Source organism: Myzus persicae, unplaced genomic scaffold (genome assembly GCF_001856785.1).
Source record: "Myzus persicae strain clone G006 unplaced genomic scaffold, MPER_G0061.0, whole genome shotgun sequence".
In the NCBI taxonomy this organism is placed as follows: Eukaryota; Metazoa; Arthropoda; class Insecta; order Hemiptera; family Aphididae; genus Myzus; species Myzus persicae.
This window is the reverse complement of record NW_019104175.1, coordinates 1-125,783: the sequence shown is the minus strand read 5'-3', so window position 1 is coordinate 125,783 and position 125,783 is coordinate 1. Positions and strand designations below refer to the sequence as shown.

The 125,783-nt window shown below is 27.5% G+C and overlaps 1 protein-coding gene across 1 annotated transcript; it reads right to left on the bottom strand.

Annotated features, from left to right (window-relative positions):
- Positions 1 to 17,230: 17,230 nt before the first annotated feature.
- On the bottom strand, positions 17,231 to 107,580 carry LOC111039624 (locomotion-related protein Hikaru genki). Its single transcript, XM_022323209.1, has 10 exons — positions 107,472 to 107,580; positions 104,473 to 104,715; positions 97,391 to 97,491; positions 88,102 to 88,267; positions 83,598 to 83,771; positions 65,155 to 65,289; positions 58,914 to 59,063; positions 34,585 to 34,794; positions 22,175 to 22,354; positions 17,231 to 18,845 (listed from the first exon to the last, which is right to left on the bottom strand). Exons 1-10 carry the CDS (start codon positions 107,578 to 107,580, stop codon positions 18,637 to 18,639), a joined length of 1,677 nt encoding a protein of 558 aa, XP_022178901.1. The 3' UTR covers positions 17,231 to 18,636.
- Positions 107,581 to 125,783: the final 18,203 nt, after the last annotated feature.

Below are 125,783 nucleotides of genomic sequence, written 5' to 3'. Positions count from 1 at the left end.
TTATATTCTTTAAAATACTTCTGTAAGTAGTATATTTCAATTGTGTATTACATAATATAATTTTAAATTATTCTGTAAACTATACCTACGTATAAACACCAATGATTGGTATGATTTTGGACTCGAAATTATAAATAAGTTAGCGGCTATTTGCAAAATTTGTATCAAAATTCAGATTTGAATAAATTCATCATTAAATTTCAAAAATGGAGGTGAACATACTTGGTAAATCACACTGTATAGTAAACAACATTCTATACGGCACTTTATTCATAAATATTTTCAAATGCATACTTATATTTTCGTAATTTGTTTATCCAATTAAATTTGAAATCAATTAATTTATGTTAATTAAAGTTCACAAAAAACTTAAAGAACTCTAAATCATATATAATTTAATTAAACTCTTAAATTTCAGTATTAAAATTAATGATTTCTGAGTTAGTTTTACAAATAATATAATTATGTATAATAATTATTAATAAAGAACAGTTAATAAACAATTGTAGGTTCTAGTAGGTCACACAAATAATTTATTATATTCAAAATGTTTTCAATACCGCATAATTATGTTACTGGAATATTTTGTACCAAAATAGTTTTACATATTTTAAGATATATCTATGCACTATTACCTTAACGCGTGTGTTATAGGTATGTGCACTATGTATAATTTATTATCATTATATTTTGCACGACGCTATTACAGAAGATAACGATACGGCAGACTTCTACGACGTTGATGTGTGTTTATACAGCATGTAAACAGGATTTTGAGATGAACGTGCCTTCGTGATAACTGGTAGGTAACTAATGCGACATCAAGTATTCACTTAGGATTTTTGGGCTAAATAATAGGAAAACAGCACCCCAGTTTATTGGTCGAATGATAATAATCACCGTACTTAACCAATCGTCAAATAACATTAGCATAATAATTCAGTTTAATGGAAAACTTTACTCGGTTTTGTCGTTAAATATAACGAGTGAGCCTACACTAACTACAAGTACAGAAGGTCTGTGTTAGTGTCATATAATGCTGTTAATACGTGTATGTACATTTGTGTGAAATGCGACAATTTACCAGGGACCGTTTTTCTAATGGCAGCTCATGAGAAGTTTTCAAAGCCGCATACAAATTAAACGGATCCAACCAACCAAAAGTCCGTTTGACGTTATTCCTTAAATGCCTCACAAACTTCTTGCATTTTTAAATGTTTAAAAAAATGTAAATGAGCTTTGTATTAAATCTCAACGTCATAACAAGCGTTCTGGTTTTACTATAACTTTAATTTGACAAAATAAAATAGACTCATATATTTATATAATTCAAAAAAAAAGTATTATTCCAAAACTATTTTATTTAGGTGAAAATCTAGCGTTTGAAAGAAAAAATAATAACTTATTAGAAGTGCGCATTGTTCAGATTCTTATGGAAACTACACAAGCGCATATCCATAATTCATTGTCTATACCCATAATGTATTAATACATATATAGGTACTTTTAACAGTTTTAATTAACACTAGTTCAGATTATAAAAATACTTACATATAGGTAGGTATCAACCTATTTTCAATGGATAGTATTTGTGAATAAAAACTACAGTTTGCATACTACGGACACTTTGTTTGGTGATAATTAATTTATAAAAAACGTTAGTGAACACTTTGTACGGTCATGATAAATTGGTAATAATTGATCGTTAAAACTTTGTAATGTAGAAATAAACCAGGAAATATATTTTACAAGATGAAATAAAATTTAATCGCTCAAAATTTTAGATCTTAACGTTAGTTCACTATCGTGATCGAAATCAGTGTGAGTTTGGTGATATTTGAAAGGAGAAAATAAACTATACAATAAACACCTATAATATAGGTACCAACTCTATGAACAAATCCAAAAAATCTAAAAATAGCTATTATGAATGTACCATTTTAAGAATTAAGAATTCATATATTCGTCGGAAGTGTTCAAAAGTATCTTGTTCTGGTAAAGTAACTAACTGAAAATCTGAATTGGATGAATGTGCTAGTCGATTGAACAAAAGTAGAATAAAACAAAACAGAAATACACAAAAAAAATTCACGAACTCTGTACACAGCACGAACATAAAACAATAACAAAATATACACAATTACTTAACATAATTTGCCATACATTTAACATTTTAACTTTTGAACTCATACATGACTTACAATAGTTGACAGCGAATTTGTCAAAAATTCAAGAAGCCTGTACAAATCATGAATTTACTATTTATTTCTGTTAAGTATATTGACTGTAGTTTTGACTGTAATTTGACCTGTAATCTGTAATACCTGTGTCTTGTAATAACAAATTATGTGGAACGTATACATTTTTTCTACCTGAAAAAGTATATACATACTGTCCACTATAAACATTTTAATATTTTATTAGGTATGTACCATCTGAAATACTACAAATTTCCATATCGTTTGTTATTATTATTGTTATTTATTTTTTATTACATAAGATAGTACAAACTATACTCGGTTTTAATTTGTTCTATGTGACCATACAAAGTGTCCTCCAACCAACTGAACGTTTCAGATTCATCCATATAAAACCACTTGTATAATACAGGTAGAATGACCGAAAGCCTTATTTATGTCGAATCATAATTTAATATAATTTTTAATATTAATTATATTAGTATATAATATGAGAAATGAGAATATCTACAACTATCATGTTTGCTTTATTTTTAGACTACGCATAATTGAATACAGTACAGATATCGACAAACGGTACTTAAATAAATAAATCGGTATCCATCTCCTAATCAATGTAAGGTATCTTGCTATGTGCAGTATGCTCTGTGACTAAAGTATTATCTACATAGGTTTCAGTATATTAATTTAAGTATTTCGTACTATCGCTATGCAGTTAAGGGTATGCAGCAAAAAGCCGAATCAGATAGCTGGTTTATCATATGGTTATACACCTACTAAGATATTGGACACAGGATAATGGATATATTTTCAATAAATACAGTACAATGTATTACAATGTAATCAATGTATTATAATGTATGAAAAGTTCCACATTGCAAAATAATAAAAAATACCTTTTTCAAAACAATACAAATTTTCTAGCACTTTAAAAGATGTAGGTTTAATAAATCTATCCAGTTAGGCTACAGCATTTTTGTGTGAAAATGTGTGTTGTTATTACCCGATATATGCCTATACATGGTATCTTAAAAGTATACCTATGAAATACTTCTGAAGTTATTATGCTTTCGTGTCATTTATAATATTACTGAAATGTGAAATGACTATAGCGAATAGCGTGATTCGGAGAATTTTAATATTTTTTGAAAACGTTGGTAGGTATAGAGTTCTAGAGAACTCCGTTAAAATACAAAATCTTTTCAAACATTTTAACACGTAGTATAACGCTAAAATGCCATCAACTTTTTTATTATTTCATATTTGAGATGAACGGAAATTAAAACGCTCACAGCAAAACCCGAGGTGACATCATATTATTAAAGATATATTTTTGTTTATAAATAATTTGTATAATAATAACTTCTTCTTTTTTCAGAGTATTTTATAATTATTTCAGAACATATTCATATTAATAATATTTCATCAGTAATCACAGAATATCAATACGATAAAAATGTAGGTACTCTTCCAAAGTAAATAGGTAATAAACTAATAACGAGTCACCATAAAAGGCTATTTTCACAAGGTATTTGTAAATTACACACAGAAGAACTTCAGGTTAATTTTTACCTGGATTCTGACCAAAATTAATATATAAAAATAGTTGAGATTGTAACCTCAGCTCGGCAATATCAGATGGGTCAATTGTAAATCAGGACTATATTTCACAGATAACTATTTGGAAAATCAAAAATCAAAAATAATACTTCATACATTAAAAGTGATTTTTAAAAAAAAAACACAATCTCAACTATTTTTTATGAAACTAATAAACCAGATATATTTCAAGTTTGCAGTTCATTCAGAATAATGTACATTATTTTAGTTTAAAAATCACCCTCATGGCCTCATATGTTGCCTACTCAACTCTTATACATTCTTATTTTTTTTGTTCAGTTGAAAATAATTATACTCCAAATGTTGCAATATACGTTATTTTATCAAGACATATGATGTGACTAGAAATCCTAAATGAAATAAGGAAGGAACGAACTAAAATTTTAATGAAACATAAATTAGACTTAAAAAAGAATATTTTCTATTATAATATTTAATAGTATTTGTATTTTACCTCTGAGAGTAGATTTTCCCAGTAATTTTTTTATATCCAATCTGTTCTTTAAATCGAAGTGGCACATGTATATATAATAATAAAGGTAAAATAAAATAATAATTCTGCCTCTTCAGAAAAAAGTATAAAAATGTAAGTTCCACTACCCAACAGTAATGCATAAAACACAAGGGCGTCGTTTGTTTTACACATAACCTTTGAGATGAGTGTTGGAGATTACCCACGTTAACCTTTAGACCAGACCCTTCGGTTGCAAACTATTATAAATATAACTATATAACATGAAGTTCCGAGACCACTAGATATCAGATACTTGAGATACTACTACTATACTACAAATATATTATCCATGTATATTGTATAATGTATACTATATAGTGTATGAGTGTATCCATTATTCAAATTTACAAGTTGTACTTAAGTTTAAACCATACAAACCCTGAAAATGCTATCAAGTGTTTTCTTTAAATTTTATTAAAGTAACTGAAGTATAAAGTCATCAAAAACAAACGTTGTTGGATTATAATGTTATTCAATATTTCATTGGTTTATTGAAATAACGATTTACTAAGATAGTCAGGTAGAAAATTAATGATTTTTATTTTTATTAATATAGATATATTCTCGTTATAATAAATCTTATGGTACCCTTGAAATCTGTGTAGTCATTACACGATTACTGTGATAAAAATAACCTACAAAATATACTGTAATAGGTACCTATAATAGAATTATAATTCTGAGCACATCACTTACGTTTAACTAATTATTTTGTAAACTATGATCTAATAATGTTAACATGTATGATGTATACAAGTATTATAATTTAGAACTGCCTGTATCATAACTTTGAATCCCAATGGCATATGCTGCCACGGACTTTTATTTAATAAAAAAAATAATAAGTTTATAACTGTAATTACTTTTAATGGATTGGGTAAACAATTTATGAAGTAGAGATATTATGTTTGTGCACATTAAGTTAATGCTTTAACTACCCATTACAAACGTAAGTATATAAAAATATTACATCCATGGCCAATTAAATTGTTTGTCTTGCAACTTTCAAGTGATACTAGTTATAATAATAAAATAATTATTATACAACTATACAACCGTCATGACCCATGACCAGAAACGTCCTAACCAGTAATTGCTATTAAAAAAAAAAATGTATAATAATAATAACAACGACAATAATGCAACAGCTGATAATTTATATACGTCACATAAAATGTATTATAATATGGAAGGAATATAGAATTCTGAAAGTTAGAATCTACATTCTACATGGAATTGGTGAAATTATTAACTTAAATGTAACTATGCATTATTATACTTGAATGTATTTTATGTCTACAAGACAAGGCATTGATACCGATAGTACCTAGAGACAACAGAAAGACAGTTTTTTCTTTTATTAAATGTATGCAGATAATTAGGAAGCTGCAGTAAAACTAGGGGAACAAGGAGGCACGACAATCACTTGAGCCAACATTTTATAAAGGCCATACATTACGTCACATTGATTTAAAATATGTATTGTTTATGCTCCGTGAATTTTATGTATTTAAAATTTTAAACTTAATAATATTTTATGAACTTTAAATAATTTTACAAGTATCGTCTACCTACAGTAATTAATAGTTTATGTCTGGTTATTTAACCTTTAGAATAGCTAATAGGTACTAAGAAGTTTAAAAGTAGTTTCCTTAAACATAAGGCCTTGATGTTGATATCATAATGTAGATGGAACCTTATATCTTGAATCTTGATAGAAATGTACTTCTTGAATTGGTCTGATATTACTACTGCTGCTGGTTAACTATTAATTTGTCACTATATTTAGTGAAGAAGATATTTAGTTAATAGCGAATAAGTATATAGTCATACAAATAGGACCTTATAAATCGTTAACTAATAAATGTTAGCACCGTGTGGGGACGAGATTGTTTCATTCAACTTGACCCAACCAAATAAAATATGGAGTGAGTAAGTTTGGCAAATCACCCTGTATTTTATAATAATTATTAAAATAACTGTTCATTGATATGTAAGATTCTATTTGGTTGCTCGGTCATAAAATTGTATTTTTACATAACGTCACGTCATGTATGCAGAAAACAATCGATACCCATAACTCATAAGCCACGTTTGATGTAGTTTATATTATGCAGGATATATCATACATACAAATTTAGAGGCTACCTTATTCAAAAATAAATTCGATAATATCTGAAATTCTGAAATGTATTAGCAAACTATGAATAGTTAAGTAGGCACCTATACTCTGAACTACAAGATACGGACACAGTCAAAATCAACGAAGTGTTATCATTTTTATACGTGATACCGTGCGTTGATGATTTTATAATTCAATTTTCCAGGTTAAAGGTATAAAAATTGAGTGGCTTAAGTATTATTTATAACTGTTTTATAAGATAATAGTAATAAATCGCTTTATCTGTTAATATAGAAGCGTTTCTTAAACTTTTTTATCAGTGAAATTCTTTTTTTGTGTACTTTTATCGTGGAATACCAACTTTTTTTTTCTAGCTTTTTAGTTTTTTTTATTAAGCTTTCAGCAATAAGTTATAACAGCTCGACAATATTAGAACCACTATTTTGTTTCAATAATTTCAATAAGTCATTTTATCTAAGGATTATTATTTATTAGCTATACGGATTAAAATAATGAGTTTCAATGAAAAATTTTGAAAAAAAAGCTTAAGTTTTGTGGAACTCTGAAGTGATCTCCACGGGACCCTGGGGTTTCATGGAACACAGTTTAAGAAACGCTGATATATAATATAGAGTAGGTATTCATTTTCATTTCTCATAAACGAAAAATACCCACGAAAAACTTATAGGTTCTCGGAATAAATAGGCAGAGGTACCTATTTGAATAATACATTTCAAATGTATTATCAGTGATATATTGTATTACAAGACAAAAAAGAATTGTACAATTTATTGTATTTGGATTGCTTTACTATAGGCGCCTTAACCAGCAGTCGGAGCCGCCGTGTGTAGGTCTTGGATCGCTCATGGTTCGCACAACCCGCCGAGAAGTGTAAAACGAAAACAAGAATAGGTACACACAGGAGAATGATAAATTTTGTCATTTCTGTGTTTTGCCCATAAATTAGTGAAAACAATTTTGCCGTTTGGGTTTCAGGCGCGTCCCGATCTTTATTTTCTCTGCGGGCTCGTATATAAACAGTATACACACACACACACACACCCACACACATTACGCTGTATACATGTACCTATATACATATACGCACGTGCACCGATATCCTTTGCGAGCACACATAAGAACGGACGATTTATCGGCAGCATAGGTACACGGGCACGCGGCCGAGGGGTAGTAAAGTCGCGTCCGCATGTAATCGGTTCGAATATACACACGACCACGATGTTTGTGACACGGCGGTGCAGGCGGTGCGAGGGCGGCCAGCAGTGACAATGGATAAGGGCGGGTGGGTCTCAGTCGGGGTGGTTTGTGAATGGAAGTGGTGATTTTGACTGGATGGTGGCGGGGGGAAGTGGGGGGGAGGGGTCGAGCTAGGAAGGAAGAGCGTGTGCATCCGGACGTTATCTTGTCCCAGTCACGGAGGCGTCGCCGTCGTGGCATATGCATAAACCGACATGGCCCTGTAGCCGTCGCTTCTCCGCTTGTACAGGCAACTGGCGGGATTTAGCGAGATTTAGATTGATCCGGGCGCGCTGTCAGTAATTTATTTCGGTTGTCTCGCTTTCCATTTATTACGGCGTGTATGCTATATAAACTGCACTACTATATATATTTTACAATATACCTATGTATATATACTATACCTGTCGGAAATCCCATCGGAAAATATCGTAAGACCTCACAGGCCGCAGCCATCGTTTTTATCACCAGAGTTCGGACTTTGCAATAATAATAATAATAATAATAATAAAAAAAAAAGATAAAAACGAATTGCAGGAACGTTTCCACGAAATTTGCATTTTATTAGAAAACAAAAGGCCCACAGCCCACTGTATAAGCCACCAGGATTTTATATACCGGATATTCATGTGTATACATTACGACGTGATAGATATACCTGTATTGTTGTGTAGTGTATAACTACTACGTATATACCACGTCATATTGTAATAATGTTTTAATTTTTAAGGGTAGTCCGCTCTCGTCGCCGTTGGATTCCTGCACACATGTTTCTCCAATCCACACACTCGGTAATGCATCCATTTAAATGTTACCTACAGCCTGCTAGACTCCGCCCTGCTTATAAGTTATAACACTTATAACTTTTAAATGATATCGTACATTTATTTGCACCGAAGATAAATCAAATCTGATCAAATAATATTATTATATCATATAAGGTACCTATCTCAGTTATGTTTCATTTCAGAGTTTTTCTTGTACAAACGTATTTTAAGTAATTTAAGATTAATTATTGTAATGAACTTAAATTGAAAATCTATTTAAATATAAATTCTAATACAAAAAAATTACTTCGATAATTTCTTTTGTATTAGGTAATTTTATTATATAAGAGAAATTTATCTTTTTTTGGTATAATTTTGGCAGTTTTATAGGTGCTGAAATTTATTTTTTTTCGCTGAAGTTTTTTTGTGGTAAAATATTATAGAGGTTAGAGACTAATATAGTTACGATTTTCACATGTTACATAAATTAATTTTACACTAGGTAGCGTGTTGATGCGTTTAATTATAATATAATACAATTTCAATTAAAAAACAATTAGGTATGTAACATAACACAACAAGTTTAATTATATAAATCAAATTAACAAAAATTGTCTTATCATTTAGGTTGTAATGTAAGCGTAGTTTCTTAAGGTTCAACTCAAATGATCTCTACCCAGCTATGCCATAAATGTGCTGGATTCAGTGACATAAAAAATTTCAATGACGAACAGCTTGTCCATGCTTGGACTCTGGCGTGTGGCGTATAGACAATGTGCTGGGCTCGGTTCTCCCGGGTCCTCCACAGGGTTTTGATATTTTGTTAACATTTATTTTTAAATGAGACTTTTGGCCACCGTACGAAAAAAAATGATGCGATCATTTATCAACAAACAGGTTGCGGTCACCCTAGCCTGCTCTGGCGAAAGACGGTGAGGCATTGGCTTCCACTTGGACGGAAGTGGTTAAAAGGAGAGGTAAGAAGGCGAAACCTCCTTTGCTTGCCTACGAAGGTGTAAATGTTGACAAGCGCACTACCACCCAACCACGTGCCAAAACATGCCCGTCTGCGATAATCCTCATCAACGTCGGGGCTGAAGAGCTCCCGGAGTTGGCCAGGAAAATTCGTGGGGTAATTCGGACGTCATCGGTGACAGTGTGGTTGGCATGTGGCAGGCCAAGTCTGGGAGCCTGCTCATTGAAGTCCGCGGTGAGCAGACCTGGATCGAAGTAGCCAAGTCAGCGGGATCTGAGGTGGAGGGCGAAATCTGCAACAGGTAAGTAACCTAACCAACAATACTAAATAATTTTCACATTTTCGTTATTTTTACGTATTTGGTCAAAACTCGAGCATTAAAGCTTATAACAAAAAATTATGGCAATCTACTTGCATGTACTAACATTGAAACAATACGTATATTAAAAGCTTCGTTGGTCTATGGATACTATAATAGTCTATTTTAATAAATACAATTTAAATACGAGTACAACATAATATGGTATAAATCAATAGGTATAAAACATGACCCTCTTCTTTAAGGTAATACAAGTACAAAAAAAAAAAATTTAATTTAATATTTCAGATCATTATAACATATATTGACACGAGTTTCCGTGGCGCTATCTTATGGAGCCAAAAATAATTAGCAAATACTGCAACTTTCAGCCCACCCAACCTATTTTACATAGTATAAAATATATTATACTATTAGTGGGAGTCAAATTCATAATATGTAAATACATATATTTAATTTGTTATAATTTACATAACTTTTACAAGTAGTGTTACACTTAATTCGTATCAGTAGAATCAATTTTATTGCATTACTTTTTTAATATTTCACGCGTTAAATTATATTTTCATATTTTTTTAAAATATTTTATTATATTGCAGGAACTTAAATTTAGAACAAGAACATTTAACAAAATGTTTGTTTAATAAAGGTGGGTAGATAAAAATTGCTGTGTACCTAAGATTATTATTTATTATATTATATTACACTACGCGGATATTGTAACATGAAAACAATCATCATTATTTTTTATTATTGGTTATAAATTATAATACCTTACCAATGTTTTACATTTTTAAGCATATATAACTACCTAGGTATTCAGATTTTAATATTTATACACAACTAATCAATTTTCTAATAGGCAAATAATATATTATACTCACGTCATTTTTTATTTTTTATTTTTAAATTCATATTATATAATTTATATTAACTACAAATCCAAGTACTCATAAGCGTTTAATTAATTACTATTATTATTTATCCGACGATCGTTTATAGTATTATTTTTTTTTTTTTATTGGTACAAGACCCTTGGCAACATGTATCATTATTCATTAGGTTTGCATATGATTTAATTAATTACATGTATATTGTCTACTTATTTTAATTATTTTAAATGGTTTTTAAATTTTGGTTTGAAGTTTGATGAGTGGTGACTGTGATGAATTCGATGATGTTGGATATTGACTGTGGATGATTGTGAAGTATTTTAGCTGATTATTCAGGCGGGTTGTAACTTGTTCAGATGTTGTGATATATTCGGCATTCAGCGAGGATGTGATTGATGGTGATTGGACACCGTAGACTGTGTCGTATATATAGTATTATAATAAGGTAAATTCTTATATTATTAATTAATAATGTGTATATTGCCTACTACATACCTATGTGATATATGTATACATATATATAAATTATAAATATGTTAAATGTATATATATATTTATAAAATCATGGTTATAGGTATTATACCGTTACGTATATTTATTGTTTTAATAAACGTCTCCCTATAATTTATATTTATATTAGATTATAGTAATATTATCTTTTGTTATAATTATTTTTGTGTTGTTATTATTACGTTTGTGACTATGAAGTAGTCTTGAACTGCTGCTACATTACAATATTGTTATTTGTGCCTTTTGTGTGTTGTCCTACCTATATTATCTCCTACCTCCGTGAACCCGAATTCATTACCTACATCGTGTGCGATAGTAATATATTTACGGTGAACGCGTGTTTGTATATTATTATGTAAATTATGTGAACGAGCGTCGTATTATACTCGTATACATCTCACGCGTGGACGAAACAATAATCACCGTCTGTCCTACCAATAAATTATAGCTAATATTGTTCGGAACATATTTTCTACAACCCTGGAGTAAAACTCTCGAGGAAGGAAAACATTATTCCCGAAACAATAATGGTTTTTGGTGCCGAAAGCATAAAACGAAATTATATTTTTGTAATCAAACCGGCCGTGTGGTGAAACGAAAGCAGCCACGCAATACACTGTCTCGTTGCTTTTCTACACGACAAAACGTCGTCGTAGTATTATATAATGTAGTATACTAGTATAGTAGTAGGTATTATATATATAACCATGTACGTATATTATTATCATCACATGGGTCTTTGCGTTCAGGTCACGGCAATAATGATAATGGTATTATTATGGTCGTTGTATATAACAGTAGACATTTAGAAAACAGTCGTATAAAATAATACGTACAGTTGTCGTGGTCCGTGAAAAAACACATTTATCGCCTAAAAACGCGAACGCATTCCCTTGCCAGAGAAACGTATGGCCCGCCAACGTATATACCACCTACTTGGCTAATGGTTAGGCTACTGCATTGTCGTCGTCTTGTGCTTATTATTATGTAATTCAGTGGGCTTTTAAAAGTCAGATTCGGTGCAATCACGTAATGGCATAATACGACGAAGGATCTGACACGATTTCGGTTGACCGTGTTTAAACTTTTGCTATTGTGTGTGTGCGCGTGCGTTTAATGGGTAATTCTTAATGTGGTCGACACCACACGCAACGGATTTCTATCCCAAAAATATTTATTATTCGTATACGTGAACCCTATACCTGTAGATGTGCCATATATTTATCGACCATTGCCGTTCTCTAATAATTTGGCACGAGTTATGAGGAGGGTCAATAATGATAATTAAAATATTTATATAAGCAGTGACGTACTAGGAGCTCTGGTGATTTTGACTAAGCAGGATTAAAGTTCGAAAAAAATAGGAAAATTGGTTTCAAAAATTATATCGTTTTCTGGCATTAAAAATGTTATTCATAGTAAATTTATTAAGGAAGCCTTTTTTTAGAAATAAAGTAGAGATGTGTTTTGTATGTAATTAATAAATAATTGCAGTCGTGGTAGAGCATACTATGAAAGTGGGGTAAATATGGTAGGTAGGACAAAACCAACGACTATAATAATACTTTCAGAAAAGCTTTTTTGTTCCATAAACTATTCATAGTCTTAATTTGTTTCGTGAAGATATGTTATATACCAGGTGCTATCACTTGTTTGGGGTAATTCAAAGACTACACTATTTTTTCTGCTTCTACTAAAAGTTGGACAATTTATTCTTTTAGAGTTCGTTAATAATTTTGAATCAATTAATTTTAACAGTAAAAATGTGTGTATTTTAAATACACACGTTAATCATAGAATTTTATATCATAGACTTCGTAATTAGTTTTGTATCGGCCCTCGCATATCCAAAGATTTGGCCACAAATGGCAAAATATCGAAAAAATACTCAATTACAAAGCCAAAATTTAAATTAAAAAAAATAAGTAAGTACCTACCTACTTCGCTGTAGCTTCTATCATAGTTTTATTATTATTCCTAATATCTGCCTGCTGAATGTAGATAGATGTAAAAGTCAGCTAATACAGTAATACCTGTTAACATCTGTTGATACCGTTTAATAAATGCTTCTTATAATTGCAGTTTAAATATTTAGTTTAGTAAATGTTTATGCAAAAAAATGTTTTTTTGTGGTTGATAATATTATTATGTTGTTGTATTTATGATATAAACACTTAACAATTTTGTATTGAATCTTACCTAATTAAGTATAACGTAAAAGTTGATAGTTCTCATAACTAAGTTTAGCTAAACTAAATCTAAACATATATTTCATTTTTAAGGGCATCCTAGATTCCAATGTCATAAGAATAAGAGGTTGGAAAAAGAATAAATGAAAAAAAATTTATTATAGAATTTCTTATTATGTTAATTGGTAAGTTGAGTATGAGAAAAACTGTCTATATTGTGTGCATTTTTTTATTTCATTACATTTACTGACATGTGTCCAATATAAGATATAATTTGAATTTGAAATATATTAGATGTAAAATCGTACAAACAGTATTATAATATTATGTCTACTATAGAGTATAGATATTATGTTACAGTAATCTATAATTTATGTACCTTGGTAATATATGTTGAGTATTGACTATTACCAAGAATTTCACGATCATACAATATGAAACTAGGTATATTATACTTACTAGTTATTAGTTATATTGTTTTTATTATAAGGCATCAATTAGGTGGTTAAAACTAATAAATTAAATAATAAATTAAATTGTAATATTTCAACATAATTTGTTATTAATTGTAAAAAAAATTAATTCAAAATATTTATGAACATATCAATATAATTTCGATGTAAATAATACCAGAAATATGATTAATTACATCATGTACATACCATATAATATACTTATTTAAACTTACTTCCTATTTATAAAATTATGAAGTATAGATACTAGTTATTAATTTTTGTTTTTACACGTTTCTTTTATAATAAATAATTGTAATCTATTAAGTAATATTTTTAGAGTTCTATAAATGTGACCCACACAGTGGTAGAATTTACAATACGTAGGTTTATCACAATACTGTATCAATCATTTGAAGGGCACAGGGGAACGTGCGACTGAAGGGCACAGGGGAACGTGCGACCGCTCTGATAGAGAACGAAACATCCAGAGCGGTGGACTCCAGTCGGCTCGCCAATCGGACAGGCACGCGAATTCAAGGGCGGCGGACTCCGGTCGGCCCGAGAAGGTCAGGAAGAAGTCCTAATTGTTAATGCAAAACTTAGAATGCTTGAACGGGGTAAGTCGGGGAGCTGTCTCGTCTGCCTCCTATGTATATATTAATTTTGATACCGTCAATAAACGATGGCGGCGCCGCGGAAGCAATGCGAAAGCAGAGCCGCGGCGTGGTCGGTTAAAACAGGAAAAAAAAAAAAAAAGGTTTATCACAATACTGTATCAATCATTTAAATGTGCAGGTTTTCGTTAAAATGTATTTACCTACTTAACTTATGAAAAATTATTATACATCTATGTTTATCGGGAATTTTATTTATTTAAATTTTTAATCCATGTCTGCGTCTATTACAATTTATAGCCATCATAAATTATGTACCAAGGACTTTTCACATTGTTAGTTAACACGCTTTTAATAATAAGGTAACTATAATACCTAATTAAAATATAAGATTACGTAAATCACGTACTCCTACTTTTTCGGTATTAATTAACTTACAATTATTTAGTTGTATTGAATTTTGTCTACAATGGACCAAGAATATGCATTGTATATTATTAAAATTAAACAAAGTATAATTCGTGATGAAACTTAAAAACTTAACGCAATGAATGAACAAAATTCTCTGAGAATTCCAAGATATGTCGTATTGTAGTCGTTAAAGCATACGATGAACTTAAATTGTTATGAAAACCCATTACGAAGTAAGTGAAAACTATTTTTTAATGACCCTAAGTTCAAAATATAAATCCACATGGAATTTTTCATTTATAATATTTCACTTCTGTAAGTTAAATATTAATTAAAATTACCGTAGATTAATAAATCTATCTGACTATCTACATACCTACTATATATATACACATATATTTATATTTATTATGATAGTTTATTTATTATTTATTTTATATATAGAACGTTGAAATGTTTAATTTAAAACCGTTATTAATATAGTAGGTTGGAGTATGATATGGATTGTTTTCCAATTTATTCAAGTTGTAAATATAAATCATATTTCTATAAGAATAATATGAACAATACCATAATATTTAACAATGTATGAACAATAAAAAGGAATATTGTATACAAATAAGAATAATACAAAATATAGACGTAAATATTATTATTATTATTATTATTTGAAAATGTCAAATAGATACATACAATATACATTATAAATCGATAATCATAATACATATAATATATCTAAAATAGTAAATATTAAATAATATACAAAAATATGGTGGTCATTTATTTTCGTACTTTTATTCACACTGTTTTAGTTAAATTAGTTTTAAATATTTCAAATATACAAAAAGGGTAATTTTATATATAAGTAGATATCTACTTCGTTAACATAAATCTCTATCAAATCTAAATTTATTAAATACATTTCATCATTTTAATATAGGTAAGCTTGCATATTCATACTATTAGTTTTCTTATAACTTGGACAATATTAAAAATGTTGTATATCACTTGTCGATTATAAACATTTAAGTACGTGAATATTAATGTCTATTTTACTAAAATCACTTAAATTCTGCAATATGCTAGCAATTGTATTAGTATGCATGATAAGTTTAAGATGCAATAATGTGGTAATTTTTAAAAGTAAATAATAAATACCTACTTAGAAACAGATACCACAGTTGATGTTGAATCTTTTTAAAGGCTTTCATGACGATAACGCTCCTTGAAAGGTTAAAATTACGGTAACTCGTAGTAACAAATTTCAGGAACAGCAAATTCAATTTCCTGGCAATATTTTTCTTTACACCTGCTACTGAACTTGGATTTTAAACATTGATAGGATGCCAAATTTTTGAAAACGAAGGAATACAATGTATGAGAAAAAGGCCGTCAGCTATATAATTGGCTTGCTTCCGGATGAAAAATGTTGAATAAAGCACCAACACAAAATATGCTAAAGAATGCAGGTAAAAGTGCTGTAAAATAAAGAAATAAGCACAAAAATCTATACAAATGGAAACATCAAAATTATGCTAGTATAAAATATTAAAATTATTATTAACCATGCATTTTAAATGCTGATAGAAATTAATTGATTTTAATGGAGGACAGAAAAAGGTTTATGTGTTTTTAGTTGTCGAAAAAAATACATGAATACAAAACAGATCAAACAACCATTGAACTTGGACCATGTACAATATTAACTTAGACATTTAGGTTCTAAATTTTATTTTTAAACATGAAGTGATACAATAATGATATTATTAATAACGATAATTATACAATCATATTATATTATTACAAAAAAACCTTTAATATTATTAACAAAATAGTGATCTTGTATCATATTTTATTATTAATTATTATTATAATATATATGATTATAATATAATATATTCTTCACCTTTCATACCATGTATATTGTGATTTTTTTTTGATAGTTAAAATCAAATAATACACATGTTAGTTTGTAGTTTGTACCAAAGTACCTAATAATCATTGCAACTAATTGGCTTATGATATTCAAATATTTAAGTGTTAATAATTACATTATGGTAATAGTACTGGTGTAATATGCATAAATCACCGCAAGATAAATTATTTTGCAAGTTGTCAAATATCGAATAAATGAAAATATAATCAATGATTAAAAATATTTTTAGTTTGTAGCTATTGCAGCGCAGAGATGTATTGCAAGTATTGCCTCTCGCGAAAACCATCGCAATTTTCTGTCGAAAACGGCCAAGGGATTTTATTCCGTTTTGCCGAACGGAAGGATAAAAACGTTTTATATTTTTCCATTTTCATTTGACGTCAATTACATAAGTTCAAATACAATAAAAAGAAATAAAAAAAAAAGAGAGAGAGCAGAAAATAAAGCTAGGCAAAGCAGGTAGTCAGAAAGTCCGCACAGTCAGAATTATCGCCCTTGGCCGTAAATATACCTATAGTTACTCGGAAATCCAGCACAATTGTCGGGATCAAACCTGAGCCACTGCTTTATGGGGGAATTTGACAGATATATTATTCTATATATAATATACCGTTGACATGAGCTTTCCGTGACAACGTTGCGTAGAAGTGTCCAATAATATATTTACGCCATGATTGTAGACGGCTTTGAAAAACAATTTATAACAATATTATCGACTCGACGCACTTGAATTGAGGCTGGTCACGTCACAGTGCCGTTATACTTGCAATGATTTTAGTTGTATAATAAACCTAATAGTACGTTATAATTGATTGAGGAATGTACAATGTAACGGTATCGATAGTATAGTAAGTTATAATCATAAATGAGTAACTATTATTAGACGAGTTGACGGGTGGATATAGGTGTGGGTAATGACGTAATGAGGTGTATACATTATTGTTTCGATCCTGGTCGATTGAACTCGGCCAGTCGTTCGTCGAGGACGATGTCGCGTCGTTATGTCTCGATTGACGGTAAAATTACCATGTCAAATATTATTAGTACTTAAACATAGTGCATAATATTATTGTTATGTTTTGCATAATCGGTAGTCGTCTGCAGGATTAGGAGGTGTTAACTATGACGTGGTTAGATGTGCCTACGTTAAGCGCAAATAGAGTTTAAAATTTGGGGAGAGGGTTTGAATGTGAAAATCGATGTGATGATATCGTGCAATTAACGAAGACTTAAAATCACTTTTAATAGCTCCTCTTTGATCGTAATATCACTATATTTTTAAGTGGCATACTTTTTCGCAAAAAGTTAAATAGTACATTTTTACGACTAAAGTTTAAAATATAACAAAATAATGGGACCGATTTGTTTATACGTGTATCGTGTAATAATACAAAAATGAATATCGTCTAATGACGTTTGATATAAATCATCAAGATGCTGACCACCGGTGCCTATATGTCATGGTATACGTTGCATGTTGACAATACTCACCGAATAAATATATAATATTATACAAAATACTATGTTAACACATAATTATATAATTACAATTTACATTTTTTATACCTATGTATCGTTCCGTAATATTTGTATTTCTTTCTAATACATCTCTGGGGGCATTAAAATCAAGCCACTTATGTTACCACCCCCTCTTATTTGCACCTACGGCTATGAAAATACACAATATTAAAATTACAACTGTACGTATAAATACTGTTATATTAGACATATTACACCCCATTATGACTATATTATTATAAAAAATCCGTCGGTGGTGGTCGTAGGAAAGCACACTCGCCACGAAACCGCGTGTTCGTCCACCCGGAGACGTCTTGATCGGATCGCCGTCAACCGATCACACGTTAGTGTACTGTATGCATTCGGGCAGTGTGTGCGACCACGTGCCGTCACCAAGGCATACAGGTGGGCTGGCCTCCAGCGGAAGTGGCAGAACATATCCTGCCAAGCATGTGATCTTCAACTTGTCACCCGGCACGTACCAGAACTTCAGTGGTATGATACGGCCGTTGGGCGGTTCCCCCGGGTACTCGCATCTGGCCTTGCCTGCAATATTATCAACATTCAAAACACACACCCAAGCGCACGCGCCCACAAATTCGTTTCGTTATGATCAATGGTGGTTCAAGATATTGTATTATAATTTATTGCATAAGACGTACGCCGACCATTAGATTGTTTAAGGGGCAAGTTAAATTAAAAGTACGAAAACCCTATTTTTAGATATCTCAAATACTATATTATGGTTGGACCCACGCAATTTAAAAATGATTTCATTAATTTTTTTACAGTTAATCATCTAGTATGAAAAAAAATAATTAAATATATAAGAACACAATGTTAACATAAACACATAAACTTGCGGTGTTCATTAATTTTTTTATCAAGAGCCATAAAAAAAATTTGGAGGTACAAAAATTTAAAATTTAAAAATTGTTTAACTTAGTGTCATTAAATATAAATAACTACTTAAAGTTATTGATTTTTGAAAATTATATGGGTCATAAAACTTATCATCAACTCAAAGTTTAGTTATGAACGGCTTATTATTTCAGGTAATTGTTGATTTATTAGTTATTCTTTAATTTTCATGATGAGTACATGCAGGATATCTTACAATTTTTAAAAATGTTTGAATTTAACTTAATTGTTTTAAAATTGTTCATGGCGTATGAATAGTGTACTCTGGAATGTCACCATTACTACTGATCGAGATTGCGACTGTGATCAATCTCATCTTTGAAAATATATTTCCCAGTTTATTTTCACCTATAATAAATTCCCACGACCGAATATTATCGATTTATTATTCCGTACATAGTGACTACTAGTGTCTGTGATCATTTATAACCAATTTATTTTCACCGTACATAGTCTCCGTGGTATAAGGAATAGACAGGACAAAGTGCCGTTTAGCGTAAGTGATCACGGACCGTAGTTGGTCACTCTTGAAATAAACGTTATTTTCATTATTCATTAAAATTTAAAATTAATAAATAAATGCTAATATATATCCACAATATATTTTGAGTTTTATCAGAGGTATCTAGATTATTTTAAAAAAAGTAATCGGATCCTGGTTTGGTTTTGGTAGTATACACTATAGTTGGTCATGAATTTTTCATGCTTAAAAGATGTATGTCACGGAGGACAGTCAAAATAATATTATAGGTACGAAAATACGCAACGGAAATCGATCAAACTGGTTAATAAATATATAATAAGATTGTGTAAGGTGCAACAATATAGTTCTACGTCAAAATACCTCAGTCATAATATCTCCAACGAAATAACAAAATGTAATAACTAACCATAATAACAATTCAAATATATAATTAAGTATTTTTTTAAATTGAAGAATATTTTAAACTATATAAATGAGTTTCTGAGCATTAAATTTATATGTGAAGGATTCCCATTTAAAAAAACTGTTTTTACAATATTAATTTTTTATTTTAATAAAATGGTTGTACTTATTACTACTAATTATTTTAGAATATTCTAAAAAAACTTATAAAAACAATTCAAAAATCCGTGTTAAAAGGTAAATTAAATTAAGTGAAAACAGTGAGCTCACGATACACGGTTAACTTACCATCAACTAAATAACGGTTAATATTATACAAACAGTTTAGATAAAGTTCCATTACTGTACTTTCTATAATCACAACTTTTATAAAAGAGGTTAACCAGCTTTGAATGAATATTCAAGCGAAATAATTTTTCTATAATAATTTTAAATGGGATATTTTGACGTGTCATCCGACAATATATGTATTAAATGAACGTTTTCCAGATAAACTGGTAAAATATTATATGAAATAATATTATGTATTTTATTATTATAAAAAATAGACGAGGGATTTTTTATTGTCAAAACAATTTCAATGTACCACGTTATAGCGTTTTTTAATAGAAATGGAAATGATAATAAAATATTCTTAGAAACAAAGAATGTGTCAGTCTATATTTATCCACACAAATCGTATTCTTGAAAGCATTGATACGGTAACCTACTCTACGGCAACTCGTAAGTGACTTCTCTGTTTTTTTCTAATGAGAAACATTTTTTTATATGGAAAATTATTGTGATAACACTATAGCAGAATGTGTGGTGTCTGTCTTAAAATCGTATAGTAAAGGCAATTTTTTTCAGAAGAACTTACTTTATATTATTATACTTTTTATATTATAGTGAATTAACACATTGTCAAACTTAACGGTTATACAATTATCTGTGTTTGAACAGTGGTTTTACGATGTTTTAGTTTCTTATTTCAAAGATTTAACCACACAAAATTGGTTCTACCGAATTTGTTATGTTGTATTTTCGTAAGACAAGTACAGCACATATTATGATGGGTAAACCATTAACAATGTTCAAATGTACAATAAAAGAAAGTAGTTTAGAATTGAAAAAGTAAGAATTTATATCGCCACAGCACATTTTTTTAATGGTATTAATAATTTAAGTATTTGCTGATAATATAGTCTTTAAGTAAATAATATACTTAGAACTTTAAAAAAAGTAGAATTTCAATAAATAGATTATTAAAGAAGAAAAAAGGTAGTGTGAGCAAAGAGTATGCTTATTTCTTGGTGAATGAACATGTATAATATTATCATATAACAATTTTAATAAGCCGTATGTATAAAAGATATATTTTAAATAATAATTTACGTAAATAGATGAGGCAGTTTTGTGAGTTAACATGTCTGTGCTGCAACTAATTTTATTGTCTACTTCAATACTGTCTATTATAAATCTGGATCATGTATGAGTACCTACCGAGTGCGTACTCGAAATTTATCAAAATCTTAACCTGATGTACTTTAATTTTGGATTTATACTTTCATTAAATCATGTAAAATTGTAAGGTTTATGCATGTGAAGTGTAGGAGTCTATATATTGCTTTCCTATTGAAAACATTAATAAATAATTTAAATGGCTTATAGTAATATAATATATATTATAGTAGCATAACGGTGAAAGCACAATAATTTCGCTTAAATTTGATAAATATTTTGTATTTTTATTTTTTGAAATTATTGTAAAATAATAATACTATTCTACAATAATTGTGTACCGTATGCATTGAAAGCAGTCCATTTCAAAACAAGTGGTAACTACCTACTTAAAACGGTTTATGTGAATAAACGTTCATATAAAAACATAAAAATGTTATCCTATTATGGTGAATATTTTGCCCTGTCACATTATTTTTATGTACGAAATATTGTTTCATGTGGTGGAATAAATAGGTATTAAGCAATGGATTTGAACTTCAAAGCACGTCGCGTATAGTTTCTATAGCATTAAACAAAATGTAAACAGTAAACTTTTATCTGAATCTAAAAGTATATGCATGCTCACAGTATGGCGTGGAGTGTGACCAAGTGCCATTTTCTGTGCACACCATGCTGGGTTTTCCGATAAGCTGATGTTTTTCACCACAAGAAAACTGCACCACGGAACCAACGACATGACGTCCTGGTGCCGAATCTTCGATGAGGAGACCGTTGAGTGGCACGACCGGCGATGGACATAGAATTTCTGTAACACAAAACACAATGCGATGGTCAACATACTATTATTATTGTTGTCTATTAAGTTTCATTTAAAACTAAACTAACTAGATTTAATATTGTTTTCACTGCGATAATGCGATTTCCGCGGATTACCCGATATACTATTTGGTAACATATTATTATCACTAAATCGTAAAAAAATACGGAAGAATAAATCACGAATGTAATGATTAGCGATGTTCTGAGAAACGGATGCGACAAACGTGTTGCCAGCAGCAACATTGCAGCGGTCGCATTACTAGGTCGCCTAATTCGTCAACCGCAGTATTGTACCAGCATCGCGCATCGGTACCATTCTGCGGCGACGATCGACCAAAATATTATACTGCACCAGACGATGCGTCAAATATCGACCCTGGCGATAAAGCAATTTCGGAATACTCGACTGCTGGATGTTCAAAAGGCGCACAACGAATTCGACCAAAGTGGAAAACGTTAGAGGAAAAAATTGTATTTTGCCAATTTATAAATTGCATCGAAAACATGACGTGCCTGAAACAATTTTTTTTCTTCACAAAATCATATTTTAAAACCGAAATGAATCAGTAAGAATTGAAAAATCCTTTACTTCAAAATCTAAGTTTTCTATCACAGACAAATTAAGCAAAAGTTCTGACAAGGTTTCATTGTCATTACCTTTATTTTCAGAAAAATGTCTCAAATAATAGTGTTATCAATTTTAAAAACTTTGATTTCATCGCTGTTAGCTAAATTAGTTATCTGAAAATTATAACCATATTAAGCTATTCATTAAGTATTTTGATTGTTGTAAGAGTCTTAAAACTTAAGCAAAATCAGTTCATTAGTAATATAATTAAACTTATCTTGTTTGAATATATACATTATACATACATTTCTACATTTAACTACAATAGGTATTTCTTAAACCGTCATAAAAGCGTTTTTTAAAATAAATTACAAAAAACATTGTTAAATCAACCATGCAGAAAATGCAACACAATTGCTATCTTACAAATCATGGACTTTATAACCAAAATTAAATACAAATCTAAAATATTAAACATAGATTTCTTATTTTATTTTTTCATCTATTTGTTCATTTTCCAATAAAACATAACTATTACTTTTCCATCCACCGTCTGGGAATGTATATTTTCAATCAAGCTGTTGAATATAATATAAATTGTACACAATGGCCTTTGTAGAACACAAAATATGTATATTTCTCTTTATCCCATTACAAAAATAATATATTAATTAAGATTGTGTTAAGCAACACCACTGAATCGGAAATTAATGACTTCGCTTATTTTTAGTTGTATAATTTCCATCGTAATTGTATTTGATCTCCCTCGTTTGAATTTATGCAAGTTAATAATCTGGATCTTGCTATTATTTAAACATGTATGACTGTTTTTATTGTAGGTCATTCTGCCAAATTTATAAGTGAGCTTTTAATATCATAATCGTATTATATGCCAAAAACAGTTATACGGAGTTGAGTATCAAACAAGATTATGTTGTTATGTGATGGATGATTATAATATAAATTAATCAATTGCTTTACACCAATTATTGTTATGCCAATAAATTTAATATTTTATTTTTAACAGAAATACATTGACGTAAGCTAATTTTATTGCATTTGATTAATTTCTATTTATTAAGAACATATTATTATACAATTCAATATTTTTCCATAGTGATTGTTAGACATGCAACATACGGTTTAAAACCTTTAAAGGTTTATTCAAACATACAGCTAATATATTTTTTTTTCAACAGTATTAGGTTTGAGTGGTTTGGTGCAAAGTTCGATTGGCGTGTCACCCTCGACATTATACAAATGAAATGTACTTCATAATAAAATAAATTCACTACTCTAACCCTGTTCTGAACATACATGTAAAATATTAACCATATACAATCCATTCGAAATATAAATGGAAAATATTTTAACGTTTGAGTACAAAATAAATGCATATGATATTGCGCATATCACATTCATAAAGTGTAATAATAATTTGAAACAAAACAACCTACTCTCCTAAGTTGTATGCCAAATGTATGGCTAATGCCGGAAATTCGTTCTTCAAAATGATCATACTTCAATAGAAATGTAATTTTTAAAAAAAGGAGTTTATATTGTATTGTATTTTTATGCGTCTTATGTATTTATATTTAAAGTTCAGTCCCTAAATTAATTATTGATTTTATTTCATTCGAATTAATAAAATAAAATAAATTATGTCTTAACTTACTACTGGTTTCTAAACACTAGTTTAGACAGCTATCTAAAAAAAAAAATATTTTGAGAGTGAATCATGCAACTAACTTGGCAAATAATCATTTGGCCCTATGGATTTCAAAGAACTCCACAAAATTGTATATTTTAAATTCAAATCATGTAACGTAAGGTATCTTTATACCAGCTGGTTTCATATTCTGTGACGGATAACTGATAAGCATAGACATATAAAAATATGTACTGCAGTTAGAGATCTCGTGGAATCGTTGTTAAAGAGAAATATATAGTAACTAATTACTAAAGAGTATCATAGAGTAAACGACATTAACATCATTTTTACATTTAAAAATAATCGATTACACAGGGTTCATCAACTATTTAAATATTGATGTGAAAAAGTGCAATACAATAAACAAAATGACTAAAAAAATATTTCGAATTCCCTAATTTTGCACTTCAAACCTAAATTTATAAAATGATTCAAAATAGACAATAAATATAAAAGTTTCACTTTTAAAATATTTGCTACCTGAATGAGATTGTGTACTTAGAATACATTGTTTTATTACACCCTAAAAAACGATCTTTGCAGTAAAACCGGTTCCTAATTGTAAATGGACTTTAAAGTCACAATTAATGTTATTAAGTCATTACATACGACTGTTAATTCATTGCATTCAAATATAATTGTTCTTCTATAGTTCTGCACAGCGAAGCACCACAATTGCCTACACATTACGCCGTGTTACAGAATATGTTAATTATAAGAACAAGACACAAGGACTAGGGAGTAACGATAACTAGACTTAACGAGTACACGGTAAACCGTCTAATTTACTTACCTTGTAGCATAATAGTAGTGTATTATTTATTGTTGTACAATTCAAGCCAATAATTAATAATTATTATTTTAATCTAATACCTCTTCAATTACTTTAATGATAGTTTTTAGTTTCTAGCGAATTATTAATTTCTAAATTAAAATGTACAACTAGTCAGATCACATTCATCGATTTTGTAATATATTTTAACATGTACTCCCTGCAATCCAATATGTTACTAATTATTTCTTACATAAATGGATATCACTGTACCCCTAGTAAAGAAAAACAATTAATAAATAAATTTAAAAAAAAAAACAAATTATATTTTAGGGCTAATTTGAAATGGATACTACATTGTAATTACTAAAGAATAAATATTATCCAATAACACTATGAAACATGACGTGATAATTTATTAATAAAAAATATAAGCTCGGAAAGGTTATAATACCTAACTATAAGTAATTTAATCTACATAATTATTTATTTTAGAATATCTTTATTGTGTTATGTACATTGTACCTAAATAAAATATCACTAAATTGATGTCAAGATAACCCAATTAAATTTTCCACAATATAATACATTGTATATAATATTTTGGTTAATATCGATTTCACGAAAAGCTGTTAAATAGTTTATTTTTTTGATAGTTATTATACAGCAAGAAAATAAAGTTGTATCTCGTTCAATAAATTATACGAATTTGATTTATTCAAAATTATGTACACATTTTAATGTTTTCTTAATCAAACGATTTCTCGGTAATCTATATAATCGGTAATTACTCCAACGTATTATACCATAATTAAGTACTTGGCCTATTATACCAAAATATTTGCATATTAATGTACTTTGGAGGTGAAGAAATGATTTTTAAAATAATTACAATTTTCAATGTGAATGATACTCGAATATTCTCTATCATTTTTATAACTTTAATCAAATGATATTTTTGAATACTCACGCCATAATATTATCACATAGTATTTTTATTATTTATATTATAAAATAGATTATACGTTATATAAATAAATAATAACTAAAAACCAATATTGAACATTCTATATTATGAACATGACGTGTATAAATTATATTAAATATTTTAATTTTTTTAATACTGATTTATTTTATTCCATATAAATTACACTTTTTTACGATGCATTAGAATATTCTCTTGAACACGCATGTTATATTATGTTAAGTGACTCATACGTTTTATCCAATTTGACGGTTGTTATATTTTGTTAAATGGTGAACCCATCTCATAATTTGATTACTGCAGTTCTGTGTCCACATTACTGGATTGTCGAAACAAAGTTTTTTTTTAATAATTAGATTACTATCGCTATATTGTATTTTTTCGAAGTTATTAATGTTATACGACTTTTAGTTTAAATAAAAAGGGTTTAAGATCATTGTATTGAAGATGACGATTACGTATAACGTATTACGATGTAAAGAAAGAAAAATACAATCTGTTTACTATGCTATTGGTGCAATTTTTTATGTGTAAACAAATTATCTGGTAGTTAATTAATCACGATACATTTATATTTCTTACTATTATACACGAATATTACAAAATATTCACAACAATTAATGCCGAATTGACATAGGTATTATATGTATAATTTTAAATCTCAATTGCACGATTTCATTTAATTTGATTTAATATTTAAAAAAAAAAAAAAACGATTTTAATTACAATCAAAAAATGTAATATTATTTACCTTATGAATCTCATGGGAAAAGTATGAATGCAATTATTAACAAAATATGTTATTACCTACTAAATGTATATATTCATTTATAGTTAATACAGATTCGATTGAATATATTATTGTATTACCATATTATGATACTGCGATGAATACTGTTGGATTTTTCACATACATATGTACTATATATAGTGTGGTACTAAAACCGAATAAATATGTTTCGTTACGAATTTACGATGTGTATATTTTTGTTGCTCGATTACCTTAATTCGTTTTCGAGATATTTTTGGTTTTATGTCACACTCACGACGGTGTTTCTGAAGCACTTACAGATCTTTATGTCTAAAATACGATCGATAAAACCAATTGAATGTGGTGAGCAACGCGGGAATGGCAGCACACCATTAGTGGAATGAGAATAAAATCCTATCCGTTTTGGAACGATATGACAATAATATCCACAGTCAATAGTACCCTCGGGGGATATGCGTTCGGTTCTACTTCCAACATCTAGCATGTACGTGAGGTTTATTCAGATGAAAGAAATACGGTAATTTGAAAATACGCAAATAATAAAATGTAAATTTTTTTATAAATAAAAATAAAAATTATACTATTTGAAAATTATTCGTACATAATATGTATATACTATATTTGTTTAATTAATCCATGGCTGGATAGCTTTATAAATATTTATTTTTGTTCACAAATGTATTATACGTTTTAGGTACAATGTTTATTCATGAGTTATTATTTGTTATTGTTCTTGCTTTATTTTATATTGCTACCTACACAATTTATTTATTTATTCAAGAAAAAACAAGTTTATTTATTTATATTCTTTATAACAAATTAGTGTATTAAAAGTATGTGATTACCCAAATACTTTAGTTATCTGCATTATAAATCGATATTGTATTTTATCTTTAGTGAATATAATAATATTGATTGAAATGAGTAGGTACCGATACACAGATACAAACATAAAAATTAATATATTTTATAATTAATTTTAAATTGAAAAAGATTCAGGTAGGTACTGAGACCGCAAACCTCGCCAATCGGACCTACAATTATACATATTATACTCCTGTTAAATTTGTATGAATTATAAAAAAACCTTATAAATAACTACTCTTGTAAATTATTATTGTAAATAACTGTATTATGTTGGCAATGGCAGACTCCGAGGTATTTGTACGATTAATAACTAAAAAAAAATTGTAATTTGACAAAAATATACAGTTGACTAATTGTATAGAATATTAATATTAATTGGGAATAATTTAATTTTTTTATTACGATAGTGAATCATTTTTCATTAAGCTGAGATTATATATTTTATTGTACCACTGCTATCGGTAAAACAACTTTAATTAATACGCTAACGATATAATTATGCATATGATTTACTATTCAATATTATGTAATGTTTGAAAGCTGTATTTTGAATGAGTAATATTTTAAGAACTACTATCTTGTATACAACTGTTCGACTATTATATTCCTGGTTGTTTTATATTTATACAATATATTTTTAAGAATTTTCGAAATAATATAAAAGTAATATAGTTTTATATGTTTTAGAATAACATAACAATTATTTTCATAAAACATAAACTAAAAGTGTAAATATGGACAAACTGATGGCGTTTACATAATATTGTAGTTAATATAAAAAGTTTGAAAAATAAATAAATGTTATGAGAAAACATAGTCATACCTTAAATTGTTTTTAACCAGTATATTCATTGTGTTTTGATATAAAATAACTTATAAACTATAATTTGTAATCATTGAGTGTAAATTCGGGTGGCCCCCCCTTTTCGGCCACTGTCCTTTTTTGAACAGTAGTTTTTTTTATTAACATTATTACTTACAACTGTGTGAAAAATAATAAAATAAAACAAGTGGCAATAAACTGTTATAACATATTACATCAATCGAATAACAATGAATATAGTCTTATAAATTATAATACATACATAATAATAATTATTATTATAATGAAGTATGAACTCACAAATACGTCGAAAATTAAGATTTCCTATTACATAGTTGAATAAAATTAATATAATCTTATAAAACCTATATAATAATAATTATGGTAAAAAATATACATTTAAGTACCTAATTAGTTTTCCATAATGCCTATTGCCTATAGTATATTATATTATTATATATTAGATAAGATGGAAACGATAAGGTATATGGTCATATGGTCATATTATATGGCCTACATAGTCTATAGGAATTAGGAAGCATCACTATACTGATTAATGTCGTGTTTTACATTATGTTATATCAATATAAACTAAAAAGGAATAATACTGGTTTATCTTTCTTTCCAAATAACCAACTATAAACGAAATTATACTTACATTGAAGACTGAAGACTATAAAAATGGTAAAATTGCCAATTGTTTTATTTCATTATTTTTTTTACCCAGTTGTTGGGAATAATGTGAATAAAAAAATTACTGACCGAAAAGGGAACGGTAAATTTTGGCCAAAAAGTGACACTGGTCGAAAAGGGAAGGGTACGTTTTGGCCGAAAATGGTGACGCCCATAAATTCTTAATAGTTTACAGGTAATCAAGATCGATTATTCTAATTTTATTATTTATGATTAATATGTATAGTTATGTGTATAAGGAAATACTGAGTGTATACAAATATATACCTACATATTTGTATATGTATTTTTAAATAGTTTTTATTCAATCTGTTACACTAATAGAACATAAAAGGATAACGACGAGAGTAAAATACGCCTTTAGTTGTAAATATTATTAGTATTAAAAAAATTGTGTATTTCCATATTTTAGTCGAAAGACGTAAGATCGCAGAAACTACAAAATGTATTTGAATTAGGCATCAGGTTATTTTCCTAGAATATCAGTGGTTTTCTCTGCAACATTAAGATATTAATTAGGTCATACATTTCATTTTTATGACAGTTTTCCAAACATACTTATATGTTGACGGTCGTTTTATAGAAATGAATTAATAATTGTGTACAGGTAACATTTTTAAATTCCATAACGTTGAACATGAACTAAAAAAACTAATTATTAATTGAAAAAAATATTTTTTAATATTAAATTTAATATAATACTTAATAATTATTAGGTTTAGTAATTAACTGAACCAATTTACTTTTAGATGTTGGGTGTGAAACAAATGATTATTTAGATCAATTGATTCTAGAGAAAATTGTGGAGTTTCTTAGAACCATAAAAGTAGTTAAATTGTTTGTACATACAATGTATATCGCTGATACTAATTAACGGGCTTCATTTGATTCCATAGACTATAAATTATTTCATTCATATTTTTCTAATTCATTCTAAAAAAGTCAATTTGAAAATAAATTAGAAAAGTATACGTAAAAACAAAAGCAAACAAACTTACAAACTAACCTTTGTTTGTCACCGATCATATCATGTGGTAAATAAAATCGCATACATACAGGGCAGAAGGCTTACGAGCACGAGCTTGAATAAGAGCAGGAGAAGCAGCAGAAAGAGCGTATCGTGATGTGTAACAATTAATTACGTCTGTAGTGTAAACGGAACTTTGAGATTGACGAATTCCATTAATATTTTTGGGGTAGAAGACTATGGATGATACAGGGAGACATACATTGAGAGATAAAGACAGATAGCAACATGGAAGAGTGACGGAGAGAAATGGAAGAGAGAGAGGGAGAGAGAGAGAGAGAGAGAGAGAGAGAGTGAGATCGAATGAGTACGGTCTGCTGTAGTGTGTCGCGGTGCCGGTGATGGTACCGTACGATTTATATTCCGCGTGCCCTTAAAATTTGATTAATGAAATATATTACTCCATCCCTGTTTCGCTTGGTCTTATACACCCCTTGCCCACACCACCACTTCTTCCATACACGTCCCACCTTGGCTAACTCGATCACTATTCTCGCGTTCCACATATATTTGAACAACAATGGATTTCGGCATGTTGCGGGATTAGAACGATGCAAAAGCAGCATCACCATATGACAGTAAATACCTTTGCTGAAGTATCCTATTGCAGTTGAGGTTTTCATATTTGTCTGCCTTTCGAACAGAATCTCATTGCGTTTATACTTTTACGGTGTTTAGCAGATTAGTGAATATAGTTTTTTTGATGTTGGTATATTTTTTGAATTGAAGAGTACGTTGTTATACTCTGGAATTCCTCATGATTTTTGAGTTCTTCGTTTTTATCAAGATGGAAAACCTCACAAAGAGCACATTTTGCTGGAGAGTTCAAAGATTATTGACACATTTATTAGACAGGTAGTTGTAACCATAACGAATGCATTTATTTAGGGAGTAGGAGTGTGGTTACTATAGTATTTGGTGTGACCAAATCATTGATCGTCGTGGGAACATTATTGCATTGTTTATTTATTGGCATAACTTTGCTAAATAATGACCGTAATGTTATACAGTTGACCATAGTCTGATTATCTTTTACAGAAGAAATGTTCTTTCTTCATAGTATCAATGATAATACCATGGCTTAAATATACAAGGTTATTGCACATAGCCAAATTGTTATCAAATAAAAATAAAATGGCAGCGTAAGGGTACGGTCCATATCATAGCATATAATATCATAATATAGTCAGTATACGTCGTCCCCTTACGCTGCCATTTTAATTCCTTAACGTGATAAAATGATATAGTGGGGGTACTATTGTAATAACCTTGTATATTTAAGCCATGGATAATACGAAGTTAAGTCGTTGACTATGGAAATTATAGTTTAGTTTGAGCTGATGAAATGGAAGTGTGCATTATATTCACTGTTTTTGGTATTATTAGAGGGCATGTGGTTTTTGGAAGTTTAACGGTTTGAGTATATTACCAATAACAGCACTAAGTGGGCTGAACATAGGAACATGTACGGTATCGTGGCAGTATACAAATGTGGCAGTAATTATTCGGTAAGTAACCAAAATTTAAACTGGTGACACTCATTTATTCTGACGTGATGGGTATTAAAACTGGAACTTCATTGATTAATTTGGTTGTTTCATGAAAGTATATGGAAAACAAATTTGTTAAAAAATCGAGTAAAGGAAGAAAATATAACAACAAAGCACGATTCTTCATTGTCAATGGCCACTACTGAACTGAATTTAGCTTAAAATATGTTTATAAAATCTTCGTTGAACACAAAACACTAAAACAAAACTATATCATTACTTCTATAACTACTGTAATTATAATGCACATCAATCAATATAAGTTTTCAGTTGTATAGAAATGTGTTGGTATCAGTATAAAAAAAAATTAGTAATTACGTAGTTATTGAATTCTACAATAAATATATAAATATATCATTGATTGACGGCTATCCTACTCTTAAGTTATAAGATTGATGAGATACTTAGGTTTAGAAGCTATGGTGCTTTTTTGACGTGCATTACTTTAAGAAACTTTGTAGACTGTTATATAGAATAATGAATAAGTTTACGTTAAGGATAATACATTGTATTTATTATATACAAATTAAAATAATTCCCACATAGAAAAAACTTGATATATTCAGTTCACAATATTATAATAGAGGTAGAGCCTTAAGAAAAATTAGTAGCAAGGTATACGTATAATATAATATTACAATACTAGTTAATATAAGTAATAACACTCAATTTTAAAACCAATGCACATTTTTTAAGTAAAAAATATCAAATTTATTTTTAAATGAATCTCATAATAATAATATGTAATTAGTTCTGAATTAAAATATACTTTAATTAGCAATTATTTATCAAAAAAAAACCAGGAATATAAAATAATGTAACAATATACATATATATATATATAGAGAGAGAGAGGGATACTTTAAATTGTCACCAAATATTTAGATGTATCAGCATTTTCTAGATGAGATAGAATTTTCAAAATATTTTAGAAACTCAAACATTCAATATTTTTAGAATTTTTTTTATTTGTATTTATAACATGTTTTAACTAATTCAAAAAGCTAAAAAGTTTAATATAATGTTCATTGTGCTATTTATAGACAACAATTTAAAAATCATAAATAGGTGGTAGAATTTTATTTTATTAACTACTTTGAATGATCAATTTTTGATAAAATTCTCAAAATTCACAATCTTATGTAAACTTTTTTGTTTTTAATGATTAATACAATTTTTGATTTGTATAGCTTAGACTTTAAAACGTAATATAATAATATTGCCTTTAATATTTTATAACTGGTATTAAAAAAAAAAAATGATTGTGTTATTTTTAAAATAAAAATAAAAATAAATCAGTAGGTGAATGTGATCTGGTTTTAATTATTTGCCTCTGTTTAATATTCAAACGTATCATTAGATATAGCCGGTATAGACCTAGTGTAGCTTCAGTGTTACACAATTTCCAGTTAATTGCATTATTTTAAGCTAGAACACGCTAATCATCAATATAATGATTGGTGTCTAGATAATTTGCGTTAATGTTGTGAAAATTGAAGTTAATTTATTCGTATGCAGGATCTTACAGTTAGGTACCTACTAATTATTCTAAAGTTATCTTGATTATATTAATACTAATGTTCCATAAAGGCAGCTATAGTTTAGATCACTGTACTAACATTAAAATATTATTATACACTTTCAATTACAACATAATTTCTATTTGCACTACCTATTGAATTTAATTTAAAATAAAGTATATATCGAAACTGTCAAATACACATTTCATATTATTCTACTTAATATGCATACTATTTACCTACCTACTTGTATTTAATTACCTATGCATAAGCATTTTTTTGCTTCAAACATAATGTACCTAGCGCAAATATCAATTAAGATGGTCAAGTTTAATATTTTTTAAAATTCATTGAGTTCAGTTATTATGCTTAAATGTAAAAGTTAAATAGAAAAAAACAATTAAGGATCTTTTTTAAATTTTTTCCCTAATATTCAAAATCTATTCCAAATTGCTAAAACGCAAACTGTATATGCTATATACAGCGCACAACTAATAAATAAGTATACAAGTTATAGATTTAGCAGTCACACATCATATTTTTTTTATTACAGAATTTAAACGCATGGAAAAAGTAATTTAACCTTTGTTAAATATACCATACATTATACCTGTTTCAGAATACAATATATGTCCAAGCAGATAAGTCATTATCCTAACCAGTCACAAAGTCGAATTTTATCATTTATAGTTTTATTAAGTTTATTTTGCAATAAATGAATTACTAACCCTAAACATATAGAATTTACTATTTTCTTTTTTAAGCCAACTCAACGCGTTGTACAAATTCGTTAACATTTGTGAGGTCGTAACTATTATCAGATAATTTTAGTTCGGATGTTTTTCAGTATCCACTAGTCACGTTAACTCTCCAAAAAAATTCTATACTACATTACAATATAATATTTCGGTGAAAAAAAAGGCATTACCGGTACACGTAGGTATTCGATGCGACCACGTGGAATCTGCCAAGCACTCAATCGAATTGACACCAGACATTTGAAAGCCCCAAGCGCATTTGAACGCTGCTCGTTTTCCGTACGTGTCGTTGTACTCAACCATGATCAACCTCGAATCGTCAACGCTGATTGGCGGACACTTAACCATGATGCAATCCGGTGGTGAGTTCGACCAGTCTCCTGTTAATAAATACAATTATAATTTATAACACCTATTTAATTAATTCATTTCAGGTTGTTATTTATTTTATTTTTTTAGATTTTTTAAAATTTCACTAAAATTATTTACAATCTATACAATACAATAAATATGATGAATACATTTGACAAATAATGCTTATATTGACAGTGTTTGAATAATGTTGGCATTTTTGGGCTGGCATACAGCAGAGCTACCAGATCAGGTATTATTGTTTTTTATTTTTTAAATTTTTAGTGCTCAATCAGTTTTAAAACAAAGAATTAAATTTAAATGTGTGATTTAGGTAGTATATTTTTTTCCAGTCCTAGAATGATTTCATTTAGAACTAATTTTGTTCATAACACAAAAAAATGTCTGGAATTTACGAGTGTAAAGGAATATACGTTAATTATTGTTGATCTATCTCGTTTTATTATTCGGCATCTTATTTTGTCCCTTTATTTTTTTACACAGCATTACCGAAAAGATATATCCCATCAGATTTTTATGAGCTGTACAGTGTACACGAATTGCAAATAAAAGGGTGATAAATGTACATTTGAATCCGTCCCATGGTTACAGCTGTAGGGGAACTATATGCCGCGAGGGGGCCGCAGGGTAAAAACCACGATTTGATCGACGCGTCTGCAATGCGTTTTATTTTTCCCTGTCAAATTCCAAAGTTTCTACCACCAGCGTGACCCTGCGGGGTATCTTTTATTCCTCCTTTCATTTTGGGGCAAGATGGTGTGGGTAGCCATCGGAGGGGGGGATAAAGAAGAGAAACCGATAGACGCTCGCTTTTCAGTGGTAACTGCACTCGATCAATCATTCACACGGCCTCAGCTCCGCGGCATAAACTCCCTGTAAAGTTAAGTGGATTTGTGTTCGGTATGCCTGTATTATACCATTAAGTACCATTCAATCACCGAGCACACGTGTCGATGCTATTATTAAACCAAACGTTTACTCGAACCCCTCCACCTCACTTTGTGATGGTCTGCTGTCTATCAGGGCCCAGCGGTGTTATTGCCATAAATGGTACCCACTGACTCCGTCATATTTTTAACTTCTCTATCCATACCTGTCGTTTTTATAAACGGACACGTTTTTATTATCGTATAATAATACAATAGTTACATTGTGACAAATACTAGTACAACTTTACTAAACCAATTCACTTTCTTAATTCTCAACATAATATTATAACAAATATATTATTATAGGTACTATTATCAATTTCGTATTTGTAACACAGACGTTAAGCATTAGTTCATTATATTTAAAACTAAAATGTATTACTTAATTCATACTAGAGATCGAAATTTTCAATTTTGTAATATCTGTGGAACGTTTAAAAAAAAATGCATTTTTTAAATATAAATATATGATTTATACTTTCTAATGTATTTCAAATTTCAACAAAAACTAATATTAATCAAAAAATGACTAAATCTTAAGAAACTTATTTAGTTTACATTTTATAGTCATTCTTTAGATATTATTATATAAATTTTACAACATATTAATATCTAGATCCAATGTTTTTTAATGTTATTCACACACATTTAATGTGAATACTATTTAAGTTCAATTTAAAAACAAATATACGCTGGATAAATAATGAATATGAATGAAGTTTTCATAATTTTTATTTTAATTTTAAATTACTTCAACCAAATTACATATTGCATAGGAATAAATGTTCACTATTAACTTTTTATATTTTAGATTCTGGTCGATGGATTTTTTGTTATTTACATAACATAATATTAGTTGAATTATATGTATACGATTAGTGAGAGATCATTAAAAAATAGTTTAGAATATATATTGAGCTTTGTTTATAATATCTATTATAAAATCATAGAATTATATGAGTACGCGTAGTTTATAATTTATGCAAAATACACACCTTACTTTATTTTCAATAAAATGTCCGTCTAAACTATTTAATTCAATTTAAAGTAGGTATAGACATTAGACTTCTATTGATTTTAATTAATTGGTTTTCTTAATTAATTTATTAAAAATTTGAATAACTAATGAATTCGAAGAATTAAGTGATTTAAATTTTACTTTACAAGTATAACTCGTCATTTTCTGCATGTTAATTTGAAAAGTACCTACCTACGTAATATTTAACATTTCAATTGTTCATGAGAAAACAATAACGAGTATAATATTTTACAACTGTATTCAACATTTCAATTAATTGATTAATTTCACACATTTTACATACATCTGCACTATATATCTTTTATCATAAAGTAATTAAAACATATATGCATGGTTTTTATGAGAACACAATTCTATGATTTATATTATAGTTACACCTGTTTGAGAAATGAGAAGTAACTGCCATACATAAGCACTGTCAAATGTCACTTTAATATTTATCAATCTAAAAATTATTTTGCGCAGTTGTAGCATACAAGATATGGTTTTTTAAAATTATTTTTAATAAAAAAAAAAAACTTAATATTATTAAAACCAAAATTTAAAACGACTACAATAATTATAATTGTATTTTATTTTAAAATTATATAATATTTTTTCTTTTTATTGAAAAAAGTTTTTGCTTAGTAACAAAGGAATATAATATAGGTATGCTGTTACAACAATAATTATCCGTTTAATTTGTTTTTAATTACAATATGATGTTTAACAATTTTTAAACAATACCATATGCAAAATACATTAAGCTTAATCAAATCTTAAAGAAAAATAGCTTAGGTTGAAATTGTCATGTAAATCATCCGTGAAAGTATTGCAATGACAATAATTAGAAAAGTTAATTTTCTTAATATTCACTAATCATCCACCAAAAACGTTTTCTTACCATTTAAAAACAACTGATTCGAAAAATGGGTTATGAATTTTTTACCATCAAACAATGTTACCGCCTGCTTTAAATGTAAATTCAGTAAATTAAAAGGTCTGTGAGTTGAAATGTAGTATTGTACTGACTTCTACTTTAATGGCAGAATATAAAGCCCTTGATTTCAAAACGCATTGTATTGTTTGATTTATAGTTAATAGATTTTTTAACAATTCATAGGTGTGTTATTAATTAATTAATTAAATGTATATACTACATACATATATTATACATAAATAACTTTAATATTTTATTTATTATATATGTTGTATGAATGTATAATACTAGTTTACTGCAGCTTCCACTATAGTTTTATAATAGTTGTATAAATGATTGCATGTGTGGTACATAGAAATTTCATAAGCTCGCGAAAGTTTAGTTATCAAACTAATAATCAATTATACATGGCTGCATGCATTTAAATTTTAGAGGCAATAAGTTCGTAGGTATGTAACGTTTCTATAATAATAACGAAGTACCTAAATATTGTTAATTAATAATTACATACATTTTGAATTAATTAGGAAATATTAATGAACTAATTATAAATGTTTTCTACTGCACATAGTTATAAGGTTATATGTGGAGTTATTAGATACTTTTATAGAACATTTTAAGTATCATTAAAAATCTTAAATACCATAAAAATTTAAATATTATATCCAATGGACATTTAGTGTCAAAAAATCATTGAATTAGCATTTTTAAATCTCGAGTAAACAACAAAACATAAATTTATGAATATTATTAAACCTAATATGCATGAGATTCATTTGGTTAGGGTTACATAATAAGGGACGGCACATATTATTCATAAATTGTTTGTTCAAAACTGTTTAGAGAGAGGAAAACATACTTGGGCTATAATCCTAGATAAAAAACAATATTTTCACCATCAAAATAAGAGAAATTCGTCTGAAAAAATCAATTTTTTTGCGATATCATTTTAAAATTGATTATAATATTGTAGAAAAGCAGTATAGTACTGTCTACTATACTACACCTATTACTTATACTTACTTATGAGTAATTGATGTATTATGGAGATCGTTGAACCAGTTCTATAGATGTATGGATTGTTCACTTATATTAAAGAATTTAATTCCGAATTCAAAATAAGAGTTAATGAAATTGCCATTCTAAATACAAATTTGTATTTTACATATTGTAGACGTTACTCAACGTTAGTACACAAATGAATGTATATTATATTTTTTTAGTACCCATATGTTGAAAAAAATATGGATTTGGCCTTTCAGCATTTGATACCTACGTTTAATATTTAAATATGATATTTTGGTATAAAAAATCTATCAAACTTTAATAATATTATTATATTTTTTTTTCTATCTTGTGTTTTCTTAGGTATACATAATACATATTATGTTTTAACATTTTTTTTTTTGTATTTTACGCAAATTGCTAATTGTTAGATACATTTCCAACCATAAAAATTGTTATGAATCTTCTTTAAATTCATGAAAATATGAATTGCTGTACAAAATGATACCATTCTCTTGAATACATGTGTTGGATTATTTTAGTATATTAAATTGACAGCCCTAGATATAATTACGTTACTCAAATGAGTAGCTGCCACACTCATGCAGATTACTTTCAGACAGTGACACAGTGTTAATGCCCGCACTTATTATAGAATTCGCATATTATATTTTAAGCAGCTAATGTTCTATATAATAACTTAGCGTCTTCGCGTATTTTCTACATGTACGAATGTAATATACCATTTCGTCGCCAACATATTGGTAGTACATTGTAGTAAACTTTATAATCGTACAAGTTTGGTAATTTTCGAGTAAGTTTTAGGCAAGAGATTCAGCCACTTCGCAAATCCATAAAATCAGGTGTATTGTCATTATCACCGAGACGACAACTTCGTTATATATGTACCTACATCGCAGACGTGATTTCGGCTAAATGACAAACACTTTCTTTATTATTATGTTCAATCGTATAATATACATATTAAAATATAAAATCTTTAATTTATGAAAGGAGATAACCAACGCTTTTCGTCCACTAACTTTTTTGTTAAAATATCATTGATATTTATTTTAAATGAGCTAATTATTCGCATTATTCTATGTTAAAACGGACAATAATGTTTGAATATTTTGTTTATAAAAATATTATGAGAAAAATGGTAAGTCTTGGTATCGTATTGGGTTAGGTTTATTAGTTAAAACTATAAGTCGCGAACTCGAATTTTTTGTTTACAAACAATGTTCATTTTGTTTTCATGCATAAATGATTCATATATGGTTTTACTTATCAGTCGTCCGGATAAGTGTTGTAAATCGTGTGGTAAATAAATGTCGGTGGGTCGGCTTGAAGATAAGTTGTATGGTTAACTGTGTGTCAATGTATATCACCAATCCGATGTGGTTTTCCGATTACTCAAGCCAACCATTATTTATACATTATAACACACTGAAGATATATAATACACTATTCAGTGGCAGATTTGAAACTTGACAATCGTGTGGTTACAATTTTCCAATATAGCTCTAACACGGATGTGCCTTTGACGACACTGAATTGAACTTGGATTATTTTTTAATAGTAATATACATTTTTCTATCATAAAAGACTATGGTTATTTTACAGTTTTTTCATTGTATAGATACGAAGTGGATATACCTATAACTATAAATATAAATTTAAAACAAAAAAAATAACTTTAAGGGATGCTGGATTATTCACTTATCCCCCCTCAAATGCTTACGAGACTGATGTTGTACGCGTAGTAGGTCTATCGGCACACACACATACAAAGAACTAACAAAAACGAGCAAAACACACACGTGTGTGCCATACGTGTGCATGTGACACACTACACGAATTCGTCGTAAGGTATGCAAAACACGGAAAACCCATAACGGCGGTGGAGGCCTGGAAAAGGAGAAGCCAGCGGCAGCAGCAGTAGAGACTAGAGCGTTGTGCACGATTTATACATACAAACACGTCGACGTTGCGTATGTAATATATGTATACATAATATAATAATGTGCGTGTGTTGGTCGCCTTAATAATAATAATAATAATAATAATAATAATATTTTATCACACACCTCCTCACCCGTATTATAACATTATTATAAGCAAAATCATTACCATACGAGAATGGTCGACCGTTGTCGTCGTAATGCGTGCCGAGTCGAGAAACACTTTGGGTAGGCGGTCGGTCGTCCCGTCCGTGGGGTGCATAATGTGAAGTATACGATGCAGTTGTCTACTAGTGGATAACCATGGTATACACTACAACTATATGTGACATAGCATAGACCAGTGGATTACGCAGGGTTTGGTAAAGTGGAGTGGTTAAATTATTTTTTATTTCTGGTAGGTATTATACGTCACTTATAATATAGGTATACAGTTAGGCACCATCTTCGTGTATAGGAATACAAATTGTGTTTCATTATATCTATATTGATATAGTATAAATTCAGATATTCACAATGGAAATAAAAAATGTTATTTACAATAACTCTAATTTTATCAAATATTATTGCATCAATCATCAAGGGAAAATATTACTAAATTTGATCCATGGTAAATGACATATTTTTTAACTAACATAATCTACCTTAGCTAGTTTATTGATTTTTCATTTCTTATAGTTCAACAACAAGTTTTTAATATTTATGATAATATAAACTGAAAACAATAACAAGCAATGAACATAAAAAAATATTTTAATTACAAATTTTGAAATTTATTTTGTGTATGTATTTTAATCTTGAGATTAGGTGCTTCAAGTACTCGACACAAATATTTATAATGCGTAGGTACATTATATCAAACAATTAGTACACATTTAAAAAAGTATTTATTAAATGTGCATTTTTATTTTATGTGTATCTAAACAATTATCAACTAATAGGTGTACTGTAGAATTACCTACAAAACATACAATATTAAATGCTATAGCAATAAAATAAGAAAATCCAAACAATTCGGAAAAAGAATTATTTATGATAGTATATGAAAAAAGCCAACTATGAAGATGACTGGCAATATTTAATAGCTAGTTCAATATTTGGCGATTTACCAAATTATTTGTTGATTAAAAAAAGTGGTTTTGGGGGACTTGTCAACCAAAATCTCTGTGGTATCTCTTGTAGGGAGGGTAATGCTAACAAGATGCATTTCATTAATCAACACTACGTCTACTGAAATAAATTTATACGTAACCAAATTACCTCGGAAAATAATTAATTTATAAAGTAACTCACCCGCATCCCAAAAAATATATCTACCTTGCAATGTATACGGTTAGTTAAAGGGGGGAGCTATTTATAGCCCTTAAGTCATCCGCTGCGTACCTCAATATGAATAGGTGCTTACATGTAACGCATTATTATACTAAACAGTATTCGGTTTAGACGTAAAAATAGGTATACAGCCATAATTATGTGTTATGTGCATTAAAGTGCCCGATCACTATCCGAGCTACCTAACAGATCTATGAGATTAGATGCCTATACCAATGTACTCGTGCCATGCGTTTTCTCAAACAGTACTTTTTTTCGTTCTGAAATAACGATTATGTGTAGGTATAACTCGTATAAGTAACACACCAATCGCGATTTCTCTACGCAACGGTGGTAAAACGTACTTTTACAGAACGCTCCGTTCGTACTATTTAAGGCCACATATTCGCGTTAAGGTCTGAGCCAAGTGAGAATTTACTATTTAGCTGTACAATACAATGTGACTTTTTTCCCATAGCGTTTATATCCATTATGTCTGAGTAGTAGTGTAAGTAGTAGAAGTAGTTGGTATTTCAAAAGTCACAATATGTGGCCATAACGATAGATTGAATATGTAGAAGGTTTATATATAGTATATAGTATACCTATGGTAAATGATAATTATTGTTTAAAGTAGCCGGTTTTAACATATTTAATTAGTTTTGTGAAAAAAATGTAGGCAACAAGATTATCGGAAAACCACTGTAAATATACATGTAACATTCATTATTTAATAATAATATATATTTTGGAAAAAAACCATTATTCATGTTGAACTGTTTAGGTTTATGAAAATTTACATTCCACCAATATAATATAAAAGGTAAATATGAAAAGGTATATATTATTACATTGTAGACGATGACGTAATAATATATGTTCAAAAATAAATAGGTACCTCTTTTTGATAATTTTTTTTTTATTTTATGCGCTTTTGAAAAGTTCTGGTTTTTCCGTTTCTTATTTAATTTTTATTTCTTTAACTTTAGAATTTATTACGATACATTGTACTATCATTCATATGTTATTAAAACTATAAACTTAAAAAAAGTTTTGTATATTCATTTAAAATAACTATTCTAACTATGCCATATGGTCATATGAAATAAAAATGTTCTAACTATGACCAAATTTAACAATAAATTAATACATAACCTACCTAATGAACTTATTACTATATTATAAATTATAGTTTTCAGGATTAAGATTCGATATTTTAATAAAATGACTTGGTTTATTTTTTAAATGTTTCTATTGATCCGCACACCATCCTTAAAACGATTACTAGTTTTCACGATTTTCAATTAAAAATAACAACATGACACAGACATTGCTGAGGCAATTGTTCCGATATAATCCTGTTTTATTTTAATTTTATATTATTCTGATCGAAAATGAAAAATCTATGTTCTCTTCTTTTATCAAAATACCCCTTTTGAGGAAGTAAAAGTACTTTAAAAGCTCCTGTCTAGACAAATACCTATATACTTGGTATAAAATTGGTTTAAAATTGTAATTCCTCAGTTGTTTTAATTAAAACGCAGCTTTAGGTTTATCTCATGCGGAGTCTGATAAATTTAAAAACAATGTGCCGTTAGTATACTGACAATTTGAAACTAAATAAGACACACATTTAATATTTTAAAATTTATTTGATTTAAAACTAGTGTGAAGAATGAGTTTAAAGTTAAGAAATAATCACAAACCAGATTATTCAGATTGTTTTTATATGACATTCTAATTTTATTATTTTTAAATATTTATGATATTTTATAGTCCACGTGAATAATTATATGTTACATTAATCTATGATGTTTGTGGTAAATAAAATAAGAAGTGGTAATAATAATTATATTGTGATATATCCATATCATAATTATTTTGATGATTATGTTTTTACCGACATCAACGTTGCTTAGTATTATTTCGATTCAATAATGAATTTGAATATACCGATAATACAACTTTTATTTATTTCAAGCTAAGTGATTAGTTTATTTTAGTATAATATATTCAAAATAAAAACAACTCAAGCACATAGGAGATGTATACATTTTTATTATTTTTAGCATAAAGTTATGTTAATTTATAGTGTATTTTTTAATCTTTGGAAAAAATCTTTTATATGGGGTCTGAGAAGATTTATCTTATATGACACGTATCGTATAACACGCATAGAGGGGAGAAAGAAAAATACAGAAAACTTTAATTGCGAGGGTCGCGTAAGAGTTTAATTAAAATTCCACCGAGTACTGTTTGAGATGTACCTACTATTTGTCCTTGGATACGAGATCACTTTTTTTCCTTTGTTGATATTTATATGTTTTTTTTTTATTTTCTTATCCAATAATAACAACACAATTTTATTAAAAATAATTCATATTATAGTTTAATAACAAAAAGCACGGGCACTATACGAATAAATTATAAGCAATTCTATCATGAGCCGATTCAATTAATGATTAAAATATAGGTAAATAGGTTTCACACAAGTATTACTAGATAAATGAAAGATAAATATTTTCATTACACCGTCATAGTACCTATTTTAAATACATTATTCCATTTTCTTTGTATATGAATATACATATAAATTTATATAATTCACGTTATAAATAAATAACATTTTTTTTAAAATATCAAATACATTTCTTTTAAAATGTCATTACAATTTAATAATGTGGATAAATTAACTCTTGAACTATGTTTAGTGATACTCATTGAACTATATTTTTAATTAAGTATAAATGTCTGCACTCTGCTGAGAACAACAATACCTATGTAATTTAAAGTATTGTGAGCACATGTTCTACTTGCTGTGAGTGACATAATTATAAATCATTTGCTTTTAATTATTTATTAAAATGATGTATACTGTCACAGTTTATTATAATTACTAGAAACGAAATAATGTTTAAATTCCACCAATTTCATAAAACGAACTAGATATTATGTTGTATTTTTAATAAGAAATGTAGTTTATTCATACTAACTAAAATAACAAACAAGAGTAATTAATTTATACTGTCATTAATACAACAGTTACCAATATATTTTGATTTACTAATTGTTGTTACAAATATATAAATTATAATATAGTTCCTCAATGCAATGAATTTTCAAAATATACTTGAGGAATACATAAATGTATAGGTTCAGTTTTAAAAGTAACATCATAAGTTACGTATCAAATTCATTAATGATAAAATAATTGATATGGGCAAAGGGATTAGTTTATTTCACTGACAATATTATATATTCAAGAAGATTTAATTAAGTATTTATTCAGATTTAGACTGTTTTGTAGGATTAAAGTTTAACGGGTGGTCAAGTGTATAAGTTAATCCTTTAAAATATAATATAATATAATGTTTATGATATCACTTTCAAGTGTCTTTTCTGTGAATTACTCAAGTGGTCCTAATCAACAAACCCGTCCTCGTTTTACCCTTGCAGTTTATTCGAAGTTTTGGTGGGCGTTATCTTGTGTTTGACATGGGACAGAAATACAGAATAATAGTAAACAAGTTTTACTCGACCGTTGTGTTTGTGGCTAAATGTTAATCACGAGTAGGTATACAGAGTACATAATAGGTACATATCTTATATCTTATTTTTAAGCATTTTACCAGGGATAATTATTTGAAAATTAAAATTAAAACTAAATTAATTTTTTATTTACGTAACTTATGCTATATAATATTCTAATATGAGTTTCTCAAACAAAATACTAGCACACAAGTATAGTATTTTTAGTTACTATTGAGGTTTGATGTATAAACTTAGTTAGTTTCGTTTTTTAGAAATACTTTGTGAATGGTTCAGTTAGGTATTAATTTTATTTTTTATTTTTCATTATTTTGTAGTACTTTTAGTTAAAATGATAAATTAACAAATTCAAGTTGTACAATATTTTTATAATGGATAAGAATTTTGATAGTATTTGTATTATTATTTTGGTATAACATAGACAACGCACTGGCACGAACATACATTACCATAAGGACACTGAAGACTGAACCACACTGAATGGTGTACATTTTTAAATATTATTTTGTCTTTCAACAATATTCGGGATATCACTGTCGTTAAATATAATTTTTAATTAATCTTAAGTGATTAAAGTAATTTATTACGGTTTATATTTGAAACGAAAAGTTTGCACTCGTGATTGTACTATAATATGTATAGTGTGGAAAACTGAAAACAGTGAAAACCAATTGTAAATTTACTAATATGTTTCAAAACATTAATGGTAACTTAATAGTTGTTTACAAGTTTATCACTATGATTTCTAATTACATTCAAAACTTACCAATACGTCCCTACTGTTCACAATAAGTATAATAACACATTGTACAATAATTATACAAGACGTGCGTCTATTTCTACAGATTTGAATGGATAATATATAATAACTTTGGTCAAACATTCCGAACATTTTAACAAAACTTAATGCTTTGTCATCAAAATTGAAATTCATTCAAAAAATAACAATCCTAGTTATAATAAATATTATTAATACAATTATTGTAATACATTTTTTTAATTTAAAATGAGCTGTAAATGACTAGTGTGAAGATGGCTCCCCAGCCAAGACTTATTTATTTTCAATTGAGTTTTCATAATTTTCAAATAAATTCCCAATCTACTATACAAAATAAGATATGATATTGAAAGTAAATAATTTTTTGGTAAATCGTTGATCATTGTTAGAGCACCCTTAAATTTAGCTTGACTTTTTTTTTCATCGGTAGGGATATTTAAGATTGTACATTTTAACACATTTACTTCAACAGCACAACGGTTTTTCCAAATTATTGTGGAATGTTCGGAGAAAATAAGAAAACATGGGTCGGGAAAGTTTGGTGAAATTGAGCCCTGAATCTTAGTTATTTTTTTTTGTACTGGAAAATCATGTATTGAAAATTGGGAAAATCAATTAGCAAATATTAGCTCCATGTTTATTCCATAACTTTTGCTCGGAGTTTCTCCACTTAAACTCATTTGCTATATCAGACTGAAATTTAAATGACTTACAAATGTATTTGCATATTGGAAAAGCTGATTTTCCAATATTTTAAAATTATTTTCAAAATTATTTCATAATAATTGTCAAATAAATTGATCTTGGGTGGAGACAATAACAGATATACAACTCATTCATGTAGGTACGTTTATAAATGAACACTTTAATTACTCGTATGTTTAGAGTCATTCTCATTTTAATTAAACCTATCTTCTTTTTTTTTTTTTGCTAACCATTCAATTTTCTAAGTGGGTAGTTTCTTCAACAGTGTGATTTTATTCAATATTATACACATATCACATACTCTTTAACTCAAACTTTAGTATAATGCAATTAATAATTATTACAACTCATTATTTTGTTTATGTCAATATTTTCTCTTAACTTCTACAATATAAATATCATTGATTGAATAGAAATAATAATTGAAATATGTAATTAGTAATATGACATGTGTAACTATGTAAGACAATATTTTAATTTTCAAATCTATAACAATTGTGTACATTAATATTGTATTTTATTGTTATATATATGTATAATATCGATTGAGTAATTTATCCATACTATATTTGTGGAGTTTGTCTGTATATATAAACAGCTTTCTGCTTTAGTTTTGAATCACTTATTCGTAAATAAAAATATAAAGGAGGGGGGGGGGGTAGATGACCGATCTCCTGTGCAGTTTGCGTTGAATGCACTTCGTCAGAAGGCGCAAGACACTATAAATAATAAAAACCATTTTGTACAAAGACTGTCAGACTATATTTTCTAATTATTATATGTTGTGATATATTTATATAACTATATTATATATTATAGTCTAGTCAGTCTAATTTTAATATTAGAATAATATCTATAGTATATACCTGAATATTCATTTTTGCCGAAAACATTCCATTTGTTATATGATTTAAATTGAATTAGTATAGTACAATATTATGTATACCATTATTTGTATCATATATTATGGTCATTAACTGCCTTATTGCAATATTATAGATAATGCTTGTATAAAAATCTTTTGTACATTTCAAGTATCTCCGGTTATTTATTTTTGAATTACAATCAAATAAAAAAACTTTTCCGGAAAATGTCTATTTTCCCTAATGTTTGTCTTCGTTTACCTCATTCTTATAATTTTGTAGACGAATTCTACATTTCTACTACGGATACTCGTTTCCATCTAGAATATATTTTAACTTGTTTACTAGTGATATTCGGTTAGATAAATTGTATGTCAATTATATTTCATGCTTGTAATTCTTTGTAATTTTGAATAGGTATATCGTCGGTTAAAAGGCTATTTGCTGTAAGCGACATATTTGTTGTAAGCGACACTAGGTACCCAGCGTTGTAGACGACGTTCTATCGGAGCCATAGATAGTTTTCATGCAGTGTTATCATTATTTTATAACGTGTTATCAATGATCAAACTTTATGCTGTAAGCGACAGGTATGAAAAAAGTGCTGTGTAAGCGACAACATTTGATTTAGGTGACATTCTTATTTATTGAATGAGCAGTAAACGACATAATAATTATGTGTTAAACGCCCAATTTTTTTTTAGTAATGATGTATACGCCATATTGTCGCTTATAACAGTTTAATTTGTTGCTTACAGCATTGTTGTTGTATAAACAAATGCGTGGTATGTAATAGATAAGAAAAAAAATGCGGTAAGGGATATCGATTTTTAGGTTAGTTCAATTTGATCATAATAATCACAGATAATGTAAGACAGCTGTATAATTATATTTTGGAGGTAGTATATTATAACGATTAAAACCGCCAAATAATTTATGATAATAAATAATAATTTTATATTATTGTTTATATTGATGATAAGAATAAAGTAATCGTCAAATTTGTTGAAGAGAACGTGGATAGAACACGAAGGGTTTCAACTATTTTTCGGTAAGTACCTACACGATAAAATACCTATTGTTTTCAATGCATACTTATAAATATAGTACGGTATTTGAAGCTGAAAACTTGATGTAGGTACCAAATGAAACCACGTATAAATAAACTTATTGAGATCGAATATTTATCTACTTTTTTAAAATGTATAAACATAATAATATAATAACAACTTAAGTTATATTATTATTATGCATTTTATTATTCATTACATTAGTACCTACATTAACAGTGTTTGTGTTTCTATTCACTATTATACATAATATTGTGACTTACATTCTTTTAAGAAACAACTGCATAAATCAAAACTACCTGTTTATTATTTTCATGACATTTGTACTAATGGCGTAGTTGTCGATGTATATTTTAGATCAATGACATTTTAATTCTTGTTAGAGCATAAAGTTTATTCTATAATTTTTATTTTTGTTTATTATTATTTAAAAATATAAAAAATGTATTCATAAATTAATGAGAAAGCAATATTCAAATTTATTAAAAAAAACTTGTTAAAATTGACTTGTTATTAATTGTAATGACGTGTGTATATTGTGTCGTTTAATACATTTTTCGATGGCGCTTGAAGCATTTTATTAGTAAATAACGTAAGCGACAAAAGTACAAGTAAGCAAATTAAAATGTGGTAAACGCCAAAAATAAAATTTAGGTATTTACTAAAAAATCAAAAAGTTATATTACTCTATGGAATTAGATTTATCTTAAAGATAAATATAATACGTATATGTGAAAAAAAAATTGAAGGATTATCTATAAAACAAAAAAAGTTATACCATTTTGAAAATAAAAAAAAAGATAAAATCGTTTTTGGGTTCTCCTTAACAGTTTGAAATGTGTCGCTTACAGCAAATAGCCTTTTAACCGACGATATGAATTCAAAAATAGATCAAATAAATAGTATTTCTAATAACCTAATAATAAACTTTTTTTCAAAGTCAAAATAATAGTAAAAGACTTTTATGGGATTATCTGCCTGGTACATTATTGTGTCAATGGTATATTCTTTTATAGTTCTATAATGAACATAATATAATAATAAACATTTGAATCCATGGTTAAACTTATGAATTATTAACAACAAAATATGTTAATATCAATATAAACAATAGTTGATTCAAATGGGTTTTATAAACGAAGTTTAAAACATTACAAATTTCAAACGAGTTGTTTAATAGTTATAACTATATTAGATATTTAAAGTAAAGATGTAGTGAGACTCAGTAAAAATGTATACACAATATTTCTAAATTTCAAAAATATATACCTAGGTTATTCATGAAACATGATATAATATGATATAAGTATTGAATATATATGTAACAAAATAATAAAACTTTCTTTATTGATTTATTTAATATTATCTATTGTTAAAAAATGTTAATTAATTCTATTTAAAATATAGCGTAAAAATGAAAATGAAAATTATGAATTCTTGTTTTCTAATTGTGGGGCTGGGTGTCGGTTTTTCAAATTTCCCCCGATTGTATAAAGTTTGAAAATTATATTTTAGTTGCCACCTAAGTTATAATGATTTTCCACTAAGCTACTATACGGTACATATTTTAAGGGAGTAGGAGATACGGTTTTATATTGAAAAAAATGAGGTGAGAGGAATAATTATCAGGCCTTGCAGAATCGTCAGATCACTAATTTTTTACCTAAAAGAAGAAAACTTCTTACAAGCCAAATTTAATTCCGATTTCTAATTATATTTTAAATAAAATATTAACAATATAACTTGTAAAAAAAGCTTAAAATTGTATTATTTTTGAAGACATAATATAATGATTGAGATTAAGATATTGAAAGACCCAGCTCAATGCTGCTTGTACAATCTTACCCTCTATTTTTAAGGAAAAAATTATGAAATTTGATGGATTCTACAAATAGGAATATTATTTCTGAAGATTTTTGTGGACAAAATTGCATTCTCACCGGGTGCCATAATATTTTTTTTTTCAATTCGCTTGTTTCTCAAAGAAAATAATAAATAAATTACAAATATTTTTTTCAACTTGTTTATAAATGAAACGTTTTACTTACTATCATAATTTATCCAAAACAAAAGAAGTTTCAAAATGCTTGTTATAAATGTGGAAAATATTTAAGTGGTGAAGAACGAAAAAGTTGCAATTTTAAATTGTTACTAAACGAAAGTCCTTTAAAACGAAAGGAGGATTTTTAGAATATTTAATTATTTTTAGTTATTATCCCTTAAAAATTATTTGAATACAATAATTTTTAATACAAATTTCTCTTTTCAAATGTGAAAATTGACATTTATAAATGTAGACATTATTATTAATTGTTTCAAAACATTTTAAATCGGATATAATCATTATTACTTTTTTTACTGTACAGATTGAAACTTAATAGTGTTAGTGTTTTATATTCATGTTATAAGTCGTTAGCTAGACTATTTAATTGAATTATTTACATTACTACGTACTTATTGATTGATTTGATATTATATGGAGAAAAAAGAATGTGCATTTTAACGCAGTGTGTTTAATTTTATTTAAAAGTAGTAAACACAATATTATGTTCAAACGTACAAAACTTTTTTTCCATACAATATTAAAATAATATCAATAACTAGGTGCCTAGTAAAGTAAACAATTCAATTAAATACGTTTATGGTGAAATAAATTAATCGAATTTGAAACAATTTTGGAGGTTTTGCATGTTCTGGCGTTTCAGAAGAATGTTAGATTTGGATCGTATTATTACATAATAATATACTCAACATCAGGTATATCTACTGTAATCATTATAGTACCTACGTAAACGTGCGGTACATTCATAAGTGCAGCATAACCACTGAGCTTAATATTGTTATTGCACAGCTACGGAAGAGTCGTCATCGTGTAAATTGGCAATAATGCCCTACTATGTATCTAACTACGATAAGAAAAACAAATTAAAAAAAAAAAAAAAAAAAATGTAGCACGGTTCGTAAATACCGATAACTACGCAGTTATTCGTACATGCCACTTCGGTGGAATACGTCATTCGGCACACCGTTGCATTGCAATGATGGCCCACCGATCACAATACAGCCCACGAACGGCTGGTCACCGTAGAGACAACAAAGTTTGCAAGCTGCAGTTGTATAATGCTATTATGTACTCGTATTATACACAAAGGCAACCACTCCGCCGTTTGGTGTTTAAACGTTATACGCGGTGCTCCTCGGGCTGAAACGGGAATCGATTCTGTTTCGAACCAATAAATATTAACGGCTATCTTAAAGCGTTATTATATATACACACCCTAAAGTTAACCTATTTCACCCGGTCCCTTACATATCTCAATACAGCATCAACCCTAGCTGTGTGTTCAAGCCGCAGTTGTAGCGGCATAAGCAGCAGCCGTTCCGGTTATTCAATCTCGTTTACCCACCCCTGCACCGACATCCCGCCATAATAGAACGGTCGAATTCAATTGTAATAATAATAATTATTATTATGCCAACGTCTCGCGTAATTGTGAATGTTATTTATATAGACCCGACCAACAGTGGCGTTTAAATAACACTGCTGTACGCTCGAAATCAGCCATTTCAATGTGGTCCACGGTCACTGCCACTGGTAATATTTTACGTATGTGTCTGTGTTTATCAATGAATCTATATTATAATAAAATCCATTAATAAGGAAATACAAATACGACAAACGACAAATAAGTTAAATGTTTAAAATCATTGAATCAATAACGCAAGATTTAACTCAAAATGTATTAATAATTATTAATTTCAATCAACACTGACCTCTAGATAAGTATCATCTGCAGAAAAATAGCAAATCGTCGTTACCTACTGTAAGTTGTTACTCATTAGCTCAAGTTATCTGATGAGCCTTCGCTTTATTTTCTATCACTAGAACTATTCCTCTTCTTTTCTCTAAATACATTTACTATTAAAATTGTTTTCTTTTTTAATAATGAATAAATAGATTTTGATTATTATATAAAATCTTACATTTAGCAGTCTATGACGTAAAAACTATATTATTCCATAGTAACTCAAATGTGTTTTACCACATATTATTGAAACGATTAAAAAAAAAACGATCATTTTTATTTGTTTGTCTGGGTTACTGGCGTCATTTTTAAAAAAAAATGTTTTTTCATAAATAATATTAGAATTTTGCTATATTCTCAAGCGAAGAAAATATATTATTTCAAATAATTATTTTTTCAATGATAAATAAATCAAAAACTAAAGTACAATTTTATTTTCTTAGCTATTAAGACCACTTATAACAATGCCTACATTTTTTAAAAACTTTTTGAACTGACGATCTTGTTTCCTTAATGACATATTTTTGAAAGTGCACATTGATACGACCGTATTTATAACTCTTAAATAGAAATTACATACTATTTTGTAATGATGGGTAAAAACAGTTGAAAAAATGATTTTTAGATTATTCATCTAGGATATTCGAAAACAATGATATTAAAGATATTATATTTTATCAATTTGTTTGCAAGACAAAAAAAAAACGAAATATATTTACCTATTTAATAAATAATCTCTAATATAAAACTTAAAAGTGCTTTCCATGTCAAGGTTACCAACTTGATAACAATAACACTAAGGTCTAAGATATAAAAAAAAAATTGAAAACAAAATAACTTGACATGAGGGTTTGAGTGGCAATAAATATAAGGTCTTTTTATTTTATTAAAGTACAAAAACTATGCACAGGTGCTGTATCCTAAAAAGTTGGCAAAATAATACTCGTATGTCACAGCCTGACAGTTACATTAATGATACGAACTCATCTTTATGTAGATAACGATAGTACCACATTAACATTATGTGGTTAACATATTACAGATGATACCGACAATCATAGTGACCTAATGATAGTAATAAGTACTGATAAAAATAGGTGACCATTTATGAAATACTCGTACCTACACTAATGTTAAATTTTATAATATATATAAAAAAATGATGTATTTTGAGAGCACATGCAGCTAGCAAAAGTATACCCAACCACCCTTTTTTATTTGTAAAAAAAAAATTATATTTTAATTAAATATTTCAGAATGGCTTTAATGTCTTAGTGATTGAATATTTAAATAAATCAGTAAGTCCACAAAAATGAATTACCAAAGTTTTTAAATAAACGACATGCGACGCTTGTAATATTTACTTCGAGGACCATATGCAGGTAGAATAGTATATCAGTATATAGATATTTGATTATATATCTGGGTTCCACTGCAGTAATGAATATTTACTTCTTTGTAATAGGTTCTGTACAGTTTAACTTAATTTTCTCTTAAATATTTCCTCCTTTTAAATTGGTACCTCGTGGTAAACATTCCCTAGTAAGATCTTACTGGAGTAGATGAACCCTAGTAAAAATTTAACTGGGGAGGTCATTCACTAGAGACATTCATAATGGAAATTTTATGGAGGAAATAATCACAGCCATTTTATTTTGTCTGAAAAGCCGTGGACAGCTCACCGCATTGTCCTGGATTTTGTTTTCTTTGTGTGTATGGCTCGCGTGGGACAATATGCAGGATGAAAAGGAAAAGCAAAAAAAAAAAAACAGTTAACGTTTACAACACGTGAGTAATGGGACCCACCCGTGCAGTGGCTATATATAGCGGGAATCATCAATAAAACGTTAAACACGGTGAGAATGAGAAAAGCGTATTAATTTTATTTAAGGGCTTGGAGGTCAAAGGGCGGTGGCAGGCGGGGCTACATATATATGCACCTAATGTTGGGAACGATATGAGGTACAGACGAGACAGTGATGCTAATTGGAAAAATGTTCAAGGTAAGAGGTTTACAACCTCGGATTATTAATTAATTTAGAATAACTTCCCACGATTATTGGATGTCACACATACCTAGTTATTATTATTAAAGTCATATTATTTTACTAATTTAATTTATAAAATAATAAATTAAGTAAAACAATTTGTTTTTTTTTATTTGGAAATATACCTATATGTATATTATTATATTTAGGTATTAAATATATTTGAAAAATGCTAATTATTATCGATGTACCTATATAATGCACCCTCCCTACACTGAAATATATAAATTATATTCATCAATGATTTTTTTACTAAAATAAATTGGTTATAAAGTTTTTCGTTGATATTCATAAAAAAAAAAGTAAAATGCATTTGTACTTTTGCAAACCCCTATATTTACCACTGACTACAGAACTCCGGTAACATTAACGAAGCACATTTTAACATCGGAGCACTTGAACGATCCACATAGTGGCAAGTGTTAGTGTGTCACAAATTATTATAACAATTTAATATAAAATTATTACGTATTATACGCGTAGGTAAATTATCATAAACAGCTGTCTCGAAGAAAGCGTTGCGTAGCCTGGCCACGCGCGCGGGTGTGTGTGTGTGTGTGTGTGTGTGTGTGTGTGTGTGTGTGTGTGTGTGTGTGTGTGTGTGTGTGTGTGCATGTGTGCGCGCGCGCGTGTGTCTGTGNTGTGTGTGTGTGTGTGTGTGTGTGTGTGTGTGTGTGTGTGTGTGTGTGTGTGTGTGTGTGTGTGTGTGTGTGTGTGTTTGTGTGTGTGCATGTGTGCGCGCGCGCGTGTGTCTGTGAGAGTTTGAGCGCGTTAGGAGAGTGGAAACTTATTGTTTTTGAAAGTTTCGAGTGAGCTCATGGCTACCGTGGTGGGTATATACGCACCACCCGAGTTCATTTCATACATTTTCCGACCGATTCTCTAAATAATTAACGAGCCACGTGAACGAGTAAACAAAAACGGGTGTCGTCTTTGTGCTTACGATTTTTGTTCTGCGACATCGATGCAGTGAGGAAACTTAAGTGAAACTTTTTGCTTATTATTATTGTTTACAATCATCATCAATGTATACATAATACGCTTCTTAGATTTTCTGGTTCTCGACACTTTACATCAATAAAAGAGTGAGTAGTTCTACTGCAATATTATATTATATTATTCCCTGCAATTTTGCACGTCGTAAAACAGTAATATAGGCGGCTGCCATCTATATAATGATCTAAAAATAAATTATAAGTAACTAATCATGATATTTCAGAAATATTTTGCTTAAAAAATAAACTAAAATGAATAAATTTGACTTCTTTTTGTATTTATACTTAAATCATTATACTTTTCGCTTGTAATATCCTTTTTTAAGTACCTATATCGTTGTTATTTTGGACCTCGGTACTGTGAGTAGTATGGGAACACTAGGAACCAGATAGAAAGACTAAACTATAGTTGTTCAAATTTTGCTGCTGAGTACCTTCTGCACATCGAACACAGACCCCATGGTTATAAATCTTACCTTAAGCGATGTTTATCATGGCCGGGGGGAGGGGGGCGGCTCCACAATTCTCAGAGGTACAAATCGCCTATGACACCGATACTTAAGATGCTAATACTATCAATCCTAACTGATGAAAGTTTTTCTACAAACCAAGTGTTCGGTTAGAGTTAACCCAAGATAATTCACTAACGGCTCTATAGATTGTCCTCTATTGCTAAGTAAACTTAATTTCAAAACCCTAGCCTCCAGTCTCGAACAACTTATCCTTTTTTACACCCCTTTACACCGCCAATAATTCACGTAATAGACTGATGTTCATGATGATGTGTATACTGTCATTGAGAGAATCCGGCGTTTTCTCTCCGTTAATATTATGTAAACAATGTCTAGAGTTTATGTTTTTAATATATGTACTTTAAGCTATTGCCCATTTTGTTATAAGATAAAATAAAAATATTTACGTAATAAATGTTATGTAAAACTTAAAAGTGAGTGCATATAAATGGTTATAAAAGTCTATAAAAATGTTTTTTTCTGCTATCATATCATTAGAATGACAAGATCCAGAGTGAAATAATTGTTTTAATTAAACCATTAGTGCTGTGCTATAATACCGAGAAATGGAAGTTTCCACAGCATATCAGATTCGACGGGGTACGTTGTCCAACGTTTCTGTGCAGTAGTTGATACTGCAAGGAAGATAAAATCTAATTTAATTTGAAACGATTTTTTCTTCTTATTTTTTCCCCAACACTTTTGGACCCACGTTAATCCACGGATGTCCCCTAGTTTAATTACTGACCATTATGCTCGGAGGAAAGGATAATTTTTTTATCCTAGAGATTCTAGAACTGCTAATCACTTTCAATTAATAATCGTGAAAATACAATTTCTCCATAATTTTTAAGGTGCATAATGGTCGTTTTAAGCATTTTTATTTTATTGTGGTTGGAAAAAAAATAAAGGAATGTAGGTACTCGTATATCCTGACAGTAACATATAATCTTTGGTATTTTGTTGACGTGTGTAAGCAATAAACCATAAAATGTCAACAAACGGTAAAACGTAACTACACGTCTTGTGATATTTATGTTGTTTCAAATAACATATTATCTATATTACGATTTGAAACCATAATATATCTAGTTTAGGTACTAATAATTGATCTTATACGAATACAAATTATCATTTTCGTTTTACACCTACCCTAAAATCTCAATGAGGGAATAAGGTTTCGATACCATAGCTAGTGAACTTTCAAAACTTCAGCAACAACAAAACTAATTAATCCAGTAGCAATGTAGCATACTAAGAGTTCACAATATTCAAAGGTTATGAAAGACCCTTTTCATTTTAAGCTATATACATATTATTAAATATATGATATAAGATTATAATAGCCTTAAGGGGATTTGATGCCGAACGTATTTATAAAGAAAACATACCACCCATCTTTTATCCATCATAAATTAATACCGATAAACCGAGTTATGTGATAAGACATCTGAAAACATATTTGAGTCCTTTATAAAGCTTACTCGAGTTCGATCAGGCGACTTTTACGAATTACGATAAAATAAACGGTCTCCCTCTCTAATTTGATTTTAAAATGAAATAACTGAAGAATCTTATAGTTAATATAGTGATAACCCGGAATTGAAACCAAAATTAAAAAACTGGGATGATCGAATTCAGTGCAATTATATTCTGTAAGACGATGCTTTACCCTCATGCTTTACCTCCATCTAAGAAACTTGTAACATACTAAAATAACAAATCTTCGTTCAACAGAACAATTTCTGTATTGTGGATACAGTTGGTTTATTAGAGTGAATTTACCTACAAATAACATAAAATCGGTGTACTGAACGAAAATGTTCTATTTTATAAGTTGTAAAACCAAAAACAACATAGGTGTAAATTAAATAAAGATTCTAAATTTTAATATTAATTTTATATTGATAAGTTATAATAAAGTATTAACATTATTTTAATTTTAGTTATTTAACATATTTGGTATCTATTTAAATGTATTATTTTAAGACAAGCATACAGTTTGCATAATATTTCTAAGTACTCTTCATTTTCTTTAAGTGCAATAATAATTCAAAGAAATCCATATATTACAAAAAATTAAATCTCGTATTATTTATTTATGTTTCGCTTGTTGTAATGTAAGTACAAAGATCATGACTTTAAAACAAATAAATTAAGAAAAGTTAGTTCAAAGTTTTATAGGTTAGGATTTTTTTTTTTGGGAAACTTTCAAATGCAAAATGTTAAAATTATATTTGGTTGCTAAATAAATGACAAAACGTCAATTAAGCACGCTACATAATAATTGAATCATTGAATCATGTTTTTATCTTGAAAAATATCAATAATTCCTGACTTATATTTTTCCTTTTCCTCGAAGTTATTTATCAATTTTTTTTTTTCATTAAGTTAATCTGGAAACAAATATAATTTATTTATTTTATAAGATAACATTGTAGATTTATACGTATAAAATCTATTTGTTTTTTTTCAGTTTCGTGTTTAAATAAACATTTGAATAATTTGTATTTTATTTTAACGAGAAAGAGACAAAGACATTTGGTGACACGATTTACTTCTCAGCTAATGGTTGGAAGATTTTTCAACGGCGCCCACTTGTCAATTATTGGTGTCATAATAATATTGACTAACCTGAAGGAAGACAGGTGATATTTGCTGAACCTTTCAGGAAAAATCCAGGTGGACAGTTGAAGTATGTTGTCTGGCCAAGCCTATGCCCGCTTGCTCTGTAGTTGAGATGAGGATTGAGATCCATGCTAGGCACTGGCTTACAATGAATATCTATACAAAATAATAATAATATATAAACAAATAAATTTAAATGTAATAACACTGATCTTAATAACATGCCTACAAAATATAAATTTCTCAATTTTTAGCTTTTTTTTTATAAAAATATAACAATTTGTAAGCATCTTATTGTTCATATAGGTATTATAATTTAGCTCGATAAGTGATAATCATTATTCTGATTTGTAAACAGTCTCAGATAAAAAAAAAACATATTACCTATATAGTTCAACAACTTTTATATTAAATTATTAATGAATGTGATGGGTAATGATTGAAAACGATAATACGAGTAGTTTGGTTCAAAAAATAATGCTTTCAATTCTCGGCAACATAAAGAAACCGATTTTAATTTGTCATACCTAAGTAAATAAAATAAAATAAAATAAAAATATTGACAATTTTATTATGAAAATTTGTGATTATGATATTAAAGGTACTATTGTCCCCACTCAATACTTAAAAATATTTAGTTTGTTTTGTATAAAAACTATGACAGTTACTGATAAATAATTACATTGTATTAAATAATCTTCAGTTTTATCAGTTTCTTCAGAAGAAATGAAACCAAAGAACCAAAAACTGTAGCCGAACCTTACCTAGTTATTTCTGAATTTTATAACACGATATAGGGTGATTAAAAATAACACTAATTTATTATATTTATAATTAGTTTTATGCACAATTGTTGTGTACAAAAAAAAGGAAAACAACATTTTTGCATAGTTTCATTAAGAGTTTTTTTTATGGCATAGCTTAACAACAAACAATAATTTGTATAGTTAAATACTTCTTTAAAAAAAGAAAAGTTCGTAGAACTTCTGTTAACATTGCATCAAATTTTAGCTGGACAGTCCAGGTCATTATTTACATTTAAATATACCTAACTTCACATGTAGTTACTCTTGGTTACTACCTACTAGTTCTATTATTTTTTGATTGTTTACTTTTTATTCTTGTTTAACTATTTATTTCTTATTCGTTCTTTATTTCATTTTGCACACAACCTTTAGTGTCTTATACTTATATATTCAACCATTTTATTATTTCTTAACTGAGTTATGTATGATTGCTTGGATTTTTATAACATTAAAGTTGTTGGTTCAAATTCGCAGTATGGCCTGCCATTCCACGACTGACAACAAATCCATGCATTTTTTAAATAATGAAAAACGATATTGGAGAAAACATATTATTTTAATCCATATTATATACTTAAAGTGGTATTAATGCATTCATATCTGTGTAAAACACAACATAATACGACGGTTAAACAATAGTTTATTATAGATCAAACGATTACCTGTCATTAGCACATACTATTAAGCCAACAACAAAAATTAAAAATATGTGTGTATGTGTGGGTACACATAATATGAATGCATGGTGTTCATTAGTCATATGGCACAAAAAGTAAGGTATAAATTTAAATTTGTTATAGTGAAAATACAAATGAAATGTATGAATTTTCATAAGGATGAAATTATACTATTCTTTTATTCGATTTTCAATTGAGTAGAAAAGGTGCTAATATAACGATTTTAGTATAGTATTATGGTATACAAATTGTAGTAACTCTTTAGTTAAATGTAGTTTTTTAGTCTCACGAAAATTTTTTTTGATGGGACAATAAGAAGATTTAAAAAATATCTACTGTGGAATCGGAAAGTAAAACTCAATACTTTGAATAATTCATTAAAGAACGGCAGACACGAAAAAAAAAGTTATCACCTCTTGGTTATAAGATTATCCTAGAACCATTTTCCAACTTAAATTAAAATATAACTGATGCCCCAAAATTGACACAGTTATGGACTTATGGTGTTATTTAAGATAGGTGCCACTATTCAACACAAATTCAATCAAAAAATTATCATACGGTAAGTAAACAATTATATCACCCATGAAACATTAAAATTAACTAACAAGAATACCTCGAATATACACTTACCATACTGTTTGAAATTGAGAAGTCGCACAGGGGGGTAGGGGCCCACCTCTTTTAAAAAGAATATTTATGGATAGCCCGTCCATTTGCAATCAATAAGCATGCGCAATTTTTTTATATTTTTGCATCTATCTTTTTTTTCCACCCAATTAATATACTGCTTAACTATGAGCAACTTACTCGCTTTTCTGAAACTTCAAATTGAATTACTAAAAATATTCAAATAAATTAAACTCAACTCAAAAGGATATAGAATTATTGTGAGTACCATCACGTAGGTATAACCTATAATGAGATACTAGTCAATGCCGTTATATAGAGTATACATCAAACAAAAAACAATGATTGATTTCGATATAACAAATCTAGGTAAGTATCAACATTTTATTCCATTCACTAATAAACTCAAAAGTCAAAATGTATAAAAAATAGTATTGATAAATGGCACTATTCTTTAACATTTCAAAATATGATATAAAATCAAAATACCAAATCCAGTGTCGGACATTAACCTTATGAACCCCTTCGTTCTTAATCAAAAAAATATATTCTTCACCCAAATCCAATAAATGTCAAGTTAACCTAACAATTCAAAACATTATTTAAGCTGCCCAGAATAACAGAATATATGAATTAACCTGTCTGTAACAATTTACAAAAATCTCTCGATGCAGAAAATGTGTGAAATTTTTAACGGAAATAAACATTATAAATACATTATAATGAACATAGATGTTGAAATAGCATAAATATAATTTTAAAAACGTGTGAGAAAATTGGTGAATAATGTGCACTAAAGACTGGATACCGAAATGTAACACCTTACCAATATACTAGACATCCCACGGGCACTATTTATGAATTTGCCATGCAGAATACCTACACTTCATGTATAATTATTGGAAAAATAAAAGAGAATATCGGTATAGTGTATACATTATGCTGATGGAGGAATTAATCAAATCAAAACATAAATTAACTCGTTTAGAAGAAATTAAAAATTAAATGGATGATAGAAATATTATTAACATCTAATAAATAATGACTAAAATTAAAATGATTACACAAATTTGATTCAAACCACTAGTGTATAAAATAACAGAAAAGATAGAGTAGTAATAAATTGCCTCAGAATAGGAAAAAGAATTTCACATAGTGCACTCAATGAGCAATAAGGAAAAAATGTAAAAATGTATATTCAACATTTAGTGTTCCATGTATGTCTAAATATATTATTATATCCATAGAATGTATAGCTACTCAAGACGTAAGACAAAATTAAATAATCTTCAACACCTTCACGATTCATTGGAACGGGTCGAAGACATTATCTTAGTTCCTATAAATAATTATTATTATAATAATAATTATATTTTTTTTTTGTTCTTATATTCATGAATAAAAATTAACTTTGTTTATAATAATAATCTAATTACATTATTCTTACTACTATTGCTTCTTATGAGAAATTACTTTGTGCCTTGATAATAATTACTTTTAGTGAAGATTTAAATATTTTACCTACTTTTTAGATACAATTCATTTGACCACCTTTATATCTTTTAATACCTTTGTATTATTAAAATAATATGCATGAGACATAGAAACAAATAAAATAATGTTTATTTCTGATTTTATTTCCATTTGTTTTTAAATAATTACAATAATGTTATGCCTAGGTAACTTATATATATTTTCAAATTTTGGTTTTCTATGATATTCGCTAAAGCTTAGACCGGTCTCCTTCTAAGGTAGTAATTTTGAATACCATCATTCTTGAAATATTATTTAATTATTAAATTCAAAGAAATATCTGAAAATAGAAATTACATGATATAATATTGTTAGTAATTTGTAATATCATTTTTATTATTTTTAAAATGGCAGACAGTAAGATTTTAAAATATGGGAATCAAAATGTTGTTTTTTAATATATTTTTAGTTAACACTTTAATGCAAATTTGATATTTTTCATTTGGTACCTATTAAATCTATTATTCGTATCTCGTTTACGGTATATCCCTATAGGCTGTACTATTCATTTATCACTTACTTTTAATCCCGTGAGTATGTTAAGTACATAACGTCCAAGCTTTATATATTTTTATCTTATACAACAAGATAAATATATATTTTTATAAAGGCCAGTGAGGTTCATAAATTACAACAACATTTTGAACTTATTACCTAATAGTTTTATTTCAAAATGTTTTAATGCAATTACTGAATATTCTAAATAAACCAATTACTATTTTACGTATTACTTTATGTAGTATAAAATATAGAAGTTATAAGCTACAAGTAATAAATATAAAATATTGATCCTTAATGTATGTTAAATTAATAGTTTATATATAGTGAAATTCATGATGGTATTTACACGATTGTTCAATTTACTTAAGTATTCATGATTAAATTAACAACATACCAAAAAAAAATATACTAAAAAAAATAATGGAACAATAAGGTTAGTTCTGAATTCTCAAGCTTATCTCCTATTCTATGTGATTATGTATTATAACCTCCAATCATGTACAACATTAATGCATTAAACTAGCCAATAATTTATCTTTAAGCTTTAGAAATTCGTCGATGACAAAATCATTTTTACTTCTTATGAGTTTCATTAACTACCAGTAAACACCTACAATGGCTTTTAAAATAATATGAGATTGCAGTATTTTAAATTTTAAATTAAAATAAATAATGAAAAATGTTTTCATATTAACTATAATCTTAGACAAGGTATAAGTAACCTATAGTTTTTCTAAACAATAAAATTATTCCATTTCTTGCGTCCAATATTTTGGTTTGAAATCAGACAAACGTCTAACCAGGGATATTTTAACCTAAGATTCCAACAATATCCGAGGAAATCCACCGAGAAGGTTTAAGAGAAACTTCTATAGAGATTTAGTAACATAAAATAAAAATACATTTTTAACAATATATCGTGTATATAAGTAATCCTTAAGTAATTTTTTCTTTCATGTCTAAATAACTATAAACCTTAGCTATTATATACTACTACATTATATTGTTAATAATTATTGAAAATTTCACTCTCTCTCTATGTATTTATGTATTGTCAAGTATGTTGTGTTTATTGGAAACTAACATGGTGAGCAGCTCACTTTAATTTAAAAAAAGTTGTTCCTCTCTGATCACATAATATGTTAATTGTAAATGTATAAGTACATTACATATATTGTGTATTTGAATATTTCTTATAAATAATAAAAGAAATAATTTAATTTAATAAAACACCAGTTTAGTTTAAAAGGCCAAGTTATATCTCAAATGATCTGTTCATTATAATAATTAACCACTATAATTTGTCATTGAATACCTCAATACACAGTATTACCATTATTTTAATAAAATAGCAAGGACTTAGATAAGTAAGCATTGAAATTTGATTAATTGTATACCTATCATTTATCAATAAATAATTATTTTCTACATTTTATGTTGCCACTAAAATTATTCAACACTCTTAAAGTTTGTTGGCCAAAAAATGATTTTTTTAAATAATTGTACGCGTTATGCTATAATATTAATTTTGAATGAAAAGTAAAAATATTCAATTTTTGTAGCCATATTACATTAGGTCCTTAATATAATCAAAACGTAGTGCACGCAATATTTATAGTTTACTATTATCTAATCAATCCAGTGTAATTTTTTGGAGTTTAAATTTTACTTTTTTTTATTATTGTATAATTAATTTTCTTGGATATATGTTTAGCTTTGCATTATTTAAATTAATTAGTAGTTGGTGGCTATTGTGCTATAAGGTATTGCAAATAAGTAATTGTATATTTTTGATTTACATTTAATAAAATATTTTTTTAAATATTTTTATATTATTTGGTCGTTAGATATTTTCGACAATAATTTAAAGTCCAACCACTAGTACAGCATACGCCGTTGGAAGTGGGCCAACAAAAATTAAAATGTATAACATCCTTGGTTCGTATAATTGTTTTTTGAAAAAAAATTATTTCTGTTAATTCATTAGTTTTTAAAATCTATTTGATTATTTTGAAACTAGTTGTTTAGTCTATAACTTAAAAAATACACACAATAATTCATTAAACTGTCTTTATAAGGGATTATAGTGTCAAAGCTTACCTGATACTTGGAGTGTTATGGTGTTGTTGATGCCACGTGAAGTAGTGCAAGTGAATGAGCCTGTATCAAATTGTTTTACATAGTAAATAGATAATCGATACTTCCAGTTGCGTTCATCAGTTCCTATCGCCCATCCTGAAAAACACCATTACAATAATTATCTTCGTGTTATTGTTATTAAAAAAAAAAAAATGTTTTATTTTGTTCTAAATCGTAATCATCTTTGCGATTTCAAAGAGTCGCAAACGGAAAGCAAAAATAAATAAACAGAACACAGTTCGTTGAGCACTGAACCTCTAACGAACTAGAAGTAATATTGGACACAGGGTGAGAGACAGAGAGAAAAAAATGTGTGTCGTCATAAAAATGTGTGAGTACACGAGAAAATATGCACCAGTTAGACTGGGATTATTTTAGATTTTAATTCCGCATAAATACAAGCTATCCGGAGGTCGTAAAGCCCGTATAAAAATTCGGCGATACGTGAAATGTGTTTTAAACGCTGAAAAAGTTGGCGGAAATCAATACTACGTAAATTATTCATACTCGTTGGAAATCATGCTAAACAATTGGTTTTACTGACAGTGAAAGAATTCCGTTAAAAAAAAAAAACTAATCAACTCTCGTCTAATCGAATAAAGATCGATATATAAGGTACTCGCTTGTGTCTATATATATTCTTCACGGTAATTGAATGGTTTGCTCGTAAAAAAAAGTTTGTTTTCAGTGTCCGTTAAAAACCTAAAAACTGTAATAGAACAAAGTCGAACAAATAGTTGCACAAATGGAATTAAGTTTAAATTGGCTAATTTAAGGCGACTAGGGATCTTAAATCGTTATACGTTTTAAACATTTGTGTTTAGATTTTATATTCCATAATATTAGTAGGTAAAAAGAAATCCTTCGAGAACAGAAAAAAAAACTATTGGAGTACAAGTGTGCTATTTGTTATTTACTATCATCGATCTCAAACGAGCGCGTTCAGAATCGTATACTTAATGTCACGCTATAATTGTTCCAAAATGTATTTACATTAAATACTACCAATAGTATTTTACAAAATCTTTCGCCTACAAGAACACTTCATTAAGTTGCCAATGCAAAGTATATGTTAAGGCTAAACTGTCAATTTTTTAGTAGGTATAATTATTATATTACATACGTATAGCTCATTTTGAAATAAGAAAACTTGCAATAAAATAATAAATGGAGTTGTTCAGCGTTCTTTATGTTAACAATCGTAATAATGAATATACTTTTAATTAACTAAAATAAGACAAAGTTTGTTTTTTCCATAAAAATGCATTTGATTTTCATAATATTATGTTGATTAAATTAAAATAGTTTGTTTAGTATTTGAGTTTTTGTTATAATCTTTAGTTAGTTCAAATTTCAAAATATGCTGTGTTTTGTACTGTTGTGTCCATGTAATTCACTAAGATTTTTTTAATTAATTATTTTGTTTTTTCTTTTTAATATATTTATGAATAGCGATAAATATATTTTTGACTAAGTTCATTATATCGATAAAATCATATTTCAAGAAATTGAATTAACCGTGTTTAAGATAATGTTTTATATTGTGTTATTAAAATTTAGCAATTAATCATATTATTATGGACACAAATACAATTATTAAAATAATGAATTGTACTAAAGCAGTCTTACAGCTAAATATTTTAATTCCTAAAGATTAATGTTGTTGATTCCAGGAACGTGAATAATTGAATGGGGTTGAAATATTGGAAATTATTGAGAACAAGGATGAATTCTACGAAGATTTTTGAATTGAATATTTTTATTAATAAATATATGTTCTCCTTCATTAACCGTTATCATTTTATTGATTATTTACAGTGAGTTGTTGAAAGATTTTTTTATCCTTTATTTTTAAAATAAAATTTATCTCAAGTAAAATGAACCCTAAAAAATGTATGACTGCAATATTTATACTTCATGATATGCAAAAAAATTGTTAGTTTTTACTTCCTACACATACCTGTATTATATTATTATGTGCATAATTTGGATATCATTATGATAATTAACTATTTATTTAACATTTTAACCACACATGAGCATCAGAATGCCTATATAAGTTATAGTTACCTATGATAATATATTCATATTGTAATTAATTGATGTGTATAATATAATGCATTTATTCACCAAAATTAATAGAACTATAAAATCTTATAAAACATTACAATATACAATATATAATATACAATATACTTAACATATTTTAATAAATAATATTAATTCATGTGTAAATAATACAACTCTTGTGACTATGAACATTTAATGTTTAAAGATAATATACTCAACATTTAACTTTTTTCTAGAACCATTCAATCACATGGTACTTATATTATTGTTTATATAATGTTTGGCAATAATCAAATTTAATATAATAAAAGATATTTATGAAACTGTAAAATAATGGTAGTTAAAATCGTATAAATCTCATCTCACACACTTAGTTAAAAAAAATTAAGCATTTTATGTATAACAAATAATAATGTGTACATTGATCATCTATAAAAACTATACGTTTTGTTTATCACGCAATATATCAAAATGATGACCATTATAAAATAGGTATAACTGTTTTCAATTAATAAAATACCGGTGTCTATTTTAATGTTTAGCACATCTGCTGCTATTCAAATTGATATACTATAAAAAATACAAAAGTCTTTCACATAGATATATTTTGATCTAGTTTCCAAATTGTTCATTTACAGAATATTCGTAATATAACTATTACATCATGTACATTGATCGTCTACCATTTAGAAACTCTGTAAACAAATGAACGCTTATTACAAATGTGTTGGCCCAGCTATACTTGTATGTAATATTTGTCACCATTAAATACTGTGTTTGTAAATTCACATCAGTCACCTACTACACAGTTCCATATATTATATTATTTACACGTGCGAAGAGGTGATACTTCATACAATTGCAATTACAATATCCTTTTGAATGACGTCCAAAACCAATACCAGTGACAAAATTAAGCGAAACCTTAATCTTAAGCGATAACTACAATAACTGAATTGTTTTTCGAACAAATACATTGTTGTATACTTTATATTTAAATTATATTTTTAACGATAAAACTCTGATTAAATTAACATTTTAAATTATACATAAAAAAAATCGAGATCAGAAGTCATCAGAAATGTTTTGAAAAGGCGATCAAAGTAATGGTACCTAGTCAATTTGTACACGAGATAGGCACATAAAATAAATGACTAATTTAATTATCATTGTTACAAATAAATGAACAAGATAAATGGATTCAATTTGTCTATAAGACGGCACTAAACAGTACCTATATTTCATTATTCTGGCTTAAATTATTATATTGTATCAACATTTTAGGATTTTAATTTCGAGAAACCCCATTATTCCATAATATAGTATGTTAGAACGTGCGTGAAAAGACAAAAAAACATTAATACAATTCAAAATATGGATGTGTGAGTATTGAGTATGTGACCACACAGAATCAAATGTATGTATTCAACACTTATTCTATATATAAAGTATATAGATGTATTGTCAAATGCAATATGTATGTTTAATAGTTTGAACAAACGGCCTTGTCCACCTAATAATTTTCATTAATCCCTTGTCCGTCAACATGGACCAATGCAAACATTTCGACCTCCGCGGTGGCGGCGTAGTGGTTGTTTTCCCGGAGCTTGACGCGAAGGGTCGTAAAATTTGGCTGACAGAAGACAGTGGTGAACGGTGGGTGGGCGAGTTGCGAGCCCGTTGGGAGGTTGTTGGGATTTAGTGTGAGCATCGAACGAATACACTGTCCATTGAAATAATGACCGAAACGCAATAAAAAATAAATGCACGCATAAATAAAACAGTAATAACCTATACACGTCATATTTAAATTATATACAGGGTGATTCTTTAATCATGTCCTCTCCCCTCTAATCCCATAATTGTATATAATTATGCGTATTGTTTAATATTATGTAAATGCCTATAGGAAATTCAAAATCACACTTTCTAAAACTCAAATATTCTGTGCCAATTTACTGTTAAGTAGTGACCTGTACCGTGTGGCAAAAAAAAAACTATTTTTACTGTAGACGTTAAGCGCAGACAATTGTTTTAAAATATATTGGTACACTTAAGTTTAAATCGAAACGAGTTGTTTCTGAGTTGTTATTTTTTTATGGACTTTACAGTACTAAATATAATAGTTCATCAGTGGTAGGTGATAGCATATGATGGAATATGTGGATAGAGGGTAGGGGGAAATTAATTTAGACACTTATAAAATATATTTAATATTTAGTCTAGTAACTATACCTACTTATTAAACATTGTTAATTTTAAAAAAATCATAAGATTCAGGTTCAATTGATGTCGGGGGCGTGCTCGCCGTTGGCCATGCGGGTGTCATGCCCCCTCCCTTCATTGGCTTATGAATTCTGTCATACAAAATATATGGTAAAGCAATAATTAATAATGTATAATATATAACGTGGTCGTCACAATTCATATCCCCGACCCCACCCCATCAAAAAAGCTAAGCTGATCACGCCACTGAGAGATTTTGATTGCAATATTAATTTTTAAATCATTAAAAAACTAGGATGCTCCTTATTGGTATCCCAAGTGTAAGTACATATTCGAAAATATGGTACTTATCGCACCTACTTGGAAAAAATGCAAAAAGCGGAATTCAAACTTTCCATGCGGTGACCATGCTTGGTGAATCACCCTGTGTATAATACACGTACCAACATATCATATTTATTTACTGCCGCCGCAGCATATTTTTATAAACATGGACGGCTATATGATATCTCATGTTAGCCGGCGGAGCGTGCGCTCGGACATTAATAAAATAATAACCACGTTCGTCACGTCTATTCGAATTGAAATATTCGAGATTAATGTTCGTCCGCGTGTCAATGTGCGGTGTGTGCGTATCGTGCGTGTAAGTATATATACACACAAGCTGTAACTGCAGCATCACATCACCACACGGCCGGCACCGCGTAAATCCATAATATAATAATATAATATAACGTGATACGAAAGGGTATTTATTATACGCCCGCGAAGGTTGCGGGGAACGATTCTTCCTCTGCATCCGGCCTCGGCGTGCCACTGCGGCGAGTGCCGACAATGCAGGGTTGTATTATGCAATAAAGGTTTCGACTTTCAAAAATGCCAGTTATTCTCGGAGATAAACGGTCGTGTCATCCCCCTCCCCCCGCCATCACCGCACCGCCGTAAGTCCGCTGCACCGCTTTCGTATTATCGCGTGTATTATAATATTATTTCGAAACCTCGCCGACCTAAAATAGCGCCGATACGCCGATATATCGGACAATAATACAAAAATGTAGAGATGTGTCCGCGCAGTTGTTTCCGTCTGGATGGACGAGATACGTATGTTTTGACCAACTCACTTGAGCAGATACTTTATATTATACAACACAGGCACTTTTCGAATGTCCCTAATAATTATCCATGTATGATAATGTAATACCCATAGGCATTGATGGATAATTAATTCATAATTTAATGTGAAATATTATATGTATTTATACAAAACCGTTTTACAATGGGTAAAAGAAAAAAAACCATAATCAAGCTATTATCATCATCGTGCCAAAAATATAATAATATAATATATAATGGGTGAGAGTTTTTTTTAAAGTTTTAATTTATCAAGATTTCCAATATATTGTATCCAAGCAATTCAAATATTATATTATTATTAATAGTATAGAACTATAGACTATGATAAAATAATATATTAATATAATATATTATTATGATTAACATTGAAGTAAGCCCGGAACTATAAAAATCATTTTATTAAAAAGTAGCTCTATTCCTTTAGTAAATTCAGTGAGAAAACCAGTAAAATATTAAGAAAACATAATTCAATGATGAATCAAAAACTATATAATATGCTAACATGATAATAATAAAAATAATTCTTTCTGAATATCAAAGACATATAATATTATGTTAAAGTTCCTCTAGTGGGTAGTTTCTTCATTTTGTGAATTATGTTTTTAGTCTTCCCTAACATCACATTCACTTGTTGTTCTTCATTTATTTTAACAGATTGCACAATAAAATATATTCAAAACTAAATGAAAAAAATAACATATGATACAACCAAACTCAAATTAAAAGGTGTGGTAAATTCATGAATTTAATATTTGTTTGGTTTAATTAAAGATCGTTGCTTTTCGTCTGAGCTAGTAATTTATTAACGATGACACGACGTTATGTGAAGCACTATATTCATAACTCAAGGTTAGGTTTCGGTGATCTTATTTTTTTAACAGAATGGATGGTTAGTAAAAATAATTTATTAGTATAATTGACAACTACTGAATACAATGCATTAATCATATTTTAAATCATTATGTTATACCTACTTGCTAAATTTGGAAAACTGAAGTATAATTTGGTGTGTTCTAGCTCAAATTCGTTCGAATTATTATTTTAGGTTACGGTCACTGATCAGTAGTTTGTAAAAAGCTTTATAATCACTGAATAACTCACAGTGAATCTGATGATGCTTAGTCAATTAATTATGAGTTGACGAGAATATTTCTGATTGAAATCATTAAATTTCCATAAACAAACAAATATGAATAATTAATCATTTCGTAATTTTATCAAGCTTGCATTTTTTTATCGACAACCTGTCCTTTTTCCTGCAATTTTAATTGGTTTGAAGTAAAATAATAACTATGTATATTGTATAATAATACATATATAATACAGATAATATTTTGGTTACAAATTGGTCAAATTGCGTTTTTATAGAACTGTGATTTCTAATTTTCCAGAACATTAAATACGCGTATTACAATAATTAATAATCAATGCAGCGAACAAGATTAAAATTTCATTAATGTATGAACAGATTAAGAACACGATTCATCATCAGACATGAAGACATCAGAATGAATGTTTAATATATTTTTAATTGAATTTTTAATGTCACTATTTCATTTGTTACTGTTTCCAATGTAATTGCTTAAGTGTTTTACCTATACTTTTATATGTACATGTTATATAAAATGTAACACATTTTTAAAGTGTAAGCCCAGACCTTTTAGTAAAATAAATTTAGTTTTCGTTCCTTTTGTAATCATTATTTTACGTAGAAATAATATACATTTTCTGCTTCGCACCTGTTCATGACCCGCTTTAACAAAATGGGATTTAAAGTTATAGCCTCGTGTAAAACATAATAACTTGCAGACCATACGTGCATCTGGGGCTACAGTACTATACTTCTCCCTCCACCCCGTATTTCCTCGTTTTGCCTAACGACAAGTCCATACTATTTTTCATATGGCCACATGACCCTGGTAACTGGTAAGCCCTCTGTTAAAGCCACATGTAATATTTTGGTTTTTTGTTGATATATTTCCTTGTTATTATTTTCTTGAATATTACGAGCCTCCGGGGAGGAAAATACGGAAGTAACATAAGTATGAAAAAAATAATATGTTTATGAAGTCATATACGATTAATTAAATTAGCTATACATTGTTTTTTCTTTAGTTTATGAGAATTATAATAACAATCATTAATATAAAATAATTATAAAAAGAAAATTATACTTCATTTGTCATAAAATATACTTTTTACTAGACAAAGTATTCATTTTAGATACTTTGACTTGCTAATACTTGTTGTCGTGGTTACATACATTAAGCAACAGTTATCAATATAATATACTTACTATTATTACTATTTAAATCAAAATGAATAAGATATAAGTCAAGTTTCCACATGTATTATTCATCATTTTAGATGCAAAACTTTTATCCCATTATTAAAGTTAATAGTTAATTGAAATGTCTATCTCATTAAATTTAATATCATATAAAACTATAAACTTGGAGGTTTTTCTCACTGGCCTCTCTTCTGGCCACCCCCCCCCCCCTCCAGCCATAGAGTGTTTTCTCTTAAACGATAATAAATGAAAAATGTATTAAACATTTCAATACCTACCTCAATACCTACTCAAACTATATTATTTGTATTTTTTATTTGTCGTAGAAATTATAACCACTAAACTATAACGTAGGTATAATACTTTTTTAAAAAAAAAACAATAGCTAGATTTACTATATTATTTTAATGCTGTTTTTTAAACGATAAACTGCAGTTTTACTTGTTGGCATATAAAATAAACGTGTTTTTTTATTTGTGAAATACAAGTTTATGCAATGAGTACTGGTTAAATAGATAAAGCTCAGATTAAACCTGACTTAGAATTCGTAATATGGAGGTGCATGTATTAATTTTTATCAACCTTTTAGGTAGTATGTTAAGCTAATTTATTAGTAGGTATTGATTTGTCTGAATGGGGTTATTAATTTATATTTTTAGAACTTATTTTTAAATCAAATAATCACCAAGTATAGTGAAGTAAGTATATAAATGAACAACTAATCTGTTAAATCTATTTGAATTATACTTTTCATACATATTAACACACAGGCATAATACTCATATATGCATGCTTATCTTCTTGAGGAATAAATAAAAATAAAAAATAAAAATATTCAGTCATTTAAATTGACATAGTATAGATTTTAGGTGTTGAATTAATTTAAAAAATACTATAAATAACATAATAGTATTTCGTTAATAACTCTCAATATTAATGATTCTTAAGGAAAATCATTACTTGTCATATTTACATTTTGTTTAAACTTTAAAATATTTATAGAAAAGCAAATAATTAAAATGCTAATAAAATGAGAGATCTCACTAGACGTTTCGAGAATACTATAAATTTATAAAAGTACGTCGTACAAGATATTATATGAAAACAGCTGACGGTGTACACTTTACACATAAGATGGAAGTCGTTAGGTACAGACATCAGATTATAGGAGAGAATAAAAGAATAATAAAAAAAAATTAAAGTACCCAGTATTACTATCTAACCAACCATAGTCACTGCATCAGGAGCACACTAAGGATTTTTTTTTAAATGGTGGCTTGAAGCTTGAAAGCAGAGCTTCACAGAAAGGCCAAGGTTGATAATAATAATGGATGGGGTTTTAAGACAATTTGCGTTATTTTTAATAAATTCACGTATATTCTTTATTGTTTCGAGATATTTTTAATGGACAGTTTGAGACCTTTAGAGTTGTTTTTCTTAGCTAGAGTTCAAATGAAATATTAAAATATTTACAAACAATGTGACAGAAAGCAGTGGTAGTTCATGTTAAAATTGTTTATCCAATCCACTACAGTGCGTCATACGACGTTTAATGTGTCTCATCGTTTGTATATTTTATTACATTATTATTAACTAAATTTTTGGCTTAGGCAGCTGCTTAGTGTTTGTATGAAAAAGAAGTCAGATAATATAGCTGAACTGCATCACTGATATAATAATATATTGTATTAAAATAATTACAGAAGAAAAAATAAGTAAAATTACTTTTAAAAAAAGTCGTAGTTGCTTAAATTTCAAGCCCACTCCTTTGAGTATATACCTATTTACTTGCATTATGTAGTGCATTCTATTAGATTTCTGAATAATAAAATACATTTTTTTTTTGCTCGTGATTGAAAAATAATCATATTACAATGCCAGCAAAATATTAGATCCCTTTGACATTATAAGTTTGCAACTTGAAAATTTACGATAGTACGCATATTGGTAAGTAATTTAAAAATATAATAATCACAATTCAACAGAGAACCGGGTAAAATATTTATGAAGGCATCTAAATGAATATTATAGGTACCTATACCTATACCTATACTATTCCATCGAATACATCTATATATGAACAATACTATAACATGTATTTTGAAAATTATTAAAAAAAATTTGAATGATGATGTTATCCATTGTCAGTTGAGAAGTTTTTGATTCAATATTAAATTGCATTTAGTAAAGTATCCATAGTAAAATATATAATATTATAGTAATTTTTTTATTTAATCTTTTTAGCTTCAGTTGCAGAGTTTATTATTATATTAGCTATAATTACAATTTTAATTAAAAAAATATTATTTTTTTCCTGTGCTTCCTTTCCAGTATGTATATCATGCAGTTAGTCAAGTATATAGTATATTGTTCTCTCCTCTTTGTTCCTCATTTTACCGACACTATTAATAAATGTTGTGCCGTTTGCTGTGTTCAGCATGTTAAATTTGAAGGAGGTTCTTTTTTGGACATCAAGTAGCCATGTATTAGCTTTGTATAGCCATTTTTCAATCTATTTAATACAGTCTCATATTTTATGTTACTATAAATCGATTATATACTGGTAAATAACCTACTTCTATGAATTTCGCCTAGTTTTTGGTCTTATTTTTTCAACAATATGTCCCCTTCTAGAATTCATATATTATTTATTTGTTTTTTTATGATACCTTTTGTTTGTTTATTTATTTTTTAGGTTTATGTTTTGATATTTCTTTTGATGCTACGTCTGATTTTTTCATTACCTTGTACCAACGCCTATTTATGTATTCAGTAATCCATAAAAGAGATTTTTTTCTATTTATTCATTGAATTATTTTTTTATAGATATGTCTCAAAGCTCGAAATAGTTTTCGGAATTTGTACATTGAATGTGCTCAACAAATCACTGAAAATTAAATAAAATTGGTTTTTGAAGTTTTAAATAAATTATAGGTACGGCTTGACGATGGTTTTGGTGATGTATATAGAGAGATGATCACAATTTTTTTTAAATTAACGTCGTGTTTTTAGAGGTAATTGCTTTGTTGACTTTTAATTTGGATTTAGATGAGCAGTTTAGATTTCGGTTTTTTTTAACTTAGTTTTATTTACTTTTTTTTTTTAATAATATGTATATTAAACTTGTTCATTTATATATGTTTCTTTTTAAAGAACTTACATCGGTGTTTATATCAACAACCTAGTCTCACTCGTAAGTTTTGAACTTCTTGTACTATGTTACTCAAGTTAAGTTTATAATTGTTTATTACGTGTTGCATACTTGTATATAATATTCTTTTTGAAACATTTCTGGATTAATGCTTGTGTGTGACGAATGATGGACATATTATTGTCAATTATTCATATTTTAAGGGGAGGTTCACCAGAGATTGTGTATTTATTTTCAATTTTCAAGTGGAATAGGTTTGAAAACATCAATTTAATTACGTACGCCTATGTTGTGTATCAGATCTATTAGTTTTAATGAGGATTTTTATGCTGATGTATGTATAGTACAGATGAAAAGTCTAATTTCGACAGAATTATTTTACATTCTGAATGTATTGATTTTACAATGACGTGTTTTTTTTGCTGTATGGTAATATTTTAGCTTTTTGAGCATTAAAAATTATTTAATTTTGAACTCCAGGGGTGGTTTTATGTACCCGGAGAAAACAAAAATAGTAATTGTTAAGCAAAACCAGTGTACTACAAAACAAAGTAACAATAAACCTTATTACTATGATAGTAAAATATAAATATATCATATGATATACTTAGTATTTAGTTATATACGCTGACAGATTGTTTAAGCTGAAAATTGTTTTTCGTATGCAATGATTTATCATTGAGTTCAAACTTATCACGTAAATTACAGTAACTCACTCAATAACATTTTACACTCAAAAACTGAAAGCAGAGCGGTTTCCTACTTTCCCTCATTAAAAAAAAAAAATGTTTGAACTGCAATATCTTACTGCTTCAATAACATTAAGTTACAGAAACCGACGAATTAAAATAGTGTTGTAACAGACCAAGTATTTTTTCTACCCATTATTAATAATAATATGATCATACCTGAGAGTATAGCAGTACTATCTAATTATTGTCTAATATTAATGCCCTCATACATAAGTCACATGTATTAAATTGCCTTGAGAAAAAATTAGCATCCCTTTAGCATGGCAAAAACATATATGGTGCCTCTAAATATCCTATAACAGGACGACCGAACTAGGTCAGAATAAGTTTACTCTCGTTTAACAGCACCCTACAAAGAAAAACAAATTGATCAATTTTATCAAGAAACGAGATGTATGAAATACCACATTGTTTCAACTTATGTAGTAAAAATCTTTTAAAACTAAATTATTATTTTTAAGTTCACTTTGATGGGATTAAATTAAATTTTACAAATGTAATGTACAAATGTACTTTATTCAACATGTATTTATTAAATAGATGAGTGTTTGATATCCAAATTTGATATGAAACCCTGTTACATTTTACTATAACAATTCAATTTAACGTAAAAATTAAAATATAATGACAAATTACTATTTAAAAGCTAGTTTCTATAATGGACAACTTTTTGATTGAATAACTAATATTGTAAGTTGATGAAACTATTTATTACTGTAATATATTTAGTTCTTATGATTACAATAATCATTGTACGAATATTAAGATAATTTGTAATATAATCGTTGAATATTAATCCATTCAATTATATTTGAGAGCATCGATGATATCATGGAGATATTTAATGTGTTAGTTTCACGTAAAATCAGTGAATCATTGACTGACTAACCATCAAATTGATTGTGAAGACAGCTGTCGTGAGGTGACTAATGATTTAGGATAGTGAACGACTGTGGCTGACTAACGTGTAAGTACAGAAGTTTAGAAGCGAATGAAATGAAAAATGTTTGCCTTTAGTTTAAGCTACCTCGGTTTTCTAGTAAATCATCTAGACTTATCCAAAAACATTTCAGCAATTTTTTTCTGTCGTTTTCACACTTACTCGTATAAAATATATTTATTTATTTTCTCATTATTCTGTTCCGCAAATACCTTGTTTCATACATATCTAAAAACATAAAATAAAACACAGCACCATGTTTCATATTATAAGTTCAAAATAAATAATTTTAGAGTATTTAATAATTGTAACAAATGTACGGAAGTATCAAAATGTGTAGGTGACGGTGACGTGATGCAGAGGTTCTAAAAATAATGCAATTACAATTGCTGCAGGATATACGCATGTACAAACTAAATGCCCATTTTTGTATGGTTTATGAAATTTATTGTTCAGGAAAATGAAAAATGGGAATATCAATTGAAGGCATTTATTGTTTTTCTGTACCAATTGATATTACATTGATATTAATTTCATTAATAAGTTCAATAAATTTAAAACTATTATTATTTTAATACATTTTTTCAAACAGCTGCAAAATAAAACTATTGGAAGTAGAATTATTTAATTAATTTAATTTGATATAATTCAAATATATTGAACAATTTATAAAAAATTATACTTATATTTTTTTTTACTCAATATTATCACGTGAAACGCACAAGTATTACACAATTTATATATTACATTAAAGAATAATTTGTTCCATCAAATGTTGTAGATAAAATAATAATCTTTCATTGAAAAACTTTAAGATTATAGCACTTATAGATAAGTAATGATCTTTATACCTACGAAATATTAATTTTAAATACAATTAGGTAATGAAACATATAGACATATACTGTATACCTATTACCTATGCAGCAAATAATAATGTATACAAAATATCATTTGTATTAATTCCTATTTCAATTGTACGAGTATATGACACCAGTATGACAAGTGTTATTATTGACAAACATACAAAATATATGTTATTGACATATATTTTAAATGAACATTTAAATCTTTTTAAATAAATATGAAAAGTTATTGAAAAAAAGCATTTAGTTTGCACAAAATGACACAAATGTTAAATTACTAAGTTAGCAACGTAAAATACATGGTTAATATTGAAATTGTAAATTGTAATAGTACACGAATAATTCTTTAGAACGGAAACTGTTTCCTCAGCAACCATTTGTTAATCGTAATATTATATATTTTATCAAACATCCGTCTCTGCATTATTGCTTCGATTATTAACAAATTTTTCTTTTGTTTTTTCCTCTTGTTCGCTGTTTAATACTTTAATACGTACATTATAACGGTCTAACTACGTAGTAACCGCCATCTAGTAAAACGTTGCATTTAATCCCAAGAGAACCCTTCATCATTTTAACTCTCGGTATACCTTTCTTCACTTCAACCATTACACACATTTTGAACCTGCAGTGTTCATCTAAATCATTATGATTTCTTAAAAAAAAAAACAACAATGTAATTTATATATTTTATTACTCTGTCGTTATGTTTTGGTTTTGCATAACTTCCTTTATTATTTCACTTCTAATTTTTAAAGGTGAATTGTAGTCGAATATTTAGAGGACCATTTTACCTAAGACTTAATATTTTTTTAATTATACATCATGTGACATGAGGTTATGTATTTAATAAGTATATACTTATATTAAAGTTACATTTTAATGGTATTATATGTTACATTAAAACTAATGTTTAAAAAAAACCAAATACAATGTTTTCCTTTTAAATAATTAAATTTTGAAATAATTTCATAATATACGTCATGGATAAATATTATTGGTTATTATTATATATTTAACCGTTCAATATCGAAACCCTAATATGTCAAAAATAAATAAATATTAATTTAAATTCATATGATATAAATATATAATTATTAACTGTTTATGGTTTTTGAAAATACTAGTTTATTGTAAATTATTGAGTATAATATTTTAATATTTGATTTATGTATAAAGTAAAACTTTTAGCTAAATGCATATATTATTTTAAAATTATCTTAATACAATCTGGTTAATAATAAATGTGATTATATTGCTACTATTTACATTAAGTGGAAAATATAATCAAGCGTTGACTATTTTAAATGATATTTACGGTTGAAACAAATTTTTTACTGTGATATCTGATGTATTTTTGTTGCTATTCAAGAACGAATTAAATAATTCGGTGACCTTAATTACAACCCTCGTTGCCGTGATCTACCCAGCATATATTTTGTCCACATCGAAACTGTTATGTATAAATATTCAACGATAATTAATCAAGTTTAACGAGACGACAACTGCGACCATAACAATAAATCAATCTGTACGCCTGATGGAAAGTCTAGTGTTTTATTATATTGTAGAAAAGCGAAAAGCTAAAAATGCACAACATTAAAATATTATAATATTTAAAAAAAAAAAACCATTTTGTTCTCTATATATAGTTTGTGGTGAAACCGATCGGAAATGATCGATAGGTATACAATACAGTTCGCGTAAAGCTCATAAGTGTAATATGCGTACGGTTATCTCATTACGATCACATAATGATTCTACTACACCAGTGTCCGATTCAAACATAAACCATCCAAAGTTTTATGTATTTCCCGGACACCCGTTATGTTATTATATTGGCTGTTTGGGGAACTATTATTACAAACCCTTTCACAACAGCATCCAGCACAACCGTATCGTTTTCAAACAGCTTTAAGCCATTCGACACCGTCGGAATGTTATGTCCCGGGACAGTTTTACGAGTTTCATTTAGTAGTCATCCGATACCCATACGCACATTACTATATTTAGCTTGTATTGGCGTGTGGATATAAAAGTTCGGAGGCGCCTCAATGATGCCGTAAATATAGCTAGATCCCGAGAATAATAGCCATTCAATTATATAAAACCGACAACGCTAACATGAATGCCCCATGTGTATGTCTCGATCGTTTTTCTATCCTATTCGTATTAACAACTATATTAAGACACAACTGAATTATTCATCAATTAAATGCTACTCTATTCAACCTGTGCGCCTCATCGTATACTGAAATAAATACATCGAATTTTATGAATGCAATATAGGTACTAATTACAATTTTGCACACATTTGATTTTTTTTTTTTAGACAGAAGACATAAAAACAGAATTTGTATTTTACATTGCATGTTTCACCTGTATAATATACAGAACAAGTAAGTAAACATGTTTAACAGTAAGAAACAAATGAATATCCCGATATCCATCCGACAATTATTTAGTACTCATACAACGAATTTCTTAAATATTTAAAATTATTACAAAGGTAATGTAATTAGTTTCTAATGTAAAATATAACAACTTACTACTTATTTTACTACGAGAATTTTTATAATTTAAGTTTTTCAATATTTCCCTAATAATATTATGAGACAATATTTTGTGACTGGACTATTAATAAAATATAACTTTGATATCGAATAAAATATTGATACCATATATTTTCTTGAAATACGTTCCAGCGAATAATTAAGTAATTATTAAATCATAATATATATGTGGCCTTTTGAAATACCAAAAACAAAATCGTCTGAAGAGATTATCGTAATCCTGTATTCAGAAACTTCTGAATCCTAAAATCCTTAGCAGGTTTCAGACCCTTATTAATTTTTGACCTTATAAATCTTTTCTACGAGAATTTTGGATGATACAAGATAGTTAAACCCAAAACACACGCGATAGAGCTTCGAAGTGGAGATTAGTGTTGTGGCATCAATTAAGATAGCAGAAAATTACAATTAGTCACTCTAATCTCTTAAAAGTCGTTGATCAATTTTCCAAAGAACAAAGCAAATCCCTAGGGCCTAGACTATATCGGTTAAGTATAAAGTTGGAATTTTATTTATTTAATATTTAATTAGAAGAGACATTGACATATTAAAGACAATTTCAATATGTATAGTTTTTAATCAAAAATAATCAGTCTTTAATAGTTAGATTCAATGTTTATAATATTTATTTTTTAAACTTTATTAATGTGTTGAACAAAATAAGATGATTTTGTATAATATTAAAATAAATTAAGTACATTGTATGTAAACTGTTATAGTATAGAAAATTATAAGTCTCTGTCATCAATATATTAACTTGGCGCAGATCTAAATAAAAAGAAACGCCAACTGTGTGTATTTAATATTTACAGGAAGTGTCTACTGCGTCCATTACACGAATTGATAAGCACAAACATGAATATCGAGTAGATCTTCATCTTAATTTTTCATAAGAACTATATGTAATATCACCTTAAAAGTTAAAGCATAAAATAATGACATTTTTTTTTCAGACGTTCCTTTGACATGTGCCACGTCCGTCTGGTAGTATTATCGGTCTCATCCGTATATGTGATGAGATTTATTTAGGTGGGAGCAGCTGCCAACAATTTTTTTACGTCAACCTAACATACTTCAATGCCTACTGGTCTATTTCTAACTTATTTGGTTAAAGGTACTTGTGTATAAAATGGGTGACTATTTTCTCTTCCTTTTAATTTAATTAATATTATTACTATTATTGGATTTAATTTTTGCTCATTTACATTATATAATTAAAAACTATTATTAAAATTATGATTGAAATACCTATTGTTCAAAACCATCAAAAACAATCACAATAAATATAAAAATAGTGACTTGGTGAGGCGCTGTCGCACTCTCCATCTATGAAGAATCTCAAAGTGTACATACCGGCTGACGTTGCTAGGTCCCGGATGGGTGACCACACAGGTTTTTAGCAACAAATCCTTCCCACACATACACAAACACGTGTTATAATCCTACCAACATAAAAACCTACTAAGCCTATACGAAAAACTCCCTACCGTACCATCCTACACCCAATGGCATATGTTGCAGCGGGTTCCCGATAATAAAAAAAAAATTATAAAAAAAATAAAATAAAAATTCCACAAGTAATATTTGATGAAAAAATATATTTAAATATTTATTTTATATTTTATATGCTAAACAAACAACTTATACTTATTTGCATTTAATTTTTTCATTCCACCTCTCAATTCCATGTAATTAAAAAATATCTTAAACATTTGTCACTGTACGTACTTATTAGATACTTAGCTAAGTTGTGTGATTTACAATAATTGTACTCGATGGAAAAAATCCATATAAATATATGTCTATTGAGCAATTCTTCATTTTTGCTGTTGCATCTTACTTTGTCACCAAGTAAAATGTAACGATTATTGTGCAACTATTAAATATTAATCAACCCATGATGTATCTAGGTTTTGATATTTTATTGATATAGAAACTGTGGTTTATATAAGATGGAATACTAAAAATAGGTAGTACCTATCCGTTCATGATAGTATTTGTAGTCTATCTATATATAAAAGAATCTAACTTGATTTTGGAGACGAAGGAACCCGGTTTTGAACCCTCATTGTAATAATAATAATAATTAACTAATTAGTAATTACCAATTATTTTCATATATTCACCGATAACGATGTCTGTTTCTTTCTTTTTTTTCTTTTTTTTCTTTTATTTTGTAATCGTTGTATTATTTGTATAGCCAAAAAATAGTCTTATGTTTTTAAATTAAATTATAAAAAAATAATTTCTTCCGGAGGAAGGTCAGGCAGAAAGTAAATTATAAAAATATAGAAATATATTTAGAATTGTTTGTTACCCTAAATTATAATGAATTAAATCACTTCACTATGTATGCTAAAACAAGTTGAGATTCATTCAAATTGTTACTGTTAAAATCTTACCAGTAAGATAAGTTTCCGCCTCAGATGTCCATGTCCATTCCGGATCGCCATGTCGTCTCAAATAAAGACATTCTAAGTGTAATATTGATCCAGGGAAAACGACTAATCCACCATTTTGGTCTACAGCTGCTGATCCTGACGGAACCCGTACCAAAATTGTTGGAGGTGAGTTTTCTATGTAACAACAAATTAAAAAATTAAATAATTTATTGTGAACTATTTTATAATCAATGGTACTAAACACCATTGGTTTCAGATGCTTGAGTTGGTTCAGGTCACACATGTAAGGTTAAACTGAATCACTTAAACTCTAGTACTTAGGGTGTTTCTGACGTTTTACGGAAGCGAAAAAAAAAGATAACGAAAGATACGTTAAGTATCTTGGGACCGTTGTCAAAACCAGCAAAACAAACAACTGGTACGGCTCTAATATTCGATTCCAAAATCTTGTTTATCTTTTAAAATCTATATACTTCCAAACCAAATAATTTTATTCGAAAGCTTCGAACAATATATATTGCCACAGTAATTTATGTACATATTTAAATAATGGATTGAAGTGGATAAATAATATAGTGCCTAGAGGTATATTATTAATGGACAATCAACAATAAATATTATATTATTTATATGCATTTGTTTTAATTTCAAATTCAAATTCCATATTCATAACTTATAAGAAATAGAATTTCGTCTTAAGTTAAAGATAACTTGTTTAATTTATTGGAATTTACTAATTTTATTGATCACTAAATTATTTATTAAATTTAAAACAAAAATAATAAATTTAAAACTGTCGTGAAGTTATAAAATATAACACTTCCTCAACATAAAATATGCATAAAAAATTATTGTAGTAAATTCTGTAAATTATAATGTTGTTAGAAAATGTATTACATCTGTTTTTTGGCAATATTCACCGATTAATCATTTTTAGTTGGACATTTATTCAATTATTCAATGGAATAATTATATATGTCAGTTATCAAGCATCTTAAGTCTTTGTAAACTAACTTTAGGTATTAATTGATTGTGATTAATACAATTTGCTACAAATATGCAAACATGCAATTACTATTATTATCACTATTTTTCTTTAACTACTTGGAAGTACTATTTGGGTAAAGGTAAATTTTACTCTCGTTAACATATTGTTTTTGTTTACTTATACGTATATCATATGTAGTACATGTATTATAATACAAAGTTTATACCATTAATTGTTGTTTTTAAACGTAATAAACTATGAAAACGGTCTAACTGTCTAGGGCATCAAAGAAAAATGCGAATACTTATGACACAAAAGAAAACAACTCTTGTTTTCCTTGAACAAGAAAAGGCCAGGGATTAAAAAGACTAATTGCTACGAATACAATGCAGACGAGAGGAAAGGAATTTTGAACTGTGGGAATAAAAATGTAACATTTATACGAATTAATTTATGTTATGAAGTATATAATGCAATATATTAAAAAAGATTAAAAAAAATTAGTCTAAACAAGTAAAGGTACCTAATATACATACATTTTAGAGTACTTCTTTAGTTATTTTAAGATTCTTAAAAATAAAGTACTATAGTGTTGAGTAACAATAGGTATATAATATAATAAATTATAATTATTGCGTCTTATACTTTAACGAAATTTAGTGTAGTTAGTAGTTACAGACAATTATTTATTACTTAATGCTCCATAGTATTACTCCATAGTACATATTATAATATTATAATACAACACAAATAACAAAATATAAATGTTTGAACTTGCATAACGAATAATGCAGTAAATCAATTTTTACAATTTATTTATAATATTATGACCAAAATATATAATGTTGTATTATGTCTTGTTCTTGCATAGATACATTGGCCTAAAGTTCAATTTCAATTTGAATGATTAAATGTTGTATGTTTATTGTTTTTAGATGTTTAAACAAATTGCGTTTTTAAAAATACATGGAATATATAAGTATAAAAATTGATTATCAAGAACAGTTAAATCCTTTTTAATATTTTATTAATATAAACTGTAAATGTTTACTCATCATTATCTATTTATAGTTATAATAAAACATATAATTATATATAATCAAACAAGAAGATACAAGGAGATTTGTAAGTTTATTTTTCATAAAACATATCGCAGTTGTATTATTGACTATTATTGTGCAGACACTTTGGCACTGCATAAATGACTCTTGTTCGGGCGAAAATTGTATTTAATTATTTAATTATATTTTCTTTAAAATATTTTTTACATTGTTGTATACAACTCACCCGGAAGTGTCATTTCAAAAACATACAACATTTTTTTAATGTATTAAATATTAGGTACTTATAAAAACATCGACATTGGTGGACAAGATGAATCCAATATCCTTTAATTACCCTTTGGTAATTATAATAACTAATACTAGTTAATAGTTATATTTATATATATTACACTATTTATTATTTGTCTTTAATTTACAGTACAATATAGCTACAGTTTCAGAGCATTTATAAGAAAACAGAAAAATACACTTTTAATTAATAAATTCATGGATACAGGACCAAAATAGAGAAAAAGTAACTTATTCTCTCCAATTTGCTAAAAAAGATAAATTATTTAAAATATTAAGTACTATATTTTAAATATATTATTCACATAAAAACCTTAGTTACCTAAGTACTAGGTACCGAAGCTCTGATTTATAAATTTAATTACTTATGAAATAATGGAATTTTAAATTTTAATGTAAGCTTGTTGGATTTAATTTAGATGATGAAATTATAAAACATTTTATGTTTTAAAAATGTACTATAAATGTTTAAAATAATGGGTTAAAAAGGATGACCTCATACGTGATAATTTTACTCACGTATTATATAAAACATAATGTGTTTTGGTTTTAATGCAGCAAGAAAATTATATTATTATAACTTAAAATGATTGATCATTTTAGACGTTACAATTAGTATTTAAAAAAAACGCAAAATAAAGTTCATGAGAGAAAGTATAATTCAATTCCATCCTTTATATTATCAAAATGTATTTACGTAATACATTTTTAGTTATTATCACATAACTCGCAACATGAAATGTTGTTTGCTATTCTTAGGAATTATATTGTGGACATTTCGTAGTTGGGTCTCAAAAAAAGGTCTATTGTTCGGAGGCATCTTTTAAGGAAGGCGAAGCATTCATCAGTAAAATATTCATAACACTTAGATAAATAGTCGAATTTATATTTAAACATATCCCTACATTTAATTTAATCAAAACATTTAAAAATATATTTGTAGTACTAAACCATTAACTATCAAAAAAAAGTATAGAATTTCCAATTGCATTTGTAATTCCAACGTCACAATACATAATATGATGTAAAATGTTTTAACCATATAATATTGTATATGCCATATTTATCAAGATGATCTAAAAGTGATACTTTAGTCATAATCAATGTGACATAATTGTTAAATTTCAATAGATAATACTGGCTAATATAATTATTTTTTTAAGTTCTGAGAAGCGAATACATTATAATAATATTATTATTAAATAACTTATGATATTTAAGTATGTATTTTGTATATTATGTAATTTGAACATGATTGATAGACATTAAATCTTCTAACACTATTCCTAACTTCCAGAGTTAATTTACAATTCTATGAAGAAAAATTTAATAATATAAATATTCAATTATATTATAAAATATAAATAAATTGCATCTTCATTTTGCGGATATTAATAATAATAAAAAAAATGTTTTCATCGCACACAAGAGTGGTGAGAAATTTACGATACACAATTATTTGTTTGTGCATAAAAATAGGTTTATTCAAGTAATAATAATATTATGCAGGAACAGTTGTTGATAATTTAACACTCATTTGTTTATATGTTTAAAGTTTATATTTAAAAATTAAAAACGTAGTATCTTATAAGTATTTATCTATTTATTATATACTATTTATAGACGCGTGAATTATTTTTAATACAGACATGTAGTAATAGACATAAATTATTTCATGGTAATTATTTGATTTAAGAACCTTCATAAATATACATTATAGCAATACCTAATCATGGTGATTCGAATTGTTCTGAGAAAGCAGGGTCCAACCTATCTGATATTTTTAACCATTAATTGAACTAGTAAAAGTATAATTGAGCTTCCCAAATGTTGGTGCACTTAAATGTTGGAATAAATTGTATAACTAATAAAAATAAATTTTTGAATTTTTATGTTCTAACTCACAGCCAATAATTGTAGGTATTTGTATTAATACAATATAAATAACTTAGATATTTTTTTTCAAAGGTATCATGTATGTTTGTAGCTTCAATGAAAATAACTAAAAATACATTAATATTAAGTTAGTTAATTGAACTTTATTTCAAATAAAAATAACTCATTTTTTATGACAAATTAATTTATATTAAATTTGTTTAAACTTATTTTGTTAATGATCTAATAGGTAATGGTAACGATATTAGGTGTAAAAATAACAATATACCTGAATAATTAGTGAATAGAGTTGTTGGCTGACACTTCGGTATTGGACTAGACCAAATGCCATTGCTGCAATTTAACACTGGAGGTCCGCTAAGTTTATACGTGCCAATAGGTTCTTGACACCGGGCTGATATTGTGCTATTGTGTGGAATTGTTGTATTGAATTCCTAAAAAAAAAAAACACAATGGTTATTCGTTAAAATTTAAATTTATACATTTTCTTTAGCACATTATTTTTAATTTTGATTTTCACGATACAATACTATTTATTGAAAATATATAATCTATTACAAATGAGTACAATGACATTATTTGTGTGTTTTTTGTGTGTGTGTGATATTGGATTAAAAAAAAATATAATCTCTGTCATATAACTAATAGCAGCTGCCTGCATTGGGATTACAATAAATCAAATACGTGATAATTGTACGAGAACAAAAAACGAGAACAATATTGCAATATGAGTTATCGTTCATGGAGTAATCGCATTCCCTCATTACGGATTGTATACCTATATATTATATACCTAATGTATGTAGAATGTTTAAATGGTAATGTGTGTGCATTTTTAAAAAAAAACACGAATGCATTAAATTTATTGACACTTTTATACATTGGTTTACAATGAAAATGTTCGATAATATCTATGGAACTTTTGTATTAGAACAAACCAATGTTTCCAACACGTTTAACAGGTTTGATTGTCTAACAGGTATATCAGTACAAAATGACCCTGCTGTTTCCAATAATAGAGTCAAAACTTTCAGATTTTGATATCTTCTATACTAATTATGATTTAATTAAAATTTAATATTTAAACATTAATGAAAAGACTATTGTTGAAAGTAAACATTGTACTGTGATAAATTAAAACTAGTAGGGACATTATTAAACATTGGTAGTGTTCCATGTTATTAAAAATTAATGTATTATTTTTAGTAAAGAACTATAATTCTAGAGCATGATAAACGTAATTTCAATTTAATAATTCTAAAATAAGTTTTATGAAATGAGACAAACAGTTGTTCACATATAGGTACAGGCGTACAACAGCACTTCGCAATACCACTTAACAATAATTTCTGTGTTTTATACAAACGATTCGATGGCATGTTCAAACCAATTTACACCACGTAACCAAGTAAACCTCAATAGCCAGCTGTGTAATACAATTTCTCATAATATTCAAACGGTGAGTTGTGTACCTAACAATTATAGAGAGGGCATTCGAGTCCATTCAAGCAAACCAGCCACTAGTGTATAATAACAAACGGACACTTCGCTACCATACAAATCCCTCCTCCTTCTACCAATGTTGAAGTGATTATGATAATAATTATAGTAACTACAATAATCATAATAATAAATAGGACATCCCACAAACGGACTTTCCCGGAGCCACGACCAAGGCTGCCTCAGGTTTTGCGTGTATAAATACGCGAATTATTATTATATGTAAATGTGATTCCGAAGCTGTAATTAACAAGTGACTGGAAGGGATTGCCTCGCGTGCCAACGACCGCTCACCCTCAGACAAGTGTCCTGCACTCAGAATATGAATTGGGTGTGTTTCAACTCGTCAGTCTTCACGCGCCAATGGGTTTTATCAAATTTTCCCTTTTCATTATTTTGACATTTTTGCTCTAAAAAAGTCTTCGCGCGGCGTGCTGGTGAATATTATATTGAACACTAACTTAATTTAACAAATCATGCGAAACGGTTTTGATGAATAATTTTAAACAGACTTGAAAAAAAAATTAAAAATTCTCCAAGATTAAAAATATTTCAGTTTGTTATTTTTATCAAAATTATTTACCACTTGACTAGTTGATTAGCTATAAAACTTTGTTTAAAAACGATAATGTAATTTAAAAATCTGTAAAAAAATGTACAAAATACAGTTTGTTGTACAATAGCCAATATAGTTAATATACATATTTTATAGTTCTACATACACCTTAGACTTATATATATCGTATAGATACTCTACTTTTTCATATTATGACCTAAAAGATAATATAGGAGTACTTAGAGGAAAGTTTTTATTTTAGAAAATTATGTAATTTAATATTATTATAATTGTAAAAAGATAAAAAGTATCCACACTGCATTCAAATACATTGGTACATTCAGTTGACAAAGTATGATCACGTCATAATGGTAACATTTTCGGTATCGCACACAAATGTGGCCTACGGAATGACCTACGTCCTACAGTCATAAAACATATATATATCAATTTATCATATTAAATAAATAGATGGGTAAATAATTATTTTAAATAAAAATAATCATCAATAGTACAATATTAATAGAAATAGAAAACACTGAATTATTTTGAAATTCATTAAACAATTAATTGATTTAATAATTTGATATATTTCTAGTAAATTCAATACAATCATAGCTCCTCTCAGAATCTAAAATAACAACTAATCTGTTAGATTATTAGTAATTCTATAATCTATTAAACTTTTATTAAACCATTATTATTACATATATTATTTTTTAACTTGTCAGAACTCATAAGGACACTAAGTATAATATTTGTAAAGGCGTAGATATTAATACTCTCAATGATTTGAACAGTGCCTACACTTTCTATGAAAATACCACCTAATAGGGGTTGAATTTTCGTAGGTATACAAAATATACCACAATAACATGGCAGGTACGTATATTGTACATGTACCTTTATAGATCTTGTGGTATTCTAATTTTTTTTTCAAGTAAGGTTGGTATCATTATTTCGTATTTTTGAATAAGAAAAAAATAATACATGTAAACATAAAAATATATACCTGTACGAAACATTTCTGAACATACAATATACGAATAATAAATAGACGTCTTGGCTTTTGAAATATTATAATGCATAATATAAGTAAACGAATTTGTTGAGATGAGTTATAATAACAGTATGGTCATCCACATTAAGAAAAACAAATAACATTCTTAAAAAATTGATAGGTATATTTTATTTCCGAAAAACTTATTTCGTATTTTGTAAGTGTTTCAATTTGTACCATTGAGTTTATTGTCCCCAGTGAAAACAACTTTAGAATAAAAGTAAATTAATTCTTAAATTGTATGTTCTAACTTTTAAATTAATTTTAACATAGGAAACTGTTTTCATTGATAAATATAAAACACATTTTTCTTCATTTTTCCTGCAGTGCAATTTCAAATTAAATACAGACCTAGATACATAAATTATGCTTTAAAGATGTCATTATACTTTAACATTTAAAATAAAAATAAATACATATTCCAGATAAGAATTTTTAATTACCAAAAATCAGAGGGAAGTTGACTATTTTTTTCAATCATGCGTTACACGTTATCAATTGTATAAATTAAATTTAAATATTTCACCATGTGTTATTATTTATTTGCAGATAAATTAAAAATATTAGATCTACCTGTACCTGTATGAAGAGATAGATAAAGTAATAACACGGGAATGTTATTATTCATTCGTAGTCGATAAATTTACGACGGGAGAAAAGTACTAAAACAATCACGACTACACTGAAATTACTTGAAAGTTTCTAGAAATACATTTTCAATCCTCTACGCCAAAGGCGCCTGAACCTGCACGTAAAAAAAAAAAAAACAATCACACTCTGTAAAAAACTCACGATCGCTGCAAAATTTACAAGGTTCATCCCAATCCAATAGGCCCCGTGGAAATAAGAGAAAAAATACATAATACAGCACAATCAGATGGTAGAAAACGGATACTTACTTGGTGGTGGTATAGTGACATGATTCCATTCGATAACTGTAATATGGGTTTTCCGGTAAATTATTTAATAGTAGATGGGAATGATAATTACAAAACTAACTGAATAAAAAACCCAGGACACTATCTTGCATTAACTAACAATGGTATAGAACAGTTATCATAACTAAAAAAAAAATGTATATTGTAATGTATTACAGATTTCTTAGATTATGTAACTCCCATAATAGTAAACGATAACGTTACTCCTCAAATATTAACTTTCAAAAACAATAATAAAATATAAATAGTACAAAACATATAATAATATAAAGGTAGGTATAATTCTAATTGTCTGTAACTTTTGTTTTCTTTAATTTTATTGATAACAATTACTGCATTTATAGTTTATATATAAGATTATTCAATAACTTCCATAAAATAAATATCAGGCAGAACTAAATTATTTAATAGTTAATTTAAATATAAAATTGTATCTTCCTTGAAATTAACTTATCTTTTTAATTCCGATGTCGAAATACCTACAGAAAAACCTCGAAAATAACCACGGTATACACGTATAATAATATATAAGTATAGTAGTCAAAAATAATACATACTATACACTATACACAGGTTTATTATATATATTATATATGTAGTTAAATTGGATGTAAAAAAATAAACTATAAAACCAAACTTACATATACTTGTAAAATAAATGACGAAAAATGAACTAATTGATTGTTGTAAAATATTTGAATAAAAAAATGTTAATCTTCCATGTCAAAGAAGCGCATAATATTTAAACAAAAAATAATTATGCTTACAAATAATTCAAACAAGAAAATATACTAAAATAAAGAATAAAGGAAATAATTGTTTGAATATTTAAAAATTTAATGAGTGCCAAGTTTTTTTTCTCTGTGAGCAGAATAATATTTAGCATGCAACAACAATGGTGTAATAGTAATAGACAATTAAATAAACATCAAAGAAGAGAAAATTAATATGTATGTAAATATGATCTCAGTTATTATAGTGTATATATAATAGTGTCACTGTGACTTACATTAGAATACAAATAATAACCTGCAACCACAAATTAACTTATATTCATAACTCGCTCGCTAAAAATGTCAATAAATGTGAAATATTAGTTCGATTCGTTTTGAACAATTATTTTCCAACTATACTACTATACTTACTAGTTCTTATATAAAGCATACATCAAGAATAATACAATTATCATGCAATAATTAACAACCCTATTAAATACGCATAGTTATTATCATCATGGTAGGTACCAGCCACAGCTAGGGTACTGTATTTTTTTATATGCATATTAACTACTAGTATGTGGTATTATATAAGTACATAAGACATTATGATAGTATTTCATACATAAAATATACAGGATTTATAGGTATTTCATAATATTTTACAACATTGAGTATGTATCAATAATAAATATAATATAATAAAACATTTCTTAGGGTAATTTATAAAATCATAATTTTCATTGATCAAATGGAAGTGAACAATTGTAACATGTTACAAGAACTAAGCTCACTAAAAATATGTTGATTCGTTTATTATCATCACTGAAAATTATTAAACATACATAAAGGACTCTGAATTTAATTTATGTAAAAATAAATCGTTATGTTTATCATATATTTTTACGAACACATAAAAATGTCTTTATAGATGAATTAATTCAATTTTACTTGAAAGAAAAATTGAAGTCAGCTGTTTTACGAATAACATTATTAGTTTTAGATTTAATCTCTATCTTGTTTAAACATTAACAATAAATTTGCCATGATAAAAAAAGAAATGTTGCTCTTTATTTTACTTCAATTAAACATAATAATTTTATTACTTATTAGACATAACCATAACGAAAAATTGGCCATTATTTGTAGTGAATTGCACTGAAATTACGTAATGGATGAAAAAATTGATGGACATACATAGGTAGGTTACTAAACTGGACATTATCACTTATAACTTGTAAGAGTATGTATAATATACTGTCATACCTATAATAAGTGAGATAGTCAGTCGTACATACGGATCGTGGAAAATTCACCGTGCAAAGAATTTATACGTAATAAACGTAGGTATCAATATTTTTTATACGTAGGTATTAATAATATGATTACATTGTCTACGCATGTTCCACATTCACATTGCTACTTGCTAGTAATACTATGGCATACCATTCAAAAATTCAAAGAGTATTCTTGTATTTTGAAGTATTGAGAAAATTAATATTTTATAATATAACGCTGGTGAAATAAGAAAATAAATATTTTATTTTGTAGATATTATTAGTGATTACTGATTGCACTTGATTGTGAGACAAGTTATCTTGGCAGAAACTTAATAGTGTTTGTCAGTATGGAGTATATAGTAAGTTGTAATTAATAGTGCTGAGCCCGCATGGACACTATTGTCAGCATGATTTATGTTGAAGCATTTAAAAAAGGAGTATTACTTATAACTTATAAGGGCTCCATCAATTATTTTCTAAAATATAATTAGTAAAATTAAAATGTTTTTGTTTAGTGTGAATTTTAAATATTAATCAATTCTTTGACTAATTATAGATTTAATTAAATTATAAATTAATAAGTCATATTGAATTACAGACGTTTTTTATTAAATAATATACAACATAATATATAACATTATGTTTAGTTATCTGATGATTTTTACATGATTTCACAAATAATTTGTTATTTTTTTATGAAATGGTGGAATTTTATTCTATTAATTTTTAAATAAAAATACCCATAAAAATTATAATCTAAATTATTTGTTTCTGTGCATAAAAGTCCAAACTGAATTTCTTATAAATATTTTACGCGGGAAAATAATATTATAACTCATATGACATATTAGTATTAATATTTCAATATTGCGAAGTCAAGAGGAGGATATGAAATTTGTAGAACACAAGATTCGAAGTGAAAAATTCAAAATTAAACGTTTCAACCAAATTTAATAAAAAAAGGTAATAACGATCTACGGATGATACTAAAAAAAAAACATTTTATTTTGTATTGAAATTATTTTAATACACCTAAGTCTACTATAAACTATTGTCCATTCTTCTTATACTATTATAAAAATGCAGTTGTATTTTCAATAAAAATCTTTAACTGTATGTAGTATGTAAATTAAATAGAAAAATAGTATTTAAATATTTTTGGTGACTAAATAAATAATGTTAAATACGTTAGTAGTATTAACCAATCTACACCATATGTATACACATTGAAAATATAAAGTAGGGTATTTTAAAAGCAGTTTTTTCTTTAGAACGTACATTATTGAAAAGTTAATTTTATTTCAACAAAGTCAAAACAAAACACAACTTCTTAAAACGAATTCAATGGGATCATTATTAACTTATTATAGATAATTGTTGTAACTTACTCTTTCAGAATAATTGTTACAAGCTATATTCGCCTCAGACGTTCCTTAATTTTAATTTTTCTATTCACATAAGTTTCATAAGTTTATTTTGAATAAAATTAAGTACGATTCTGTCAATAATTTATTTCTGCATGTTATTAGAAATGGTGATAAAACTTTCTTACTCAGTATTGTTTCACGTAATATAAAATATAAATTATATTGTAATATTTATAAAACCATAAAACGCTATTATATCACATAAATACATATATTTTACAAAAATTTAAACTTAAAATTATGAAAAAGTATATGATGGATTAAAAACTGTTCAAAAACAATAAGTATTGATTTTAGTATTATTTACTATATAAAGATTAAGTATTATAAACTATTCTTAAATATTTAAACTGTATAATGTAACTATAAATGTATTTTCAATTAAATATTTAAAAAAACTACTGCGGTGCATGCAATAGTGAAATCTAGTTAGAAATCATTTGTTTTTATCTGTGTTTCCATTATAGTAACTAGTTTTTATTGTAATATTCTTGACTAATGTATATCAATTTATTATTAATTGGTACCCATTAAAGTATATATACTTGTACATTAATTATCTAACATATTACTTGTACTATAATATTGTATTAGTCATATTATTCATATTAATATATAATAATATATTCTGTATAGCATTCTAGTTGTCAGTTGATACATATATTATGTATATTTTAATATATCAGTAAAAGAAGTGAGAAGTTTGCTCAACACAAACCGTGTTGACGTCCTAGTTCAGGTATTGCCTCGTGTTTTTGTACAAGATTGTATACGATTTATATGTATATACATATTGTGACGTCACTTTGAGTTTATTATTGGTTGCGTGTATAATAAATTATAAGTTGAACATCAAAAAAATATGCTCAATCTTATCATTCATCAAACTTCTTATTCTTTATACTATGGTATAAAATATTACTAAAAAATGACGGAAACATAGATTAGGTTAGGATTCGGATATGTTTTTTTTATTGCTTAGGATTTTTGGAATGTATACCTACATATTATGTAGGTACGCCATTTTATTTCATTATTGTGTCTTATATGTTTCTGAGAAAATGTTCTCAAAAATACTCACACGTGGTACCTTTAAAAATTTGAATTCAAATCAGAGTAGTAAGTTGGTACCTCCAAATTCCAAAAAGGTCATGTTTTTAAATACAAAATTTAAGCACACCTGTTGGAATAAATCTTGTGCATAAAAAATACTGTATGTCTGTATGTTCTTTAAAACATAAACTATTAAATTAAGTATATTTAACACTTAAAAATGAGTCATATTTAGATGACTCTTAAAACAATTAAGTGACAAACATAGCGATTATATAAGTTTCAAAAGTCACAAAAAAAAGTATAAGCTCATAACGAGCACTTATTATTTCTTATAACTATATTTTCCATAATATTCGATAGATAAATAGCTAATACATATTATATTATTGTCACCTAGGTGTACATCAACATTAAATATGCACAAAATAGTATGATTTAAATAAGGTGGATTTAAAAATATGTATGTAATTGGTAAAGATCTGTAAATCGTATCCATAAAAAAAAGTTTTAAATAAATCCCTATTGAAATATCAGCTGATGCTACAGTTTAACAGTTTGTATCTACTTTGTATTAAATATATTTCATTCACAATTATAGGTCTTATTACGTTTTTAAACAATGTAATCTGTGAATAATACATTAATTACTTCATGACTTATAAATTTCCCCAACCTGCATAAACTATCTGTACAGTAATATAACCACGTTTAATGGTCAATAAATTATAATAATAATCTAATAACGTAATCTAAATCTTAGGTATAGCAGTTAGTTAAGATATTAATTTATATTAAGACCAACACTTTTGAACATTTTAATATTTAATACTTTTAATAAATCTGTTGGTGGGTACATGGTAAAATTATTTCTTGAAAAAAATCCCTTGTTATCTACTTATAATTTTAAGGCAGATAGACCAAATACATATAAATGAGCATGTGATCGATCATACTATTTTTTAATATCTGATAAAAATATTTTGTTTACTTTTATAACTATTATAGGTATAGAGAAAATACTTACTATGATGATCCGATTTTTAAATGATAGAATAAGATTTGGTGGCACTTCTTCCAATGCACATGACTTTAGTATTGGCTGAAATCTGCCATCACCATTTACTTCTAAAAAATAATGACCATCAATAAATTAAAATAATATGTAATTTAAATGTGCACCTTAATATATATTATAATATGATAATTTAACTAAACAATAAGTAGTTTTAGTTAAAATAAAGTTGTAGTTTCACTTAAAAATTGAAATTTTTAAACATCAGAACATAATTATTAATTTTAAAAATACGTATCATAATAACAATTAACATTGTTTATTGTACTTGTGCCCACAACGGTTATAAGCGGGTAGATACCTAGGTAATAGAAAAGGTATTGCGTTAATGACTAATCACTGTTTATTATGTCCCCATACAAAGTGTTCATTTACATAATACTACTAACTTAAACAATTGATGTAGAATTTAATTTGCGTTGTCTCACCACCTTCGTAATTAAATAGGACATCAAGTATTTATTCAATAATTATGCTTCATGTATTTTGTTTACATTCAAACACTCGATTGGAATACATATGATTTTTATGAATTGCGGGAAAAAGACCACTTAAAAAAAACCAGAAAAAAAATAAAATATGAATATGAACACATGTATACTCTACTCCTATATTAGTAACTCCGGTGTGGAGTGTACCTATAACAAAATATAATAATATATTATAATGAAAATAATGTCATAAGTTATTATCATGTGTAATTTTTGTTTACATGTAGTATGTGTATACGTAAGGCTGATGTTTTTTTACTATAATTTTTGACTAAATATATTTTACTACCACCTGTTTTGTATTAACTTATCATATTATTATTTTTATAGCTGGGTAATTTTTGTGTAAATGTAGTATAATTTATATACCTAAGATATTATACTTATACCACTTATATACCCCTGATGTTTTTACTCTTAAGTTATAACACTGTATTTAATGTATAGATGTGTTCACAATTATTTTTAATTTTTTTTCGTGGACTTTTTTTCCGCCTACTGAATTTTATATTCACACATATTCAATTACATTTTTGATTGATTAGAAATAAATATACAACATGCGTTTAATAGCATATTAAACCTTCAATTACCTATGTGACTATTGTAGATTTACAAATAAAAAAGTTGAGAAAGTGTGTATCCTCTCTTCTGTACACTAGGACCAGAGCATAGCCTATCGAGTATACCTCATTATGATAAATTTGAATTCTACGATAAATCAATGAATTCGAAAAACGATTCTCTGCGGAAACAGTGTTTCTAACAATATTTTATGACTTGCAAATAAATATTCTATTATCATAAATCGATATAAAACTAAAAGAATACAATTTCAAATGATAAACATTTTAAATCGTTAAAAAAATGTCTTATATAAATATTTAGTTAAACTTACAAGGATCTACAGTTGTTTTTTTAATAGTTTAAAAACCAGTTTAGTCTGAAACCAGCTAGAGTTCTGAAAATATTCCCATTTTCAGTATTTTTTCTAGATATTTTCCCGATCATTTTGAAAATTACTGGGAATATTTTAATTTTGACTCACCGAAATATTCAAGATATTGAATACAATTTTAATAGATGTACTCTACCGTAAAATAAAATAAATAAAAACACAAAAAATCATTGCTCTACACTCAAAATCTAAAAACATGCATAATGGTGAATCCTTTGATGATTTATCTGTATCTTTCATTATTGAGTAATATTATACTATTCATTACTGATGATTAAAAAATAAACAAAATTAATGACAATCAAAACCAAAATAATTTATTTGTTAACACTGAGAACGATATGAGTAATGACGATTCCAATACATTATCACATTTTTCAGTTGGGGTGTACAGTATATTATAATGTCTTAACAATGTACAATATGTATTGGGTGATATGAATTTTATTTTTAGAAATCATTTTTATTTTGTAAATGAAATAAAATGAAAAATGATGTTGCTTAGTTTTCGACCTCGACTATTGTAACTTGCTTCTATCGTATTATATTAATGTTGTGAGTTAATCGGTGGACGTTTCCCATAATAATGGGAAATCATAGTTGTCGTTACCTTCCGGCCCTCACAATATATTCCGCCACCGTGATAATTCGCTTTCTCGGTCTAGCATGAAACTGAAGTCGGTTTCGGTGGTTGTAAGATCACTTGGGATTACCAGCGTTTACCGACCGCGACCACGTTTCAGATCACGTAGTTCATTGTCCGCAGATAATTGGGATATCTATCTTCAAAGTTCAAAGGACAAAGTCGCAATTGGAAAAACCAAACGATCGACCACAATCCTCTGCTCGAACAGTTACGGAGCTAAAGAATTTATACTACCTACTAAAATCTATGATGTCACTCGAATTTGGGGGTTGAAGCCTTTCAAAGTTAATACATTTTCAAACTTGGTGCTTATAGATATTCGTAATAGAATGTTATAATGTTGCACAGCCAGATGCTTGGTTGTGTGTTATTAAGCATTTAATGTACATTCTAATCAATTATTTCCTATAGTGTACATAATTGTATGGTATTGATCGTCATTGTGGTATGTAACACAATTCAATCATATTAAAAAAAAAAAAACGTGTATAATATCAACCTTAAAATTCTATGGAATCAATTCAACCCTACGGTCCTAACTATATATTATTATGTTAAAAATAAAAACATTTCTTAAAAAATTGTTTTGCTTACGCATGGATCTTGATATGAAACTTTTAAGTTAAAAGGTTAAATTGGATGTTAAATAAATAACATTTTTTATCGAATCTCTTAAGAGGCATCGCTAGGGCTATTATTTAATTATCAATATTTAGCAATTTTTAATATCGTCTTAGCTGCCCGGGATCTATGTGTTAGTTGTACCTAAATAATTATTAATGTGTGGGAAATTTAATGCAAGTACCATTCTCATACGCTCATGCAAATGTCAAGAACACGATAAAAATATAAAATTTACCTTCGGATTTTACAACAAATTACTTATTGTTTTAAAAAATTAAAGTAAGTTAATTTTGTCTGATCTTTATTCTGAAAAAATATTTGAATTCAGCAGAAAAATGTCTGTAGATCGTAAAAAACACTTTCCGTTTTTAATATTCATTTCAATTATGATTTGAAAAAGTTCATATTTTCAAGTTTTCAATTACAGTTCACAATTATATATAAGATTTAGTTTCTACAAATTGTTTCACACGATCCATAGACAATTTTCTGTAGAGTTCAATTTTTTTTTTTAAATAAAAACCAGACGACGTGCACTAGGTTTGATTTTGTCAAAACTAAAGGTTTTTCGAGCAAAAATTAGAGGCAGTAGCTAGGCCCCTGAGTATTTTTTTAGATGTTGCATATTAAAATAATTTACATATGCAACAATTGTGATACAAATTCACTGGAGGTGGTTTTATCTTTTATATATTTGTTTTGATATTCAAGACATTTATATGCATAATGTTATACACCACAAATCAATTTAAAAACTAAAATCAATAATATAACTACTTTCTAATAAATATTTATATTGAAATTAATAAATAACTATTAGGTTACACAGAACAATAAAATACAATATAATATTTCATTTCCTTCTCAATGTTCCCAGAATGTTCGAAGTCATTATCACCAGACTGAGAATTGGCTACACAAAAATGTCACTAAGTTTTTTTAATGACTAAGGAGCACCATCCAATATAATATACTACTTATGGGGTTCGTATTGCAGATATCAAACATATTTCCACCGAATGTTGTGTATATGTTCAGGACAGAGAAAAATCTAAGTTTCCAGAATCTCTCCCTGGATCACTCAACCAACTCGATATTCATCATAATCAAATTCATTGTCACCATTCATCTACTCGACAAGATATAATTCTTCTTACCGTATAATCTAGTATTCTAGTAGGTAGTGTATATACTATGATCATTTATGCATTGTTAAACTTCAATATTTAATGTCATTTAATTTTACCGATATCACTCATGGCGACATATGTCGTTAGTTTTTTTATATAATAATAAAACATATTACACATGGTAATTTTTTAAGCATGCTCGCCCTCATTTTTCCCCTTAATATTATATTTATTCAAATTCTGATTTTTAGAGTTTTTAAATACCCGAAGACAATATTTTTAAATTTATGATATTTTTTGTACTACTTGTTTATTACTGTCTTGTGGTGTTACAAACTTCTATTTTTTAAATGAGAACTTCCCTTTTTTCTAAAGATTATTTAGCGGATATTTTTTTTTGAAAATGTTGATGTATCTAAATCAAAATTCGGATGAGTAGTTTCTGAGTTATTACAATGTTTACAATAAGGATAATAATTCTAAAAAATGGTTTTATAAAAATAAAAACTAGACGTTATGTTAGATGTAGTATTTATTATACTTGGAAAGTTTTTACAAATTATTAATATTGATAAATCAATAGTAATAACCAACTTTTTCTAATCGTCTAAGCCCCCATATCCACCTAACCATATAATAAAATACCATAGCATATTATTATCCTTAGTACACAAAGACATAGAACTCAAAAACTACTAACACGAATTTTGATTTAGATAGGTACATCAAAATTCTCAAAAAAAAATATTTTAATTAATTTAAAGTGAAAAGGGGGTTCTATTTGAAGAACAGAAGTTTGTATTGTCACAGAATTATCATTCCTAAGTGGTACAAAAAACCTCAAGTGTATTTCAAAATTCCAAAAATCTGCATAATTTGTGTAAAGTATATATAATTAAAGCACTCAAATAAGGTGAGCATGCTAAAAAAATCACCCTGTATGAATATTATATTCAGATCATTATCAACTAGTACATTTTTTCTGGTCAAAAATACATACAAGTTTTTATAACCATATTATGTTTATAAATGTTTTCCTTAATGTTTGATTTGTTTATTTAGTGTTCCTCGAACTGTTATTCAATTTAAAAACTCCTTACTCTACACCATTAAGTAAATAGTAAATATAATCAAGATTTGAGAGAGTTTTAAATAAAATTGTACCTTTTCAAAATAACCCGAAGCATTACCAGTATAAGAAATGCTGGAATATAAATTTAATAGGTAGGTACGTTTAATTATTATTTACATAATCGAATAACTCGTATTTAATACTAAATATAAATAAAAATAAAAATAAAAACAAACTCTTTACACAATAATTTACTTCGTTCAAACGATAAATAATTTAATATTCCATGTTTTAAAAATCAAAACCAGATATCAATGAAACCTTTCTCATTATATTTATTTTCAAGAATCAACAAGTCCTTGCTTTTAAAAAAGTATTAATATTTAAATAACTTACAAATATTTACGAGTTTGATGATTTTTTGTATGCATTCATTAAAATTATAATTTTAATAAATAATATTGTATTATGCTCGAGAAGAGTTAATTATAAATGTTGCTGAATATTTACTACGGAAAATTATATCTGTATTTATGTCACGTATGTGCTTTGTACAACGCATAATTGACAAAAGACTTAATTTAAATATTTAAACCATATATTATATCCAACTTCATAAAAGTATATTAATTCTAAGTAGAGAAGTATGTATTAATACAGATAGTATTCTGTATCGTCTTTATGATAAATTTTTTTTTTAGATATCGGACTTGGTTGGTCGAGAGGGTACCACGTACAAATTAATTATTTGTTTATAATTATTATAAACGTGTAAACCGTGATGCAAGCACATATTACGTTACTCGCACCGACACGAAGACTTGAAATAGTTTCGTCTAAATTGAGATAAATATTTGTAAATGTCATACTGTAACATCACATTGTGGTTTCGCATTGTTTACAGCTTGTAACAAGAGCCCTTCCGGTTATGACAATTGAACACGTTATATTCCGTTATATCCAGTGAGAAGCAAAGACTAGAGAGACAAGTTGTAGTGCTTCGTGATGGAATATTAACAAACTTTGAGTGCGCCTAAGGAGAAACGCAATTAGCCAATTACGCCATTTGTATTATAGTGCACGTGGACTGCAGAGTGTATAATGGATTGTATTTAAGTAAAATATATTGACATTCCATGTTATAGGTATTTGCAAAAGTACGTTCATATTATAACTACTTCACATTTTTACTTCACAACTGGGTAGGTATCGTATGAAAGATCCTTCTAATTAAAAGTTTATTATTTCAAATAGAAATAGAAATAAAAAATAGAAAATGATCTATAATAAAATATTGTTTAAAATATAATTAAAATGCATAGCACTAAATAATGTATTGATTTTTTTTATTTTTTACATTTGAACATCTTAAAAAAAAAATTTGATCATTATTCTCCGTTTAAAATATATAAAAGCTTGCCTAAATTTAAACTTATAAATATCTATTTAAAAAACTGCATTTACATAATTTTTATAGTTTGGAATTCACTGATATAATTATTATAAACCATTACCTTAAAGTTAGAAACAATTATTTTTTAAATTGTTAATTCTTGGCTAGAAAATTAAACATTTCATACATTTTTAAATTGCAGATTTTCGTGATTTTGATGAATTTTGTCAACATTTGAATATCACATGCTTATAAAAAAAATTATCCATACGTAACTTTAACATTTTTGAACTACTATTTCAAATACTTACAATGAACCTTATAACGTTGTATATAAATACTATATTTTCAAACTTTTGATGCAGTAACAATTTTTCTATCGATATTTATAGGAAAAATAAATAAAAAAAAGTCACTATCCGACTGAGTAAAAACTTTTTTTAGTATGTGAGCATAATATTATACAAAATACGTGTACACGAATAAGATCATAACAAGAAGTAACAATCGCTTCATTGAGGTGTTCGGAAAACGACAATAATTGTCAAATGCTTCAGTATGAGACGGTATGAGATCGTATACAATCTCGTAGGTGGAAGAGAAGAGGCCTGAGAAGGGAATTGTGTACTTTTTCTAATGGATTTTAAAACAAAGACGAATAAACCACAATAATGCGAGTATAATATGTATTGTATGCACATATATTAAGTGTATACGGACCTTGGCACAGAGGACCGACCCATTGGCCCGACACACATTTTATCTTGCAGATCCTAGACGGCGCTTCAGCATCTACCGAGGACGACGACGCCACTGAAGCCGATCCCTTGCCAGAAGGCGATGGCAGACGTGCTGGGAATTTCACCTCAGACAGGGTTGAAAAGTCCGGTGACATGCCCGACCGTGGAATAACTCTAGTGCCATTCAGCGTCAGGCCGGGTGAAGGACAACCACCTCCGTCGACTAAAACAAAACAAAAAAAATTACAAGTTAATTTCCACAACGTCCTATTCAAGAAGATTCAGCTCAAGCATTTTAAAAAGTTTTGGTAATGGACATTTTATTTTTATTTAAAAATAAATAAATTTGAGTACACCATTTAAAAGGAAATACCTATATAATTTACAAAACGTCCCATATCAGACCTCTAGGTATATAAAACATTTTAGATACCTAACATTTTTACCAAAGCCTGGTCATTGTCAATTTTTAGTTTCATTTTCTTGAACAGTAGATATTTAGATTAAATTATTACAGTTTTTATGAAATAAAACCTCTATACCATATTAATTTGAAACATTTGATATTTCGCATAAAGGATATATCAATGATAAACCTCGATTAAATTTTTATAGGGCGATAACTAGTTCAACAGTAAGGTCTGACAGAAGTTCACAGATTGAGTTTACTCTAATTTGAGACAGTGTATAATTTGCAGAATATGTGATTTTATGCTAAATGGTTATAATTTTTTAACTAAAACGTTCTTTTGACTCCAGATTATGATTCACAGACATTTTATTTATATATTTACAATTATAAATTGACCTATAAGTAATTCTAATTTAATTATAAGTATTTACAATAGGTATTTTATTATTTAACCGTGTACCTATTCGTTTCGAAGCCGTTAGTGGCATAACACGAGATACTGCCTGAATGTACATGACCTACCATAAAATACATTATGATCAGTACGGTATTATTAAACAAAAATGTAGACTTGTTTATATACTAAAAAAATATTTACAAAAATGCAATGTAAGCGGTATTATAAAATCTTGCCCGTATAATATAAAATCAACATTTTAAAATAATCTATATTCCATTGGTTATTGTGTGTTATGAATTTTGTTTATGAGCGTTTTTTTTATTCTAACATTTCTTACATAAATAGGAGGTATATTTGAGTGTATTATTGTGTTATGTACTTGCTGAATATTTTACCAACTTAATTGTCAATATAAAGGTGAAAATAAACGATTCGATGTCTTTATTATGTTATAGTTTTGCAATTACCAAAGGGTCTAGTGTTAAAAGTACGTTAGTATGTTGACTATAAATTTATTATTCAATTTCTATATTACATTACATGATATTCTTTAAGGTTAAGACTTTAAAATAAAAACAACACTGTTTTGTTATATTTTCAACCATGTTATATTATATTGAATTATAAATACTTGCAAACTGGAAAACCTGCAGAATTTTAATTCATTTTAATAATGTTTGAGATTTAAGAATAAATATTATAATCTGTTAAGTGCAAGCTTTTGAAATTTATATTTGTAGTTTCAACATTAAATAATAGTACAAAAAAGTAAATTATTACATGTGTTAGAATCTAAAAAAGTTATAATCAGTATAAGAAAAAAAATTTACCATTTAAGTATCAAAAAATATTCATAAAGATAGTTAGTTGTTTAAATAAACAGTTTACCTTCAAATGTGTAAATTAAAACTTTGTGTTTTAAACAATTAAACATAAACGTAGTAAAAATGTAAAGAGTTAGCTAGTGTTGTATTAATTATCGTTCATAAAAGGTTACGGCTGCATTTCTTGTTGTTTTATATTAAAATTTAATGCTGTAAGATAGTTTAAAGAGACGAACAGCAAAAAAGTACTTTTCTAGGTACTTACATGTTATTATGAGACGAATGATCATATTTAGTATGAATACCACGCAATAGTGTGCAATTCAACACAACTGATGATTTAATTATAACAAATATGAAATTATTAACTATAACATAGAATTATGAAATAAATTTAAAACAAAACGGTTTTAATTTTATTAGTGTTGGTGGACTGTTCTATTATAATTTACCAAAATAATATGATATAGTCCATGAGCCAAATAATTGAAAAACTTAAACCCGTTGTGTATACTTTAATGTTTACATTAGTTTTGTTTTTAATTAATTCTATATAAATATTATTTTAAAATCCAAATATACTATCAAAGTTCAAAAGAGTTGTACAATAAACAAAACTATAAGAGATTCAAAAATTAACTTTTATTGAAATGCGTTGTTTTCAGTTAATACGTATTTTCATATTTTATATTATATAGTTACATTATAAATACATCATACAACCGGAGATGGGATCAATAAATATGTAGAAAAAAAATGTATGTATACATTATAATAGGTATAAAATAGTAACTGATAAATCACCATGACGTATAATATGTTTTTTTATTATGTAATATTTTAGTTTTAAAAATACAGAATTTAATGATCCTTAGGTGAATAAAGATTAGTATTAATTATTTTATATGAAATGAGTTTTTATTATTTGATAATTCTACGTAATAAAGAAAATAATAAGTTTGGCAATTTAAATAATGATCTTTTTTTTTTTATAAATTTTTTTTTCATATTTACAATCTGTGTTTGACATCACTATAAGTAAATTGGATAATTTACGTACATGTTTAACTTTGAATAATATGAAGACTGAGGCCAACCAGTGATGGAACCCAACGTGAATTTATTTTAGATTAACAAATCTCTGCAATATTTTCTTTTGAGCCTATGGGTGGGATTTATGGGTTGAGTAGATGAGATTTGTGACACTAACGGGTTAGTATGGGAAAGTAGTTTGGAGTAGAATGATCTATGATTTTTGGTGGCAAATTGGTCAACTGACTCGATTTTTAGGCCAGAGTGTAGTGAAGAGTTGGAAACAAACCAAGGAGCAGACGTTATCATACGGAGATTAATGGACTGGAATGCTTGCATCGTGCGCATTTGGGACGGCTTAGCACAGTCCCAAATTTGGATTGCATATACCCATATTGGACGCAAAAGAGATTTATACATTATAAGTTTGGTGTGCACTGGTAGTTTTGACTTTAAAATCAGACGAAGTAGGCGAAGGCGACTGTTGAGGGTTTTCTTTTTTCTGTAAGGTGTGGGCCTCCGCAGGTTAATCTCTTATTAATGGTACTTCCGAGATATTTGACATTTGTAGATGATGGAATTTGAGTACCTTGAAAGTGAGCAGGTGGGGGTTCTGTTCTTTTTAAAGTAAATGGTGCATAAACAGATTCACTGGATTTATTTTTATGCGCCACTTGGTTGATCAGTTGTCGATGGAAAGTTTCGCCAGGGTCATTATTAGCACAAAGTATTGCGGTGTCGTCTGCGTAAGTAGCCAAGGTGTTGTTTGTTGTAACTGGTATGTCGGCCATATAAATATTGAATAGGTCAGAAGAGAGGTAGCTGCCTTGGGGCACACTAGCTTTAATGCAAAAGTGTGGTGAGTATGAGCTATCATATCGGATTTTGTATGAGTGGTTTTCGAGATATGAGAAAATAATTAGATAATATGGCCCAGATAGAAAAAGTTTGAGTTTGTTTAGTAAATAATGATCTTCGATAGAAAAATATGAACTATAGTATTCAAATATGTCGGTGCAGTATTTGTTTTCTCCCTCAGGCCCACGTGCAACATTAATAAAACTAATAAAACGCATGTATGTGAAATCGTTTTTTTTTATTATTTTTGAGTAATCTTAAAGTAAAATTATCCGTAGCCATTTATAACAAAATTTTAGAATTTGACTTATCTATAGTTCTTATAATTTATTATGATTTGACTTTGGGTATATTCGACTTGAAAAATAAAAATGTTTTTTTGTACATTTAAGTGCTCATTATATTGTATTGAAACAATAATTAGACAACTCAATTTATCATACCTTCGAAAATTGTAGTCCTTAAAATTTCTGAAATGAGTGATTACTACTAAGATAACTCAAAAATATAAGTAAGCAAAAAATGATTTTCGTGAAAACATTTTATTCATGCTGGGTATGGGCCAGAGAGAGAAAACAGTACACCGATATCCTCTTAATTATTGCACATCAAATATTCCATCCTTTTTTTTCATCATGTAGGTTGAGGTTGGTATCGTTATGTTTTTAACGAATACTTTTACCGGTTCCTATATTGATTGACCAGTCCCATACACTATCTATAGTATCAACCATTGAGTAAATATATATAATATTCATTGTACTTAATAGTATTTCATATACAATGGTTAAACATATGCACTAAATAATATTATCTTAAATTAATGTTTTCAGATACGGTTAGAATAATATTAATTTTGTTAACTATGTTCATCAAAAAAATATCAATTTTTATCTGTATAGTCTGTATAGTTTGTTAACACTAGTAATACTAAAATAGTAAGATGTAATATTTATAGTACAAGTGCCGAAGTGCGTACATTGTGTAGACAAAGGGAAAATATTTTTGAAACAAAAAAAAACTTTTTATATTTTGAAGAGACCCATGTCATGTGCTACAGTACACATATTGTCAAGGACACTGGCGTAATGGATAAATGACAAGTGGTTAAAATTAGACTACGACGAACTGGCCGTTCAGAAAAGTCTCTTGTGAAAGTTTTCCACATGGTGTGTGTCTGGTCATTTAGAATGCTATATAAATTTAAATAAACAATACACGTTTTATATTTTAACTGACTTCGGTGAACGGTTTGTATTCGTTTTTAATTTGTGTGTTCGCCTCCCCGCAAGTTCAAACCACTATACACAGTACCATTGTCATTGTTGTAGTGAGGCTGTAGCTTTTTTTTAGAAGTATATCTAATACAATGTTCTGAAAGTAAAATCTATTTAATTCTCACTTATAAAATATGTCACGTTTGAAGTTAAACGTGGCAAATATACTTTTTTGTTTTTCGATATTGCGTTTCATTTAGATACAATATATTAATAATACACCCGTAAAATAAATGTAAGTAATTAGGGATTTCATTTTGGTATATAAATAAACACAAACAGGGTTAACTAAAAATAAAAGGCTCTAAAAAAAAAAATAAAAATACATACATGAAATGTCTCATGAGGATTTACTAATTTAAAGTGGTGGGGTAATGAAGATTGTATATGACTCTCATCATTTTAAATCTTGATTATTGGGCATCCTGCAAATTATACAATTATACGTTGCATAAATGCCAGTTATAAGTTTATAACACCCATTTCATAAAATGAGTTGTTATTAATATCAATTTCACGAAATTGAACAAAATGCTATCTCTAAATCGTATAAAAAAAAAAATATATATATAAAGGATGCTTCAACTTCACATTAAGGAATTAATTTCATTACTCGGGGTTCCTCATGGTGATACTAAACGGCACTTTATTTTTGAATAACGATACTTTTTCTCAAAAAAAAAGTCTTAAGTACAAACATACAACTAGATTTTAATTTTTCTAATCAAACTCAAAACCTAATGATATCTGAAACTTAAGTTAAATTTAGCTGTAAACTGGAGAAAAACAAGACATTAAATTCAATTAAGATAAACCGTGTGTTTGTAATAAAAAAACAATGGTTTACTATAGGTATTTTAAAGCAGAGATTGGAATCTACCTAGCAAAAATTGAGTTTGGATCGAAATCTTTTGAAAATATTTGGACAGAAACTGTAAATATTTTTTTTTAGGAACTCAAATGGAAAACTATATATTATTTTGATGTAGTGATGTTTTCAGCTAAAATATTTTAATTCCAATAATTAAAATATGTATGTATAATGAATAGTAGAAATACGTAATAACTAATAATTATACAATCGTAAATATATAAAAGTCCATCAATAATTATTATAACATTATTATTTTCGTAAATTATGTGTCCTATACAGACTCGTCATAAAACAAAGTAATATAAATTCCAATTTCCATGTACTAATCGATAATAAGCCCGTACTAGTGGCGATAGGTGGGTAACTATTATTGTATTAAAAATAGGTACCTAGATGATCGCAGATACTGTGAATAATGTACTGGGGGTGCCAAAAACATTAACATTTAATGTTATAATTTAATATGATTTTCATTATTATTTCTGAAAATAATAACAATTTGCTTATAAATTAGTTAGGCTATAATTTCAGAGTATTGGAAGTCTACATTTTAGAGTTAACATTTCCAAAAATGTATCCAATAGTTGTCCATACTGGCAATGCAAGTAAGTGTTGAGTGCCTTTTTCATGGTTAAAATGTGTAATATAGCCATATAGAGTATAGATGTTATATTCCATTCATAAGCCTGGAAAACCATTTAGTTCAAACAAATGAATGATTTTAAAAAAAGGATTCGTCAAGAGTGTGTCACTAATATATAATTTTTACATATTATATTGATATTATAACATAATATTATATAATTCATAAGTAATAAGTTAAACTATTATAAATTATATCCCTTTCCTACATAAAAAAGTAATTTACTCACCATATAGATTATCTTACCACTATACATATTTGATATTATACTATTATACTTATACATGTTTTGTAAGTTTTTATATTAGTTGAATTACTATTTAAATTAAAATTAAATAGGTATTTTTTTTTAACTTATTATTATTTAATTTTTGAAAGTCATATTATATAATACGGAAATATTATTTTTTTGATTCGTACAATGTTTATAATTGTTTAATAATACAATGAAACTTTCATAAATAGTATAGGTATGTTTATATAGATTTAGTGATAATAATATTATTGATATTTTACAGCTGAAATTCTGAAAAGCACTTAACTATAAATAGCTGTCACTAAATGAAAATGTGTGATACAATATTATACGGTAATTTGAAATTTGACTTGTAATTTAATCACAAAATCATATAATTGATCTATTTTGTGGAGTAGGAAAGGTAATAATAATATGATATAGGCACATATTATATTGAGTGTATATTATAATATTATATCAAATACTACATATCAAATTAAAATTTGAAATAATATGTGAATGTAGCAATGGCAAACACATATTTGTGATATACCTACTAGATGTACCTTTTACTAATAATTTATTAATTTTGTCACAATAACCGCATAATGTTTCAGAATACATTTCATTTTCATAATTTATTTATTGTTGAATACATTTTTTGTATTTTAAAAACATTATCATCCCTTTCTGTTTTAAATAGTACAATTATAAATAAAAAACACAGTTTTATATTTTTATTTCAGACAATACCTTTCTGTAAACTTGTAGGTATTATAATTTCGTCATTGAATATGTTGATTTAACCTAAAAGTATGATATGTAAATATTGTATCAACTGATTATTTGTGATGATCTTTTAAAGCTTTAATACTTAAAACGTATATTATATGGCTCAAAAACTATTGGTTTGATACAAGATATTTATATTATAAAAACTCAAATTGTATGAAAAATCAATTGAAAATATAAGGTTAATTACCTACCCCTTTACTGAGGCCTAGTTCAGGTTGATAATTCAGACCAGCTATATGCACAAACGTGCCAATTCAACGTGCCGGTCTCCAGCGTATTAATACTGTTCTTATACTTAAATAGTTTGTATTTTTTTCAAACGTCTCATATCTTGTATTCTTATTGCGTCTAAACAGATTTCTGAGCTTCACGTTAAAATGTAATCCCCGAGTCCAGTCATGAGGATCTAGATGTCACTGTCCAACCACACGCTATCGTTATGAATTAAATTGTGTACATATTAAACTAGGACTATTTTAGGTTTTGTAATACAATATCAGATGCGTTATCACGTTTAAAGTTGAGGGTATAAAATTTAATCATAAAAATCTACTTAAACAAAAGTAGTACATATCAAATATGATATGTCAATGATATGTAGTATCTGTATAAAATGATTTATTTTATACTGTAAAATATATTTAATCATTATTAATTTTCACTACTATAAAATAATAGTTCTTGGATAGGACTTATTCCTATGCGGTATGTGAAAGTGATGTATATATAGTGAGTAATAATGCATACAAATATAAATAGGTACATACATTTCTCGAATCTATAATATACCATCTTCAATCATATTATACATAATTTGTTATAAATAGATTTCGTATAGTAATACATCGTATACCTTTTATACACATGGATGTGGGTGTGGCCAGTGGCCACTCGGTTCTTAATATAAGTAATGGACATTGGACATACAATAAATATCGATAAAAAGTGGCAGTTTTTTATTTAATTTGTTGTATTTTCTTAACAAAATATTTGTTGACGTACATTTAGTTTATTTAGTTTTTATTTTTAACCACTAATGTAGTATTTACCTAATTGTATAATATTTTCTTAATTTCAATATTACATTAGGGTGTATTTAGTTTATATTTTAATCCTGCTTTATCAATTAAATATAGACGGACATAATTTATCTAGCATCAAACATATTGTAGGTATGACAAATTAAAATATAGTCAATGACCATTTAGATCCATATAATATGACATTATAATATAGCCTAGTGAAACGCAATATTATAAAATAAAATAAATATATGGTTTAGTTTTAAAGAATAATCAATAAAAGAAATGACTTTACAACTGTTTATGTATTTTCCTCAAAAACATTTTTTTATTCACGAATTTGATTTGTTTTATATAATATAATATACTGGCTGCATAACCCAACTCAGCTCGAGAAAAAATGAAAAAAAATACAGTGCTATACATACATGTATCTCAATTTTAGTGTAAGCTTTTCTCCAGTTCACGGAAGAATCGGCGTCGCCTTGTCGGTGTACCTCACTTTGAGAACTAATTAGGCAGAGTTGGGCAACCCGCCTGTGGCGTATTGGATATAGTACTTGGTATATTTTTTAACGAGGTTAAAACTACTATCTACAGTTCTTCATTTTTCTGATATCTCTAAGAACAATCTTTGAACATTTATCAAAAAAATCGGTCAAGTAGTTTTTAAGTATTTAAGCTACAAAAAGACATTCATTTTTATATGCAGGGTTATTCAATAATCAAGCTCATCCCCCATTTTTTTCTTTAATATTAATTAATTCAAATTTTAATTTTTCTATTTTTCAAATATAGGTGGCTACTTAAAGACTATTTTTTCAAATGAGTAATTCAATTTTTTTTTGTACTTCTTTAAGCGTATCCTGTTGTAATTTTTTATTCAAATGAGAACCACCTTTTTTACTGCAAATAATTTAGTGGAAAGTTATTTTGAAAATCTCTATGTACCTGATTCAAAATGTAAACAAGTAGTTTCTCAGTAATTAAAATGTTTACACTACGGATAATTGTCCTTAAAAATGGTTTCATTAAAATATAAAGCATATGTAATATTGGGTCTAGTATTAATTATACTTGGAACATTTTTACAAATTATTATTGTTGAAGAAATTAATAATAATGAATTAATTTTTGAAATCATCAAAGATCTCATATCTTACAAACCCATTATTACCATGAACTTATTATCCTTAGTCCACAAAGTTAACCATCTCAAAAACTACTCATATTAATTTGATTCTAATAAGTCAACGTTATCAGAAAAAATATAAAGTAAATAATTTTCAATCGATATGGGTGGGGGAGGGAGAGAGAGAGAGCTGTTAATTTAAAAAACAGAAGTTTGTATCACTACAGGATAATCTTTAAAAGAAAAATCTCAATAATTTAAAAATATGGTCTTAATAAGTATTCCAAAATCAGGTTTTGAATAAATTCATTATTAAAGGAAAAAATGGGGGTGAGCATGATTGATGAATCACACTGTATATTGATTATATAAAAGTCTCTTATATATTCTGAAACCATTAACAACCTGTATTATACAAAAAAATATTTGATTTCCTTGAACCTGGATGAAATTCCTGTGTGAGTCACACTATAGTAATTTGCACGGGTTGAAAAACGAAGTTATACATTTAATACTCCCAGGATCTGAAGAAATATATGTCAACAATTTGGTGCCAATTGGTTCAGGAAGTAATCAATAGTTTCCGAGATAACTGGATACTAGCAAACACGTACATTCATTTTTATGTATATGTAATATAATAATATATATGGGTAAAAAGATATTAATTTACAATATTATTTTATGCGTGAGAAATATTCAGAAGTTATAAGTTCTTCTTCAAATTTTAATTATTATACTAAGTTTAATATAATTATACTTGTTAGGTAACTACAATATAGCTATGTTGATGATGGTTTATTTATTTATCAAATTGCGTATAAGGATATAACTATATAAGTACACAAGTTTTAATATAAAAATCCATAATATTGTACATATTATTACGTGAACGGCTTATATAGTATTACAATGCAAATTAAATAAATATTGGATTGTGAAAATTATTTCTATCTACTACCTATCGTCAAATTTGACAGTCAATAAACGATGCAACTGAATAAAAACAATTTAAATTGGTATGTAATCTTTTTAAAATTAAAACGATTCTTGTATGAAAACCAATTAAGTATCAATACAAAATGCTTTTAGTACTTCTTAGCTATTGTTCGAGTTTCAACAATTTTATAGAAAACTGCTATCTTAAGTTGTTTTGCGTACTTTTTTTTAAAAATATTGACTGCTACATATAAAAAAATCAAAGAACAAAAAAATTATAACACAAAAAATTTGGTTCTATTTATGAAGCATGCTAATGTTATTGCTTATTAGTAACAACTCTTTACTATAACTGTATTAATAGGTAATATTTTATTATACATATTATATAATTATCTGATATTGAATATTATATTAAATCTAAAAATCATGTATCAGCAGTCATTTTTTAATGCTCTAAATTATATTTATAAAAGTGATATTTAGGTATTTCAAATTTTTTGTGTACATTTTTAGTCACTCTTAATTCTTAACTGTTAAAGTACTCCTATTATGTCCATGATTATCTTTATTTCCTCCAAAAAAATAATACTTACAAAACAGTAACTCTTTATTTTTAAATTGGAATGACGCTATTTATTTGTTGCAGATGAAATAAAATATTTTAAGGGGACATTTAACTTGATCAGAGTACCTATTGATAGTATATAGTTGACAATGTTAACCTAAATAATTTTAGACATAAAACAATAATAATAAATTTGATTTATTTATGGTGAATTTATTGTTTTAAAATATACGAACATTTTTATTGAGATATCTACACCATTAAAATTTTTGACACTTGTTTCGCCACATTATTTTTAGTTTGTAGATAGGTTTTCGTCAATAAATATCAACATTATATGTTAAACTCAAAAAGAAAAACGTTTAACTTTGATTGTCATAAATCAACGTGTTTTAATAAGCTATATTATTATGCATGCATTATTAATTGAAATAGAAGATATCGAATTTAAAATGATTCTTGCTATAACAAATATCCATCATCTATCTTATTGTTATTTAAATCACACATACCTACTGACTTAAGAGTCAAGCTTAAAATTCAAAATAAAGAATTACCCCTGAATTAAACTATACAATGGTACCTATTAAATTTAATTATTATTCAATGCTCTGTGCACACTCAAAACTTATAAATGATACGTTGGATAATTGATTATTAATATTTATGATTATATAGACAGCTTACGTTCTTAATAACACACATTTTTCTTAATCATACCACAGATACAAATATCATAAATAAACGAACTACAACTACAAGAAAAAAAAACATAAAGTGTTAATTGAAAAAAATGGAGAGAAAGAAATAGTGCTATGATAAATGAACGTACAAAATGTCACTATTCTATAACTATCATCCCTACATAACAACTAATTTGTTCATGTTGAACAACATAGGTACCTATTAAAATTTATTGTATCTTTTGCTTTTGGTCTATTCTGGAACCAAAATTATGAATTTGAATTGTAAGTATATTTTCTATAAGTATCTGTGAAATGATACTTAGCGTTGAACAATGACCATTCCGATTTCGTGTACACATCACTCATCCGAAGATAATATTTAAGTAAACTATCCCATTTAGTATAAAATATTCTGAGCTATAAAAATGAATGGATATAATTCATTGACTTTGACTAATTTTTCTTTAGATTATTCTATAAAATATATGTATATCTAACCATTTAAGAAAATTCAAAAATAAAAAAAACTTTACATTGGCAAAAATAAAACAAAAACTATTTTATCAGTGTATAAAGCTTTCCATAAAATATAAAATGTATAAATACAAATATATATTTTGATATAAATCATATTATACCTAACCTATGTCTTAAATCGTAATATTATTTTAATACCACATATATTAGCTAAGCTTGAAATATTATCAAGTATCATTTACACAGTAATATATTTGTATATAATATATGTATATTCAAATAAATATACAACTCGCAATCATTTTAATTAATAAATTTTGCACAACTATAAAATATCTCATTAATCATTGGAGTTTAAAATTTAACCAGAAATAATTGTTTTTAGTGTAGATTGTAATAAATCTGATGACGTTTTGTATGAATGCCGTGCAGGCACGTTCTTTAAATAAAAAATAAAAATACTAACTCGACCGGTACGCTGATTAACTTTTTTCTTCGGTGTCGTTCTCGCGACTTTCCCTATTAAAGGATCAAAATTCGCACAAACATATTTCGTTTTATCTTTAAACCTCGTTATCTGTGCCCAGTTTATCTCCATTTGTGACTTATAACACCGCCACCGTTCGCGGTTGATGGTATAAATAAACTATAGAGCTCCGCAGCCCTGGTAGTTATACGTACATTGTTTAATTAAAAAAGTAAAAACTTTAATTAAATCCAACAGAACTGATAACAGAATTTTGTGTTATCTCACCGTTTGGATGAATACACTACTACCTATAATAGTAATGATGACTAAAAAGATTAAATGTAGTTTCTTTGATTTTTGATCTATATCATAAATTAATGATAAAAACAGTGAAGAGTGTTAAATGTATTAAAAATAATTTAAATGACTCACTAAAATAAATTATCAGACATTTTTGAAGAGGTAAGTACTTACACATATACAAAACCGTGTACATACCTACTTCAGTCATTTATTTTTTATTGATATCATATTATGAACTAACATGCAAACTTGAATACTATTGTTCGTTCACCGTTAAAACTTCTAATTCCAAAAGATGTAATTTACCTTGTGAGTTTTTGATCCTCATTTACAATAACAATTTGTTGTTGGATAATACAAATATAAGAGTATAAGACAATGCGTGTAATTAAAGGCCATTTGCTGTTTTCATTCATTCCCCCGCCTTCCTTATCTTTGATCGATTTGTACGTACAGCACGAGATGTTTTTTTTTTTGTATGAGTGTGTATAAAGTTAAAAGCACCGGAACATGAGGGAGGAAGCTATCACTTAAGTATCCTTACTTCTCCAGTTCTACCCCATATCTACAGAATCTTCTTTCACCATAAACTTGAAACAAGTAAAAGCACACAATGCAGTGTGTTTGCATCGTTATCAAATCCTAAATGTAACCTTTCTACTAAAAAGTATTTTGTCGTAGATATTTTAACAACATGTGTATTCACCTACCGATGTATGTAACAAGAATTTAGTTAAAGTATAGTTATTAATAATTCACACATTTGAAAATAACTATTTATTTTCTAACAGAAATAAGCCTCTATAAGATCCATTTTAAAACAATAAGGGGTAATAGAAAATTTATTTAATCTTGTCATCAAAATACAATTAAACAAAAACATTTTTCTCTCAAGATTCTTAAGCTTAATATAATATATTAGTTCTCAAGCAATTTTTCCTAACTGATAGGGAGTGTATGAATAATTTTCTCGTTTTATCCATCATTCATTAACGGTAATTGTTGAAAAATAAACAAATCTAAAATTTTACAATTTTTAGGAAAAAAAATTAAAACCGTAGTGACATTAATATAATTTTTACTATTAAATTTAAATTGCCAACGACTGTAGTTATATCCATACCGTTTTATTAAGTAAGGCAATATATAAATAAATAAAATAAACTTGTGTAATATGAATAAAAATATATTATTCCCATATTTCAAATATTATTGTAGCAATTATTATTGAACTGCTCTAAAAGTTTAAAATAATATATAAATGTTACATATGTTACTTTGAATAAATGTATAAAAAGTAGGCACCTACTAAGTTTCGGTAATGAAATACAATTTATCTCGTAAAAACCATATTACTATTTAATTGAAAAATTTTTTTGACTCTAATTTAACATACACAATTAAACTCAGTTAATCACATTTTTTATTTATCAAAATGTCTTATGAAAATTTAATACAATATCTGAGACTTAAAATTGAAATCGCAATTGAATATTTATATTGCTCCCCTTTTCAAACTTCTTAAGCTTTAAAACTTTGAAAAACATTTTTACAAGTTTGAGGATTTTTTTAATTAGAAAAATGCTAAGATTATCCACAAGTATAAAAAACTTGTTTAGAAATAATACATTCAATATCCATTTTAATAGCATATAGTATATGCTAAAGTTAAAAGACTATTAAAAATGAGTTTTATTTAAAATAGTTACAGAAAAAAGCTAAAGGTAATCTTTCTCATACATGTCTAAGTAGTTTTTGATAATTTGTAATAAAATCTCTAATTATATTATCATAGTAATACATAAATATGGTTAACTAACTTCAAATCATTTTTGAATTTTGGATTCTGCGAGCAAAGTTATGAACTATACATTGATTTTATAATGTATGTTTTTTTTTGTCTGTCATCAATATTTGGGAGTAAGAAAAATGTCGACATAAGAATTTCTGATAGGAAAGTGAATCTAGTTGGTGCATTTAAAATAACAAAGGTAAAAATTACTTGTAGGTAATTTACAAAAGTGTTAGGAAATACAAAAAAAAATTTAGGAAAAATGGGAAAATATTCCCCAACTATTAAAACAAAGTTTTTCCATACAGGATGCAATTTTTAAAATATTTAATCAGTTTTTTTCAATAATTGTCGATAAATTATTTTTCACTCAATAAAATAACTTGAAAGTAAAATATAATGTTCCATGTAAGCTGTTAACAGTTAAACTAAAAAAAAATTGAGATAAAATCCACAATACATGTATGTAATTGTCTGAAGTCAGAATTTTAACTGAATTCGTCAAAACCACGGAAATGTATAAAATATTTTTTAGTTAAAAATTCATAGAAAATGCTAGTAATATAGCTAACATTATAAATTTTAGTAGAAGATTCCTTACAAGTTTTTCCAACAAAAAAAATTTACCTGAAAGTTCAGATATTTATTAAGTGGTACCTACCTATCCAACTTTTTAATTTGAAATACGTATGAAGCTTTCGAAGCGAAAATTGAAATTTTTGCATACAAATAAAAGAGTTCAATGATTTAAGTAGTTATTTAATAAAATCATTTTTGTTTTAATATTTGAGTAAATATGCACACTTATATGGCTTCATGAAATACACATATCTATAAAAAAAATTGTTATTAAAATGTGAGTAGGTACTTTATCTAGCTAATATATTCAATTAATGTATATTAAGATTAAATACCTCGATAAGGAATTATATGAAACGTTACATCAATAATTATGATAATGAGTAAAAAGAGTGTATTTTAATAGTAATTTTTTTTTTTGTAAACCATTAACATGAATATATATGTTTTTTCTTAGATGTTAATTAATTTAATTTTAAATAACTGCATTGATGCAAATACCAAATAACAATACTTAAAAGTAACTACAGGCTACAATAAAAAAGATACCTTGTTAAATGTTGTATTATTAATCTTACTCTAGTATTCTACTTTTTTATTCTTTTTTATAATGGTGAAAATAACATCAAACTTTAGGTACCAATTATAATAATTCATACATCAAAGATGATAGAAGGATTTTGACAGATATTTATTGTTACCTACTTTATAAAAATTAACTATTTTTGATTTGTATAGATAATGCACTGATAAGAAGTATTCTTTTAAGAATCTACAATCTGTATGTTACTGACACTCCATTACGTTTGTTTGTATCCAGCCGGAGGATATCTATAAGTTGAAGGTGTTTTCAACTTCCAAAGACGTAGAAAGTGTTTACCGGTCCTTAGGGATATGGCAGTTTATTTTACATGCAGAAGTAAAATAATGTTACATAAGGTAGGTAAACACAACAAAAAGCCTTTGTACCATTATGGCTTACTATCAGCCACTTTTATTGAAAATAAAAGCAGACTACAAAGGCGCTATTTAACATTCAAACCTCCAGGTGTAAATTTAAAAATGTTAATCTGTGTCTCGTGTTATACAGTGTATTATATTCTAAAAAGTTGACAGATGCAAAATATAATCTATTTATGAATATCTTGTATCTTAAATTAGTTGCTGTTCTCCAATGGTATAATTAAGACTTTGGAATTCATACGAAAACAATAAAATATACCGGTGTACAATTATTTATGTATATCTAAAAGTATGTTGCTTTATTTAAATAAAACTTACTTTACGTCGAATGGAATGACGATACTAGGATATCTTGATTTTTTTGAACACTTATTACGAAAGAAACACCGTACCGTTTTTTATTTTTTCCTTACTTTTTTATGTAAGCTAAAAGTTGCTGATGTTGGGACCGATATATTTTAGTTTTCATGTAATATTATACGGAGGTTATCTGAAGTTTGTTATCTTTGGGACCTTTTGACTATAAGGAAAGTAGTGGGGAAAAGTTAAAAAGTTAATATAACAGATGTTCTTGTTTGAGACCCAAGAACTACGTTATTTATAAAGATCGCAACATTTTTATATAGAAGATTAATGTTGGTTGAAAAAAATAAAGGGAAACGACCAATATTATGAACTCGAGAATAAGATAAATGTGAGAAAACCGGACACCTGGTAGACGACTCGTTGGTATAGCATTGGCCCGGGGTGTTTTACTGTTTTATTCGACTTCCGAAAAACCAAACGTGGTCCATGGAAATTTAAACGTTAACCCTTCAGAAAATAAAATATGTGTTTTTCCCAATATTCAAGTAGGTAAAGATATATTTGATGATAAATATAGTCGTACTGAATGGAAAACTCTAAGTTGTTTATATTTGTATTTGTATTATATATAATATAATCTACATAGATCTTACAATAATAGTTGGTTATTAAACTTCTTGTTTATTGATTATTTATTTATACCTATGTATAATGTCACCTATCTTATGTACTTATGCCAAAAAATTATTAATTTTTACTAATTTGACCTTAATCAACAATAATTGTTATCACTTTTTAGTAATTGTCAAACTTTTGATATTTTCAGAAATTGTTAAAAGGATTGAATGCTGAAAAGATTTTATCATTTATTTAGCAAACAATGTGTACAATGTGTATACCTAGGCTAGTGCCTTAGGTGGTTTTCAATGCAATTTTGGTACCTGAATAATTTGTTTTCTATTCAAAAACCGTTAATTAACTCAAACATGTTTTTGTAATGTAGTACAATGTAAAGGTATATCATATTATCGGGGTCAACCAATCAGTGATTCTCTCCCCGGACCGATGGTGAACTGGAAATTCATAAAGATGAGGATTTTCTGGGATATTCCTATTCATGTTGCACGGTCAGAAATCTGGCCCAGTATCGGTATAGTATATATAGTACGTATAGTCATTGTTGAATTGCCGCTGTAATGGATTTCATAGTGCCCCGGGATTTTTATCTACTCGTTTTTCGTTGGCCAGCGGGGGAACGATGGAAGGTATAATAATAAGACCTAAAAAAAAAGTTTCCAATAATATTACAGTAAATTTTTATGTTACGACGCAGGTACATGGAAAACATTTTTCTCTTCTTCTGTAGTTCTCCGTCGATAAGTACAACTATTATTACCAGTTTACCCCGGAGGTATTATTATTATTATTATTATTATTATTATTTATTATTATTTATTATTATTATTATTATTATCATTACTATTATTATAGCTACGTGGAGCTCGTTTTATTATACAATGTGATCATGAAAGTGAAACAATGCGTTGTACATTACATTATATGTACAACGCATTGGCATGCTGAACTTTAAACAAGTAATTGTATAAACGAATAGATTAACCTACCCATCTACCAAAGAGCATATTAATATAGATTGTACATGATTATCCTTATGAATAACATGTATTTTATTTGTAATCTATAATTATTATTACTACAGAGTATGATCTAGCAAAACAAAAAAATAAATAAATGAATATAACAAACAAACAATAAGTAAAAAAATATAATTATTAATTCGTTTACCTACTTATAAAACTATATTTGTACAGAACATATTACGAAGCTAAGCTATAATTAAGTTTAATTAGTTGTATACATGTTCTAGTCACAACATTGTTAATAAATACTTTACATACGTGTTCTCTCTTTATGCACATGGATGTCGTTTCTTTTCTTAACTTATATACATATTTTTATAATAAAATTACATGCGTACTTATTTTTTACTCCTTTTAACTAGGGTGTATATTTATAAATTAAATTACCAATTAACTATAATAGAAGTTAACTTGTGATTACCTACTAAATATATATAGTTATACATGTATAATATCTAGTAACTAATTATAACTGACCGTAAATATTAGAAAACAATTTTAAGATTTAGTGATGAGTAAAATATAATAACTGTAGTGTCATAGAACTCGATGTAAAATCTTTAAGAGTATTCTGAAATGGAATATTACATCTTAACGGGTCAATATAATTTAGTTTCATAACACGATTCAAATACCGACTACTGAGGACGAAGGATTTAATATATATATAATACATATATATATATATATAGACGTAGGTATTATAGAGTTTGTGAATTAGTGATACAGCTGCAGTGCACATCGACCAATATGGCAATATTGGAATATTCTCAACACAATTTTATGTAGCATATTATATATTTCAATTACTGGGTTCGGTAATATTCAATTTTCAACCAGGATGCCAACGATTTATGTGCCTGCGTTTCCATATTCCATTATACTAAATGAACGGGACATTACTCGTTTTACTGGTTGATGGGGGAAAATAATGTGTATATTATTATATATTATAATATAGTGAATATTTATATTTATATATACACACATAAATATTCACTTTATATATTATATATGTATCACCATTCAATCATAGCAGTGCAGACAGGGAATGTAAAATGTAATTTGAAACTACATCATTGGTTATATTATATTTATTGCAATATTAATAAAATACAAATTCAAACATATATTTAACCCATATTTATGCTTTTAAAATATAGATACTGTTTCGGGCCAACTGGTCGTTTATAGTACAACGAAAAAATATTAACAATCTTTCAATATTAAATTATATTTATTTATTAAGCATATGAAAAAAATTAAAAAATATAAGATTTTATATGGATTAAGATTCGTATTTTGTGAGTGATTATGTTATGACCTACCTCTTAATATTATAACTAAGACTTTAAATAGTGTTACAACCTGGCTCCAAAGTATATGGTTTATCTAGCAGCCTTTTAAATCATACCTAGCTAGGTACTACAAAAGTACAAAGCGTCAACCATCAATCTACTTATCTACCCGTCGAGCTCTTTGCCTCTTTCAAATGACTCTCTTCTAATATGTTCTCCTATTAAACGAGTGGTGTTTATAAAACTATGGCTAGGTGGGATTTAATAGGGGGAGTAGGAGTATGCATTTTGTACCAAAAACAACCAAAATAAAAAAAAAAACAAATTATTATGCCTCTCTAAAATAATTAATAACAATTGTTTAATTTATTGATGGGTATTTAAATAATTAATTAATCAAGTTCATTCACTTTAATAGATACATTTCAAGAAAATCATTGAAAATCACATTAAGTAAAATAAACATAGTAAGCTAATTGTAATTATACGTATACGTACTTACTTTTGAGTATAAATTATTAATAAGTAATATTTCAGTTAATAATAAAATATGTTAAATTAAAAAATATTATAGCTCAAGGTTCAATTTATTGTTATGTATATTATGTATTCAAATAATCCAAGTTATTTATTCACATTTTATGTGCCTAAACTGATGTGAGCTGTGTAAATTGATCAGGTAAATTACCACAATTTAAATTGAAAGTAAGGCGCAAATTTCTTATTATGTCATTTCGTTTTCTGTCATGGCGCAGATTACTACTAAAATTAGTATTTAGATGCGACCCAAATTACATGCTGTTATGCATATTTCAGAGCAGATTTATGCACTTAAATGTACCTTTGGCCTATTGGTGGCACAAAATACAATAATAGATACTAAAATTGCCGAAAAATACCATCTCTCAACTTGAATTATTATTTGGGAGGCTGGCTTTTGGTAACTCTGAAGTCCGTATTTTCTTAAAGTACGAGAGACCTGTCTAAATGGTCTTATTAAAACATTTAACAATGAGTATTAAGCTCCGGTGTCTATATTATATAATGTATAGATATAATGTGTTTGGCGAATGCCAAAATTATTGTTATTTAGTATCATAGTAGCTTCCTTTCATAGGCGGAGATCCTTAGAAATATTGAGGGGGGCTCAAATAGTTGGTAGCAAACAAACCCGTGGGGGCTTTGCCACCACACCCCCAACACATTTTTTATATTTAATAACTCATTAAAATAATTAAAAATGTTCATTATTATACCAACTAATTAGAATACTCACAAAAAAAGAAAAATGAATATAATACAATTGCCATTATTAACTTAATTGTATTAACCTATTACACTTTTTTTCAAATATATTTAAAATAGTGTCATTTAGTAACGATTTAGTTTTATCTTTTTCAATGTATATAATAGCCGGAATAGCTCACTATGATATCAGGCATCAGCCTAGTTATTATCGTTTCTCTTGAAATAACAACAGTAAGAAATGAAATAATATTTTTCCCATCTATTTATACAACCGTATAATATGTTATTTGTTACGGGCAATCCTGAGATGTCCGCGCACAAATAAATAACAAACACTTCCGAACTAATTATCACTTTCTATATTTAAATTTGAAAAGAAAACTTACAATAAATTTAATGAATTAATATATTATGTTAATAAATGGTCTGACAATAAAAATGTTCTGGAGAGAATCACAATGTTCTGTCTTACTACTATAAAATCCAACTGCCACG

Coding starts and splice junctions, on each gene's coding strand:
- LOC111039624 (XM_022323209.1), bottom strand. CDS start 107,580: ATGTATAAATCTCTTTTGCGTCCAATATGGGTATATGCAATCCAAATT. Junction 22,355..34,584: donor TCGAATACCTACGTGTACCG/GTAATGCCTTTT, acceptor TTTGTGTTACAG/AAATTCTATGTCCATCGCCG. Junction 18,846..22,174: donor GTCACACTCCACGCCATACT/GTGAGCATGCAT, acceptor ATAATATTGCAG/GCAAGGCCAGATGCGAGTAC.